Below are 144,179 nucleotides of genomic sequence, written 5' to 3'. Positions count from 1 at the left end.
CTCTGGGTTGTAATTAGTATTTTGTAGCATATGCAACCTGATGTTATTGTAGGAGGCAATTTGAACATCTGTGTGTATTATTTGAAAGATTTAATCCCAAAGAACCTTCTTACTTTGTGATGTTAGGGTGTACATTAGACAAAAAATGAGTAAAGCAGAAGGACTCATTGCCATCACTTTTGAATGTTCGTGATCTCAAGAAACATGGGCCTGGCAAAGAGCAAAGTCAGGACCCTGAAGTTTAGAAAACTGAACTTTCAGCTGTTCAAAGATTTAGTGGATGAGATCCCCTGGGAAACTGTCCTTAGGGAAAAAGAACCAGAACAGAGCTGGCAATTCTTTAAGGACATTTTTCTTAGAGTGCAAGAGCTCACCATCCCCCTGTGTAAGAAATCAGGCAGGGCAAGAAGGAAACCGGTGTGGCTGAGCAAGGACCTTCTCCTCCATCTAAGGCGTAAGAAAGAAATACACAGCCAGTGGAAGCAGGCACACGTAGCCTGGGGAGAGTACAGGGAAATGGCCAGGACACATAGGGATGGGATCAGGAAGACCAAGGCACAGATGGAACAGAAATTGACAAGGAATGTGAAGAATAATAATAAGGGGTTCTAGAAGTACATTAGTCAGAAAAGAAAGGCCAAGGAGAGTGTCCACCCTCTAATAAGCATGAATGGGGAACTGGTGACAATGGATACGGAGAAGGCTGAGGTGCTCAACAAGTTCTTCATCTCAGTCTTCACTGGCAGCCAGGCTTCTTGCACCTACCAAGTACCGGAACCTCTACAAGGGGGCTGGGGGAGCAAAGGCCCTCCCACTGTAAGCGAAGAGCAAGTTCGAGACCACCTGATAAAACTAAACAAACAGAAGCCTATGGGACCTGATGACATACATCCCAGGGTCCTAAGGGAACTGGCTGATGTAGTTGCAAGACCACTCTCCATGATATTTGAAAAGTCATGGCGGTCAGGTGATGTCCCCGGTGGCTGGAAAAAGGGTAACATCATCCCTATTTTTAAAAAGGGTAGGAAGGAGGACCCGGGGAATTACAGACCAGTGAGCCTCACCTCTGTGCCTGGGAAGATTATGGAAAGTATCCTCATGGAAGCAATGTTAAGGCACATGCAAAAAAAGGAGGTGATGCAAGTAAGCCAGCACAGATTCACTACGGGCAAATCGTGCCTGACCAATCTGGTGGCCTTCTATGACAGAGTGACTGCAACAGTCAATAAGGGAAGACAGATCGATGTCATCTACCTAGACTTCTGTAAGGCCTTTGACACAGTCCCACACAACATCCTTATTTCTAAATTAGAGAGATACGGATTTGAAGGGTAGACTATTTGATGGATAAGAAATTGGCTGGATGGACGCATCCAGAGAGTTGCGGTCAATGGCTCTATGTCCAGGTGGCAACCGGTGACAAGCGGTGTCCCACAGGGCTCTGTCTTGGGACCGGTGCTTTTCAATATCTTTAGCAATGACACAGACAGTGGGATAAAGTGCACCCTCAGCAAGTTTGCGGATGACACAAAGCTGAGTGGTGCAGTTGACACACCTGAAGGATGGGATGCCATCCAGGGGTACCTGAACAAGCTTGAGAAGTCAGCCCATATGAATTGAATGAGGTTCAACAAGTCCAAGTGTAAGGTCCTGCACCTGGGTAGAGGCAGTCCCAGACACGAGTACAGACTGGGAGAAGAACTCATTGAGAGCAGCCATGCAGAGAAGGGCTTGGGGGTCCTGGTGGATGAAAAGCTGGATATGAGCCAGCAATGTGCAATAGCAGCCCAGAAAGCCAGCCATATCCTGGGCTGCATGAGAAGAGGCATGACCAGCAGGTCGAGGGAGGTGATTCTGCCCCTCTACTCTGCTCTGGTGAGATCCCACCTGGAGTGCTGCCTCCAGCTCTGGAGCCCTCAGCAAAAGAAAATTGTGGACCTTTTAGAACAGATCCACAAGAGGGCCACTAAGATGATCAGAGGGCTGGAGCACCTCTGCTATGAAGACAGGCTGAGAGAGTTGGGGTTGTTCAGCCTGGAGAAGAGAAGGCTCTGGGGAGACCTTATAGTGGCCTTCCAATACTTAAAGGGGGCTTACATAAAAGAGGGGGAGAGACTCTTTATAAGGGCAGATAGCGATAGGACAAGGTGGAATGGTTTCAAACTGAAAGAGGGGAGATTTAGATTAGATGTTAGGAAAAAATTCTTTACTCAGAGGGTGGTGAGGCACTGGAACCGGTTGCCCAGGGAGGTTGTGTATGCCCCATCCCTGGCAGTGTTCAAGGACAGGTTGGATGGGGCCCTGAGCAACCTGGTCTAGTAGGTGGCGTCCCTGCCCATGGTATGGGGGTTGGAGTTAGATGATCTTTAAGATCCCTTCCAGCCCAAGCCATTCTATGATTCTATGATTCTATGAAGTATACAACAGCTTTGCTTTTTGTTGCTTAACATGTTTGCACATATGAGACCATATATTTAGGCTCTAAATTGAACCCTCATTTATTTCAGAAGTCAATTCAGCTATTTCATGAGTTCTTCATAGCTGTGGAAGGATATAATACAGATTTTTTAAACAGGTAAATATATCCCACAAATAAATTTTTGCAAAGATACACAATATATGCTTTACATTCAGGATTCAATATATTGTACATTGAAGCTGTAAACCACTGGAAGTGGTTTTATTTTCATCTAAGTGAATTCTGGAATTAAAGAAGATTGAAGAAACTGGGCTGCTACCTTTCAGTAATTATTCCTTTGAAAAGACTGGGGAAAGTTGTTATTATTTTTTTGTTTACCCTAGAAAATTTGATTAATATTAATGGTAAAAGTATTAAAAAAAAAAAAAATCATCTATTCTGCCAAAATTATCAGGGAAGTCCGGTAGCATGAAACTTGTACTCATCCAGAGTCAGTCTTTGATATTATCTCACCTGTTAAGGTACAGATCCTCAGAATACACAGTATCAGTGAAAACCAAGTTTTCCTTCATGACATCACTTCTGTGACTCCCCAGTAGGAAATTTTATATAGCAAAACAGAACTCAAATATTTAATCCTTGGAGATATCATTCTGGGATTCCATACTTATGTCCCTGCAGAAAAGCATTGTAGTCACAGTTCCCAGTCCTGCACTATCCCCCCCTTTTAGTGGCTTAAATGTTCCCCTAAGTTATTTTTGTTTAAATTATTTCCTTAAGTTATATAATTATGTAATAAAATTATTTCCTTGTTTAATTCATATAACTAACAGCATTTCTATTTTTTCAAATATATTCAGAGAAAATATTAAGAGTTGCAGGATGCCTTCTTTCAGTATACAAATGACAAAATATTAACCAGATTTCATTTTTCATCTGTATGTATTTCATTGGAATTCTTTTCTAAAAGCCCTGAAATCCCTTTACCTCAATAGAGAGGGGAGATTGCAATGAAACCTAAAGGACTGTTAGGTGTCTTATGGACTTGATAGAACCAAAAATTGTTGTAGCTTTGAAAATAAAGGTACTTAAGGTATTTACCTAGGCAATGGGTGCAATTTGAAACAAGTATCAAATAGATAACAATGGCATGGGATATACTGCTTTTTTATTTCATAGTTACTAAATAAATGAGAGGAATTGTTTATTTTGGTTGAGGAACAGGAAATTAAAATAATTCATGGGAACCTTTTAGTTTGTATAACATTTTAACTAAAGAAACACTGAAAAATTTGAAACCAATAAATCACAGAAATACACTTGGTTTAGATATTTTCATAGTAAAAATAGAAAAGGTATTTCATTCATAAAGTAATACTTTCTTTGGAACACCTAAAACAGTACAACGCTAAGTACCACAGTTTTGTCCCAAAGACAAACAAGAACTTCCATTCCCTTGAAAAAGATTTTAAAAAAAAAAAAAAAATACAGCTGACAGTAATTATAATAGTTAACTGTAAGGAATAATAATGGATTACAGCATCTAACTAGCAAATTTATAGATTTTAGAAGAATATAACTCTAAAAATCTTTACATATACATGAAGTTTAAAGAGTTAACATACTTACAGATATTTTTCATATTTAAACTATTTACATGACAGGTCATGTTTTACAGAAACTTTAATATACCTCTCATATTTAATATCCTGTAGGATCTAACAATTGCAAATCTGCAATAGTACAGACTAAATTATTTATGTAATGAATCCTTCTGAAGAGAAGGACTTCTATCTTCAACTTTCTCATGGAATTATTTTAAAATAAGAAATCCATAGATCAGTGTTAGGAGAAATACTCAGAATCCTAATTTTACTGGGAACAGCCAATTCTCAGTGCAGAATAAAAAGGGGTTGGATTGCAGATTGCATTTATCCCATGAAACAGGAGAAAAGTTAGGGAAAATTATAGAATTTGCAAGCCTTTTTTTTTTTAAGTCATCCCTCTTAACATCCTCACTCTTCACACCTGCTTACAAATACTGTCAGCAGATGGTATAATTCCTGGCTGCTGTTGGGACCTTTTAAAATCAACTATTTAATGTGACTAACATATGTTGAAAAACTGTTTATTCTAATACCTGTTCTCCCTTCCTCCTCAACCTTTTTCCTCCTCCCTGCCACAAAGTTAAGAAAACACAATGCTGTCAAAATTCCCGCACATCTGAGGCAAGAATTATGGACTCTGTTGTGATGAGTGTGTGTATATTAACACAAACCTCTGTATACATATATAGAAAGAGATGCTTGTGTGTGTGTGTCCTGGTTTCAGCTGTGATATAGTTTTCTTCTTAGTAGCTGGTATAGTGCTGTGTTTTGGATTTAGGATGAGAATAATGTTGATAACACACTGATGTTTTGGTTCTTGCTGAGCAGAGTTTACACTGGTCAAGGACTTTTCAGCTGCTTGTCTTCTGCCAGGTGCATATGAAGCTGGGAGGGAGCATAGCCAGGACAGCTGACCCAGACTGGCCACAGGGCTATTCCATACCATATGACATCATGCTCAGTATATAAGCTGGGGGAAGAAGAAGGAAGGGGGGGACGTTCGGAGTGATGGCGTTTGTCTTCCCAAGTAACCATTACGCGTGATGGAGCCCTGCTTTCCTGGGGATGGCTGAACACCTGCCTGCCGATGGGAAGTAGTGAATGAATTCCTTGCTTTGCTTTGCTTGTGCGCGCGGCTTTTGTTTTACCTATTAAACTGTCTGTATCTCAACCCATGAGTTTTCTCACTTTTACTCCTCTGATTCTCTCCCCCATCCCATTGTGGGGGAGTGTGTGAGCGGCTGTGTGGTGCATAGTTGCTGGCTGGGGTTAAACCACGACAGCGTGTGTCAAATAAAAAACATTTAAAAGATTGAGCAAATATTTAGTACTTTGAAGACAGGCTGCATATGTGTCCACTCTGTTAGAATGTGTTGATTACTAAGTGGCATGTGACAAATGCAAGCAGGAAGGTGCTGCTTACATACTATTTCCTAGGCTAGGTTTCAGAGGACTTATTTATGGTCTATGTCCTAAGGAGCCAAGGCTTACATCCTCCAATGAATGCTGCTCATTCATGTATAAAAGAGCTGTGCATTTAGGTTATATGTGAAGAAAGTTTTGGTTTAGTGTTGTCTGCCTGCTCTCTTTTTCACTGAGGAAAGAATTCAGTTTGAGGTGAAATGATTATCTGTCAAAACACATAAACAAAGGACAAAAGTTCAGGTTTATAAATAAAGAATTTGGGAGCCAGATTTTCCAGAGTATTCAGTACTAGCTACAGTTACTTTTCTCAGTAAGAGTTTGAGTAGCCAGTCCCAAAACCTATCCACGCGTCTAGCAGAAACTACAAAGCCATATGAGTTCAGACATTTTCTGTTTAGTTGTAGGATATCAGGACAAGCACATCCTCTCTGTGAAGCTAGAAATGAGATCTAGTTATTTCGTTTGCTTTTAGTCAGATATATGATTTCATTTGATTCACTCCTGTTTTTTTTCCAGTGCAATCTCAGTGGAGCACCGCTGTTAGCTTACATGATTGTCCATAATACATCTGTTGTACCTGTTACATCTTATCATGTCAAAGATTTCTTAGGGAGTCCTTAATTTGTGAATCATTGACAAAATAGTCCATAGCAGTACCTTGAAGTGTTGAGCTATTATATGAGGCAGTAGTCTTTATCCTTAACAGACAAACCAGAATACTAAAGGTCAAAAAGCTTTTTAGGATTTCCAGAGAGGAATACAAGAGGATGTTCTTCTTTTTGCAATTAGATGGAAGTCTTCCAAAATATTTAAAATTAAAACAGGAATGAGACTTCATAGTAAGGAATTACCAGGACAATTAAGAAAAGAAAACAAGGCAAAGATATTAATTATTTTAGAATGCTCATTGGAAAGTTATTACAATATATCACCTTTAGCAATGACCAATAACTGTGAAATGAATTTACTCACTTTGTAAAGTATAATCAAGGGACATGCCTAGGAGAGTGCAAGGTTAGGATGGGAAGAAATTCAGGACTTCCCAGTCCACCAAAACACCCTAACCACTGGGCTGCATAATGATATTCCCTCTTGCTAACTTTTGCTTGACATTGAGAATGAATATAATGAATGGCCACGAAAAGTGTTATTCAGTGAGTAGCTGTATTACAAAAATGTGAATTAGGAAATATTTTTAAAAGTTATTTTACCTGCTAAGTTTGGTTGTTAAGTTCTCATTTAGTTTTGTGTCATTTTGTGTCATTTTTTCTTTTGAAATAGTTTGGCGTACTTTTTGTAGTTTTTTTTTTAAATGTAAAAATCATAGGAAAGTCAGTTTCTACCTGTTTCTACTATGTTTTATTGAGCTATTTCATTTCCAGGTAGCTAAAGAAAATATTTCCTCACAATAAGCTTTTAAAATTTTTGATTCACTAAAGTAACTTTTCTGAAATAAATCACATATTCATTGGCAATGACGGAAATATCAAAAGCCATGGAAGTATGACAGGGTTCAAGTAAGCTTAAACTGAATGTTCTTTCAAGGTTTGCTGCAAGCCTCTAAAACAAACCTTTAATAAAACAGAAAGATAAGAACTAAAAGTACCTTCTAGGAAGATAGACGAAAAAGTAAATAATAAGCTGAAAACAATGAAAGTAAATTACCTATTTTTTCACATGGAGAAACTTTCCAATACGTTTTATGCAAAAAACATAGAAAAACCATCTATGATTACTGAAAAATATTACAGATATATTTGTATTTTGTTCTTAAATACCTCTCTGCAAATCTGTGGGCTAATTTAAACAAGTAGAAATGAGTAACTCTGCTGAATATAATGAGGTCCCTGCACTTTTATACTGGCCATGGAAGATTCCACAGCCTCTCTGGGAAACCTGTGCCAGTCAGTGCTCAGTCACCCTCACAGTAAAAGAGTGTCTCCTGATGTTCACATGGAACCTCCTGTGTTTCAGTTTGAGCCCATTGCCTCTTGCCAGTGGTGTAACTGGGCACCACTGAAAAGAGCCTGGCTCCATATTCTTTACACCCTCCCATCAGGTGTTTGCATACATTGACAAGGTCTCCCTTGAAACTTCTCTTCTCTAGGCTAAACAGTCCTGCCTCTCTCAGCCTCTCTTCATACAATAGATGCTTCAGGCCCTTCATCATCTTTGTGGCCCTTGGTTGGACTCTCTCTAGTATGTCCATGTCTCTTGTTCTGGGGAGCCCAGAAGTGGACACAGCACTCCAGGTGTGGCCTCACCAGTGCTGAGTAGAGGGGAAGGATCACCCGCCTCCACCTGCTGGCAACAATCCTCCTAATGCAGCCCAGGATACCATTAGCCACCTTTGCAGCAAGGGAACATTGCTGGTCCATGTTCAACTTGGTGTTCACTAGAATCCCCTGGTCCTTTTCTGCAAAACTGCTTTTCAGCTAGTTAGCCCCCAGCATATACTGGTGCATGGAGTTATTCCTCCCCAGGTGCAGGACTTTGCACTTCCCCCACCTAAACTTCATGAGGTTCTTGTGAGCCCATTTCTCCAACCTGTTGAGGTCCCTCTCGATGGCAGCACGACCCTCTGGCATATCAGCCACTTGTCCCAGTTTTGTGTCATCAGCAAACTTGATGAGGGTACACCCTGCCCCATTGTCCATATCATTAATGAAAATGTTGAATGGGATTGGACCCAGTATTTGCCCCTCAGGTACACCACTAGTTACTGACCTCCAACTACACTTCATCTCACTGACCCCCACCCTCTGGACCTGGCCATTAGCCAATTTTCAATCCACATCACTTGTCTGCTCATCCAGCCCATACTTCATCAGCTTCTCTATGACAATATTATGCAATGCAGTATTGAAAGCTTTACTGAAATCAAGGTAGACAATATCCACTCTCTGCCCTCATCCACCAAGGCAATGATTTTATTGTAGAAGGTTATCAGGTTGCTAAAGCATGACTTCCTTTTTTGAATCCATGCTTGCTACTTGCTATCACCTTCTTGTCCTTCATGTGTCTGGAATTGGTTTCCAAGATGAGATACTCCATCACCTTCACAGAGACTGAGGTGAGGCTGACCGTCCTGTAGTTCCCTGGGTCCTCCTTCTTGCCCTTCTTGAAAATAGGAGTGACTTTTGCTTTTCTCCAGTCCTCAGGCACACCTCCTAATTGCTATGAACATTCAAAGATTATTGAGAGTGACCTCACAATGACATCAGCCAGCTGCCTCAGCATTTGTAGATGCATCCCATCAGGGCCCATGGACTTGTATAGATTCAGTTTGCTTAAGTATTTTCTAATCTGACCCTCTTCCACCACGCGTAAGTCTTCCTTGCTCCAGAATTTACCCCAGGTCTCTAGGTCCTTAGATTTCTGAATGCCAGTCTTACTAGTAAAGACTGAAAGAAAGAAGTCATTGAGTAACTTGGCTTTTTTCTGTGTCATTTGTCAGCTGTTTCCCTGCCCCATTGAACAGCAGGCCCACATTTTCCCTAGTCTTCCTTTTGCTACTTATGTTCTTCTAGAAGCCCTTATTGTTGCCTTTGATATCCCTCACCAGATTAAATTTCATGTAGGCTTTGTCTTTTTTAACCGCATCTCTGCATGCTTGGATGGTGTCTCTATATTTCTTCCAGGTTACTTGTCCCTGCTTCTACCTTCTGCATATTTCAATTTATTACTCTCAGTGTAGTCATAGATTCCAGTTAAGCAGGACATGAAGAGACAAGTATCAGTTTTATATTTTCCTTCAAAAATATTTTTTTTTTCATAGATGAACTGTAAAGTTAGAAATTAAGTTATTTTTTAAACATTATCCTCTTTGCTTATGTGGAAATAAATCTTCATGTATATCGTTGTTCCTTCATTTAAGGGCTTCTCTTTCTTTAATTTTCAAAATGTGTTCTCTTCAAGCCAGGCTAGTAAAGAAATCATCTGAAAATAATCCTGGCTCAGAAATGTATAGCCTGATTCTTCTTGATATTTCTTGCCCCCTCAAAATGTTAAGATAAGCCCAGTAAAGACTATGGTCATGCTACAGATTTTTTTTTTCTTTTTTTCTACAGATAGGTATTAATTCCACATGAAAATAAAAATCCAAGGGAATTCTTATTCATGTGATAGTTATGGAGTTTCTAGACTTATCAGCCTATAAACTTATCTTTGGAGATCTTAGCTTGAGAGCTAAGTAATAACTTAGTGATAACTATCACAGTACATGCAAATAACCCAAAACAACACTCCCCTCAAATACTGAGAATAAACTTCCCAAAAACATTTCTAAGTTTCTAATATTTCTAAACCTTTGTGGCTTGAAATATGTGTTTATTGTGATAAATCTTGGCCAGAAAGGCATGATTGTCTTTGAACTGGATATTTTTTAGAATTCATAATAGAGATTAAGAGTGCTTTTTGTAGACAAAATGTCACATTTTGGGTTAAAGTTGAATTGTTTCAGTATGGTTTTGTGTGATCTTTTGCCTATTGTTTATTTTTACTTTTTTGTTTGTTTAATTTCACCACTAGTAGATAGTCATATAGCAAGACATTATTGCAAGGTTATCTCAGAAATATGTCAAGGAAGGTCTAGCCCAATTAATCCTACTACTATCTCCCACATTTTGCTGAAGATTGGTGCTTTCTCACATAAGTGTATTCTGCTCACACACTTGTGTTCTGTACGGTTTTTCTCCTTCTTGACATAATGGATATAATATGAGGGATTCACTTTCTTAAGAAATTGATCTATTTTTTAGTCCCTTGGTTGCATATGTATTGCTGTATCAGCAACAGAAGGCTGTCCGGGGAAATAAGTAGAAATAAAAGGCAAAGGGAACTTGGGAGAAGGGGAAATAGAGAGTGAAAACAAATTACTGTGTGAATGATAGCCATTGACCTGATAATGTAGGTCCCTTGCTGAAACCAGTCTAAAACCTCTGTGACTATGAGGTGTTCTTAGTTTTAGACAACATGGTAACCATTACACAGTGCACTTTTTAAAGTCAAAACAATTTGATCTTTGATAGTTGTACCTGGGAAATGGAGGAGCAGTTCATGAAGAACTGCAGCCCGTGGGAAGGACTCATGATGGAGAACTTCATGGAGGACTGTCTCCCATGGAAGGGACCCCATGCTGGAGCAGGGGAAGAGTGTGAAGAGGAAGGAGTCACAGAGACTACCTGTGATGAACTGACCGCAAGCCCTATTCCCCATCCCCCTGCACCACTGGCAGGGAGGAGGTAGAGATATCAGGAATAAAGTTCAGCCTGGGAAGAAGAGAGTGGTGGGGGGAAGGTGTTTCAAGATTTGGTTTTATTTCTCATTACACTGATCTCATTTTGATTGGCAATAAATTGAATTAGTTTCTCTGAGTCAAGTCTGTTTTGCCTGTGATGGTAATTGGTGAGTGATCTCTCCCTGTCCTTATCTTGACCCACAAGCCTTTCGTTATATTTTCTCTGCCCTGTCCAGCTGAGGAGGGGGAGTGATAGAATGGCTTTGGTGGGCACCTGGCATCCAGCCAAGGTTAACCCACCACATGCAGTTAACATAACTGTGATCATCTCTGAACCACTTGACAAGTGATTATCCTGCTCAGAATAATCTTTGGGTATCCCAGTCCACAACCATGAAAAAAAATACAAAGTCGGTTTCTATAATCTAATGAACACTTTGGCCTGGTTCCTAAACAAGTAAATATTGTTGTAGCTAAAATATTGAACAGAACAAGACAGCCAAACTGCAAATCAGCAATAATTTTGCTCTAGATCAACAATTTCTGGAAAATTTAGTTAGCTGAAAGTAAATAAATATTTTTTCCATATCTCTATCAAAAGGTTGTGTACAAGCTTTTTCTTTGCCTCAGTCTCAAAAATGTCAGGATGCTGCAGGTATAACTCTGCCCTTATGATCTCTTTACATGGACTTCATGAATGCATGACTGGAGTTATATAATCAAGATTTCAATCAAGAGCTTCTAACTTGAAAGTAGCCTCAAGGAAACTAGTGTTATAGAGCATATGGCCCAAAATATGGCTAAATTTTTGTAGTGAGTGACACTGATATACAAAACTGCTAGAATAAGCCATCGAAGACCAAAAAAAATAACTTTTGTATTATTCTTTTAATTAAAAAATAACACTTCCCTAATATATCATCAACTAATCTTCAGCCATTTAAAAATTCAGAAATGCTTTACAGCTTTTCTGCAATGAAGAAATTCTTGTAAATTAAAAAAGAAGAAATTCTATAGCAGAACTTTCAGTAGTGAATCTGTTATCAACATAAACTGTTCATTAGCACATTGATAAACATTAATTATGCACTAGATTTTTAGAGATAAAGTTTTTTATGTATTAGATTCTTTGTCCACTAGGGTTATTTGCACATTGCCAAGGTTTAAGGGTCATGTGCAAACTGAGATGATGAATTTTCTTGCTTTCTTGAAAATTAAAGGATTTTACTATTTTACTCAGAAGAAAAAGATTTTATATTTCATTATTTTGTATACTGACGGAGATATGTATTCCCATTCTTTTTACTCAAAGGAAAGTACATTAATTAATGGTATTTACCTACCTTGGATAAATCTGAACATCTAATAGCCAAGAAAACCAACAACTGAGAAGTAGTGTTACTACATGCCTAGTGAATACCATACTTCTTAATGGTCAAAGTCTACTATCCTTCTTTCTTAGGAGTTTTGTTTGCTTTCTGTTGTGTTTTGTTTTGTTTTTAATATCATGCATCACACTCTGTTCTTCTAAATCCAAGCCATTATTTTCATAAAGAATTTAAATCTACAATATTGCATTGGGTCACAAAATATGAAGAGCTTCATACCACAAGCTATTGCCTTTCTCCAGCTATCACTGGAACTGAGCTCAATAGGGTATGTTTTGCTACAGTGCAGCTTCCAGAAAAATGCTCATTTTTTCTTTGCATATATGGAACAAAGAAGGTGACGTTCTATTAATATCTGATTTCACTTTATTTTCAATTCTATTCTTTTCAATTCTATTATTTTCAGTTTCTACTCTTCAACACTTAAAATGTGTGACACATTTTATATGAAAATTAGTTTGGGTTCTCCCTCCATACAATGGTTGATATGTTTTGGGTTTTTTTCTAGAGCAAAAGGCATTTAAATACCCTGTTCATATCCAATGTATTTCTTTTACTGTATAAATACATTTCTCATCAAACTTTTGATACACTAAATTTTTTTGTCTTTTTAAGTCTCTTACACATTTTTTTTCAGCTGATGAGTCAGTTTTTGGGTCGTTTGGGGGTCTGACTTTCAAAATATAAATATCCTATAAATTAGGATAACATAAAATAATTCCTTCCTAGCTACTTCTTAATGACTGATTCCCTCAGAACTCTCCTTAAAACATCCCATTTAGATGTGGTTCCCTACTAATCACTATCTTAAATGTAAGTCTGTCAACACGCTATAAATCTGTTTAATATGGTTTTTAATGACATTAAATAGCATACATTTTAATGAATCTGTCAAGGATTATTACATGTACATCTTTTAATGTATCTATACTTAGTGTTACCAACCTAGCCTGTATAATGAATGTAAGCTTTGATCAGATTTATTCTCTCCATACCTCTTGTTATCCAAATAGTCATAATGATTTATGCTTTTTTTTTCCTCTTTTGTCTTTTCTCTCATGAATTTAAACTGGAAAAGACCAAAAATGCTTCCTCTTTTTCTATATGCGATCAGGATGTATATTCGACACCAATCCTATAGCAGCAGTATGAAACGAGTCTGTTATCAAAACTAACTACTCAGTTAAGGGCATTTTGTTTATTCTTGATAAATACTATTATGTTATTTTTACTGGAAACACATTTATGCATTAATATTATTTAATGCATAGGGAGGTGAATTCGGATCACAAACTTTTTTTTTTTGCATTCTTGTGGGGAAGACCACCTTTATATAGTTGTAAAATCACCAACCAATATTTAAAAAATATGCTGGTGGTTAAGTAATTCTCTGTGGTAGCATCTTAACTTGTACCTCTGCCAGAGAGAAGGGGAAAAAAGACTTGTAATTTTACTTACCTAAATTCTTCATGAACAGCTTGAGGACCTCCCACAGATAGCCAACTGCAACAGCTTGTAGACCTTCTGCAAGAAATAAAACAAACCAACCAGGGTGCTGTAAAGAAAGACATGTTGTAGTTTTGGGGGAATATTTTATTCTATTTCTGCTTTATTTATACTGTTTATAAAAGTAAATTACTTGTCTGGAGTGCTGCTCCTGGAGCAGACTGATTCTCTATGGGGAAGAAGCCTACCAAAGCCTTTTACTTTTATAGAAAACAGTTGAGCTTTAACTCAGGAGATGAGATCTGCAAGGTTAAAAAGCTTTGCTTTCTAAAAGGAGAATCAATCTAATTTGAGTAGTAACAAACAAGCTGAAATAAATCAGGCTCTGTGGAAATTACCTGGTCTAGCACTGACTTGGAATAAATAGGCATACCCAGAGTAGCTGTGGTTTTGTAAACAGCAGTAAGCCTCCTTCTTTAAGCTATAACAATCACAGCAGAAACAAACAAACAAAAAAAAGCAGCTCAGAATTATACTCCTTTGTGAACTGTTCTGTGACATATCACAGATGCGAAAGGGTGTTGCATTCAGCAAATATTTTCATGTAAACTCTTACTTGTTGCCTCTTAGGTCCTCAGCAACTACAAGCTCATTATTAATTAGTGGATAAAACTGAATTCTTTTTTTGGGGGTAAGGGGTTGGTAATAACAAATCACTTAAAGAATTTGGACAAATGAATACATATAATATGTTCAATCTCTTCTCCTTTATGCCTCTGAATGTATACAAACAGAAGAGTATAATTTATAACTATTCTTTGACTACTAGAGGTATTTTATTCAATACTTAAATTTCCAATAAAATTCTTAAAAAAAAAATCTATATTTGATAAGGAAGAAAAGTTAAAGAGGAAAACACCCATGCCTTTCAAACTCATATACTGAAACACATCACTTTTCACAGGAAAATCAACTTTCCTAACTCTAAATACTATATTTTAATTACTTGAACAAGTCATTTAATTCTATCCGTGCTTCTTTAAAAAATAATTTATATTCCCTCAGCTGCCAAGGTGCCCCTGGAAATCGCTGCTTGTAAGTACCATATCTTTCTAACTGGTAATGCCTATCTGATTGCAGTAAAACATTTCAACCAAATCCAAGCATTCAATGTCTGAGCATGAGTTTTAGTAATCTAATAAAATCCAGTCCAGGAACCCAGACTACAGAATTTCCTGTCAAATTTTAATCTTAAATGAGAATCTTGACATTGGTAAATATGAGACATGAAAGAAAAGTGATAGATATTTTTTGGAGCCTTTTTGACTGCACAATACTCCAGCATAAACTAGGGTTGCTGGAATGATACACTAACATATGCAATCTTTGCTCAAATAGCATCACACTAAAGTCAGTGCTCAAGGATTTGTTTTCCACCATATATTACCTGCCCTTCTGATACCAGCAATTATCATCTTCACTCTTTCTCTCTACTATATTCATGTTATTGATTTGCTCAATAAGGGGGAAATTACATTTACTTTGCTCACTGGGATCTAAGAGACTGAAAATTTAAACCTAAATGTAGAGAAAATATTGTTCTTACCATGCTTACTCACTCTTCTGGATTTTGCTGAAAAGTATTGAATATAGAAAAAAGATACACAAATCATAGATACTATGAAATAAATCAGCCCCTCTTCCCTTAGGTAAAATCTAGCTTTAAAATATTCAAAATTTTAAACTTTTTTTTTTTTTTTAAATAATGTCAGTGGACATTCAGTTGTTTGAAAGAACTTCCATAAGTGAAATTAACAGCAAAAATAATAATGTCATCTGAAAGTACACATTAAAATACAAACTCTTATGGCATAGAATCCAGTGTAAACATAAACCAGTGCACATCGTGACTAGCTGAAGATCTTCAGCCTAACACTTGTGTTTCCAGCTGTTTTCAAAACTGCAGCTCTTTCAGTTTTTATTCAGGGTGCTTGAAGAGTAGAACTCAGTTGAAATCCTGAGAGTTAGGCTTGCAAAGGATTGCTAGATAGGGCTCTATTTAAACACAGCGGATGGTAATTTAATCTTCTTAGAAAGAGCTAATCTTTGTAAAAAATATATAATAAGTATATTTTTCTTTTAATAACTGAGGATTCCCTGTTTTGTAACTTGGTTGATGAAAAATCAGTCAGATTGTCACAGCATGTTAACAGTCGCAAATGCCACAGATGTTTTTTCTTAAACACACTATGCCGGCATTTCTATAGAGCAGTAGTGCAGCACAGAATCATTCTGTCGTTCCAGGTTTGTTCAAAGGCTCTCAAGGCAATGGTGCACTATCTTTGCTATAACAGATGGTCTTTAGCTGTAGTTTCCCACTTTGTGGAGCTGGTACCACACAGTTGAGGATTTGCCTTGAGCATGTCCTTACAAGACTTCAATGGCCTACCTGTCAGCCATTCACCATGCTTTTAATGGGCATAAAAAAATGGCTTAAGGCATTCATGTTGTTCGTCATATGTGCCAGCTGTCCAGAGCAACAGAGCTGAGCCTGCAGGAACCTTGCTGTAATATTGAGCATTTGATACTGATGTAAGATAACAGTATCCTACATTGAGAAATTATTCAAAGACTAAATTTCTTATATATATCATAAACAACTTTTTCTTTTTATCAACAAGATTAATTTAACATTTTAAAATAGGAATACAGATAAATATACCCATACCGAGCCATTTTTATTTTGAAGAAGAGAAAGTTATTTGTATAAATATTAGATATTCCACACACACTTTTATTCAAATATCCATTTCTAGCAATAGTAAGAGGTAGCTAATGTTATACATTTGATACAGGGAATACAAATATAACAGTATTCACTGAAAAATGTATTGAATGTAATTTTTATACCAGTCTACATTGCCAGAGTTTAGGGCATACTTTAGCAATATTCCATTTTTCTCTGAATGACCCACATTAAAAAATTTATATTTTTAAATTCTTACTCAAAACTGAAATTAGAATTTACTTCTTATACTTCAGTTGTTAAGCAGCTGTGTTAGCAATTAACAATTTTAGCAACATTGTACTACCCTACTGCTTCATTATTTATTTCTGATAGTCTTGGGCACCTTAAAGGTTTAAATACTCAGTGTAATTGGAAGAAAGGCACTTCTAATTTTAACGACTGATTCAATAAATGGGTAAAATGATTTCTGATTGTGACCATGTGTTCTGCACCAGGGGAGTGGGAGAGGTGCAGGGTTGTTTCCAGACCTCAATAAGAAAAGCTTGACACCAAATAGCAAATCAGAATTGCTTTAATAATAAGATGGAAATAGGAAGAAAAATATAAATAGTGAGTAAATCACGTGCCATCAGTTGCTGGGATCCCCACTGTTGCACAGCATTAGACAGAATCCAAATGAATTCCCACAGCACACTGTGCAAATCCCATCTATGGAGAAGTTCTCTCTCTCTCCTGTGCCATGGTGCCTTTTATTTTATGTAACATAAGTCATCCCTAACTCAGTCCTCTTCTCTCATGAATAGTACTCCTATCCCTCAAACTTTGTGACTAGATGGAGACTTGGGAGGTCTGAAAGTAGACCTTGCCAATAAAGACCAGGGCAAAGCAGGCACTGAGAACCTCCAACTTTTCCGCTTCCTTTGTCTTTAGATACTTTGCTCTATCCAGCAATAGGGCAATGTTTTCCTTGGTTTTCCTTCTGCTGTTGATATACCTGTAGAAGCCTTTGTTCTTACACCTGTTTCAGCTTCAGCAGAGCTTTGGCTTCCTACCTGCTTGAAATTGTACTCATCCTTGATAGTCTGTCCCTGCTACTACCTCCCATACGCATCATTTTGTGTTTGAGTACAGGTGGGACTTCCCTGTTTAACCAAGCTGGCCTTCTACTATGCTTCATAGACAAGAGTGAATTGTTCTCGTGCTTTGAGGAACTTGTCTTCAAAGACTAACCAATTTTCGTGGGCTCCCATGCCATGCACAGGATCTTGCTCGCCACTTCCCTGAACAAGCGGAAATCCACCCTCATAAAGCCAGAGGTGGTTGTTTAGGGCTTTAGATTACTTGCTTTCTTCACTTCAAGATCTTAAACATTGCAGGATCTCAAACCATGCTGTCTCATGGTAATTGCAGCCAAGGTTCTACCTCCTCTACTTGTCTATAATCCAGATCATTAATGAAGATGTTGAATAGGACTGGACTTAGTATTGACCTCTGGGGTACACCACTAGTGGCCTCCTACTAGACTTCTTATCACTGATTACCACCCTTTGGCCTGGCCTGGTCTACCTCACTGTCTGCAGTTGGTTTTGCTGACTTTATTTTTTTAGTTTTGTGACAACTGGGGAGAAGAGTTACAATTCACAATGGGGAAAATACTGTCTATGTTTTGGTTAGGATCTGCATTTATTTATTTTCTTATTCCTCACCAATATCGATGTCAGGTTTTTGTTTATTATTCATATTTAATTTGACTTATTGTGCTTCCAACAGTGCATAAATTATCTGTAAAGATTCAAAATATTTATGATTAGGACTTAGCCATATATCTTCAGTGAACAACACTTTAGGCTGTTTACAAATTATTCAGAATTAATGTGTAAAATTTATTTTCTATTGGGACAGAAAAATAACCTTAGTATTTCACTTCCTTTTTCCCCTGAAACTGCATGTGTCAACTGCATACACTGTTAATTGCGTGGATACATGGGTAACTCCTCTCACAGAAAAATCAAACATTTATACAGGGACTCTTTAAAGTAAAATCAGTTTTTTCCAGTTTTAAATTAATGGTAGTTACTTGTGAGCTTCTAAACTATATTTTAGGAAATTTCTGTGGTAAAGTATATATTCTTTGTATTTATGCATTTTTGCAAGTAATAAATGTGGCATTCATGTTCATTGGAAACCTTCCCTGCCAGCATCCATTCTTCCATGTCTCTAAATACCTAGTTTCACTCTGGCCTTAGACATTAAACATTCCCTCTCAACTCCTACATGAAAACTTACTAGTTTATCAAAATTGCTTTCTTGCCCCTAAAGTCCCTCTTTAATACCCATATCGGCTAATATGGCTAGGAAAAAAACAAACCTTACAACACATAGTGGGCTAGGGGACTATGGACAAAAAGGACAAAATTATAATTGTACATAAAGAATAAAACATATACATACTGCACAAATTTTTGCGTTTCCTTCTTATGGATGCAAACCTTTCAGCAATTTTAATACACTTGTACTATGGGGAAACAATATTATCAAATGAGTAGACATTAATGTTACCAACATGTATTTTCTGTTTTATAATTTTCAGGAAATTTTAAAAACAGAGTAAACAATTTCAATATTAAAAGTATTCAGGAACAAATAAAACATTACAATTAAGAAATGCTAATTCAAACTTGACTGTAATTAAATGGCCCTTGTGTTACACAAAGCCATTTTTGAAAAAAAAAAAAAACAACAAACAACAAAAAACTAGCTTAACTCCTCACGGTCACTGCATTTTCATTTTTCAACAATAACATCATTATTTCAAAAAATTTAGTTACAAGACGGAAAGTATTAAATAATTTTTCCTCAGCCTTGACAAACTAGAAATAAGAAAAAAGTCTTTAAGGCCATTTAAATAAATTTAATGACAGAAGATTCACAGAGGACACATAAAAGGGCAAGAAACACATTTTTTAAAAAGTTTAAAAATTAAAAGAGGTGTTTTTTAAATGAATTTACATTTTTGGAAATATTCATCCAATACTAACTGATCTTCTGAAGGGTGTTAATATTCATTAACTTAAGTAAACTTTAAAATAATAACTGAAAAAGCTAAGGGGTGTGTCTTAACATACTTATTTTTTACCTACTTTTGAGATGCAATTAAATAAAGATATTGAATAATATTATTAAATGTGATCTGAAAGTCTCTTATTTCTCTACCAGAGAAAAAGTCTGTAATTTAAGCCTTATACTGGAGAAAGGAATCTTCAGAAAGAACAGTGATCACATCTACTTAAAAAGAGATAGCATCTTCTGAAATTTCCTTAGGAACACGTATAGCAGTTATTTCATCTTGCAAGAACACTGTTCTTAGGCTTTGGTCTTGCAAGCTAGTGAGGGGCTAGTCACATGAAAAAAAAATGGCAGGATCATCTCCAAATCACTTTTATAATTCTGTTACAAACTTAACCTTAAGAGTGATGTGATTTTACAGAGAAGAATGGGAAATTGTGTGTCAGACTTTTAAACAGCTGAAGGCTGACTGCCAACAAGAACTGTGATCAGAAATGTTTGACAGGCTCAGTGGTTAGGGAACATTTCCTAAACTGTGTTTGCTTTCTTCAGTGTTGTGTTTCAGTATTCATAAAGTGATGATGCAGAAGTGCTTGTAGGGGAGAGAAAAAAAAAATGGAAAAAAGACAGTGAGTTCTAACAACACAAAATATAAGAGAACTTCTGTATTTGTACAAGAAAGAGACATTTAAATTTATACACATTTCTGTCTTCTTGCTGTAATCAATACTGTCCTGAGAAGCTATAGGTAAATTAGCTAAATATTTCAGGTGAGCAATCTGGTAACATCAACAATATCTCATCATGAAGAATTATATTGACATATAAAACATTAAACCAAAAATATTTTTAAAAGAGTATTTATCTGTATATGGCATTAACACAAGAACCAAAATGTAGTACACTCGGAACTAATACTGGGAAAAGGCAAAATAATGTACTAATGCATTTTCATGTTACACTACGTTTGGAGGTATTATATATTACTGTATGGTATAGTATAGTAATTATTAATTAAATGCTTACTTAAACAAAAATTGTAATACCTTGCTTTCAGTATCTTTCTATGACATTCACAAGATTTTGAATCTTTTAACCCCTTCCTTGTCATTGACTGACAACAGGCACTAGACAGCTCTGCTGTCTTCAATTTATTCATGCAGGTAGACAGTAAGTAATCATTGCCACACAGGGTGTGATGGATAATTTTCCTATTAAAAATCTCTGCAGTAAGGTGGAATAGTAAGAAAAAAGTAAAATAATAAGACTAATTTTTAATTACAAGTTTTAAAGGCAGTTCTACTTTGTGGTGTTTTAAAACTACGGCACTTATTTATGTTCATAACATAGTTGATTTGTTTGAGTTCCTTTTGTTTTCACCCTCAGTCATATGGAGGAGGCTCCTCTCTGCACCCTTTTCCTTCCTGGTCCTCCCCCATTCTGAAGCAGTATCCTATTCTATGAAAGAGTATGGTGTTTAACATGCCTGGACTGGAATCTAAAAGAGTGGGAAAAGTATCTGGATTGTTTGGACTAGATTTGGGGAGAATTAAGCAACTCACGATGGAAACACACAGCATCCAGCACACATGGTAGTGGGATTCCTGTGCGTACACAACAAGGAGGGTGAAGTAAAGCCAACTCCTGAAGACTAGAGATCTTCTATTTAAGGTAGATCTGTCTTATTTTGCTGGCAGAAGAAAGTTGGGTCTAGACTTACAAAGCAAACTTTGTCTGCATGTAAATTTGATAGTAAGTCTGTGCAATTATATTCTGTCTCTCAGCAGGGCTTGTTATTGTAAGCTTAGAGTTGCACTGACCGCAGTTATATTGCGCTGATGTACCCTGAAGCTCCAAGGTAGCAATCTCCTGTCCATTTAGAATTCATAGCATAGAATGGTCTCCTGAGGATGTCTCCAAAGTAATTGTTAGCATATATCAGGTTGTTTTGATCAATTTGCCTTCAGATATTGTTAAAAAGGAGGAGGCTGACTAGTTTTTTTGCCAGATGGGAATGTGTCCTTATGTGAAAAATACCCTGCTTTTTATAGTACTGTTTTATTGCTAAACAGATAGAGAAATAGTTTTAGGTATGGCAATCAGAGCTATTTCAATGAGTAAAAAGATAACAGAAACTTAAGGAAAAACAATTAAATGAAAACAGGAGCTGCAGAAAGAGAACAGCTCCTGTTAGATTTGCCTTGGTAACCTGAAATAGATCTTGATAATTCATATTAATTTGAAGTGCTTGAGTTAGCTAGTATTGTTCGAGGCAAATGTTAGTATATCTGGAAAACATAAGATCTCAATTCTGGAGCAAAACAAAAAAAAAAAAATGAGGAAGATTTTCAATGAAAGACAAAACCTTACATATGTTTTGTCAGCATATTTTTCAACAATCCTGGAATTACAGTTTTTGGAAGATAAAGTGGATATCTTTGCAAAACATTTTTAAATACTGGCTCATTTAGCTTCCGTACTGGATAGTACATGTTATCCCTGGGATACTCTAAACATAAGTTTAGTGGGGATTTTGGTTTATATGTTTATTCAAGGCTAAATGGTAACTATAATACTTTATGTAGAGATGGAAAGCTGTATTCTTACCCTGTGTACATTGACATAAAATACACAGTTTATTTGATGTGTAAAGCATAACAGAATGTCTTTGGTTTTTTCTTTCTTTCAACTGTACTTCTAAATGTTTTGTGTTTGTGCTTTTCGTAGCATGACATCAGCAAGGAATTATTCTTTCTCCTTGTTTCATCTCATAAGATGCAAAAAGAAAAAAAAATAATTTTGTTGGAGTTCATAGTAAGAAGAAATACAGGTATTGCTTATATCTCTCTTTAATAACCTGTTTTCTAAAACACCAGCAGATTAACTCATCATCAGAATAGTTCTGTAAATTTTAAAACTAAAATGATAGCATTTAAAAGACATACAGATTTTGAGAAATAGGTTATTTGAAAAATACCACATAGAAATAGTAGTTTACCTGTTTTCTTTTTTTGGGGTCACATTGCTGCTTAGCTCATGTCAGTCTTTTGGGTGATATTTGACAAGACATTCTCCTTGCACCTTGGAGAAAATTATACAGGAAGGAAGTATTAAGTTTCAGATTATTTCCATTCTAAACCCTTTGGGTGCACCAGGATGTGTTGGCTTTACATAGAATTATTTTATCATCTCCTGTGTTATTAATTTCATCCATAGCTTATACCAAAGTGAAAAAAAAAAGACAGGCTCCCAAAGACTAAAATTGGTGCACAAATACCAATCATTGTGACATGCACTTACTTTGAACAGCTGAATCTGTGTATAAAAACATAATTTGCAATAAGATCTACTAGATGCACAGCATCTTCAATGTTTAGGAACTGGTAAAAATATAATTAATACAGTGATATATGTAATAACTGGTCCATTGTCAATTCAGGAGATATTTTTTTAATATTGGAAACATTCTAATGTATTTCTATTCTTTAAATATTTGTATTCATGTTTGGTTTCTTTGAAAGGTTGGAACATTGTAGCTGGTCTCCTAAAAATATCATAAACATCTCTCCAAAGGTCAGCATGTCATATTTATTCTTTTTGTATACCAAGTGTCTGTGTGTGTTCACTTAAGGACCAATTCTCATTTCTTTTTCTCCAACTTACCAGTGCTTTTTTTGCAGTTTAGATTTTCTATTTATGATCAAAACATCAACTAAAAGTATCAAGTGAACTGAACCTTACATGCGTTTCCTGCATCTAATTTCTTCAAGAGAAAGGAACAGGGGAAGGAAGTACAACTAGAGAGAAAAACCTTTCACCAAAGTAACCAATTTCCTCAAGCAGTTCATAGGAAAAAAAAAAAAAAAAACCAGCATGTCATGGACCTAGTTTTATATTAGTCAGGTTCTCTGAGGTCATCTGAGGAATATCTCTGCTGGTTGTGTGTTGAAAGTTCCAAAACAGGACAGCAAACTAAAACCAAAATATGCTTACTCTTGATCAAGTGCTCAAGAATGGCTAAATCAGGCAATTCTTAAAACCTTCCTTTTTAATGGCTCTTTGATTTATTAATAATATGTTTTTGCAGAGGCACCACCAGTTTAGCTGAGGGGCTCAGCTGTGTCCTGTGGTGGATCCACAGGAGACGGCTGGAACCGGCTGTGTCCAGCATGGAGCAGCCCCTGGACTCTCCTCACAGAGGCTGCCCTGCCATGGACACCCAATACACCACTTCATACTGTATTACAAGTGCTCTTTACATAACATATGTCTATATTAAAAGTAGGCTTTTTTTTAATAATTATTACTGCAGTTTTCTGTGACATTTTATAATATTTTTAGTTCATGTCATATTTGACTTTCACATACATTTTTAACTGCTGGTTTAAACAGCAAACGGTCTGTCTTCTACACATTTATTTCAAATGCTCGCTGGGTTTTTCCAAAACATTTGTCAAGTCACTGAGGTCACAGGGAGAAATTGGATTCCCCCTAACAAACATGGAACACCTAAATTGTGATCTTACTGAAATTTTAAGGACAGACTTGCAGTTTTGTGACTCAATCACTGCTGCCTTTCTGTCAGACCCATAACCCAGAAAGTAGCTGAACTGCAGTCTTGGAGAAAAGCTTAAAGCCATCACTAATACATGTGAGAAGCTTCCCCATTAGAAAGTAGGGCAAAAGGTCAACAGTGTTAGAAATGCTTTAGGATCTTAGGAAAGGTAAAGGATCTGCTGAAGATTATTTATGTATTTATTGGCTTCTAAGAAGAATATTAACTCCTCAAGCCTTCTTAGCTGTGGAGAGTAGACTCACTACAACCTACTCATTAGTGCTCCTCTTTTGCTATGGAAAATGCATGGTCTTCCTAATTTGCTAATTTATAAACCTGGGTTTTTTTTAATTTTATTTTGTAATGTTACTCCATGCATGTTTCCATAGGTGAAGAAGATGGAGAGGTTGAATGTATGATAGGCTTGGTCTTCTAATATTCAGCAGGCAATGTATTTCCATATTAGTTGATGCTAGGCTGTAACACATGCCATGCTAATCATATCATTGCATAGCTGACAATGTTAGCTTTTTAACATTAAAACTGTATTTCTGACTTCTAACATTCTTATTTATCACATGAAGAAGGAAGACTTGTGGCTCACCAAACATAACAAATGAATCTTGTCATAAGATTGTGTACACTCAAAACAGCAAGGAAAGACTGAACAGAGCTAGGGTAAGGCCTAGCTTGAAAGAAAGAGGATAACAAAAATGAGATTATTAATCATGGGTAATTGTTATAAATTGTCAGAGTTTTGTTTAAAGAAAAAAAAGTACTATAATGCAATTTATACAAAAACTTAAAAAAATCTTAGAAACCTTAGTTTAAAATAAAAAATCCTGTGTCTGAATTAAATTTGTATTGCAATTATTAAACCAGGTCAACTCAGGTTTCTCCTTTTCCCTCATACTATCAGTTAATTTAGTACATTTATTGCATTCCTATGCGTATAGTAAAAGGTTGTGAAGTGTAACTGCTCCATTAAACAGATCATGTCTCAGAGTGGGAAATCCTGCTTTCAGTGTGGGTAATATACCAACTATTTACAGGAATTACAATACGGATGAAAACTCGTAAGATTAGAAGTACTGATAAATGCAATGTTATTTACTGAAAGTCTACGTCAAAAGCAACAGATTTGTGATTCCTAGATCCTGCTGCATTGGGTATTCCTGCTACTATTACATCTTTCTTTCCAAGAAAATTAAAAAATCTTGGAGATATAAATATAAGCTGAATGTATTGAAAATCTGAAATTCATGCCTAAAATAACCAGAAATTTAATTTAATTTATTGTTTAGATTCTTCTCTGAGATTTATTATAGCGAAAAAATCCTAGTGCTTGTTTCCAGCCATATCTGTACATCAAGTCTGAGTAACATCCTTTTGTCCATATAAAGACATGCTTGCAGACAGCATATTCTGTGGTATTCTTGGACTGTGTTTTGTTCACCCACGAGCTTAGCCTTGATTGAACACAATCATTCTTGCTGACATGGACCTGGGCAAGGGTGCATCTGAGGCTAACCAAATTTGTCCAATTTAGTCAAAGTGATTTGATTTAACTAGCAGTTGTTACCTTTTTGTTCTTTCTCTTGACAGGCAGATTTAGAGCCTTATAAAATACACAGGCTGAAAGCCAAGGCATCACTGACCTACACTGTGCTGGATCACCCTGTGAAAGCCCTAGGAAAACAAATTAGCATTTTATAGTCAAAATGGTCAGCTCTGGGGTAACTAGAAGGGACAGACTTTAAATAAGCATGGTCTTTCCTACACTTAATAATAATATATCTGGCTTAAACACATACAAATTTCTTCTTCAGGAATGCTGACCAAAAGCCAACCAAAAGAATACAACTCTGATGATTTTTAAAAACAAATTTCAAAGCAGACACTGTTAAAATATTATAATCAAAAATGAAAATGTAGTCCCAAAATAATAATCATTAATCTTTAACTATTCAATAGTTCTGTTGGCAGATGATGGCACCTATAATCAACTAACAGGAAAACTGGCAAATGGAGCTGTGATTCAACAATGGCCATGCAATACCAGACCTGGTCTGGCAATCTGAAGGATGCTACTAACTAAGCACTTTGGAAGCTCCTTGGACTTCAAGCAGAAGTAAATAAGAAAACATGGAAGATAAAAAAGTCTCTAAAAACATCTAGGTTACCTATAGCTGAGGGAAAAAAAAAAGCTGCCTGAAATTAAACAAATAAAATTTTCATATTATCTAGCAGGTTTACAAATTAAAAAAAAAACAGATTAACTAGTTGCGGTGGTATCTTTTTTGTAGTAAACAAGCCAGTACAAATAGAATAAAAGATGTACTAATGAAAATGACTGAAGATTAATTATAAGAGATTGGACAGGCTTTAAAAAAAACAAAACTGTTTTAAAACAAACAAAAATTCACACCTCCCCTGCCCCACTTCCCAAAAAAACTTGTCTAGCCTCAGATGAGAAAGATTTTTTAGTTAATTCACAATATCTACCTATTTAAGAGAAAAGCACCTGTTTAGATTTGGAGTGCATTGACTCCCTTCACCCTTACAAAGAGTTCCCCTCTAATTTCTTCTTTCCATTCTTACTTAAAAAACCTGTAACAGGTTTTCAAAAAATGTAATCACATGTGAAGTACTACTTAATGTGTGTTCTACTTCTGCAACAAAATCCACCACAAACTAAAAAACATCCAAAGCATGTCTATTTCCGTACCCTTGAAAATATTACACATTTAATGCAAGTGTAATACTCTCTTTGTCTTGCAGGAAGTGTGAATTAACCTGGCATGAGATCAGCTTGAGACTTATTAAAAAATTCCTTCAATTTAAGCATTATTAGGATCCTTTTCAAAAGGGTCGGTTTCACCTTTAATAAATTATCAGTTATTTTCCTGTAATGATGCTTGCCATCTCTTCTTGTAGGCTATCTGGAAGGGGACATTCAAGAACGATAAGCTGCATTTATTGGCATTGGAGCTAAACATAGGACTTTTGCAGCATTCTGAGTATTCTAAGATTCTGGTAGGGTTTCTTATTTATTCATGACAACATTCATATGAAAGCCAGAAAAAAAGATACAGTGTGTGTTGCTAGTCTCATAAAAGCAAACTCTTTGTTTTGTTTATTTTTCTTCATTGTTGCAAAAGTTAAAAAATGCACAGGAGATTCTACTGTGAGGAAAAGTTAGAAGAATGTTAGCAACTGGTAATAAGAAAGGGATGTATAAACCCATATATTTTGCTAATTTAAACTTACTTCCCAATAGCTTTAGCGTAATATCAGAAAACTGTTGTGGTCAATAGACATCTGTAGTACAGATGCACAAAATATACGATGCAAAGAAAAGCCAAACAAAACAGTCAAAAATGAATATGCCCTATTAATTTTTTATTTGCTGATTTTCAAGAAAATGGAAACTGCGCAAAAAGGAACAGCTTAAAGTTTTCAGACACATAGCTATATGAAATTTCACTGACACTAGTAAAATTGTCAAAATAGACAGAGCAAAACGCTTAAAGTATTTCCCATAAGCATTTTTTACTGTGAGAGGTTCAGTGAACACAGAGGCAGAATTGTTTTCAATGGCTGCGGACATTTTCTACAATATCTCTGTAACAGATCTTGATAGCATCCTACACTACAATACCAGAAGTTCAAGACTAAAACCAGTATAAAATAAGAAGAATGGGAAAGATAGGATTATTAATATCTAACATTTTGATCTAATTTGTTGCTGTATGTGAGAATCCTGACATAATCACATGGATAATTTTACTGACTGTACTTGAAAATACAGTGAAAGACTTGGATTATTTTAGTCTTCTGATATTGGCACTGGTGAAAATGTCTGTCATTGATACCTCTTTTGTTGTTGCAACATACTTAGTATTTTCTCTTGAGGGAAAAAAAATAAAAAGCAATGTCCTAGTTTCAGCTGCGATAGAGTTAGTTTTCTTCTTAGTAGCTGGTATAGTGCTGTGTTTTGGATTTAGGATGAGAATAATGTTGATAACACACTGATGTTTTGGTTGTTGCTGAGCAGAGTTTACACTAGTCAAGGACTTTTCAGCTGCTCGTCTTCTGCCAGGTGCACAAGAAGCTGGGAGGGAGCACAGCCAGGACAGCTGACCCAGATTGGCCAAAGGGCTATTCCATACCATATGACATCATGCTCAGTATATAAGCTGGGGGAAGAAGAAGGAAGCAGGGGATGTTTGGAGTGATGGCATTTGTCTTCCCAAGGAATTGTTACATATAATGGAGCCCTGCTTTCCTGGGGATGGCTGAACACCTCCCTGCCGATGGGAAGTAATGAATGAATTCCTTGCTTTGCTTTGCTTGTGCGTGCGGCTTTTGCTTTACCTATTAAACTGTCTGTATCTCAACCCATGAGTTTTCTCACTTTTACTCTTCTGATTCTCTCCCCCACCCTGCTGGGGGGGGGGGGGGGGGGGGGGCAGTGAGTGAGCGGCTGTGTGGTGCATAGTTGCTGGCTGGGATTAAACCATGACAGCAACAAAACCTTAGGGTACTGCATACTAGAGGAAAAGGATTTACTTATATATAGTGAATATCTCTGAAAATGTAATGTATCCAAACTCTACTGCTTTATGGATTTAAAATATTTTCAAACAATATATAATAAGGCATCTTAAGATAGAGATTGTATGTTGTCTGGACAATGTGACTTTCAAACTTTAATTTGTTGTGAAACCACTATGGCTAAGTATTTGATCCTCAGCTATGTAACATTAGCTCTGATTCACTTGAATGACAAATGTCTAATTGTAGTGCTATTCACTGGAAAAAAAATATTTTTAACTTTTATCTAAGTTTATTGTTAACTAAATCCATGGAATTAACTCTGTGGAAAGTGAAATACTAAGTTAAGTGTTACAGACTCATTTTCTTTTGAATAGTCTCAAATTCATCACAAATGTATCATAATCAGGATCACAATGCCATGAAAAAAAGCTAGTATTGTCATGTGAAAGTAGTTTTCAGCCTTGTTCTAATTGTCTTTATTGGACTATTTCATTCTCCTTGTACCTGAAGGATTGGATTTTGTCCTGGAAATTGTTACAAAACCTCACTGATGTTAGTCAAGTACTCAAGGTATTTTTAATTGTGTAGTCTTCATTTTCTTGTTTGTTTGTTAGGCTTTAATTTAGAATTTGATTTATTGAAGTGAGGAGAAAACAAGCTCTAAGTTTCTTCACAAATTCTGCATGACCGGCAAGGGAAAATTGGCAGAGCTTGTATCTGAAATCCATTGCTCAAAGCTGTAACTTTTAAACATTTCTTTAAATCAATGCTAGCAAATCTTCCATTTTTAAAAGATATCACTTTCTAATATGTACTGGTTTTTAACAGCATGTTAGTAGAGTAAACTTTCTAAGCAAAAAAACTCTAATGATCAACACTCCCCCCCCCCCAAAAAAAAAAAAAAAAAAAAAAAACAAAAAACTGAAAATGCAGTTTGTTTGGCTGCTTTTTGTTGTTTTTTTGTTTCCCTACTGATCTGCATTAAAATGTATGTAGCCTGGAGCATAAAAGCACATTAACTCTGTGTGCTTTCTTAATTATAATCCTAAGTGGAAATAGAAAAAAGTTCACTATCTTCTTCTGAGTAGTAAACATAAGACAGTTGCCAGAAAAAAGTATTGAAAGATCTTTTCATGGGGTTTTTGTTGTCTTCGTGGTTATTTTGTTTGTTTTAATTTCCTTTAAGAAAAAAAACAAAACAAACAACCACCACAACAAAAATCCAGCATATTTAGGGAGACTTTGTGTTCTGAAACTTTCCTCTCACAAATTTATGTATGAAACTTATCCAGAATTTAATGTGTACAATATAGTTATGTATTTAACACACATAACTATGCTAAAAGACAAAATTCCTATGTCTACAACCTATAACTGAAATCACGTCTAAATGAGCTGTACAAAGTGGAAGAGGTTGTCTGTGGCTCAGCAGGAACTTGAACTTTGGAGAAAATACTTAGTGGTTAATAGGGAAACCTGTTATTTTTACTAATCTTTTCTTATAAATTGATTTGACCTCTCAAGAACATCTGTCCAACCTCTGTACCTATAGTCTGTCATTAGATGCTTCATTTGTTTGGGTTTTTTTTAGCTAACAATACCTGAATTTTTAATTAAAAACTATTTATATCCTGCAGCTAAGAAATGGCCACTGGATTGCTGTGGTACAAAGCACCACAATAAATTATTACAGCTGTCCACTTTATTTATTGTAAAGTGTTAGAGACAATTGTGTCATTCACTGTCTCTGTAACATCACCATTCTCTGAAAGCAGGCTATGCAAGAAATTCCTTTAACCAGTTCTTCCATGCTGTGTGAGCAGAAATGCAACACAGGTATTTGATCACCTCTGCTTATGATTTGGAAAATTCTGTCCTTAAAATAATTTGAATGTAAGGAAAAATGGACTGAGATCGAATTTTGATCTGTTCATGACCAAGAAGAGTATCATTGCTGTTAATCAAGTAAAGTTTTGGTTGAGTAAAAATCTTAAAAAAAGAACTAAATTCTGTCTTTTGCAAAACCATTATTCTAAGTATGGGAACGTAATATTATGGAAAACAGTAAGAGAGTTTCACTGTATCCAAGCTCAAAATATATGATATATCATATTTTCTATGAGTTATCTCACTGACTTTTTCTCACCATTTAAAGGACAGACTCCGTTCAGTTTGTTTGAAAATTCAGTTTCCTGGATGGCATTGAGTCAGAATGTCAAAAATCCACGTCTATATAGTTCTCTACTTGGAAACTTTAAAATAGCTCATTTCATTATGCCACTGTCATCAGGACATTCATATTTTGAAAACAAAGACCTATTCTCATCTATCCTGAGTTGACCAAACTAAGAGAGCAGAATTTGGTCACCTAGCTCTTATTCATGACAGCGCCTTCCTCTTCCACAAGAGCTTTCTAAAACAAAAGCAGAAGTTTTTTATGGACTATTGAAGCATCTGCATCTACTAAAAGGAACGTGGAGATTTACCTTTGATTTCCACTTGTGCTGGTTTTGACTGGGGTAGAGTTCATTTCCTTCATAGTAGCTAGTACACTGCTATGTTTTGGATTTGTGCTGGAAACAGTGTTGATAATACAGAGATGTTTTTGTTATTGCTGAGCAGTGCTTACACAGAGTCAGGGCCTTTTCTGATTCTCACACCACTCCACCAGCGAGTAGGCTGGGGGTGCACAAGAAGCTGGGAGGGGACACCGCTGGGACAGCTGACCCCAGCTGACCAAAGGGATATTCCACACCATATGACATCATGCTCACTATATAAAGCTGGGGAAAGAAGAAGGAAGGGGCGGATGTTCAGAGTTATAGTGTTTTGTGTTCCCAAGTAACCTTCATGATGGAGCCCTGCTTTCCTCGAGATGGCTGAACACCTGCCTGCTGATAGGAAGTAGTGAATGAATTCCTTGTTTTGCTTTGCTTGTGTGCATAGCTTTTGCTTTACCTATTCAACTGTCTTTATCTCAACCCATGACTTTTCTCACTTTTACTCTTTTGATTCTCTCCCCCATCCCATTGCGGGGGGGGGGGGGGGGGGGGGGGGGGATATAGCAAGCAGCTGTGTGGTACTTAGTTGCCAGCTGGGGTTAAACCATGACACCACTTAAACATATATATAGTTTTAAAATATTATTTTAGGGAAGGTATTGCCACTAAAATAGATTTAATCCCAAACTGCATTATTGCCTGTTAAAAAGGTACATTTAAATTGCATGCTGCAATACTAAAATTGCAAAGTATTTCCTTCCAAGGGAAGTATAAAAGACAGCTAGATATGTTGCAGTTCTCTGTTTTTAATTTGGATTGTCCATTCTAAAAGACTTCAAAGAAAAATGTACCCCTATTCTTCCCTTGCAGGATGTTTTAAGGCTGCACACTGAAACATCATTAGTGATGTGTGTCCCTTTGCAATCAAGTTTTTTGCAAAAGTTTACAGTTTATTTCTTTTTCAAAATTTCTTATGTAGCTATGGACCAAATAATTGTGTTTGTTTCTTCCTTGCAACTTGGTGTTTATGGAGATTAAAGACTGCATAACTAATTTTGAAAAAAATATCTAAGCAACGTAACTACATAGATTCATTTTTTTCCATTTTTACCAGAACTGAAAGGCATTTAAACTCTCTTTTACTGAAACTGAAGAAAGATTGCAAGGCCAATTACTTTTTCTACAACCGTACATACTCACTTTAGCTATACGATCAAGAATGTAACAGTTTCCTATTGTGTCACTTCAAAACATTTTGGATGTTCTTTTTAGGACTTTAAAGTCCAAAATTGAGTATTTCCAGTCAGTTACAGTGTTTTCAGCCAAGTACAGATTCTGTTTCCTGGTGTCATGCATTCAATTTCCATTTATGGGGGTTTTTTTGAGCAGTGATACACTGCTGACTAATACAAGAAATTGGAGTCCTAATTCACGAAGTAGAGTGAGCTTTTTATTTCAGATCTATGAAATATGAGTCAATGCCATGCCTTGGAGAAAGATTAAAGGTTAGGTGTGTCAGACAGGGAAAATCAAGGTGATAATCCTGCATAATTTATGAGAAAAAGTGCAAGACAGGTTTTTGTGTGTATGCATAAACAAGTAGTTAGTTCAATCTATCAAAACAATAGTATTCCTGTTCATCATGGGTGACACAATGAACATACACCCAGCTCTACTCTGCAGCACAGCTCTGGTGATGATGATTTTAAATACCTACATTGTTCATTGATGTAGTAGTGCTGGCAGAAACATCTTCTGTAAATGCAGTTAATGTAGAGAGGTTGTATAAAAAAGTGATTTGGGGGACATGAGACAAACTACTTTGTTTGGGTTTTTAAAACCCAAAACTTCTTCATAGAACAACTTAAGCTACAGGATGAACAAAATCTCAGAATCAACAGTCCTGTTCAAACAAAATAAAACAAAACAATCACAAAGGAAAAAGTAGCTTAGATGAACAAAGGCTGCATGTTCATCTGGGTTTTTTTTTTTTGCTTTATGAAGGCGGCATTGTAGGAGACCCCTCACATCTTGAATTCATCCTTTTTTCTCCTTGGCTGGTAAGCCCTTGTCAACACAAGAATAATTATGAAATCTGATTTAACACCTCAGGTAGTCCATAAATAGGATTTCTTATGTAGTCAGTACAGCAATAGCAGGATTCCTATTTAGCTAGTGGCTATTTTACACAAAATATTCATTTTTTTTTCGCTATACCAAAATTATCTTTTGTATTTTGTGGCAGAGTCTATATTTAATCTTCAGTTTACCTCCTAGATAGCGATCCTTTCCTTGGTAAGGGAAATGCCCATGTGGGAATTTTGTAAAACCAGATAAACAAAAACAACCCTCAAGCAGACCAAACTGTTATTTAGAGTGGTCCCCACCTTAACATACATTCAGGGAAGTCATAGAGAGAAATGGACAGTTCTGAAGCATTTGAGTCCTTTTCATTTTGTTTTATAATTGTGACTGCTTCTCCCCCCGCTCCCCCCCACTTCCTGATACTTGATACTGTAAGGGAGTTGTTTTGTTGATATGTCACAGATAACATCACTCATATCATGCTGTAGCTGCTTATGAAGCATCTAGAGTTTCATGATCTACAAGCAATCTCAGGCACAGCATCATGTAAGGCAATATGTAGCTATTGTAGTCCATGACAAAAGGGTCAGATGTCAGTGTACCTTTAGAGTGCTACGGCACATTGTTATCTGCCTCACCCGTTTTCCAGCCTTAGTAGACCAGCAGAGAAATATTTGGCTTCCACTGTTACGGATTGACTGCAACCCATCATTCTCCTTCCTCCCGCACTAGAAGGAGGAGGCAGAAGAGTTGGGAATGAAGAAGTGAGTTGAGCCTGGGATGAAGGGTAGGTGTGTGAAAGTTGTTGGGAGTTTTTGCCTTTCTTTCTCACTATTCTAGTCTGGTTTTAATTGGCAATAAATTGAACTTATTTTCTCCAAGTTGAGTCTGTTTTGCCCATAATGGTAATTGGTAAGTGATCTCCCTGTCTTTATCTTGGCCCATTTGCTTTTCCGTCTTATTTTCTTCCAGTGTTGTTGAGGTGGGGGAATGATACAGCAGATCAGTGGTCATCTGGAAGCAGGACAAGTTCAACCCACTACCAGTACTTTTATATACTGCAGAGCAGGTACCATCTGTAAAGTGCACACTGTCCCAATCCCCTGGTTGTCCTGTTGGGTTGACTCCCTGTCTGCCTGCACATCTAGCCATCTTTCCAAAGTAAACACAACTACATGAAGTGGAGGATGTGTACCTATAACTCCTTTCAGATGTGCAGATAAAAGTGGTAAATTGCAAACACAGGAGGCAACCCTTAGGGCAGCTGGTGCAGCTATAGTCTGCCAAGTGGGCATAGCCACTGAGATCCATCATTACTCTTTTGATGTTCTCATTTATCTAAACTAGGAAAGATATGTTTCTCTTCACTATTGTGATGTTGAATCTCAAAAAGGTGTCCCGATCCGGTATCGGGAAGGTTTCCTTACGATCCCAAGGACGAGATTAAGATGCTGAAACCGGTCAGATGTTGTACAACCTTTTACTTATATTTGTTGGAAAGCAGAGGGAAGGCAGGGAGGGAAGGGGAGGGGAGCGGGGGGGGGGGGGAGGGGGACAGAGAGAGAGAGAGAGAGAGAGAGAAGGAGGAGTCTATCACCACCAGTTCGAGTCCGATGATCCTCTGCTGGCTCTGTCGCAGGTCTTCAATTGTCACACGCTTTGTCGAGGCTGGGGTCCGGGAAGGCACACAGCAGGGAGGAGGTAAGGGCGGAGAGCAACTTCTTCTTCGTCGAGGAGCGCGTGCTCCTTACATAGGGGTTCTCGCGCATGCGCAGATCGCAAATGTGTACATGCGGTTTGTCACGGGCGTGCTGCCCCCGCCTCGGTTCTTTTCGCGCCTTTAGTCCCTGCGCAGGCGCACGAGGTTATTTTTCTCAAAGCTGTGGAGAAGAGGGTTTTCTCGAAGCATGACGCTGGATGGTGCTACAGCGGCAATGTCGCGACAAAACCGCGTTTGGTACCAGTTCTCTACAAAAGGAGAACAACATAAAACTTGTCTTTCCCATTACAGAGGTGCTAGAAGGAATAACTGCAGGAATGAAACCTGTTTTACAGGAAGAAGTCTTTGTTCACTGTCTTTTCTAATATAAAATTTTGAAGCATAAAATGAAATTATAAGGAGGCATGTTCAGGAAAAAAAAAACAAAACCGAACAAACAAAGGCCGTCCATCACATAAAGTGTGAGGCTGTGAAATAGCTTGAGGTATTACCATAGGCTTACCATCCTGTAATATACCATAGGATACTGTGAATGCAAAAGTTTGCATATATTCGGAAATCTACTGGATGAATTAACAAAAGAAAACTCTCAGGGACGTAAATGCAAGCATATGACCTCTGACTTGGAAAATGTCTGACCTGCAACCTATTAGGGGCTGGGAAAGCATTCTGGGAAAGAATCCAGCATGGTTTTTCATTACTCCGTAGTTGCCTTGGCATTTTTCCAAGGAAACTGCTAGACAATGGATGAGCATACTCAACGAAGCATTTCTTTGGTCTCACCTAATTTAGCTCCTTTTATGTTTCTCCCCTTATTATACCACAGAAAGTTGACCATGGATCACCTTAATGTAAATTTTTTTGCACAGCAATGAAATATTAAAATAGACATTGCTGCACAAAAGAACATAAAGAGATATGAGTTCAGAAGTAGGAAGACAACACCAGTATTTTTAATAACCATGCTAGCATGATGTGCTGCACAATTCAGTAAGCTCTTCTAAAAAGTGCAGTAAGATCAAACCAAGAGTCACAAAGTCCTCTTCTGACAAATACTTTAGCCACTAAGAGGGAGAGGTTTATGTTCTTTCTTTCTCTCCTTCATCCTTTTTCTTGATGTGGACCAGTATAATTTAAATATTCCATAAAAAGTTGGTAATTTTCAAAAGGAAAAGGGATTCCTTCCAAAAACACCAATTCCACCAAAATCACCAATGGTGATTTGGAGATGATTCTTCAGTTATTTACCACGATCTCCAACAAGATCTGCTTGCTTCAGAAGTGTGTGTGTGTGTGTGCTGTGTAGGTGTAGACGAGGGAGTGAACCCTCAGCTAATAAATTATTCTCTACTTCCTTGTTTCAGTAGTTTTCACCTAGTTTCTGTCACCTCAGTTAATGCTTTCACCTCTACAAAAGTCAGCTAATTATTCTTGATTATAATTGATCAAAAATCATATCTCAATGAGGCTGATTATACATTACATTCAGATGTAGTGATATTGCTTTGTCTAATGTACCAGTGGTTGTAATTGACATCTTATGTTACAGTTATGCAATTTCTAGCACTTTTTTGAGATAGCTGAGGCAGTGTCAATGACTATTGTTGAAGAATGGTTGGGGAGGATGTGATATTTCCTCCTTGCTAATGATTTGATATTCATTTACACATAAGAATTTGTACAATAGATTACAAGAACACATATCTCATATTATTATCTATTTTTTATTGTTGTTTTGTTTTGTTTGTTTGTTTTTCCTCCCTACATTTCCAGGAAAACACTGTTGATTGCTTGCTTAAACGTATTCTGAATAATTACTTTTCATTTTTATGCTCTTGCAATTTTGTATTTGTACCCTGGACATAAATAATTTCCTTTTAGCTATAGTTACAAAACAATTCTCTTTAAATGCTCATTTCATTAACCATCAAAAACTACATTTTAAACCATTCATCTTTCAATACTCAGTCATCACAAAAATGGATATAAATTTGGCTTCAACTCTTCTTATATAGTTAACCATAGACAGCAACACAGCGGTTTTGTGCCATTTGCACATTGACTTGGAAAGTGAATAATAATGAAGAAAGGAAAGGTGAGATTTAAGAGTACTGTATGCACACATAAGTTTGAGTAGACGTGTGACTTCTAAGTTGCAGATGAAGATTGAAACAGGAGTTGGATTCTCAACGGAGTGTTTGATGTTAAAAGAAGCTTCAAAAATACAAAGAAAGTTTAGATTAGAATATGTAATTCTATCATTTGTAATTCAGTGAAATTATTTATATTGTTATTCTCAGGAAAATGAGGCAGTCAAAAAAATGCATAGCAAGCACATTTCAAAATGAAAGTCAGGTCTCTGATTTCTGATTGTCATATTAATTGTATATCATATTAAACAGTGACTTAATTTCCTCCTTAATGAAAGATACTGCCTTCATTATTGTATTCAACTTTTTTTTTCAATTTTGCTCTTGATTAAATCAAAACAGCAATTTAAAAAATAATATTTATAGCTCTTTCCAAAGTTGTGCATGAGACTCAAACTTCCAATATTATTCCAGTAATAATAATGTGGATGAAGGTATTTCTGCAGAATTTGGAAATAAATTCTGTTTTTCCTGGAATATAACCAAATTACTTTTTCATCTTCTGCTTTACAGAATGCACATGATACCCATATATATCTTAGGAAGCAAATTTTGGGATCTTGCTTTGTTCAATCAATTCAAACCTTTAACAGTAAAATGCTGTAGTTCATGGCATGGTCCAGGACTTGCTGGAGTGAGTACCTTACTAAAGAGAGTAGCTTCTTCAACAAGCTTGTAGTCTGAGAAGTATGGATTCAGACAGATAGATAGAAAAATAGAGTGCAACAATAAAACAACCTACCTGACCATGAGGTACCAGAGTAAGAGCAGCCTAAGTGTTGCCAAATTTATTGTAGGCATCACACCCATAACAATTTTTAAGGAAAAAACAATTAAGGTGAATATATGGAAGCCTTGTGGATACATAAAAAGAGCTTCAAAATAACATAGTGAATATGGGCGGTGTATCTTCAGAGAGTGGAAAGGGAAATGCAAAAAGGGAAGGGCTTGAGCAGCTTAAAGATGAAAGAAAGGAAGAAGAGATTTTTCATTTAACTTCAAAATGCTTAATAATTTTCTTGTAAAATAATAGCAGATAAGGTGTTTTCATTATGCTTCAACCTTAGTTTGCAAACTGATTGATTTTCTGAAATTTGATGAAAAACACCTTATTCTTTGAAAATTATTGTCTTTAAGACTTTTAATGACTAAAACCCCAGTAAGATAAATAATGTGAATCCATTCCACATGAAATATACACTTTTTTTCTTTTTTCCTTTAAAATAGGAACTTATCCCAAAAGATTCTATGACGCATAGTAGGACGTAACTAAATGAGTCCTGAGGTAGTGAAATTAGTCATAGAAACTTGATCAGTTTTTTTAAAAAAATGCTGCTACAGCTGCATCAAATAAAATTAAGCTGCAGGCTTAATTTAAGAAAAGCTCAGACAGAGCAAGCCTGACAAGCCGCAGTCCTGAGGTCTTGCAAACTTAGTGTAAAGCTTGTGGACTGTTACTAGCAATGGCAATAAAAGGGCTACAAGATAACAGAATATGGGTTGCCAAATGCAATCTGTATAAGTAAAAGGACAAAAAGTGATAAAATATAGTGGGCATTTGCCAAGGCTTGACCATGCCCAAGAAAAGTGGTGAATGATTTTCTAGAAAAGAGTCAAATATGTCTCAGAATCTTAGTAAACACTTGATAAAATGCAGGGGAAACCCAAAGGTGATGATAAAGATGAGATAAGCAGGGGAACTTTAAGGACCTGGTCAGAGAGACCTCACAATAGTTAGTACTGAATGGGAAAGTACTCAGAAGAATCCCTGTTGTGGTGTCCTCGAAGATGATGATGGGGCTTGGCCAAGGCCAGATGGAATATCAGACCACAGGTGGGGGTCAGAATCAGGTCTGGTGAGGGGAACCAGCGTCAGATACAGCCCAAAGATGGCTGGGCAGGGCCATGGGGACTGGCCAAAGCTGGGCCAGGATGTCGCCCCACACGTGGGCCCGACTCAGCAGGGCCCATGGATGGGCAGGAAGGGCTGTGGGGAGCTGGAGACTGACCCTGCTGTGGCATCACTGGGGTAGGGACTGATGGTCCTGAGGGGCTGAAATCGGGTCCTGGGCTGTAGGCATGGTGTGGGGACACCCAGGGGCTGGGCATGGGCAGTCAGGGCTGGCAGTGCCTTCAGGGCCTGACATTTTGTCACTCAGCTCATATTTAACAGAAACTGAAGGGATCTCTTTCATAATTCAAGTTTTGTTTGTTGTTTTATATATTGAGACAATGGATTTCAAGGCTGAATTACACACAGGAGTCAAAAACTAGGTGAATTATACGCTTATTACTTGTTTGTAGAGAAATTCATGATATCCTAATGGAAACAAACAAGAAATCAAACAAAAAACTTGTATAAGATACTTTAAGATGTTGTTATAAATTATTCCTGGTTTAATACTGGCTTTGGTTGACTGTCTGAATGACTTTTTTATTTTTATTTTTTATTAGATAATTGTCCTTCTACAAAGCTTACTATAATTTGGGGGTTAATAAGGAATTGCACTTTGCTTTTGATTTTTATTCCTGTATATAAGATTATTTAAAATTGTAGGTGGTTAACTTTTCTTTTTCTTTTTGGAGTCTTTTCATCTTTCATCATCCAGGCTATTATCCAGAAAACAAAAGTAGAACACAGTCCTTTTTTTTGTGAAAAATATAACCTTTTAATGCTGTTCAGTTTTAACTTTTTTCTAGACACTTTAGAAAACCTCACTAGCCCCATGTCAGCACTCTGCATAATAACCAGAAGTGCCACCACAAAAAAATGAATTTCAAGTATAGATAAAACATAAGATATATAGGCAGCTTGCTACTTATATTCCTTTCTTCATCTGTTGCACATGTACTGATAAACAGAAACCTGTCAACAGGGAGTCTTTACTTCAGTATCTAGTCAGCCAGGGTTTCCAGAAATTGAGCAGTAACAATATTGATATTCAGAAGTAAGGCAAATCACTGCCTAAGATGGAACTGCAGTAGATTAACAACATAAGTGTTAATTCATGGAAGATTTCATAGGTCTTAGTGTTAAACAAGAGGAAGTTCTGTCATTCGTGTAAGCAGTCTCTTGTCTGGGGAGCTGAAACATAAACATCATAAGACAAGTAGGAAAGAGAAGAAACCAGTAAGAAAAACTGATTTTACAGTAGCATTTCTACTGTAAACAGCAATACTTTCTAGTTTTATATTTCCCAATAAATTATCTTATTTTTTGAGAAAGCCAGCATTTCCAAGAAAATCAGGTTTCTGTCTTTTTCTAAAACATTTGTCTCTCTTCTTGGCTTTTTTCATCAGCATGATAAACCTCTAAGAAATGATTACTCCTTCCACCCTCAAATGGTTAAGATTTGTTTTCCTTGAGGTCCAGCTACCTTTCTTCTTTCCTTACCATTTAGAAGGATTATTATTATTTAGAAAAAATGGCTTGGATTTTTTTCCTGTTATTCACCCACTTATCTGTTGTTTCTTAACGCCACCACATGTGTCCTCTTTCTTTAGATGCTTCAAGGAAACTCCAACATCTGTTTAACCTGTTGAGACTGGTAGAAACTGCACAGATGTCCAGTCTGGAATAGTTGGTTGAACAATAAGGTCCCATCATGAACACAATTAGTGACCAGACCTCTCACTTGAAATACATTCAAGCATCTGGAACAGAGACTCAGAAAGAACAGCCTGCCAAGTGACCGTGACTGATATCATGTGAGTTTAGAATTTCTTTTGAAACTTGGATATTTCTGCTTCCTAAGAGAAACAAGTAAAGCAAATAAAATAAACAAAAAGCGGAAGACTCAAGTGTTAATGTAAAAACTTCCAACTTTGACTTCCTTTCAGGTCATATGATATCTATACCCTTCTGTGACTGCTCAGTTTTCCTTAAAATTGGGGCTGTTCTATGCAAACTGTGACTGTGAAAAACCATGTCTGCCTTTTGCTCTGAGTGTAAGACTGAATAATGCCCTGGCAATTTCTGACAACCCAGTGTTTGCACAGACTGAATCTACATGCTGAGGATCTTTTCAAACATCACCAGAAATAATTTGTCATTTAAACTCAGAGCCAGAACTTCCTCTCATTGCACTCAACTTCAGTGGGAGCAAGATTGTTACTTCAGATCAATGTGAGGTCAAAATCACCCTCCATGGGCTGGAGTTCATCTTTAACTTCAGAGTTAAAATATTCCTATAAATACCTGGTTAATATTCTCCAAGACAAATTTTAAAATGACTGAATAATACCATTGTTCTAATATGTGGGATCATAAAAGCTGTTCCTTGAATTATTAAAAAAACTTTGCTCTGATTGAAATTTAATCTGGCAGTATACTTCACCTGCTTAAGGAGACATCCATTTGCCATCATCTCTTGTTTGCAGTTTGTGTACGCTTATGCAAAGGAGACGATAATAGAAAGTGGTTCATCTCTCTCTAGAAAGATAATGCTGAGTTTCAACTAAAAATGATAATGGCTCTCTGCATCTTATTTCAAGCCTCTTAAATGGTAGTAAATCAGAAATTATTAGTACTCTTTGAAAGAGAGAGAATGATCTTTAAGAGTTTAAAGTTTTACTCTCTATACTCTTTTTTATATTGTTGACAATTTTTTGAAAAAATGTATGCTTATAACCATCTGAAAAGATTAAAAGAAATCTGCTTTAGATGGTATATACAAAAACATTAGCCTTTCCTAAATTTCAGATTTGGTTCTGAGGGATAAGTGCTCCTAAACTTTAAAAGGTCCATTGCAGGCTGCCAAAAATCTCACAGTATGCTGTGTTACATTGTGGTGATCACATTCTGTTCTGAGTTATCAAATTCCTGGCACTCAAAAAAGGGAAGGAAAAAAAAAAGAAAAAATTCTTTCCTACATATTTAATCTTAAATTTCTTGTAATGTTCTGAACCACTTCTAAGACATTGTTCAGATACAAGACAGTTCAAGTTGTGTTGCACCTAAAAGAGAGTAGGTATGATTTTTTTTTTTCTTACATACAGTTTTAAAAAGACTTAAACTGATTTTTAAGGATTTTCAGATTTGGAATGGGGTTTCTTCAGTTACTTTCACAACTCACTTAATGTTAGGGTTCCAAAGAGTTTGAAAACAGACTAGTATCTGGTTTCCTCTGAAACCGCTTTTAAATTGCAATGTAATGTTTTACTTGACTCTATAAGGTGCTAAACCAGGCCTGTGTATCTTTCTGGATGAACATGTTTGTACAGAAGTTGGAGAACGCTTTATTTTTTGTTACCTGGGGATCGGAGTATACACTGAAATTTCTAAGTTTATGATGAAATTAAGCTTTTTTGGATGGTCAAATAGATACCAATGATAATGAATTCCCACAAGACCTGATGGAGTTGAATCAGTGGGCAAAAAAGTGGCAAGGAAGCTTCAGAGTAGATAAATGTAAATTAATGCATCCAGGAAAAATAATAGAAACCACTTAGTGTGATGCTGAACAGGGAACTGGTGGGAACAGATCAGGAAACAAAACTTTGTGTCGTTGTTGATATGTATCTAAAAACACCAGTTCTGTACCTGGTAAGAGCCCCCCCACCAAAAAAGCCAGCAAAATATTGAGCATTGTTGGGAAGGGAATTGAGAACAAGGAAAAGCACACTTTTCTGTAGAAAACCTTGGCACACTCACATCCTCAATTACTATAAAAAGTTCTGGTCTCTGCATTTGAAGAAAGAAGTAGAATTCAAGACTGTACAGAGAAAGGCAGTTGAAAAAGTGAATGCAGTAGCTGCTCTATAAGGATATAATAACAGGCTTGTGACTATTCAATGCAAGGAGGAGAAAGAGGGTGAGGATATGATTGAGGTTAACAGAATCAAACAAATGATAGACAAGCTGAGTTTAGAACACAATCCCACAATACTGGAGCTAGGAGAGAGTCATTAAAGTAGTACCAGATCAGTTTAAAATGGTTAAGATAGCACTGTTTTACACAGCGTTAATGAATTTTTGGAATCCACTGCTGCAGGAGACTGTGAAAGTAGATAGTATCTGCAGATGCAAAAAGGTATTAGACGAATTCATAGACAAAAGATCTAGAAGAAAATAAGAAAGGGAATTTGCCCTAATTCAGCTATTGTGCACTATCTGGGGAGGGAGTAGAGGGGGAGTGGTAATGAGAGGAACAGACCTCAGTTAATGGACAGGATTGTACGTTCTTCCTAAAAAGCATCTGCCACATTCACAGGCAGAATAACAGGCAAGAAGATACACAATGTATTTGACACAATATGACATCTTTTGTAGTTTTCTGCATGGTTCTTCCCATGCCACATGACTGCAAGCGATAATCATGCAGACTGTATTGCAATCAATGCATTGGCCTGTTGACTAAATTGGCCAAATTGTTTCAGGGCTCATTAACCGACAAGCCATTTCTTACATAAACATGAGACCATCCTTTACAATATTTATCTCCACTGCAATAGTTGAAATGTTCCTCATAACATGAATACGAAATAACACATATACTTACTTGAATTACAGTGGCAAATTTGTCTCTTTTACATAATGTTTCTCTATGCATTTGTTTTCAAATTAAAATTAGAATATTACAGAAGTACAATTTAAGAGAATTACTGATGTTTTTCTATCATGATTACACATAGAAAAAGAAAATTGAATTCTCTACACAAAAAAATACTGTTTAATTTGCTGAAATACATCAGTTAAACAGAAATAAAAATGAGGAATTATTTACTGTTATTAAACATCAAAAACTCAGATAAGCTTTCCCAAGAAATATACAGGAAATGTCAGAAAAGAGAGGAGAAATAATGTATATGTAGATATGTACAACAGTGGGAATAAGATGAAACTTAATCAATTTGAATCTTGCAACCTCAAAAAGATGATCAAATAGAATCATAGAATCATAGAATCGTTAAGGTTGGAAAGGATCTCTGGGATCATCGAGTCCAACGTGTTAACCTAACTGCCTGGTCTGCCTCTAAACCATGTCCCTAAGCATCACATCCACACGTTTTTTGAATACTTCCAGGGACAGTGGTTGTACCACTTCCCTGGGCAGTCTGTTCCAATGCCTAACTGCTCTCTCCGTGAAGAAATTTTTCCTAATATCTAAACGAAATTTCCCCTGACACAACTTGAGGCCATTTCCTCTTGTCCTATCTCTTGTTACTTGGGAGAAGAGACCAACCCCCACCTCGCTACAACCTCCTTGCAGGTAGTTGTAGAGAGCAATAAGGTCTCCCCTCAGCCTCCTCTTCTCCAGGCTAAACAACCCCAGTTCCCCAGCCGCTCCTCATTAAGACTTGTGCTCCAGACCCTTCACCAACTTTGTTGCCCTCCTCTGGACACACTCCAGCACCTCAATGTCCTTCTTGTAGTGAGGGGCCCAAAACTGAACACAGTACTCGAGGTGCGGCCTCACTAGTGCCGAGTACAAGAGGCACTATCACCTCCCTGGTCCTCCTGGCCACACTATTTCTGATACAAGCCACGATGCTATTGGCCCTCTTGGCCACTTGAGCAAGCACACAGCTGGCTCATGTTCAGGCAGCTGTCAACCAACACCCCCAGGTCCTTTTCCACCAGGCAGCTCTCCAGCCACTCCTCCCGAAGCCTGTAGAGTTGCATGGGGTTGTTGTGACCAAAGTGCAGGACCTGGCACTGAGCCTTGTTGAACCCCATACAGTTGGCCTCCGCCCATCGATCCAGCCTGTCCAGATCCCTCTGTAGGGCCTTCCTACCCTCCAGCAGATCAACACTCCTGCCCAACTTGGTGTCGTCTGCAAACTTACTGAGGGTGCACTCAATCCCCTCATCCAGATCATCGATAAAGACATTAAACAGGACCAGCCCCAATACTGAGCCCTGGGGAACACCACTCATGACTGGTTGCCAACTGGATTTGACTCCATTCACCACCACTCTCTGGGCTTGGCCGTGCAGCCAGTTTTTAACCCAGCGCAGAGTGCACTTATCCAAGCCATGAGCAGCCAGCTTCTCCAGGAGAATGCTGTGGGAGACAGTGTCAAAGGCCTTACTAAAGTCCAAGTAGACAACATCCACAGCTTTTCCCTCATCCACTAAGCGGGTCACTTTGTCATAGAAGGAAATCAGGTTGGTCAAGCAGGATCTTCCCTTCATGAACTCATGCCAGCTGGGCCTGATCCCTGGGTTATCCCGCACATGCTGCGTAATGGCACTCAAGATGATCTGCTCCATGACCTTGCCCAGCACCAAGGTCAGGCTGACAGGCCTGTAGTTCCCTGGATCCTCCTTCTGACCCTTCTTGTAGATCGGTGTCACATTTCCTAACTTCCAGTCATCTGGGACCTCCCCCATTGACCAGAACTGCTGATAAATGATGGAAAGTGCCTTGACAAGCTCCTTGGGTGGATCCCATCTGGCTCCACAGACTTGTGGCCATCGAGGTGGTTGCTAACTGTCTTAGATTTCTGGGCTTCCTTCTGCTTCCTATCTCCATCTCCCAGCTCAGGGGCCTGAAAACCCCGAGGATGACCAGTCTGACTATTAAAGATTGAGGCAAAGAAGGCATTAAGTACCTCAGCCTTCTCCTCATCCTTTGTGGCAATGTTTCCCTCTGCATCCAACAAAGGATGGAGATTCTCCTTGGCCCTCCTTTTGTTGCTGATATATTTGTAAAAACATTTTTTGTTATCCTTAACTGTAGTGGCCAGTTTAAGTTCTAGCTGGGCCTTTGCCTTTCTAGTTTTCTCCCTGCATAACCTAACAATAGCCTTGTAGTCATCCTGAGTTGCCAGCCCCTTCCTCCAAAGATGGTAAACTCTCTTTTTTTTTTCCTGAGTTCCAGCCCAAGCTCTCTGTTCAGCCAGGCCACTGCTCTTCCCCACCTGCTCCTCTTACAGCACATGGGGACAACCTGCTCCTGTGCCTTTAGACTTCCTTCTTGAATAACATCCAGCCTTCCTGGACTCCTTTGCCCTTCAGGACTGCCTCCCAAGGGACTCTGTTAACCAGACTCCTAAACAATCCAAAATCTGCCCTTCTAAAGTTCAGGGTAGTGGTTTGCTCACCCTGCTCCTTACTTCTCCAAGAACTGAAAACTCGTCATTTCATGGTTGCTGTGCCCAAGACAGCCTCCAACCACCACATCACCCACCAGGCCTTCTCTGTTCGTAAACAGCAGGTCCAGCAGGGCACCTCTCCTGGTTGGCTCACTTATCAGCTGCGTCAGGAAGTTATCTCCCACACACTCCAGGAACCTCCTAGACTGTTTCCTCTCTGCTGTGTTGTATTTCCAGCAGATATCTGGTAAGTTGAAGTCTCCCACGAGAACAAGGGCTAGAGATCGTGAGAATTCAGCCAACCGCTTGTAGAATACTTCATCTGTTTCTTCATCTTGGTTGGGTGATCTATAACAAGACTCCCACCAGGATATCTGCCTTGTTGGCCTTCCCTCTGATCTTTACCCATAAGCACTCAACCTTACCATTACCTTCGTTGAGCTCTAGACAATCAAAACACTCTCTAACATTTAGAGCTACCCCACCACTTCTCCTTCCTTGCCTATCCCTTCTGAAGAGCTTGTAGCTGTCCATTGCAGCACTCCAGTTGTGTGAGTCACCCCACCATGTTTCCATGATGGCGACTACGTCATAGTTTTCCTGCCGCACAATGGCTCCCAGCTCCTCCTGTTTATTGCCCACGCTGCGTGCATTGGTGTAAATGCACTTCAGTTGGGCTATTGATCTCTTCTCCAACACAGGCATGTCACCCCTAGGCTCATCCCTAGCAAGCCTGGTTTTATCCCCTTCCCCCTTCGAGTCTAGTTTAAAGCTCTCTCAATGAGGCCTGCTAACTCCTGAGCCAGAAACCTTTTCCCCCTTTGCGACAGGTGAACCCCATCTGTCTTCAGCAGTCCTGGTGCCATGTAAACTGCCCCATGACTGAAAAACTCCAAATTCCACCTCTGGCACCAGCCTCTGAGACACAGGTTAATGAGATGGGTCTTCCTGTTCCTTTCCATATGCCTCCCACCTACTGATGGGATGGAGGAAAAGACTACCTGCGCTCTTGATCCTTCAAGCAATCACCCCAATTCTCTGAAATCCCTTTTGATGGTCTTTGTACCTCTATCAGCTACCTCATGACTGCCAACCTGAACAACCAATAGTGGATAATAATCGGACAATTGTACAAGCCTAGGGAGCTTCCTAGTAATGTCTCTGACCTGGGCCACAGGGAGGCAATAGACTTCCCTATGGGATGGGTCCAGTTGGCATATTGGGCCCTCTGTTCCCCTGAGAAGGGAGTTGCCTATGACAATTACCCTTCTTTTTTTCTTACCCGTGGCCATTGTAATGCCCTCAAGTTCCAGAGCCTCGTACCTATTGTGTAAGGGCACCTGGGAGGGCGAGGTAGGCCAGGAGAGGATTCACCTGCTGTGCGAGCAGGAATCTGTTTCCATTCCCCTCCATCTCTTAGGCCCCTCCTTCTGCCTGGTGGCAAGAGGGTAGGGGAGCCTCTCCTTCTCTTGATGCTTGCATCTGGTGTGCTTGTCTCAGGGATGGTACGGAGTGGCTCCACCAGTCTTTCTCCCTCTCGCACTCTCTGATACTCCTCAGTCTTGCTACTTCTTTCGGCTCTGCCACCATGCTGAGCAGACCCTCCACCTGCTTGCACCTCACGCCAGTGTTGTCTCGGCTGCACTCCGTCACCAGAGCAAGGCTCTGGCACTTCCTGCAGCCAGAGACCTGGGTGGCTGCATGTTTTTGTGGGAACTCCGTCTGGGTTGCCATATCCCTTCTGGCGATGGCTCTTGATAGATTATAACCTTGTGAAGGCCTCTAATAGATTATAACCTTGTGAAAGTTCGAGTTTTTTATATAAGAAACACCTTTAACTGCCTAAGGATGCTTTGAAAACTTGAACAAAAGTATGTTGGTCTGGGTAGATTTAATGTGAGCATGTATATCTTTAGGAGCACTATTATTTCCCTTATTTTTCTAAATTATTTGTTAATTTAAACCTTACCTTAAAAATCTAGTAAAAAGTTTGCAAAATGTTTAAGGTGAAAAAATACTAATACTGCTTTTAATCAGGTAGTAAAATGCTGTGATGTTAATTGAGAGATTGGAGTATCACAGTTGATTTGGAAATGGAGTTGAGATTGAATTTATTGCAGATGTGATGTGTTGTTTTGTTTCTTACATCTATTTTTTGTTCACTTGCAAAAGTACAAGTGATATGGATATGTTAGAATACTAGTAGGAATATAAAACATGAATTATTGAGAACAAGAAAATCTTACACACCACACACTGAAAAAATGCAATGTTCAGTAAATTTTATGCAGGTCATAGATTTATCATCTTTTGAAAGACATTCATAAATTATGCATCACATGAGATGGTCTTCCTCTTGAATCAGATACGTTGTGCTTGAATCAGTTATATTTCTTATGGAAACACATGTGCTGACTATCAGAACGTATACTACATGCATCATCTGCTCAAACCTGCAAATAAGAAAGATTTCATATTGAGACAGATACCTTGTATCAACTAGCAAACCAAAGTAATTTCTTATCAAATTAGAAATGTCGCTTGTTGAAACAGGTGCTTCACTTTTTTGATATAGACATATTGGCTATTCTATATATGTTGTCTCTGAGATTAGATGCATTGCTTATTGAAAAAGATGGATTTCTCTTTGCAATAAATATATTGTCTTTTTAACAACAGCGAAGAATGCACTGTATTTCTACCCAAATATGTTGTCTAGTTTTAACAATTTGCCTCCTGATAAAGGAATGTGTTTATGAATTCACTCTCTGACCATCTACAGAAATGTATCATAAAAGTGCAGAGAGATCAACAGACGTTCATTGCATCAAATGTAGTTTTCTGCCCCACAATAACAGTTAGTTACAGTCTCAAAAAGTCACTTACTAGGGATAAATCACAGAATCATAGAATCGTTTAGGTTGGAAAAGACCCTTAAGATCATCCAGTCCAACCGTTAACCTAGCACTGCCAAGTCCACCACTAAACCATGTCCCTAAGCACCACATCCACATGTCTTTTAAATACCTCCAGGGATGGGGACTCAACCACTTCCCTGGGCAGCCTGTTCCTGTGCCTCACTACCCTTTCAGAGAAGAAGTTTTTCCTAATATCCAGTCTAAACCTCCCCTGGCTCAACTTGAGGTCATTTCCTCTCATCCTATCACTTGTTGCTTGGGAAAAGAGACTGACACCTACTTCGTTACGACCTCTTTTCAGGTGGTTGTAGAGAGTAATGAGGTCTCCCCTCAGCCTCCTCTTCCGCAGGCTAAACAACCCCAGTTCCCTCAGCCACTCCTCATAAGACTTGTTCTCTAGACCCTTCACCAACTTCGTTGCCCTTCTTTGGACACGGTCCAGCATCTCGATGTCCTTCTTGTAGTGAGGGGCCCAAAACTGAACACAGTATTCAAGATGAGGCCTCACCAGTGCCAAGTACAAGGGGACGATCACTTCCCTAGTCCTGCTGGCCATGCTATTTCTGATACAAGCCAGGATGCTATTGGCCTTTGTGGCCACCTGGCCACACTGCTGGCTCATATTCAGCCAAGCTCACATTCTATCATTTTCAATACACATGACTATACTTACATCAATAATGTTGATGTGCTAAATACCCTTCAATGTATTACTGATGGAAGTGAATTAAAAAAAAAATGCAATAAGGGTCTGATTTTCACATGATAGTAAACTGGGAGTAATTTCGTTGAAGTCAGTGAGCTTGCTCTATATGAAAACAAATTAGTGGCTAAATTGTGTCCTTGGGCATCAAAATTAACTCAAAAGTGCCACCCTAAGTCCTGACTACTTTACAGGATAGTAAAACCCTATTAGCTCCGTGAAACATATTTTTTTTTAATTGTTTTTACTAGGCATGCTGGATAAGTATAGTCCTAACTTGTCATCCTTCAGAGGTTTGTGATAAACTTTCTTAGATGCATAATATTGAAATCATAGATGAACAGCCACTAGAGTAGTTATGATTAGCATTGCTTCATTTATAGAGTACCACTTCTCATTATTTAGTGACTTTTCCTGTAAGCATTTTTTACTTACTAGTGGCATTGTGAATTTCATAGCTTTCCACAGTGTCTCATCTTCAGAGGGAGCTGAACTTGCAGAACAGTAATATGGTGGATTGATCCTGTCTGGCAGCCAAGAACTCACCCTGCTGGTCACTCATTCCCCTCACCTCAGCTGGAAAGGAGAGACAGTAGGAAGAACAGGGATGAGAAAGCTTGTGGATCGAGATAAAGACAGGGAGATCGCTTACCAGTTAGTGTCTGTGGTGGGTAAAACAGACTTGACTTGGAGAAAAATAACTTCATTTATTGCCAATTAATATTCAGAGAAATTACATTTAACATGTATTAATGGTTTCAGGTACCCTAGCGGTGACTAACATCTCTAGAACTAGATGTGGCAAATTCCAGAATTAATACATTAATGCTGCCTGTGCTGAGAAATTGGAGTCTTAAGCTGAGATTCGTCACTGACCTATACCTTTTCCATATTGAGTACAGATGGTAATTGGTGATTTTGGCGAGCCTCTATCTAGGATAGTTTCTCCAAATTAGAGTACTTCCATAAATACAGCTTAAAATATGAGGCACTGTAAACCACTAATAACTTCATAAAATTTAGATCAGAAGAATATCCTTAAATACTATGAGAATACAAGAAAACTATTTATGTATGCCTATGCTTATTCATGGAGAGAAATAGCTGAGTCTGCTTCCCTAGAAAGAAATGACCCACATAGGTGGCAAGAGAAAAACCTTTTTTCATTTCCTCCTGTCTTTACCGGTTTGAGATTCTATTAAAATGTATATATGTATTTGCCTAGTATGTCTTAATAACTTTTTCAAATGAAAATATGTGGTATTACTTTAAATTAGTAAACTATTATTCTAGTAGCATTTTATCTTTTTTCTATTTTTATATAACAGTCCTACATTCCTTCATCCTTTTTTTCTCATGTATTTCCTGGCATGTATCCGCTCTATCCTTCTTTCACTTCCAGAATCATAAGTGGAGCTTAGGTATCTTATGGTGCTTTCAGTTGCTCTTCTATCAGAGACATTATTTAGCCCGTAAAACTATTTTCAGAATGATAAACTAGGTACATTATAGTAAAATCCCTTTTTACAATATGTGTTGTTGGAACTGCATCTTTTATCTATATTATTCTAATAAATAATTAATTACAATCTTCCTGAAATAAAGTGACGTAGTACTTTCTCTTCCTGTGCTTGATTTCAATTGACTGAAAATAATATTTAAATGTAAGAATTTTAATTATTTTCAAATGTTCAGCCATTGTAGTAATCATAACACTTAGAGTAACTTTGCATTCTGGTGTCTAAGTTCTAAAACGAAAGAAAAAAAAAAAACAAAAATATACTGGATGCCCCTGAAAAGTGGCTCGTTTATTTTTCTTCTGGTTGGTACTCAAGGAAAATACAAGCCCTTATTCCAAATGCTTCTAATTAGAAGCTTTTAATTGTTTTTCACCTAAATAGATATATTGAGTCTATTCACTTGGGTCATTAGCCTTGCAGGTTTAAGGCAGTAACTTCAAGATTCTCTGGCCAGTATCACCCACAGTGTCTTTTACTTCTAAGTAGATTCGATAAGTTGAGGCAAACTGAAATTTTAGGTGAATTCCCCCTTTTTTTTTTTTTTTAATATAGTTCTAGGGACATCACAAATGCATCATTTTGCAAGGCAAATTACTTTCTCTGGAACATCACAAATGACAGCGTTGAGGATACTGGTTGACGGCAACTAGGAAAGCCCAAGAATAAGCCTTAAAGTAAGATGCATTTTGGCTGCTGGAGAGTAGGACCTAAAGTTTGGGGGCTTGTGTGAATTACTTAATGAAGCTTGCTGTACCTGAGCACTGGTCCACAGCATAACCTCACTAACTGAAGTTAAAATATTTCTTCACTGCTCTGATAGGGTCATTGCAAGATCTAACCTGCAGAAAGGCAGATATTTGTGAGAAGGTGAAAAAATAGCGGCATTAATCATTGCATGAAGTAGTAAGGAAAATGGATTTGAAACCTTACTGCCGATTAAGTTCTGCAGTGCCTAAGGCCAGTAGAAACTTTGAATGTTATTGTTTTTAGATCTAAGAAAATGTTATGGGAGATTTTTATTTTTTTTTTGGAAGTTACCTGCAGTATACTGAGAATGAGTTCATTTTATAGGGTTCATTCATAAGGATTTTCTCATCCATTTCACCTACCCCACATTGTGTAAATTAACTGTTAAACTCTTCCAGTTTCTACAAGGTTTCTTTAAAGGAAGGCAAACTAATAAAAGCCATACCTATGAAACACATTTCCCTCATTGTGTCTTTCTTTTCTAAAGAAAGCAACAGAACCAATAAAGTATATTACAGCAGAAGTTAAAGTCCCCACGGGGGAGGCCTTACCAGATAGAGCACACTTGGAGTTTGCATCTAGCTAGCACTTTTAATTAGTGTAAGCCTGCAATGTAAATAAATATCTCTTCTCAAATTCATTTCAATGATTTTGTAAATGCAGTGACACCAGGGATAAATCTGACCTTCCAGGTTTGATTCCTACCATATTGAATCATAGAATCATGTAGTTTAGAAAGGAAACCCAGCAGTTATCTAGTTTTACCTCCAGCACAAAGGACATCCAGTTAGAACAGGTTGCTCAGAGCAATGTTCAGTCAAGTTCTGAAAATCTCCAAGGGTGGAGATTCACAGCCACTCCAGGAAACCTGTGCCCATGTGTGACCACTATCACAGTAGACCTTTTTTCTTCCTTTTATCAGCCCAGATTTTCTCATGTTCCAAGCCTAGTATCTAGGCTTGTTCATCCTGTGCTCCAGCCCTCTGACCATCTTGGTTGTCCTCCACTGAACTTGCTCTGGTATATTCATGTCTTTCCTGTACTGGGGAGGCCAAAACTGGACACAGCACTCTGCATACAGTTTCACAAGTGATGAACAGAGATAAATACACTCTTTCTAAAATAGACCTGTGATTGGCCTTTCTTGCTGCAGGGGCATGCTACTGATTCGTATTCAACATGTTCACAACAATCTTCAGACCTTTTTCTGCAAAGTTGCTTTCTATTTATTCTTTTCTAGGCCTATACTGTTTCAAAGGGTTAGCCCATCTGAGATTGAGGCACTTTACATGTACCTTTGTTGAATTCTGTATATTCATTACCAGAATATATCTCAGGAAATGTCTTCTATGTATTATTTACATAGAATGGTATATTCCAACGAGAAATGGAATTCTGAACTAAATTTTGTGGGTTTTTTTTCTAACATTTTATCTTATGTTTCTTTAAAATGATCAAGCTGAAGCGTGGAAGCAAGTATTTTAAACAGATTACATTGCAAATAATAATTTGTTGATATTCTTGAAAGATATTCCTGTTTCAAAGTCAAGTATATGACAACAATTTGTCCATAATGATCTTATAAACCAAAAATTCTGATTGAGAAATATTACATGTAGAAATGGAATAATGTCTATTCTTACTTCCAAATTATTTTTCTCTGTGAACTAGGACAAGAGAAATGATCATTAGATGAACTGGCAGAAAGATATTTTTAGAATATATTAACTGGTAGACCTTGTTGACATGTTACACAATGTATTTGATCTGTGTCAACACAATTTTCTTGGGCTTTGGATATTTTAATTAAGCATAAGATGTTCATATTATGCGTGACCTTTTGGGTGTTTATCCAAGATCAGAATTATTCTGTAGTGTCAAGAAGCCGTTTAAAGAGCATCATGAAGATTATAAACATAACAAAACAGTATTGTTTTTGCTAATATAATACAGTGGCAATTTCTCTTCAATTAAGTTGTCTGACTACACTAATGCATCTTCATCTCTGCTATGCTCATAGGGAGAGAATTATTCCTGGATATTCTCTTTTTTTTTTTTTCTTTCTTTCTTATTTTTCTTTCTTTTTCTTTCCACCTCCTCTGTTTTTCTTGATACTATATCAAAATTCTTTTATCAGCTGTATAATACTGTTTCAGTAAAGTTGAATCTTTAGGATTAACAATATTTCCTTGGCTTCTCAAAAACAAGTCCTGATTAGCTCTCAAATGCCATCCATCAGTGTCTTCAAATAGCATTTTTTTAGACCAAAACCAGAAAAAAAAATAGTGGGTGCTGGGCTTTTGCTTCCTTATGTTAGCTAATATTTCACCTCTTTAAAGTCTTTTCTGCAGAGACAGGGCTCTTGAACAAGAATCCAGTACCTTCTCAGGCCTCTCTAGCTTCACTTTTATTTCTTTGTCAGGGAACATAATCATTTTTCACTGAATCCAGTGATCTTTTTCCCCTCACCAGGCTTTTTGATCCTGCCCTGTGGTATCTCCCTCTAGTCTTGATCTATTTTTAAAGCAGTCTATTCAAAAACTTATGCTCAGATGTCTAGATAAATCTTAGACAAATACTATATCAGGGGCACTGGCTTCTGCATATTTTTATCTTAACTTTATTGATCCTCTTCAAGAAAACTGACAGGTCATTTAACATATATTCCAGTTATGACTCCAAACACTTCTGGCATGTTATCTGACTCCAGCCTGTAGTAGAACTTTCATTGACATCAAACGCAGCTGTATGCGTGGATTGAAAACAGATAGCAGGCTTTTTTAGGATAAATTAACAATCTGAACTTCATGGTGAAGTTAGTACCTCTTCTAATACCACCTATAGTGCATTTAAGAAATTTTGTACAAATTTTTCAAGAAGTGATGATAACTACGCCTGGTCATTTAGGTGAGATTAGTGCATCCATTGACTTACCAGCAGCTAAGCTATGTAAGTACTCTTACAGAATTATTAGTAAATTACGGAATTATGAATAAGAGAATATCTTAAAAAATGTTTTCAGGTCTGGAATGTACATAAAATAAGTTAGTAACTGAAATACAAGCACACCTCTACATAATCCAAAATGGTAAGTAGTCTCTTGTCTGTTTGTGATTGAGCATCCTTAAGATATTTACGTCTTTAATACTCTCCAATAACGTGCAGCAATCCTCTACAACAAGAAATGTCAAGAGCTTTTCTATCTACACAGAATACCAAGAAAATGAAGTGAAAAGAAGAAAACCACATAAAATATGTTATAATATTCTGTATGAACAGACATTTAACTTCTGAAGGAATAGAAAATCAGTAAAATAAGCATAAAATAAATGCATAGCTTTCTCAAGGCTAGATTCTGCTGCTCACATTTTGTATTATTTGTGTTACACTGCTAAGCAACATGGGAGTATTTCAGATTATTGACTCCCTGATGGGAGGGAGTAAGGAAAATGAAACCAGACTTCTCGATGGTGCTCAGTGGCAGGACAAGAGGCAATGCTTTTAACCTAAAGGACACATTCATGTGGTTGGTACTCACTTTTTACATTTATTCTTGTTGATTCACTTAAACCTCAAAGGCTTCTGTTAAAGTTTACCGCTTTAAAGTCCAAGATATTACTTTTATGCTACTCAGATTAAGAGAGATAAAAACATGTAAAATTTCTTAAAAAGAATATGAAGCTATAGTTAAAAATATAAGAAAATCCATAAAAAATATATATGATTTTATTTCTGGAAATGTTTTTTTTAATTGTTGTTTTCCTGTTGGTGGCAAATAGAAACCATAGTATGAAAATGTAAACAATTCCACTAAAATTAAGATGGTAAAATATAACTCAACAAAATATGAGTTAAAACTTATACAAATAAAGTTCATTTTTGAATCTGAGTTCAACTAAGTTTTCCATGATCCCTGAATATGTGATGATGCAGTCTTGGTATATATGGTCTGTGACTCAAATCTTCACAAAAATACATTCTTCCATTAGCAATTTCCTTGCTGGGAAGGAGCATTTTGCAGCACTATTCCAGTCAGTCTTGCAAGTATGTCTCTCATACTTTTCAGGTGTGTCACTCATACTTTGCAGTAACCTAAATAAGTGAAGTAAAAAATCTGCACACTGCAACACCTCTGCTTCCACTCAACTCTAAAGACAAAAGAGAGATAAACAGACTGGGCCATCATCTGGTTCTGTAAGGGGAAGAGGAACTCTATCTGTAAAATGAAATTAGGCAACTAATCTCATTTGCAGATAATTATCTGACATTGGACCAACAGGATTCTTCCTTTCATGGAAAGAATGTTTGCATTTCTTGTATAACCACTGGTACATCAAGTTTGACATATAAAAAGTAAGTCATGTAAAACCACTTCTGTAAAAGCAAATAATATAATGTGGTATTCGCACTACTAAAACACTTTTCAATTTATAACAGTATAGAAGAGTTTGGAATGTAAAAGAGTACAGAAAAGAATATAAATCAGTGGTTAATTTATCTATCATTTAACAAAAAACTGATTAATTACTTATTTTAATAATACAATGAAGCATAATGTATGTTTTCCTAAGAAGAAAAAATAAACAATTTTACTATGTTTCACTGATAAGTTACACAAAGAATGGAATACTAATATGGTTTTATTCTCAGCTTTGCATAAGTGTATGAACTTCTTGGAATGTAAGATATTTAGAAGAAAGGAAAAAAATATAGTTTTACCACTAACTGTCTGGATATGAAGGTCTACTGGATACTGGGGAATTGAAACTCATTTGGTCAGTAGCTAAGTACCAGTTCACATAGCGGGTAATTTGGTAATGTTGTATTATAAAAGCAAGGCTAGTCTGTTTTTGTCTTTATCATTAGATTAGAAGGAGTGAGCAGCTTTCTTTTTTTTCCTACCGTGAGATTTCTCTTACCAAACTGAAATATTCTCGTGTAAAAGAGGAGACACTAAACTGCAATACATTGAGAGGCTGAAAGTGATAATAAACATGTGTGCAAGCATACTTAAGTATAATGTTTCCACTTCTTTTTTTCTCTAGCAATCTGGGGGGAGAAAAAACATAGAGAATGCGAGAGCATAACCCTTTTCTGAACTGAGCCTCTACAGTTCAGAAGGAAAATGCGTATGATATAAAATAGCCATGCTGATGACACTAGAATTATCTATAATAATTTAGGTTAGAATGCTATCTCCTGAGGGAACAGGCTGTTTGTACCAGCTTTTGTCAAAAATCAGGATTCATTTGTACATTCTTGATTAGTGACACATATTAAGGTTTCATTTTATTCTTCGTACTTAAATTGCATTTTGCCTAGGGCAGTCATTTAAGATAGAGTTCATTAAAGTATGTTATTCCATTTTAGTTTTTGTGTAGAGAGCAAAAAGAAAAAAAAAAGCTATGCTGAGAAGTGAAAGACATTGATATGTTATTTATTTTGACAACTATACTGTTATAGCAGCAAGGTAAAAAAAAACTTTTAACAGGAGTAACACACAAATTATTATTTTTTCATTTGTGTTACAACAAAGAGGAAAAATCTGAAAATATTTTGTTCTATCATATGGCAAAACAATTAGTATGGCACTTGGGCATATATTTTTCTAAAATTTTTCAATTGCATTGGATCATCTTTCAATTCACATTATTGTTAAATATCCAGTTAAAATTTTTCAGTCTTAAAACCTTAAGAGGATTACAGATAATTATATATTTTTCAAATTGTAAAATTTCTTAAATTTGGTCAAAACTGGTGTGCAGTGCAAGTAGCATATTCAAAGGAAATTATCATATGAAATGGTACTGAAAGGTAGAAAATTAATGTTTGTGAAGCAAGCTGGCTTTAATTTTTAAAACATAAAATCTCCTACAGCTCGTATAATTTGATTCTTAATGATCTGAACAACCGTTGTGAGGTTACACTCCATTCACCACACTGAAATGTGGAATTAAGTGCCAGTATTCAAAACTTCAGTACTAAATTCCTTTTGGGAATCCAGGAATAGGAATACTTATAGTATGAGATCTATTCTGAGTCTTTTTAATTATTAAGGAGCTTCAAAAAATTTTTTTTTTACTTGCTTTGCTTAAAATCCCTAAAATGATAGACTGGTAGGTGATTTGACAGACTGGGCAGCTATCATACTGGAGAAAAATGCAAAGACAAGAATTCTAGGTATCATAACTTGAAGTGAGAGATATTAGAGAGCCCCCAAGGGAAGAAACAGCTTTTCACTAGCACTCAGGCCTAGTTCAAAGTGTCAGAGTTCAAGAGCTGCTCTGAAACAGTGATCACAATGTATGTGGGATAAACATTTGTCAGGACCAAAAAAGGAACAAAAAAAGGAACAAAAAAAAGGTAAAGGTCATATCTGAATGGTTTGGGGTTTTCAGCACATCACTTAAAAGTAGAGATTGAGAGTGCTGGCCTTGCTTAATCAGAAGATGAGGTTAAGGGGTACACCGTTAGCAACCTACAACTACGTGAGGAGGAATTACAAACACGGCACAGCTTTAGCAAGGGGCAATGGCCACAGGTTGGAAGGCTCAGGTTACCTCTTATGAAAAGATGTAGTTTTACTGGGATGGTAGTCCAGCCCTGGAACAGGTTGACACAGGGTAATGTAGAATCTGCATCCTTTGAGGTTTTTAAGACTCAGCTAGCCAAAGTCACAGTGACCAGATCTCATGTTGGCAACAATCCTATTTCAGGCTGGATGTTGGATCAGATAACTTCTGAGATTTCTTCCAAGTAATGTTGCTGTGATTCTATGAAGTGGAGGAAACCAAAACTAAAACAACAACAACAAAAAAAAGCCATGTGTGGACAAATTTGATCTAGATCAAATCAAAGGAGACCTCCCTCCGTGCATTGCCCTTTTCCACCCCCCAGCTCCTTGCTCAAAAGAAATTTCAGGAACAAATTCTAGAAGTCACTAACAGTGATAAGAATGTAGTCCTGTAAATACAATTTTGGCCATTGCTAGTGAAAGCCCACAGGCCTTGTATTGACCTGACAGTGCAGGGTCTTAGGGCTGGTCTGGGCTTGCATTGGTTTGAGCTGGTTTTACATTGTTTGAACAGCTGGCTGGTGGCCAAGTGACCACTGAGGCCAGCATTTTCAACAATTGATCTGTAAACCTCTAAGGGCCTTGGACTATTTTTTTCGAATCCCAAAAAGGTGATACAGAAAAACAAGTAACAGCAGTATCTATTCTGTATCCATGCTGGGCTGTAGGCATTGATTTTCAGATACTGGCTCTGTCTTCTATACTGGCAGTTACAGAATGCACAGTGGAGTAGCACTATCATTAAAATGATTAACTTCTGTAAAATCCACCAGGATTATCTTTTGTTTTTAATGAATTTCACTTTTTCCTGGCAATTTGACACCACTCATTGCATCCTTTCAGCACTTATTCTTGCTTACTAGGTTAATCATTACAAAGGTAAGAAAAGCATTGTTATAATTGCATTTGCTACTCCCTTTCCTACTTACTGAGGATCTTGTTTGCTCTCTGTTCACCCATGGGTCAATGGCTTTAGACAGGAAAGATGAAGTCTCAGTTCAAACTTATTATGTGACCAAATTGTTCATTTCAATGAACAGACAGAGTCTCAAAATGAGCTCAGCACAAGCAGTTGGTAAAAAGTGACTATGTAGCCTGTCCATCTGTCTGGAAACAAAAAGCAAACCTTGTAACAGCATTTATAACTGATTTAGATCCAGGTGGACTTCCTTTGTACCGCATTAGGTAATAACTAATAATTTTAAATATATACATAAACAGAAATCTTAACTAGTGAGTTTAAGACCACTCAGCCTGTGTTGTTTCCTCCAAGAATAGCACCATCATTTCAAAAGTAAAAGTATAGAGTACTTCCAGCATGAAATGAGGGAACTGACATCAAGAAATAAAGTTTTCCATTCAACGGCCGCTGTGAATAACATTGAATATCTTTTGATGTGAGCCATCAAATTGCGAGACTGAAAAGCTTCACACAGTCATAGAGGTACCATTTCTGACTATAGCAAAAGACAGGATTGTCAGAAATATTGAGTAAAGAATGGTTAGACGCCTAAATCAGCTTACAGATCTAATCAGGAGCTTCTATCACTTTTATCTGTTGTTGGAAGATGCTTCTCTCACCAAAATGTTTCTCATCATTTAGCAACTCCAAAACAGGTAGAAAAGATGCTCTGCATATTTAATTATTTTCAATAGGGAAAGGATAAAAACTTAAGAAAGTGTATCAAAGTACATTCAGGTAGCACGTGTTTAGCGACAAGAAGCTTTATACATGCTCATAAAATAACCATTAACGTACACCTCAAGCAATAGTCATTAGGAAGTACTGACAGCTAAGAAAGTGCCAATGAACATGAGATGCTGGACACCTCTCTGTAAATTCATTCTCTCTTTCAAAGCACTACTAATGACTTGTCTGGTTAGTTCAGCACAGTTGGATTCCCAACCCCTCATCTTTCATATCTCTTTGAAATAGTGTCACCTTGAAATTGCAACCTGTCTTTGCTGCATTCTTACTTAAATAATTTATCATGACATCACAATCACAATTTAAAACTCTAAAGAAATGGGGAACAACGGCCAATATACTTAGAGGGGGAAGAAAAGGGCAGGGGGAAAACCTCTGCTGAGAAGCTTTAAGTGCAAATCTGTTTCATAAGAGAAAATAATTTTGACTAAAATTGAATTGACATGCAATGGAGACATAAAAAAGAAAACAGGCACGTTTTAGTTCTCTCCTTACTCATTATGAAAAGATGAGTACGGAAGCAATATGTTCAAATCTCATTGCCAGAAGATGATAACTTTGATTCTAACAGTGAAGAAAGCAGAGAAGTTTTCTGAATTACCCAGCAATGACTGGCTGATATATGAGTTCTAAACAGGATCTTATTTGATCCTATTAAGAGGAAAGAAAGCATAGCATGAACTGGAAAACAAAAAACCTCCCAGTCTGAGTAGGTGTAAGCTAACTATGAATTTACAAGAATATTGCTCTTCAAGGAAATCTTTAGTATTAGTGTACTCGATGCTGAAGGAAAAGTCTTCATGTTTTGTTCAAAAAAACTCGGTGTAACCCATCTAATTAGAAATGAAGGACAAAATTGTAAATAAACAAAACATAAAAAAATCTTTTTCTTACCAGTTAGAATTCACAGCCTTCTCTATTGTGTCAGATTAAAAATGGACACTCTACCACAAAAAATTAGGGACTGGCAAATTTAAATACATTGAAAATTATTCTTCTAGGTCGTGCTTAATTGACAATGCCTCTAAAGCATCACAAATTTTATCAAAACTTATAAGACATCTGTTTGTGCAGTCATCTTACTTAGTCAGGCTGTTGTGAAACACCTAAGACCAATGACTGCAGTGGAGCACCCCCACTTGGTGTTCTTCAAGAGTCCCCAGTCTTTGCCCTTAGACACATCACTATTTCCTCAGTCTGCTAGTCCATGCAATTAATTTGTCAGTTTGTTGGGCTAGTCTTTAAAAGTTCAGTGTTTCTAGGAAGCTTTAGTTCTTCTGGAGTATTAATGTCAAATCTTTCATGTGTGTCAATCAGAAGCCCAGCTGACTCTGCTTCAGTCTGTGGGGCATTTCGAGATTCACTGCAACACTAACAACCATGCTCCATCATGGTAGATTCAGCAAGAGGAATAAGCGGGATTCATTCCCCTGCTCTTCTCCCCTAAGAGGCCTTTCCTTTGATTCTCACCAAGGGTCCCTCATAACCTAAGAGGAGTTGACTTCAAAACCACTTTTTATTAAATTTGAGAAAAGTGTATTTTGACAATATTCAACTTTTTTATATATGTGTCTTGAGATACTCTGTCAAATAAAAAAAACCTAATTTTATTATTTCAATAAAAATTCATTCTTTATTCCACACACACAGAGTCAAAAATGACAAATTCTCAGAGAGAAAAAAAATTATGAAGGATTGTTTTTTCCAGAAAAAAAAAAAAAAAGGTCCAGTATTTTCTCTGCCAGTCCTACCTTACTTAGTTAGATACTTATACCTAGGCACCATAATGAACAGAGGTTGTGGTTTAACCCCAGTAAGCAGCCAAGCACCACACAGCCACTCGCTCACTCCCCTCAGTGGGATGGGGGAGAAAGTTGGAAGGGTAAAAGTGAGAAAATTTGTAGGTTGAGATAAAGACAGTTTAACAGGTAAAGAAAAAGTTGCATAAACAAAGCAAATTAGGGAATTCATTCAATACTTCCCATTGGCAGGCAGATGTTCAACCATCTCCAGGAAATCAGATGCTTCATCACATGCAGCAGTTACTTGGGAAGACAAATGTCATAACATGCTTAGGGACATGGTTTAGGGACATGGTTTAGTGGTGGACTTCTCAGTGTTAGATGGACTCGACGATCTTAAGGGTCTTTTCCAACCTAAATGATTCTATGATTCTGCAACTCTGAATGTCACCCCCTTTCTCCTTCTTCCCCCAGCTTTATGTGCTGAGCATGACGACATATGGTGTGGAATAGCCCTGTGGGTCAGTTGGGGTCAGCTGTGTCCCCTCCCAACTTCCTGTGCACACTTAACCTACTCACTGGTGGGGCAGTGTGAGAAGCAGAAAAGGCCTTAACAGTGTGCAAGCACTGCTGAGCAATAACTAAAACAACATTGTGTTATCCACACTATTTTCAGTACAAATCTAAAAAATAGCCCCATGCAAGCTACTACAAAGAAATTTAACTCTATCGCAGCCAGATTTATTAATATGACTGAAATAAAATATTTCATATGAATCTACTATATATCTCAGGGTTTTTTTACTAAATATATTTGTCAGCTAACATTCCATGTAAGTAAATTCCAATATTTATTTGAAAACAAACTGAGAAGTGCTGGTCTTAAGCTATTCTATTAATAATAAGGAAAGCTGAATATAGACTCATGAAAAACCTTCATTCGAAACACAGGACATTATCTCACAGTATATTGCATAAAACATTCTTGGTAAAGATCAATATTGCAATATTAATCTGTTTTTTCAATAATAAAAAATTAAAACCCCCTGAAATTAAAGAAAATATTTTTTTTTATAAAGATAAAATCCCTTAAACTGTCAGTGCTTGAAATATTCTGAAAAATAGCAAATCAAAACTGAGAGTTAATGTAAAGAAAGGAGGCCTATGTGGGCTATGCAATTTCTTTTTTGCTGACTTCTATAGAAGCAAACATCATTATGTTGTAATGTAATGTAATGATACATTATGACACAAAATAACGGGGGATGAGAAAGAGGTAGGGGGCAAATACTGGGCCAGAAATCTGTCTGCAGCATTACCAAAAGATTCAAAGCTGCTTACTGCCGTCTTTTGCTAAGACAAGCATGAATCAGCTTAACAGCTCAATTGACAGTGTTATTGAACATGGAAATTATGAAGTAATATTTATTAGCACTGTGAAGAATCCTGAGGTAAATGAGATATTAATATATACAAGTGCTGCAAAAAGATTTAGATTTAGTTGCATAAGTATGCTTCATGGGTGAGTAAGAAATATAAGTAAAAATGTACTGAAAACAGCTAATCTCCAAAGCCAAAAATAACTTAGTTTTAACAGATTTTTAATCTATGTAGTCAGGAATTAAAATTTTTAAAAGAACTTTTAAGAGAAATTTGGCCACAATTAGAAGTATGAATTAGGTGGATACGTTCCTGAAAGTCCTTCCTTTTTAATGATATTTTACAAGACTTTGGAAGTGACATATCAGTGAATATTTTCCTAATGAAATAGTTTCTTTTCATGACTTGGAGGAGATAGTTAAGGACATTTGTTTGCAGTTTTTCAAAGTAGCAGAAAATACTAGGGTTTATATATCTTTTGCCTACTTGGATTCATCTTTTGAATCTCATCTACACTTTAAGATGTACACCATTGGTAAACAACAGACAGCAAGGTGACTATATTGTACTACATAGATACAGGAACTATCCAGATCAGCTACTGTGATAGCATAAGAATCAGGTTAGGTTCCTACATGTATATAGTGTATAGGAACTTTCCTCTTATGTCCTCTATGGAGGTGGGTCCAAACTCCCCAAATATGGTTTTCTTTGATATTCACTTAGATGGATGAAATGATCTTGGAGGAAAGTATATATGACAATGACATTAGAAAGATCTTAGAGCTAGAAAGAGGGGTTGTTAGTGGCATTTCACTGAGTTATCTTGTAGGCTCCTAAGACGCCATAGGAGCCCTGCCTTAAGTTCAAAGCTGATCAGGAAAAAAAAAAAAAAAAAAAAAAGAGGGATGCCTGTTCAGGAAATTAAACTTAAAGGCTTCATCCAAGATTACTCAATTTCAGTGTACATCAGTTCTAGAAAACATGCCATCAGGACGTATTATTGTTTAAAACCATAATGAATTATTTAAAATATGTTTGCATTTTAAGATTTTTTTTCCAAGAATGAAGGCTTAACAGAAGCTTTTTTACTTCATAAGTTTAACAGAACTTACAAAGTAAATATCCTTAAACCCTTGAAACCTCCTCCCCCAAAAGTTTTATCACTTCAAATGAGTATCATAGCCATCAAGAATAAAAATGAGATGTTTTTCATTATTTTTGGTAAATTAAATTTAGGTAGGAGGGGACCTCTGGAGATCATATAGTACAAACTCCCCGCTCAGAGGAGGGTCATCTAGCACATGCTGATAAGGACCGAGTCCAGTTGGGTTTTTAATATCTCCACATATGGAGACTCCGCATCCTCTCTGGGAAACCTGTGCCAGTGTTTGATCAACCTTAAAGTGAAAAAGGGGTTTTTTTTTACATTTAAGGATAATTTACTGTGTTTCAGTTTGTGCCTATTGCCTCTTGCCTTGTCACTGAACACCATTGAGAAGGGTCTGGCTACATCTTCCTTACTCCCTCCCAAGAGGTATTTGTACACATTGATAAGACCTCCCCTGAACCTTCTCTTCTCTAGGCTAAACAGTCCTGGCTCTTCCAGCCTTTCCTCATGGGAGAGATGTTCCAGGCCCTTCATCATCTTAGTGGCCCTGAGCTGGACTCTCCAGTTTGGCCATGTCTCTCTTGTACTGGGGAGCCCTGAACTGGGCACATGGGTCCAGGTGTGGCCTCACCAGTGCTAAGTAGAGGGGAAGGATCACCCCCTCCACCTGCTGGCAACACTCCTCTTAATGCAGCCTGGGAGGCTGTTGGCCACCTTTGCCACGAGGACACATTTCTGGATCTTGTTCAGCTTGGTGTCCACCAGGACCTACAGGTCCTTCTGAGCAAAGTTGCTTTCCAGCCAGTCAGTACCCAGCATGTCTCCATGCATGGGATTATTCCTCCCAAGATCCTTCTACTGAATTTCCCCAGTCTAATAGTTCATAAAAGATATTTTTAAGTAATGAAATCTCAAATGAAAGGAGCTGAATTAGAACACACTGTACTGATCTGCGATCGGTTATATTCTCAAAGGATATAGTTATATTTTTGGTAATATCGTAATCCTTACAGTTCCTCATCAATGTCTGAATTATAGTTGCTGTAGCTGCTCCAATTCCACACCCCTTGTTTTATCCAGTTTGCTTTGGGTTGTGATAAGGGAGCTAGACTGAAGTGAAAGCTCTCTGGAAGGCAAATTTCTTTCAAAATAGCACAACCTGGAGGAATTTCTTCAGGTGCAGATTTCTTATTAATCTGTCATCATCTTTTGATGTAGTAAAAAAATCCTAAAGCCTAAATTATTTACTGAGTCCTAAAACTGTATTAACACAATACAAATACTTTGAAAGTACTGTCCTTTTCTTGACTAAGAGATTGGCATTCATGAAATTGCCTATCATTCAACTGATCAAAGTATTTTGTGGCAGAAGTGAAAAAGAAATGAATGAAATATGCTGTGTGAAGTTAGAAAGAAATAAGAATGATGGAGATGTCTTTGTTTAGGTGCCATAGAATAATCACAATGAAGAATATATTGGAACAAACACCACATAAAATATATAATACATAATTAGCAATTCTAGAGATACAGTAATAAAGGCAACCTGTCTAGTCAAATCCTCATGTACTTTAAACGAGATAAATGTTGAAATTTTACTGGTTTGGATCAGATGTACAGGATCAATTTCCCTGGTGGTCTAAATAAATTAATTCCTAATCTAGAAATAATTGATATTCAACAGTTAGAATTTTATTCTAAACTTATTTCAAGAGTCCATTTTTAATGAAGGCAAAAGGTCAACTTAGTAATCTTGAATTAGAAGAATAAATGAGACAATGAATGGATGCCTGGAGTTTTCATGCTTCACCAGATACAGGTTATAGTGATAAAGGTTACCTTTAGTGGAAATAAACCAAAGTAATTGTGAAATTATTGTCAATTTAAGGGAGAAAAAAGACAGTCATTAAAGACCTTTCAAATACCTTTGAGATCTGCATTGATTATCTATTGAAAACACTACAAAGTACTTGGGAGAAGGAGGGAGGAGACTAGTTTTCTTCCTGCTTTTTTATTCATGAAAGTGGTTCACTGGGAGTCAAGACTTCAGATACTATATTCAGCAACAGACATCACACTGCCGCTATTGCTGCTCACTCTTCAAAATTTAAAATTAAGTAAAATACATTTTCAGTGTGTTCAGTAATGGTTTTGCACAAATAAAAATTCAATTTGCATGGAAAAAGAAGCCCAGTAAATGAATTAATAGCAATGAACAAAACCATGTAATTAATATTTTATAATGAAATTCCTACAGATAACTCAATTGAGAAAATATACATGTAGGAAACGATTACTAGATTACAGGAAAAAAAAAATACCCTTTAAAACTCTCAAACTTATTTGCCTACAGAGCATCAAGGTTCTAATTTGGCCACCTCTGGGCTGCGTATAGTGAATGGACTATGCAAATAGTGTAATGACAAAAGGATTCTAAGTAAGTTCATGGACAGAATACGATTCATAAAGTAAATGTATTTGTAAGCTTCTATTTTGATGCTTACAGACACTTGGTGTAAGATCACACATTAAAGAACCCATTTGTCTGTAGCTATTTAATTTCCACCACACCGTAATATAGATGATGATTATAAAATTCAAATTATAACAAATTTTTTTTATTTTCATAAAAAATATTACAAATAATATTACAAATAATGTTACAAATAATATTACAAATAATATTACAAAATATTACAAGCTAAATTGTAAGAAAAAAAGTTTTTTGAATATACAGTACTCATTTTTCAGCTGAACATTTTGCATTGTTCTGTTGCTGTTGATTCCTTACCCAGAAAAATTCCACTTTTCCAAAGTTTATTTTCAGCAAGTGCATTAGGATAAATCCCACCTGTGTGCATCAGAGTTGTCAAAAACCTTCATATCTGAGTGAGATATCTCTTTTCCTGTAAATGAAGACTCACCTCAAATCTTTTTGGTCTTGTTGGGATTCTTCCCATGACTTAAGAGGGTAGTGAGATCAAGTCCTAAATGTTTCACTAGAATCATCAGAAACACTGAAAATTTCATCTAGAAACTGCGGCTTTGTATTAGAAGAAATATTTATGATTTCTATTGGTATTGAAGTATGTTTGAATTAGATATCACCAGCATGGTAGAAAAGTGTTGTGTAAACATTTATATTTTTCATTAACTAAGACAGATATATCGCACCTTTAACCGTGGAATGTTTCTTTTCTCCTTGAAGAAATTAGCAGATGTTTTTCAGCTGTAGCAACAAAGCTTATTTATAATTGTTATCCTCTGCCTATATGAGCTCATAATGCTTACAATAAATGTACTTTTTTCTGCAAGATATAATTATAAATTAATGATATCGAATAGCTTAAAATTTATGGAATATTTTTATGCAGTGTTAGGAAATATCATCATATTTTACAATCCAATAAAAAATAACTAGATATCATCTCTTTTATAGATAAAATGTTGAATCTTTATAGTAACATCATTATTACCCTAAACCATTTAAATTCAATTTTACTAACGAAGTTTAGACATAGCACAGAACTATTATACTTCTTGGATACATAGTATTGAAATTGTCTCTCACTTCCTGTAGCTATTCTCTTCTGATTTACAATTCCAGTGCAAAACATTCAAAATATTACTAATAAACATCATATCTGATAGTTGCCCAGATGCTGATGTTTAGTTAAGCTTTCATTTCCCTTGTTTTTCAATGGCTGAAATTTTGCCTCACTTACTGGTACTATAGGTAAGTGAACTATACGTGATCCATCCAAATGGTTGCAGTATTTAGGCTCTGTATCACAAAAATCTGAGTCTGGAAACTTCTCTTTCTGCCGTTACGTGATTTTTTTTTTTTTTTTTTAAATTGAAGTCTTCCTCTTTAAGAATAGAAAGGAACAAAGCTGTTGTCTCAGCAGGATTTTGTTCCTTTGGTAGAACTGTCCAGCATATATATAGAAGATTTTGCAGACATGCAGTAGCAGATGATTTTTTTTTTTTTAATGGCAACTGTAAGATACCAAAATGAGTATCATGCAAGAAGATGGAGAAAGAGTCGTAACAACAGTTACATTTAAAGAATTAGGAGCGATATCACATCACACAAGGACTATATTAGAAGTTACAGACGACCAATAAATATTAGTAGGGATCTCTTAGGTATGGGCTTCATTTTGTAGAATTTTCCTATTCCCGATCATCAGGTTCCTAATTTGTTATCAATTGGTATTCTTATGAGAATAACAGATCATGAAAGGTAACATTCTGGAGCAAATTTAATTTCATCCCCTTGTTGCATCACAATGTGGTATATGTACATCAAATGAAAATGCGATAGCTCTAGACTAGTCTTAGACTGAGCTCCTCAGGATTTTGTACAGTACTCTGCAGCAGTTCACAAAAGTTTAATAACATGACATTTTAAAAGTGCCACACAACATACTACTAGATTAATGGTTAATAAATGTTTGCTAAAATCCCTCAAAAATAAAGAGAAAACATCATTTAGATATTGTTTTGAATTGCAGTACTGTAATGTCTGCTTGTTGTTATTATACAGTGGCACAGTAAATGATACTGTTATCAAGACTGATTACACTCCTTGCAGAGTTGATTCTGCTAAAAATATTTATTGATTAATAGCAAGGAGTTGGAAGAAAATGTCAGTAAAAAAAAAAAAAAAAGCAATAAGTTGTTTCAAAGCTTCATATGAAAAAAGGTAGAGGGAAATATTTATTCATTTGTCAGAGACATTTTTTTCTTAAAAACTTCTTTAAAATGAATGTCTTAAAGTCCTGGATTTCTAAAAACAGAAATTTCCTGCAGCAATGAGTGGAGCAGGATATTCTGAATCTCACTTGCAGTGAGGATATTCCTTAGGTCTATGGACTCAGGGAAGATTCTATTTTAGATTTTATTGTAGCTTCATATTTGCAAAGTGAAGGTTAAGAAACTCTAAGGCTCATGAATTGCAGCTTTTCAGTGTTAGAGTTAATAGCTTCATATATTCTTAAATGCTCTTAGGAATTTTATAAATATGCAAATGGAACATAAATTCTTCAAATTAAAAAAAAAGATTGTTACTTGTAGTTAATGCTAACTATAGAAAATAAAGATACTGTCTCAACACAGATACTATAGAAACTGCAGAACTCCTACATGATGTCATTTGACTTGTTTTTTTTATTTGCATACCCTTTTTCACCCTTTTCCTAAGAAAGATATCACTAAGAAGTTTAATTTTGCAAGATCAAATAAAATGCTAGGTACCATCATCTCAGAATTAATTTTATTTCAAATGTTCTCGGAACTATTCAGAACAACAGTACCAACAAAATATAGTTATCTACAAAGAGAAACCAGAATTTTTATAATAGTTGTGCCTCTGTAATCCAGAATTTTAGAATTTGGATGCATTTCATCTGGTCACTCTTACCACAACACTCTTACCATAATAGTGATCCTTACCGCATAAATTCCACGTTGTAATTCTAAGGATCCATAATATCCACAAAATTCATAAAACTAAGATTATAAATACAGTTTCCAGGATGCTGATGTTTGGATAAGTTCCTTATCTCTTTGTCTTTCCATGTTTTGAGTATTGGCTTCTCTTTTGATACGATGCTGTATTGGGTTGCGTGGCAAGGTTTTGGTAGTGAGTGGGCTACAGGGATTGCTTCTGTGAGAAGCTGCTAGAAGCTTCCCCTATGTCCAATACAGCCAATGCCAGCCAGCTCCAAGATGGACCCGCGGCTGGCCAAGGCTGAGCCAATCAGTGATGGTGGCAGCGCCTCTAGGATAACATATTTATGAAGGGGAAAAAAAACCTGTGCAACTGCAGCCTGAGAGAGGAGTGAGAATATGTGAGAGGAACAACTCTGTAGACACTGAGGTCAGTGAAGGAGGGAGAGGAGATGTGCCAGGTGCTGGAGTAGATTCCCCTGCAGCCTGTGGTGAAGACCACGGTGAGGCAGGCTGTCCCCCTGCAGCCCATGGAGGTCTATGGTGGAGCAGATGTCCACCTGCAGCCTGTGGAGGACCCCACACCAGAGCAGGTGGATGCCTGAAGGAGGCTGTGACCCTGTGGGAAGCCCACGCTGGAGCAGGATCCTGGCAGGGCCTGTGATCCCATGGAGAGGATTCCACACTGGAGCAGGTTTTCTGGCAGGACTTGTGACCCCATGGGGAACCCAGGCTGGAGCAGTCTGTTCCTGAAGGACTGGACTCCATGGAAGGGGCCCATGCTGGAGCTGTTCGTGAAGAACTGCAGTGTGTAGGAAAGACCCTTGCTGGAGAAGTTCATGGAGGACTGTCTCCTGTGGATGGGACCCCATGCTGGAGCAGGGGAAGAGTGTGAAGAGGAAGCAGCAGCAGAGACAATGTGTGATGAACTGACTGCAACCCCCATTCCCCATCCCGCTGAGCCTCTCAGGAGAAGGAGATAGAGAAACTGGGAGTGAAGTGGAGCCCAGGCAGAAGGGAGGGGTGGGGGGAAGGTGTTTCAAGATTTGCTTTTATTTCTTATTATCCTACTATGGTTTGATTGGTAATAAATTAATTTTCCCCAAGTTGAGTCTGTTTTGCCTGTGAAGGTAATTCGTGAGTGATATCTCCCTGTCCTTACCTTGACCCATGAGCCTTTCGTTATATTTTCTCTCCCCTGTCCAGCTGAGGAGGGGGAGTGATGGAGTGGCTTGGTGGGCACCTGGCATCCAGCCAGGGTCAACCCACCACATATGCATAATTAAATGATAAATGATCCATTCAAATGTTTGCAGTGTTTAGGCACTGTGTCATAAAAAAATGAGTCTGGAATACTTCTTCTGTGTCTGAATTATAATTTTAAGAATTTCTAAGTATATAGCCTTATAATTAGTAATTTTAATTATTATCATGACATATTAAAATTAAATTAAATTTTAAAACTTTTAAAATAAACAACTAAAAAAAAAGAGTTATGAAAAATACAGATAATGGCAGACTTCATTGTCTTTGGGCAGAATCAGTAATTTATGAATACTGTTGCCAGACCTGATCCTGACTCTGACTCTGGCTCCTCATCCTGGATCCTTGCAGGTGAAGCCACTTCTCTCTCATGTCTTGCTGTGACTCTTGGCACTCAGCTCATCTTCCCATGAGGAGTCGCCAGCCCTTGCTGCTTGCTTCCAGTTACAACAAAATGCCATCATCACTCCTGCATTCTTCACTGGAAGAGGAGGATGCTGCTAATGGAGCAGGTTTCTTCATCCTTAGTCCTGGGGACAACCTGAAGCTATTTTATATGATTTCTCATCAATCTGCTTCCTTCCCACCATCTCTCAGCTAGACTGACGTAAAGATTGGTCAAATCTTTACCATGGATGGCATTCACAGAGCTTCAGCTGATGCAGGTGAGGCCTCACTTGTCACTTGGCCACCAGCCAGTTCTTCAAACAATGTAAAACTAGCTCAGACCAAGGCAAGTCCTGACCAACCCTGAGACCCTGCACTGTTGGGTCAGTACAAGGAGGGAGGTCTCCTTTGATTTGATTTGCATCTGTTGTCCATACATGGCTTTTTTTATTGTTGTTTTAGTTTTGGTTTCCTCCACTTCATAGAATCACAGCAACATTACTTGGAAGAAATCTCAGAAGTTATCTGATCCAACATCCAGCCTGAAATAGGATTGTTGCCAACATGAGATCTGGTCACTGTGACTTTGGCTAGCTGAGTCTTAAAAACCTCAAAGGATGCAGATTCTACATTACCCTGTGTCAACCTGTTCCAGGGCTGGACTACCATCCCAGTAAAACTACATCTTTTCATAAGAGGTAACCTGAGCCTTCCAACCTGTGGCCATTGCCCCTTGCTAAAACTGTGCCGTGTTTGTAATTCCTCCTCACGTAGTTGTAGGTTGCTAACGGTGTACCCCTTAACCTCATCTTCTGATTAAGCAAGGCCAGCACTCTCAATCTCTACTTTTAAGTGATGTGCTGAAAACCCCAAACCATTCAGATATGACCTTTACCTTTTTTTTGTTCCTTTTTTTGTTCCTTTTTTGGTCCTGACAAATGTTTATCCCACATACATTGTGATCACTGTTTCAGAGCAGCTCTTGAACTCTAACACTTTGAATTAGAATGAATGAATCAAGGCCTGTGACCACCTTGGTTGCCCTCCACTGGACACTCTCAAGTTTCTTGAAATTCCTCTTAAAGTAGAGGTTCAAAACTTTTCCAGATATGGCCTCACCTTCCAGTGCAGAAGGGGATAATCACTTCCCTCATTTTTTGGCTACATGTCTTCTAATGTAGTCCAGTTTGGGGCGGTTGGGGCATTTTGATTTATTTGCAGTGAGAAAGCAGTGCTGGCTTATGATCCCTCCAGTCATTTTCATCAGGGCTATTACTCAATCAGTTTGTCCCAGGTTGTACTGATGCACACAGTTATTTCACTCCAGGTATAGAACCTTGCAATTTACCTTGTTAAACTAATGCAAAATAGAAATAAGGAATTTCTTGTTTTTACATGGGTACTTTTAATGTCTCATTGCCTACTTAGGAGTGACATGGAATACTTATTTCTCATGGTGTTTTTTCATGTGAACATACCTCATGAAGAAAACTTGTGTTCTATGTCCTTATAAAAAATTTCTTTTATTTCTTGATCTTCTAACTAACATGTATCAGACACTTTGTGGGCATCTTCACCTTGGACAGGTCAAGGCTAAAAATTTTCTGCTACTGTGGAAAGTTGTCATTAATACCTGAGCATTAATGAACATTACAGCAATGAGCAACCAATAGCAATTTTATGTGATTTCAGAACATATTCTAAAGGAACTTCACAATTGTGAGAAATACTAATTTAAAGGAAATAATTTTATACAATAGTGTTTAAGTAAGTTATCTATTAATTTCGTATAAATTTATATTGTAGTACAGAGACTGTATGTAAAATCTACCAAATTGGTTACCTTGATTTATGTGATTTTTTTAAATTTGCATGTCTGAGCTTTGCTAATATTTTTTCATTTATTTGAGGTACTAAAGAGGACAAATGTCCTTCCTCTTTTTTTTTTTTTTTTTTCATTAAGAAGCTGTTCAGTTTTCCTCTATGCCCTGTAAATTCAAAAAAGAGTATCTGGATAGTTACTCTGGTAATTTTTATCTTCATTTTGAATTTGAATATCTAGATCTTTACAATTTGTTCCCACTGCTTTCATAGAAGAAAATAACACAGATTTATGTTAGACTAGTTGTTTTAAGTGTTTACTATAAAAAAAAAAAACATTGAGTATCTGGGTATTATTTCAGTATTTTAAACTTGATTATATTTTCTCTGACTTTATTACGTGGAAGAAAAGTGATCATAAAGGAAGCTTTTAGGGTCTGTTCCAAAACCAGCTGCAGTCAGGTAAGAAGGATTCATTAATAATAATAATTTGTAATAATAACCAAAGTTTCCTTGAAGACTAGCTTTCTGCTAAGTGCATCAACTTCTCTTTTAGTTTTGTACTTCAAGACCAAAACATGATCAGATCATGTAATATTACTGGTAGTGATATCCTGCAGAAAGTGAAAATTTTCCACTGAGCAAAACTATGAACCACCTGTGCTCTGGGAAAGGAATTTGGGAGGGAGCTAAAAGATAAAAGAGTATTTGTTTAATTAACAAACTGTGGAAAACTAACGACTATACCCTTGAAGAAGAGCTAATGGACTGATAAAAGGGAACATCTTGGCGCCAAAGACTGGATGGTGACCAGAAAAACATGACGTCTGATAAAACTGCAGTAACTGGACAAAAGGTAAATGTGTCGAGGGGAGATCACGACCACCAACTCAATTCAGGACCGAAAAGACTTGCCCCCCCTACCTGAAAGGACCATGCATGCTGATTTGCATAGCAAACAGGGCTAATTTGAGTACAGTAAACCAATAGTGTATGAAATCTTAATCGCTAATCAATAAGTGTAAATTTGGGTGGGTTTATACTAATCATGGAGCAGGATAAATATTCTGTAGTTTTGTATGGAGGTGCTGCTAGATTTGTGGAACTGCCACCTAGCACCCATATTTGCGGAAATATGAATGGAATAAAATACCTCAGCTCTGTGTGTTAACTGGTGTCTGCACACCAGGCAAACAACCCCACATTTGGGATAACAGTAGCACAATAACACATAAATAGATTAATACATGAAAAAAATTCTGAGGACAGGAAGAGAAGGTCTCCCGTCTGTTACCTGGGTCACACCGTTTTTCAGAATGGCCAGAGCAGAACTTTTATAAGGTTATTCCTTCACTAGGATAGTACAGTCCAGTCTTAGAAATGTGAAAAAAAAAAATGTCTTTAACTGTTATTTTCTAATAGAAAACCTAATCAACCTTAAAAAGAATGTAATAAAGGAAAAAGCATCCTGTTTTCTTGAGGACAGAAGACAATTACAGAATCTGACTTGTTTAAAAATTTGCCTGCGGTAACTTGCTATCCTGCCTTGTCCTGGAACTCTATCAGGGACTGTAGTGAAGAGCTCTATTTTGATGATTTGACATCATCATTGCTGTAGAGGTGCCTAGAGGAGTCAACTCTGTTCATTCAATTCTTGCAAAGGCTAATGTTCAGTCATATTTAAATGGGACTTTTGTGTGAATAAATGCAAAAAAGTGCTCATTTCTCCCTATACTTTCTCACATTCGTGTCTGTACCAGAAAATGCAATTTATAAAATCCCATTTTTTTAAAGTAATTGCTATTTTTGTTGCTAAACTGCTGTGGGGGATTGTCTTCACCCAGCAGCCAAACATCCACAGAACGACTCACTCACTCCCCTCTCCTATGGGTTGAAAAGAAAATAGAAACAAGGCAAGAAGACTCATGGATCAACATAAAGGCAGTTTAAAAGGTGAAGCAAAAGCTGCATGCGCAAGCAAAGCAGAGAAGGAATTTATTCACCACTTCCCATCAGCAGACAGATCTTAGCCACGTCCTAGAAAGCAGGGCCTCAGTACATGTAACAGTTACTTGGGAAGACAAATGTGATAACTCTGAACATTCCCACTTACCCCTTATTCCTCAAGCTTTTACTGCTGAGCACAACATATGATATGATATGAAATATCCCTTTCATCAGTTCAGGTCAGCTGTCCTGTCTGTTTCTCCTCTCACTTCTTGCTCACTTCCAGCCTACTTACTGGAGGGGAGGAGGGGTTGGGGGAGCAAAGTAGGAAAAAGAAAAAGCATTGACATTGTGAAAACAGTGCTCAACAATTGCCAAAATACTGATTTGTTTTCAACGCTTTTACTAACAAATCCAAAACACAGCACCATATAGGCTGCTAAGAAGAAAGCTAACTCCATTCCTGTCAGACCCAGTAGAAACTCCACCCTTTATTCCATACTATTTGTAGCATTCTCAGGTCCTGCATTATCCAATACATGAACCGCCACCTCCATCCCTGTCCTTTGATGTGGTATCATTCCCTTTGTCTATGGGCTACCCCTGTCAAATGAGTGTCCATCGAATGTCCATAAAACTCTATTGAGTTCATTTAGTCCGTGACTTGAGTTCCATCTATCATGGTGGTCACTCAGGACAGGAGAAGCCTCATACTGTGCTGAGTTGTTGGGTACAAAAGACAGCTCAGGCTGGGTCATCACTGTACTTTGGTGTCTTGCAAGGCTCATCCTCCTTTGGTTTGAGTGGATCCTGATATAGTGTTTACTATAATATACAAGCCCAGTCATGGGTTACAACAATTTAAACATTTATATGTTACAACTGCAAATGATGAAATAATGTGAGATATGCACAGGAGCTATAAAAATTGGAGTTGATGTACTAAAACAATATAATTAAATTACCTGAGATGCAGCTTGTTGTAGGAGTTCTGAATGTGCAATGTCAGCTTAAGTACTTCTTAATGCTGTTATGTCAGTTTCTCCTCTTAATGATGTTTGTATTGAGAAATTGCATAACATTAACTTGTATCTGCTTAAAACCAGTTTGGTTCATTGAGTTCAGCTCCCCAGGTAGACAGTTTTCATTTGAGTAGGTTTTTTTTCTTATTGTTTCAGACTTATAACCAATTAACTTATACTGAAATATGGAGTCCAAATTATCCCCCAAATCAGTGGCTTAAACTTATAGTGGTTTAAAATCCATCTGAAATTATTCCGATGCATGTCTCTGAAAACAATAAGCTTTCATGAATTTTACTAACTTCTTAACTATTTTCAGTTTTGTTTTTTTTTTTTTTTTTTCCCCAAGTAAGGAGCTACAGAATATATAAATAAGAAAGCAAAGAAAAGCTCTGAAAGTCAGGAATCAAATTTGTTTTCTGTTTTGCAGAGGTCTCATATACAGCCATGTGGTCAATAGATCTGACAATCTGTAGTAGAAAGTTTTGAAAGGGGACAACCAGTATTCAGGAGCCAAATGAGTAATGATAAAAACAACCTGAAAGATTTTCCATCTAGATACTGGAAAACCTATATGACTATTTATCTTTATGTAACCCACTTACCCCACAAATAAAAAAAAAAAACAACACAAACAAACAAAACATTAATGTGTAGAAAAATTCTTTTGAATAAAAGAGAGACACTGGGAGAGAAATCATAGGCATAACAAAGTGCTTTTAAAAAAGGAGAAAAAAAGGCCTCTAATTTAGGACAAGACACAAGCAAGAATTAAAAAGAGGCTATATGAAAATACTTGAAAGAGCGTTTGGAACAATGTAGCAATGTCTATGTTACATTTAGGACACAAAAAATAAAAATCTAATTTTTTTTTTTTTTAACTAGCTGATACTATATCTTCTAACGTATTGATAATGATCAATATTGTAAAGTCCCTCAGTTTTTGGCTAATTAGTTTAACATCAAAAAATGTCCTCATTTCTTCTGATAAGCAGGACCTTCCAAGACACCTGTACTGAGATATATAAAAACTACATCAAAGTGATCAGTAATCATTAGCATTTTCAGTAGTCATACTCTCCTATATTTTTGTAGACTATTAATACACAGAATAATGGTAATTATCCTTTCAGTATAGTATATGGATATGATAAACACAGTACTTCAAGATTAGCAGAGTATAGTCTGCAATTCCAGATCCCAGTGTATGAGTTTACATCTCAGAGTAAAACTCAAATTTTTATTTTTCCTTTACATTTTTGGTTTGTTATTTTGTTTGGGATTTATTTGTTTATTTGTTTCTTTGTTTTTGTTTTGCTTTTCCCTTCATAGCACATCTGTCTTCACTGTATACCTTTTTTAAGAAAGCATTACATGACACTGGTCAAGGACTGCTTCAGTTTCTGAAATTGTCTATGTCTACAAGCAACGTTCTGATAGAAACAATTAGCTGTTTCTCTGTTAGGTTTTTTCTTTCCTTACAAACCTAGTAGTTATGCAAATAGAGGAAACAAAATAACAGCTGTACTGACAAAACTGTGACATGTCATCTTTTATTATTATAGACCTCAATCATTCAGAACATAAAGTAATAGCTACTGGCAGAGAGCCTTGCTAAGCAAATAGTTTTTAAGGTATAAACTAGTATATGCTGCTGGTTTTTTGTAAAGACTGTAACAGCTGCTAATGATACATTTCATCTCACATTTCATTTTTTAAGACATATTAGTGCTGTGCTACACTTGTTTTTTTATAGAAATAGTAAAACTTCAACTAGGAAAAATCTGTATTTTTTTAGGTCTTCTACGAGCAACAAAACAAAACCACAACAGGAAAAAAAATAAACCCACCCTTTGAACTGTGTATCACATTTATGTTCTAAAACTGTTTGCCGAGTTATTTTGCAATTTGCTTTTGGAGTCAATTACATTTTACATTTGTTCCTTTGGGATAGAAAAGCACTCACAAATGTTCCCACTGGACAGCTGAAATACTTCAGTTTTGCATAGTTCAATGACTGAGGTCAATAGTGAAGAGACCTAGTCTTCGACTGGATTCAACCACTTAATACCAGCTTGAAGTTTCCTGAACTATTGAGGTCCACAGCATTTGAAATGCTGCATGTGGCATTCTGATCAATGGGAAAAGAAAATAATTTTCTGTTCTTTGTAGTGTTCTATAAAAGAGATTCTGAAGTACATGCTGCTGTAGGAAAATTCTGTCTCAGTGTACCTTTTAAGCTGTTCCCTCCTCAACAACTGTCATTTGACCACTTACTGCCTTTTTCTACAAAGTGAGGTCATAGGTAAATTTTTGTAATTCCCTGCCACAGACATTGTTGGTAGGTCTGCTGAAGGAAAAAATACGTAGTACTTTGCTGCAAAAAGATAGTAACAACGAAAAAAGCTAGTAGAAAATTTGTAACTCAGTAGCTAGCAAACAAGAAAACAGCTTTTTAAAAATAGTGAATTTTACCTGGTGTTATAAATACCAAATACAACAGGTTGGGAAGGAATAGAAAGATTTTACTAAACACGTATCTTTTTTTCTTTATGCAGCCTTCCAAAATTATCCTACCATTTTGTTCTTTATATGCTATCCTATAACAGTGTGAGAACTCTAAGTGAAAAGGGATCTTTTGGTAAAAACAAATAACTGTAATAATTGCATTTTTTTTAACCATATAGAAACTGTTTTCTACAGCTGTGTTCATTTCTCAGAATAGCTTGACATTTTTAAGTGGCACTAGTAATCATGATGACAGACTTTCCTCTTCCTATACTTGCCAATTAAAGACTTCATTGCTGTGCTGAAAGTTGAACAACAGAATCATCTCACAGAAAGGTACTGTCCATGGTTAATTTTTTTCATCAGGATTAAATGAACGAACAGAAATTTTTTAAAAGGTGTTGTTTTGTTGGTTTGGGTTTTTTGTTCGGGTTTGGGTTTTTTTTTTTTTGAGATAGCTATAAAATGGAAAAATACAGCCCAAATATGAACTCATATATGAGTCTTCCGATTCAAAACCTCCCCTAATGTGCAGGTTGCTATGTGAAGGAATGCTTTGTTTATAGTTGTGTGACTAAAAGAATGGAAAAGAAGCAGTGGTAATTCCAAAGGAGAAAAAAAAAAAGGTGAATGAGATGGATACAGACACTCATCCATGTCTGCAAGAAACATAAGGAAAGGGAGCTGTTAGTTAAAAGCAGTAAGAAGGGAAGTTTCTTCTGCAACTTGATTTTTGATACATCCACCTGGTAGATGCTCTGGATCTTCAGAATTTCTATGTGTGGCACCCAAAATTTCTAATGGAAAAATATATAAAGTTTTTTGTTTTTTTTTCTCCTGGGCACTTAGATCTCCAAATTGGCTGACTAACTTTTAGTGACAAGATAGTTTCTTCGACTGTGTGGCTTTACACTCAAAGCCTTAGACAGATATGCCTGTGTTCCAACGACGCATTGTGGTTTTGTCTTGCAGTTGACAGTCTAGACTGAGCTCAAATTTACAAACTGTTCTTGTGCTTACCTTAATCTCTCTAAGTGTTTCTGTAGAACACATCATTAATTCATTCACTAACTCCTAATGGAAAACAAATGAACAGAAAATCTTGGTACTGACCTGCTTTCTCCTTTGCTGTTGACTCAGTGTTATTTACTCTGTATTTACAGTGCACACTGGACCATGGCCATGGAACCTTCTCTGTATTTTCTCATAGTCCATTCATGGAAGTTTCTCCTGAATGCTGTCAGTATACCACACCTGCTGTTGAAAGATATAGATCCCCCGACATTTACATTATTCAAATTTATTTAAATTAATGGAAAGTACCATTATCTAGTGCTGTCATACAGGAGAATGTAAAAAAGCACAGATAAGAGAGTAAAATTTGTTTAAAGGTGACTGGATAGGCTAAGGATTCTTCTCAGTACTGTCTGCAGTTACACAACTTTGCTTGAAACTTACTGTCCTGTAATTTCTTGCCCTACACATAAAAAATATTGAGGTCTTTTTTTACAGCATCTTTCTTTTATCAACTCTTTCTTTTCTCCTAGGCTTAAGAATTCTCATGTTGTTTAGGCTCACTACATTGTAACTGGTGTTACATTCAAAACCGTTCTACAGGCAGAAGAGAACACACCATATACACAGAGCAAAGAATATATTGGTAGTCTAGATAATGTTCTAACAGTATAGTAGATGATCTCATTAATACAGAAAACCACCATTACTACTCACATCAAAATGATTATACTAAACCTTCTTACTATCTATGTTGGAATCTTCCTTGCAAATGTCTCTCTGGGTTCTTCAGTCTCTCTGCAGGCACTGTCAGGCCACTGCAAAGCCTGTGGCTTTTACTAGTAGTGGCAAAAATCAGATTTCCTGGACTACACCAGAACCAGCCTTACACCAAAGAGAGCAGTAGTTTCACATAAACTTCAGGGGAAAAGATCAGCTAGGAATCAAAAAACAGAGCATGATCCAAAGTGTGCAAATGAAAAGGGGTTTCAAATAAGTATGATTCAATATAGAATAAAAAAGTATTCAAATAGAATAAAAAAGTGAATCATCAATATGAAATGTACCAGTTTCCTCCTTACTGTCCTAAAATTGACCTGTCAGTTTCTGTTTAATTTAGCTAATATTGTATTCCAATGACCTTTGTTGTGCCTGTGTTGTCAATATTGTTCTGTTTTCGGCATTGTTAGAGCTGTTGTTTGTTTCCTTGAAGATGACTAGGAAAAAAAAAGGAGGAAAACATATCTGTCAAACTTTAATTTTCAAGATTCTTGCACTGATGAAAGGACAGGTCAGATAAATGCCTTAAAAAAAAAAAAAAAAAAAAAAAAAAAACAAAAAAAACCCCAAAAAACCCCAAATATCATTTCAATGATCTTTGACATCAGTGTCCTTCTATGTTGATAATTAAGGTTTTTGCAGGTTCTATGTGGGCATCAGATGTGTTTGTAAAGGACATTATCTTCTGTAGATATAGCATATAATATTTACAATTTTTTGTGTATTAATGATCTAAAATACATGGGAGTCATTCTTGATGTTTAACCTTTCAGAGATTTATGAATCTATATGACCAGTACAGAAATTACATGCCATGTGACACATTGGAAAAATATTCAGTAATGCCCTAGAAAAATGCACTAGAAGATACATGCATTTAATTTAAATGTATTAGTAAGTACTACTGAAATCTATGTAACTATTTACATACCTAAATCCATTGTATACTGTTAGCATGTTCATGTTGTAATTTGTGTAACTATTATTCCATGGCTCAGCATCTAAAATGTTTGTTTGTTTGTTTGTTTGTTTTATTTTCAACAATAAAAAATAAGAACAAAGAAACCATAACACACCTCCAAAGAGGTGTTTGTCTTTAACTCAAATTCTTTTATTTACATTGAAAAGCGTATTTGTATGATACCTGTGATCAAAACTTAATAGCTTACAAAGGAAATTACCTCAATATGCTTATTCAAAAAAAATGTTTATAAAATAATATTTTTCTGTTTGGTTGTGTGATTAAAGACTTGTATACATAAGCAAAAAAACCCAAAGCCCCAAGCCAAAAAAAAAAAAAAATCCAAACATGCAAAAGAACAATAGCAGGTGGGAGAAACCCAAAAACCTAATCAGAGCAATTGGGGTGTTACATTGGAGCCCTGAGCCCCATGGGCTGAAAGCGAGACCCAGAATTTGAATCAAAGGGAGCAGCTCTCAGGATCTCCTTTCAAACTCAGGGGGGTCACTGCCTGGCAGTGTGGGACATTTTATGAGATGCAAGGGAAGAGCCTTTTGGGATTGCACAAGATGACTTATGGGATGTTTAAAGGATGAACCAAAGGTGGGGAAAAGGAGGGATCAAAGTGGTTTGGGGAGGAACACGCATGGTGAAATGGATAGATAAGCAGATGAAAGGGGCTGGGTTCCGTGTAATTGTTGCTGATCAGGATGCTTGTCAGGCTGTGCCTGCACCTTTCATCTCAGTCTGTCCTTCATTATTAATGGTTTTCCTGGATGAGAGGATCTCTTTTGTGTACGCGCATGTGTGTATGGAGGTCTGAGTGCCAGTGACAGGAGTCAGAACATGTGTCAGAGGGCCTGCGTGTCTGTGGTGCCAGAGTATGTGCATACTGTATAGGTAGATGTTAGTGTGTAATCACTAGCAAAATCAAGCTGGGGTAGCTGGCAAGTAGGATAAGAGGCTTAGGAGCCATTGTATTGAAGTGGCTATAAATCTGGGCTGGATACTGGAGAGAACAGAGTCTGGGAGTTGGCTGCTGGAGTGGCCAGGAGGTGCAAGTCAGACCATTGGTCTGGGTGTCAATTGAGAGATCTGTTTGCATATGTGTGTCTTTGTACCTGATGCATCTGGAGATGATAATATAGGGGACATCTATGGAAAATATCTTTTTACAGCTAAAAGCCTATGCATGCCACACATGTAAGAGAAGTGGAAATAACATGATTTCTGCATATGCTGTCAGTCTCCAGCTGTGAAATAGAAGTTTCTGTAGTATTAGAAATGGAACTCTGAACTCTATGTTTATGTATATATGTTGGATATGCATTGCATCAGGACAAAAAATAAAATTTTTACATCATTTATCATATCCTAAGATATACATCTCAGGAAGCTGAGATGGCTCTTTGAGAGCATATTTTTCTCTCTTTACTCCTTTTTTTCACCAAATACCATCAAAAGACAGAACACAAGATGGTCACAGCTGGTCACCCACAGCCTTGGCTAAACTGGATGTCTAACTGTTAGACTGCTAGAGTGCATCATACCTTAGTGTAAGGTAGATCATACCTTGGTGTATGCTTTGCTTTATTTTTGTTCACACATATTTTGTTATCAACTTAAGGCTTATGGACTCGTAAATAGTACAGATTTTTTTTCAAATCCAGAAAATTTGTGCATGCTTTTTATAATTAATTCTTTATATGAACAGAACTATGTGTAATAGTTAATACGAATGGTCTAAAATTGTTGTACTAATAAAGAATATTTTATTGTTTTGTTTTCTTATTCTCAGATTTGATTTCTGAAGGCCCTTCCAGGAGGTCGAAAGCATCTGGTTAAGTTTGTACTTTTCTTCTTTATGAATTAGGTGTCTTATCTATACCCTACTGCTGTTTAAAGATCCATAAATCCTTAGAATAGTTCCTTAAGAATTGAGTCCTAAAATAACATCAGTCCTCTGGAGTCATAATTACCTGGTAGAGTGCTGGGAAAAAGATTCATAAAAAGGAAAGAGATTAAGAATACCCTGCAGATTTTCAGGGTAAGAACTACCAAAGTCAACCAATGTGCTTTTTATTTTGTGTTTCCAGGAAGGGGGTGAGGGGGGTGTATTTATCTTTTTTTCTTTTATGCTATCTTTCTACTGTAAATTCACAGAAAGCTTTGATGTGATTTTAGTGAACTGTAGTGATGTGTATTTGGATTAGAGACTATTTGTGGTATCACAATATTTGGAAGAACTGCTATCAAAAATAAAGATTTTTATTATGTGTATGTCACAAAATGATGTAAAGCAAAAATAATTCAACATTTATCTGAATGAAGATGCTGCATAGCTAGCAAATGCATCATTTAATATAAGAACATTCATTGCGCTGATGGGCACAAAAGGAGACTTACACTTTTTTTATATCTTTTTTGCTGATATTAGGAATCAGATCATTGGGTCCCTACGATGATATCAGACAGCAAATAAAAAAGTAAACATGTGCAAGCAGAGGATAAGGGGAGAGATAGTGCAGATTTTTTGTTGTTTGTTTGTTTGGGGGTTGTTTCTTCCAAAACCATTTAACAAAGAATATGGGGATTATCTTATTGTAACTTTATTCAGAATTTTCAAGTTATGTTGTATACAAGTTGAGGAAATATAATTTTCAAAAGTGAGAAAAAAATATATACTTTGTCATAACTAGAGCTTAAAAGCATTATAGGCATTTATCTTAACAAGTCCATGATTAATAATAATTTTACAATATAATACTCATTTTTATGAGATGTAATTTTATATAGTTTGTACTCTTATTTATGTATTTTAGATATGTACATACACATATGTATGCATAGCAATGCTTCTTTATAACTCTGTGTGCGTTTGTGTGTACGTATATGAGAAACAGTCTTAGAGAAGCTTAACAGTTATACAGTGCAGGAAATTTGGCCCTGTTATCACTCTGGAGCACTCGCTCCATATCTCCTTAAAAATACTAAAAATTCATCAGTTCTTAGAATCATAAAATAATTCTGTTTGGAAGGGACTTCAGGAGGTATTGCAGTCTAACCTGCTTCTCAAAGCAGGATATTCAGTCATGTAACAACAGTTTGCTGAAAAAAAGTTAGACAATGAATATGATATACACTTGAGAAATAATAGAGGATAATGGATCCATCTTTGGTATAAAGTGCTTCTTCAGAAAAAAATCCAATATAAAGTAACAAAAGTCCAGAGTATGCTGTTGAACTAACATTTGTAGGTATGCTTTGGTCTAAACATCTCATTGTCATCTAAGAAAACTCTAGTGTGAGAGGAAGGCACTCATTTTCTTATACCCAGCAACATTTAGCATGTTCAGTCTCTCTCCTCCATCGTCCCCAACTGATTTAGGGGGCTTGGACTTTGATTCAGTGTTTAAGTTAATTGTCACATAATATTGCTTTTTCCATCTGTTCTGCCTGTCTTTCTTGTAAATCCCTCCTTGATTTCTTCTCTGAATGAGTAAATGAGTAAGGACAGCAAGGCAGTAGAGACAACTGGGTGAGCGGGGAAGGGGTGAAAAAGTCCAGAGAAAACTTCAGTGTTTTTGTCTTGAATAGTATTATAGCATGTTGTTTGAAATTCTTTGAAATTACATGTTGTAACTTACAGAACTAATTTATTCCCTGAGGTTTTTACATTAAAAGTATTTACATATTTATGTATATTTGGTAAAATATGTCCTTTTAGCTTTGAAGAAGAACCTTCCTTGATGGCCAGAGTCATCTGAAATGCTCATCCTAGCCCATGGCACCATACTCTTATCTTTAAACGTCAGTGATGATAATGTTCTTGGCAATCTAACACCTTTTGATCTGATCAACTGGTTTCAACTTTTGAGATACTGGTGACCTGGGGGTTTGCTATTTGTTTATTATTTCTGATTAATTTTTTTATGGCATTTAGGTATTTTTTGGAAAATACTTGCTATCATCATTCTCAATCAAAACAAAGCAGAACTAAGAGAAAGAAATATTATCAGCTTTTAGATTTATTCAGATGCATAGGTTTTTAAATATTGTATTACATATTCAGTGCTGTACTTGTCAAAACCACAACTGCAATTTAAATCATCCTCTCTCTTTTAAAGATAGGTTGGAGCTTGAAGGTATGAATGGAAATCTGGAACTGTTGCTGGACAGTTCAGACAATCCATGTTCTCACTGATAAGCTTCTGAAAATAAACATTTTGTCAAAAACTATTTTACTTCATGCTAAGTCTGTTATGAATGGACTGAGTAATTAGGCGTAATACAGCTATTAATAAGAAGAATGTTAATATGGAAATTTTTCTATTTACATAACAATATAAATGAAAGGTAAATAGAAACATTACCTATTTTTTGCAATGATTGAATAATCACAGTAACACTTTGAGAAGAAATTAAATCATGCTTGCTGTTTGTTCCATATGACTATGTTACAAACCATGTTTAGAAGGTGAAAGTAAGCGTTGACTGTGATATAGATAGTTTTGCCATGACAATCATCCAAAATATGATTTATATCCTAAAATCATTGCATAAGCTTCAAAGTCATAAAAGTACTTAATTTTTTTAAAATACATTGGAAATATTGGGACATTTGGGAATTTACAAACCCACAATTTTAAGTTACCTTCAACAAACATAATACCTAAAATCTTATACAGACTTTCTCAAATCACTTGATTTCAAGAATGAGACTTAAAATAGAAGATTTTCTCTGTGTGTTAATTGTGGTATTTTTATAAAAATAGAAGAAAGAACAGTTATGTAATTTTATGGGAAGACATGAATGAAGGAAACGATCTGTTTACACACCCAACAAACCTGTGTTTAAATAATTGCTGTTCTAAAGTTCTTCCATTAAGAATACAATATTCTTAATCTTTTATAAGGTCATTTGTAATGAACTCTAACATTATGTATACATAAACTGTGGGGAAATACAGGTTTGGATTGTTTTCATATCTAGGTTTCTCAGTTAGACTCTACCTGAATTATGATAATTTAGATGTGGAAAGTAAAAAATTATTCCATTGAAGTCAGTGCAGGGGTTACCACTACCTTTCAGTGTACTAGAACTTTATTCAGGCTCTGTGGTTCAGATTCATCTCTAGTTTAGTTCAACCAGTCAGGAAGAAGAAAGGTCTCTCATGCAGTCTAGGACCTCAGGAACATGACAAACTGCTGCAGTTTATTCTGTCGTGATATTGCTAATTCATTTCACTAAGGAAGCACATAAACATTCTCAATCCTACTTCCTTTTCCTGCTAAAATAGTACTAGGAGGCTCTGTTCCTTCAACGCATTCTGGGGCAAAATACTGGAAAAACCATAGGCTTGTAGGAAAATTCAAGTTGGAAGGGACCTCAAGAATACCAAAACACATTCATTTGTGAGGTCAGATCAGGCTGCCTAGGATTTTATCTGGCTGGGTCTCAAAAATATTCAAAGATAGAGAGTTCACAAATGTTTTGGAAGCCTGTTTTAGTGCCTGACTGTCCTCACAGAGAAAAAGTTTCTCTTTGTACCCAGTCTCAATTTCTCTCATTTCAATTTACGACTGTTTTTTCTCATCTTCTCACCATGCACCAATGTAGAGAACCTCTCTCTGTCTTCTTTATAAGGTCTTCTTTATAATGTCCTCCACGGCTGGAGGGCTGCCATTAGATCCACCCAAAACTAGCTTTTCTCCAGGCTGAACAAGCCCAGCTCATCAGCCTCTCCTCACAGGGCAAGTGCTCCAGTCTCTGACCAGCTTGGTGGCCCTCCACTGAATTCACTCATGTTCATCAGCATCTTTTCTCTATCAGGACCCCCCAAAACTGGATTCAGGAATCCAAATGTGGTCTGACAAGTGCTGAGGAGAGAGGAATGACCACTCCCCTCAATCTACTGCCCATGTTCCTATTACTGCAGCCGGGGTTGCTCTTGGCCTTCTTTACTGCCAGGGCACACTGCTGGCTCAGGCCAAGCTTGTAATCCATCCTGGTGGCTCATTCCTCCAGCCTGGTTAGGTCCATCTGGATGGCAGCCCTGCCCTCAAATGTTTTGACTGGTCTGCCCTTCAATTTGTCGTCCTCTAGAAACTTAGCTGCAGAAGTTAATTTGCTTCAAATTATGTTTTTCTGAGTCCCTTAGCTGGTTTTGTAATAAATATTAAAGTACGTGATTTGTGAAACAGAGAGATTTGTATTCCCAGTACTTTGAATAAAGAAACTGAGAAACTTTCTATTTTGGAAATAGAGTGAGAAAAGATACAGACAATAGAAAATGTCCATCAACAAGGTTATGTGTTACTCAAAGCAAAAGGAGTTTAGATGGAATATTAACAAATATAAAAGAAAACAACTTCCCCCCCAATGCTGCCAGTTATGTTCATTTGTTATTTATCTTGATTCTAAACTAAGAAAACTAGGATTATGTAGCTAAACTTCTAATTAGTTTGGGGATTTTTTCAGATGTTAAACAAAAAATTTGATTTGGAAGGGTAAACATTTTTCAATATGCACATGCTCATTGATAAAGACCTCTGTATTTGCTAGCAGAGTAAATTTATTTCACTTATAGCAGGACCATTCTTCAGTCTGTATTCTGAAACTTTCATTGACTATCTGTGCAGTCATCAGTTTCTAAGACAGGAAAAAAAGCAGACTTCTGCAACAGCTGGGACAAATACAATATTGGATCGACTGCTTTTTGAAATAATGAATTAAAAAGCAATGGATGATTCCTTTTTATGTTCATATTAACTGCACTGCTATTATTATTTTCAGGTTTCTCTTCAATACTTGTGAACATGGTGGTTGGAACTAGTGATTTTTAAGGTCCCATCCAACCCAAAACATTCTATGATTCTATGATTCTAACATAAAGTAATTTAAAAAAAAAAAAAAAAAGAAAGAAAAAAGATAAATAACCCAGATGGAAGTGGGAGACAGAGAGACTCCATTCACATCAGTTAATACTTTATGCTATTTTTATGGCTACAGTGCAATAGCCATCTGCAAAGGTGGACAAAGTATATATATAGTCACATCTATATATAGTCACCTAAACTCAGAACAAATAATAAGTATCGTAGTTTCTAGTTTGAGTAACACACATTAGCTAAATTTTCTCACAAGATCAAACTAGTAATAAAGAATCAAGACAGCTCACTGTAATGGTACACTCTTGGGAATATTTTCATTCTGTAGCTAAAGATTTCAGCATGTTTTAATCTTTCTCAGTGTTAAAGCCACCGAGTGAGTCAGAATACCAAATACAGACTCTGTTTGGCTTCAAGGTGTCTCTTTCTCATGCAGACACACCATGTATATCATTTGTGTGTGTTACATCTCAATGTGGGAGCCACACTGCCGTCTTTAGAACGTGCAAGGAAAGTAATTCACCTCATATTTCATATAGAAAACAACCAGTCACCACACTACTCTCAACAAGGTAGTATATACTACTATATATATTGTATGTATTAAATACTATACACTATATATGATATATATATATTACATACTATATACTATACTATATATACTATTTCTCAGAGTGGAAGAAGTGAGGGGGAATCAGTTGATGTGTGCGCTAGATAAAGAGAAATGAGCTAAACTATGGGTTTAGCTGCATGAGTCTGTAAGAGACAAAGCAAGAAAAAGAAGACCTGATGGAAAATATATTGATCTTTTCCTACCACCTCTATGGGATCTGCTGAGAAGATCAATCTTAGCATGTATTTTTACGTGTACAAAAGTTTATTAGATATGTGTTGATCTTTTAAAATTATTTTCTGCTATGGAAATATTCAAGTTGGGAATATCTGAGATTGGGTTATTAAAAAGAGACTTTCATCTCCATGACTAGATTTTACTATTCAGTTATCTGCTAGAGTAAACATGCTATTTGGCAGACAGAGTCAGAGAAATGCAGTCATTATTTTATACCCCTCATCAAAGATCCAATAAGGAAAAATATCTTATGAAAAGTATTGAAAAGTTCAACAAAGGCAATATTTCAATACTTGCTGTCAAATGAAAACTTGAAGTTAGAACTAATTGCTTAGTTCCTTATCTTTCTAAGGATCTTGCATAGAATCTATTTTCATAGGGAGCTAAAGACCACCTATAAAAAAGATTACAGGTGCCATAAGAAGTCTTAAAAACAGTATGGCAGACAGCAAAAATGTTTTTAAATAAAATATACAATTCTAAATGAGAATATGAAATTTTCTAAATGAGAAATTGAGATTTCACCTTCCAAAATGTTGAGAACTGGGGAGCTAGAACTAATAATTTTGCTCTGTCATTGAAATAGGTTCCATTCAGTTGGATAGTAGACAAAACCTTAAACATGACCTAAGACAAAGGACAAGCTCTTAGTATATTAGCCCAAATATATGAAGGATTTGGCCATGAAAGAAAAGTCTATCCTGATTTTGAATTAGTCTTCAGTGTATATTTTTGACACATCAAATCCATTTTATAATTCAAATGCAAATATTTATCTGATAGGAAGTTTCTCAATAAGAAAAGTATAGCTGGTACTTAATAAAATTATTGGAACCCTGTTGGGGTATAATCTATTGCATGCTATTTCTTGAATTTTTTTAAATGTGTTGGGAACTATATGATTGTACATTATATTGTATAATTTTAATACTGTTAAAAATATATTGTATATTATATAACAGAAATCATCTTTTACTTTTTTACAGCCAGGAACTTCTCCCAGGCAAATCAATAAGCCCAGTACATACTAATTACCCCAGTGATATTAATTTTTCTATTTGTCATTTTCTGTACATTTTTTCTGTATCTTGAAGTATTCTTCAAGATCTATTTATGAATACTGGATTTTTAGACTACAGTTGTCTGTAGGGGAAAAATAAACAACTCTGATGGAAATATCTGTTGGAGAATACATCTATTTGCTGAACATTTCCATCTTATTCAGTAATAGTTCTGCTGCAATTATCTGTGCTTTCTTACAGTATTTTGTAAATGCTTGTACTTTTCTCAGGCACATGTTCAGTAATGTATTGTAAATTCTTACATTTAATAGAACTTTTCATTCACTTCACACCTGGCTGTTTTCAATGATTTTGCTGAATTAGGGACCTTTGCCTCTTAGGAGAGTTCTTTGCTTTATGTAAATTGTCATAGTTCCCCATTCAATTCAATAGAGCTCTGACATTGATGCCCATTTATTTTTTTGCATTTTTACAAGGGTAGTTTCACACTACTGTTTGATAATATGGAAAATCATGTGTGTCCTAAGCAACGACTATGAAATTACATTATAATCATAAATATTACTGCAAAATATAGACTATTTTTTTATACAAACAAGAAGGAAGAATACAACTGAAATACTTGCTGCCTGGAGAAAATAATTTTTATCACTTTTTGCATTCTTCACATATTGTATGATTTGAAAATGATGCTAGCCTACTGATATGTGGTACTATGATACCTTTTTCTTGTTTTTTTTATTGGGATTGGTGTAATTCATTCCTTCAAAAGCTCTGTTACAAGCTGCTTGTAAAGGTAATGTAATGAGCAGTCACTTAATATATCCCATTTTTCTCACGACTCAAGGCCACTTGCTGCAAAAATATACTACCAGTTCATAAGCTCTGTATCTCAGAAAAATGAAGGAGAAAAGCAGGACAGTAAGATCCTCTGTATTGAATTTTTAAACATTCCTTTAGAACGAGACATAATTCCTGAAGAAGATAATCTTATTTATAAATTGTAGCCTTGAAAAAGTTACACTTTACTACACAATTGCAAATACATTTTTGTCGAAACTGATTTAATGTATATTTTAATGAATATTCTTAATGACTCAGACTTTAAATGACAAAAAAATAAGATATTTTTACCTTTTTTGTTAACTGAAACTCCATTTTAAATGACAACAATTTTTAATTAGCATAATTATTTCAATAAGAAATAAAGAAAATGAGAACAGGAATATTTCATGTAGTGAAAAATAGTGGACTGATTTAATTTTATTGGAATTTTTCACATAGCCCCACAAACAATGTTAAATGGAATTATTTCACAGAATCACAGAAACACAAAATGGTTTAGACTTGAAGGGACCTTTGAAGGTCATCTGGTCCAAATTCCCTGCTCAACCAAGATCAGCTGTAGTAGGTTGTCCAGGACCATGTCCAGATGGCTCCAATACCTCCAAGGATGGAGATTCCACAACCTCCCTCAGAAACCTGTGCCAGTGCTCAGTGACTCTCACAGTAAAAAAGCATGTCCTGATGTTCAGATGGAACATCCTGTCTTTCAGTTGGTGCCCATTGCCTCTTGTCCTGTCACTGGGCACCACGGAAATGAGCCTGACTCCATCTTCATTGCATCCCCCCTTCAGATATTTGCATACATTGATGAAATCTCCCCTGAGCCTTCTCTTCTCCAGGCTAAACAATCCTAGCTCTCTCAGCCTTTCCTCCTATGTGAGCTGCTCCACTCCCTTCATCATCTTTGTGGCCTTCTGCTGGACTTGTTCCAGGAAGTCTATATTTTTCCTGTACTGGGGAGTGCAGAACTGAACACAGTACTCTAGATGTGACCTCACCAGTGCTGAATAAAGGGGAAGGATCACCTCCCTTGAGTTGTTGGCAATGCTTTCCCTAATAAACCTTAGGATTTGGTCAGCCTTCTTTTCTGCAAGGGTTAATTGCTGGCTCATATTAAATTTGGTGTCCACCAGGATCCACAAGTCCTTCTGAGCAAAGTTTGCTTCCACTTAGTTTGCCCCCAATGTGTACTGGTGTCTGGGGTCATTCCTCCCCAGGTCCAGGACTTTTCATTTCCCTTTCTTGAACTTCTGAGAAGTTCCCCATGGGAACCTTCTAAACAGATCTCTGAAGTGGTTAAAGTCTGCTCTCCTGAAATCCAGCATTGTTGTCCTGTTTTTTGTCCTACTCCTCACTTTTAAGATCTTGAATTACATGGTCACTGCATCCAAAGCTGCCCCTGGCTTTCACATCCATGTCCAGTTCTTCCTTATTAGTGTCCGGTCCAACAAAGCACCTTTCCTTGTTGGCCCCTCAAGCATCTCTGTCAGGAAGCTGTTGTCAGAGTACTCCATAAACTTCCTAGATTTTTTTGTACCCTGCTATGTTGTCCTTCCAGAAGATATCAGGGTGGTTAAAGTCCCCATGAGGACTAGAGCCTGTGAACACAAGGCTTTTTCCAGTTGTTTGAAGAAGGCCTCTTCTACTTTTTGTTCCTGATAAGGGACTGCAGCCCATGGGTGACCCATGTCAGAGCAGAGGAGCAGTAAGAAGGAAAGGAAAGCAGCAGGCAAGGAAAACAAGAAAGAAGTGGGGAGCAGCAGAAAGAAACCACTGGAGTCCAATATCAACCCTCTGCACCTCCCATTGTTCACCAAATTGCTGGGAGGGACTCAGCATAAGATGTGATGAAAACAAGGGCTGTTCAGAATAGGAAGGGAGAAGATGTATTGCACTGAGCTGAACCTGGGGGATGGGGAAGAAAGGCGTCTCCTTAAGTGTTTGTTTAAATGACTTCTTTTTCCCTTCAATACCCAAATCATAAATTAAAAGTTTGCTAACTGAAACTCCATTAATAGAGGCTGGTTTTCACGCTGGATTTCACAGGGTGGAAAAAAAGTATGGAAGAGGGTATGTTGAATAAATGTAATCACCGAGCAAAACTTCATGCCTCTTATATTTTCCTCTCTGTTTCTGTTACAGAATTCACAATAATTTTGTAAAGAATCAATTGCATTCGTTTGTTTATTACAGTTTTTCTTTTTTTTTTCTCATAAAAACATGTAGTCTAAGTCTATTCATTTGATAACCAATGTTGACTGACACATTGAAGTAGCTAGAACCTTATGGAAGTAATTTGTTTATTAGCTGGGGCTTAGGCTGAGACTAAACAAAGACAAAGATGGCTCTGAAGGTCTATCCTTTTTTGTTAAACTCCCTTTAAACTTGACACAGAACATTAACTTGATGCATACAGGGAAAAATGTCCTTGCCCATTCCTACCTCACTCACTAGTGTACTGGGTCTGTCCAGGATGGAGTGGACTGTCTTCATAGCAGCCCTTACAGTGCTGTGCTTTGGACCTGTGGCTAAAATAGTGTTGATAATACACTGGTGCTTTGCCTGTTGCTAAAGAGTGCTTTCACAGAGTCGGCTTTCCACCATGTTAAGTCTGATTGTCAGGCTCGGGGAAGGTTTGTAATGATCCCAAGGGCGAAATTAAGACACAAACGAGGTCATATGCCGCCAATCAGACGTTTTATTGGGTAAATATAAAAGAGTAAAGCGATAGGAAAGGCAGGAAATAGTAGGAGGAAATTAAGCAAGCATTCAGAGAGATAAGCAAAGGATAGTCACCACCATGGATCCAGCGGCGTCCCATTGGTCCTCAGTCTTCAGTTTTCGGTGGTGGATGCCCACACCCAGGTTTCGTTGTGCCGTCTTTTATCTGGTGTTGGAGAGGGAGTTTGCCCTCTCGTTTCCGTTTGGTTACCCAGGGCAACATCACGTACCCAACACATGCACATCTACTGGTGGGGCAAGCGGCCTGACCGGATACCAATTGGTGTCCTATTCTTGGTGGTGCCTGATAAGCCAAAGAATGGCCTGCTGCTTCAGCAAGTTTGCACAGGTTTCCTTGCTAGATGGTGGTATTTGATAAGCCAAAGAGTGGTCTGCCCTCGGGTCTTGTCAGACAAAAGAGTGGTCTGCTGTCCGGTCTTATCAGATAAACACACACAAGCAAGCTTTGAGACAATTGTTCTTAACACTTCAGTCTCTTACATACCACGACCACTCTTTTCAGTGAGTAGGCTGGGGGCAGGTAAGAGGTTGGGAGGAAACATAGCCACAACAACTGACCCAAACTGAACAAAGAGGTATTTCATATTACATGTCATTGTGGTCAGCAATAAAAAATCAGGGAAAGAAGGAGGAAGGGAGGACATTCATGGTTATGGCGTTTGTTTTCCCAAGCAACTGTTATGCATGTTGCGGCCCTGCTTTCCAGGAAGTGGCACATCTTCCTGCTGATGGGAAGTAGTGAAGGAATTCCTTGTTTGTGTTGCATGTGCACACAGCTTTTGCTTTTGTTATTAAACTGTCTTTATCCCAATCCATGAGTCTTCTTGCTTTCCTTATATTTTCTCCTTGGCCTGCAGGACAGGGGAGTGAGCAAGAAGCTGGGTGGGTGCTTGGCTGTTGGTTGGAGTCAACCAATCACAGCCACTGTATACACACTGATTATTTTCAACCCTTTAGTTAGCCATAATAACAGCTATGTAGCTATTGAAGGAGAGGTTGTGTCACACTTTCACTTACATCAGTGGCACACAGTTTATATTTTCCCTGTGTGGGCTATTTTCATTTTTATGTAGCTGTTCTTATACTTGTGTATTTATATGAGTGACATCTAGATCTAGATCAGACTATATCTTTACCTGGATAATTATAGAGTTACACTTCTTAAGGTAGCTACTTAGAGTAGCTCATATACTTTTTAAAAATCAGAATACTTTATAAGTTCTAACTGCAGGAAACTCTTCAGAAGTATGGAAAATTTCATGTTTTGCTGAGAAAGACAAAAGCATTTCTTATTTTTAATTAATTCTATTCTTTAAAGTTAAAGAAAAGTGTAATAAACTGGTGAAGCCATAAGAAAGAATCTTCACCAATATAATTGCAAAATACTTTTTGGTTCACCTGCTGTGATTGACTAAAATCCCCCTGTACCAGATGTATTAGTATTCCAAAATGTATCAGTATCAACAGAGGAATTCTACATACTGCGAACTTCATGAGCTCCATGGTGTGATAAAGATTTATTTTATTTTAATTTAATGGTTCTATTTACTAAATATTTGCATATTTCTTATACATTTTGGATTATGAAAAATTGGACAATTTGCAAGCTGAAAATAATGAATGAGTCCAACATTTATATTTTGCCATATTTACATATGTTATTAAAACAATATGCTAAAAAGCAATAAGCTTGTATAGCTTGACATTCAGAAGACATTAAATGGCAAAATTAAGTTAACATACACAAACTTTAAGTCATTGGCTTCAAGACTAGTCCATAATTAAAGGACAAGCTATTGGTGCTCAAATAATGGAATATAATATTCAGTCTTTATTTCCAAAACTCTGTGTGCATATGCACAGTATCTGATCCAGAGTCATAGTTGATCAAATTCCAGTATTAACATGGTGATCAAATAATTTGGACTGAGGCTGGGAAACTTTAAGGAGCTCAGATTTTCTAGGGATATATACATTCAGTGCTTAGATCATCCCATATGCCGAAGTGTGATGAGATTAGTTTATGGCCATGGAGTCTAAACTGATGTTTGATCTGATAAATATTAGATAGCAGTACAGAAATAATACCAATATGTTTAGACAGAAAAGGATAAACTCCAAATCGTGTATAGCATAAATTTCAAGTCAAGCTTACTGCAGGGCAATGGTAGCAGAAACTAACTATTAATCACAATAGAAAAGATAAACTTTTCTCTGGAAATACAGATTTTGTTACATTTTTTCAGTTAAACTGTCCCTTGAAATCTGAGAAAGTTTTTATGAGTACTGATTTAGTCTATGAAAGTTAGACCAAGGTAATATTGTTTTGTATTGTTCATAGTTTGGGGAACTTTAATAACAATGCAAAAATAGATGTTAAAAATGTCCATTCTTGTATTAATAGTCTGTTGCTGATGGCTTTATTAATTTTAAAGAGATTTCTGCACTGATTTTTTTTACCTACGGTACTTGGAGAGTTTAATAGTTGTTGTGGTTTAACCCCAGCCGGCACCTAAGCACCACACAGCCACTTGCTCACTCCCCCCACAATGGGATGGGGGAGAGAATCAGAAGAGTAAAAGTGAGAAAAATCATGGGTTGAGATAAAGACAGTTTAATAGGTAAAGCAAAAGCCATGCACACATGCAAAGCAAAGCAAGGAATCCATTCACTACTTCCCATTGGCAGGCAGGTGTTCAGCCATCTCCAGGAAAGCAGGGCTCCATCGTGTGTAAAGGTTACTTGGGAAGACAAAAAGCCATACCTCCGAATACCCCCACCTTCTTTCTTCTTCCCCCAGCTTTATATGCTGAGCATGACATCATATGGTGTGGAATAGCCCTTTGGTCAGTTGGGGTCAGCTGTCCCAGCTCTGTCACCTCCTAACTTCTTGTGCACCCCCAGCCTCCTCGCTGGTGGGATGGTGTGAGAAGCAGACTTGACTCTGTGCTGCTCAGCAGTAACGAAAACATCTCTGTAGTATCAACACTGTTTCCAGCACAAATCCAAAACATAGCCCCATACTAGTTACTATGAAAAAATTAACTCTATCCCAGCCAAAACCAGCACAATAGTACACAGGCATATTTTATTTAATGAATTTTAACGAATTACCTATGCTGACTCAAAACCTCAAATGTCATTTATGTTTTCTGTAACAATGAAAGAGGTGAGGCCAAAAGCATCAGAGGTTTTACCACTCTGAACAGGAAAAAAAATAGTAAAAATACTAAAATGTCATTTAAGATTTCTATCTTTCAACTATTTTTAAAAATTTTTTATCGTGATTTCTACTTTGTACATGATCTTTTATAGAGGTTGTAATCATACTACCACCAACAGTCTTTAAAGCTAGAACCCTTTGTTCATCATGCAAAGTAACAACACACATGTGTTCTCCTGGAATTAAGGAGAGATATAATCTTTTATCTGAAATACCAAAACCTACACATATGAAGACAGTGTTTTGGGTTTTTTTATGTGCCCCAGCATTATAAGAATCTAATGTATTCTATGTGAAAAATAATGCACGTTATCAGAGTTGTAAACTGTCAGAAAACATGTCTTTTTCTAAGAAAAATTATTATACTTTAAAACTACAAAATGCTGTTTCTTATTAGATATACTTCCACAAACACTTTCTAACATTCATATTAAAGAAAAATATTGGAAACTGGAATTTGTTCTACAGCTAAAACATCTTTAAAAAATCCTGTCTAATTCATGTTTCTTCTCATTGAGCTAGTAGATTATGAAGCATTTGAAATTGCTAACTCCTTGTTGGATGTATTTTTGCAAATATTGAAGTAAGAAGATATAGTTATTTCCAAACTGAGTTAAGTAGTACATTTTGCAAACTTAGATCTTGCATTGCTATATCTTATCTTTTCCTTGTATTGTTAGAAGCAAAGGCTTCTGTGACTCCATATTGTGCATTCTAGAAAGCTGGAAACAAATGATAAATAAGAATCATGTAGAAAGACACAATATTCCAAGTCTTTATCACAGTGCTGAGTGAGGACAGGGGCAGTACAGTGGGAAAAGAAAAAAAAAAAAAAAAAAGGCATTTCTGTAAGAGTTGTGTAAAGCAATTTTATTTAGTGTTCCTAATTTTGGACCAACACACTGTCTTGTGCATCAGTATCCAACTTTTAAAAGTCCAGTATACTCTTAAATTGGCATTCCAGTCATATTGCGTTGACACGTGGGGAATGACTGTCTGCTACCCATCACTGTAGAATATTCATTGTAGGCAATGTAAGCAGTATGGAGGGCCTTCTTTCAAGCTGGAGAAGTCATTTACCTCCACAGCACCTTCTGATACTGTGTTCCGTAGCTTTTACAATGCAAAATTAAACCAGAAGCAAATTACTATCTCAAATATATTATAATTCTAAATAGGTTAATATTAGAGTTTTGTGTGTTATTCAAAATAACCTCATGTTCACATATACTAGTTCAGATAAACTAAAACCTCAACTTCTCAGATGTGGGTAAATACTAGAGGTAGCTCTTCTGCTACATTTTATTTTAGAAGACTAGATAGTGGAAGTTGTTTTTCTCTATGAGATGTTCAGTCATTCGGAGACTCATAGAAATCACATTGTGAATATATCTTAAATGTTGGAATTTTGCTGATATTTGGGGCCAAGCGTTAAAATGTAATACAATATTTTAGTAAAACAAATGTGTATATAAGAGATAAGAGAAGCTCATCATTTACTTAGCATGTAAGTAATCAAACAGAGGTTAGAAAACTTCATCTTAATCTCAAGCACTCTCAGACAAATTACCCATTTGTTCTTATCTCCTGATGCTTCTGGTGCCATTTTAACCTAACTGAGGTTTAAGAAGTAGTTCAAAAAGACTGAAGAATATAACATTTCATTTCATTTCTTTTTCACTATATGAAGTTCATACATTTTGAAACTGAATTGCATTTCATTTCTGGGCTGGACCTTACAGTCTCTAGGAGTTATGCATAATTATGTTTAATCCTTTCCACTGCTGACTCAGTACCTTGTCAGTGTGGAGAGAACTGCTTCTCCTGAGTTTGTTCTCCAGTCTTCATTTCTTTAAAAAGTGCAGGTGAGTAATCTATATTTCAAAGAAAGATGACCTTTGCTTGATTTAAATGGAATCTTTCTTTCAATATCTGAAATGAGAAAGTGATTAAAGTTTTGGTTGATAGGCAAGATGTATTTTAGGAGCAGATATGCTTAAAGGTCAGACACTGTCAAATGAAGGATTTTGACTCTTTAATATTTAAATACTTTATAAGAATCATGGTTTATGCATGCCTGGCACTCTTTTTGAGTTCTAAAATAAAATTGCTCTGCATTTTCATAAGACTCACATTTCAATGTTAGCTACATTTTGATGGTATTGGGTGAACAATTACTTTGCAGCATTTGGTCTTCCTGCTTCATCTGAGACGGGATGTTTTCCTGGTCTTTCTGTCAAATAATTTTAAAATAACATCTCAAAATAACATAAAGTAACACCTGAATTAAAACACCAGATCTTCTTTCTTAGATTAATTTCTTTTATATATACTGATGACTTAAACTCAGGAATTTTTAATGTAACTAATAACTTACTGTCAAATGTAAAGTGCAACTTGTGTTTCATAAAGAGTGTACTATTTTGAGAACTGTGGCTTTTGTGTTTTTTCAACAGATTAAATTTTTTTGAATGTACAACACAAGATTAACAGAGGCCATCTGGGTTATGAAACCAAGTTTTGTGGAATCACAAGTAAATGATTAATAGTTTTTAACCTACGTACAATAAGAGACCACAGACTATCCAGAACTATAAGCCAAAAGGACACTCTTTAAAGATAAAAGATTAAAAAAACCCAAACCTTAGTAATGTTTTCCTTAAGGTCATAGTATTCTAAATTTATAGGGAATTTCCTAAAATTATATCTGGAGGATGCTAGAAACTTGGAAATCTTCTTTTCTTACCCTTTTTCAATTCACCCTTATTTTTATTTTTATACTATAGCATTTTTATCTAATCTAAGGTAGGGCAATGTTACAGTTCTTTCTGATGTTTGTAACTGATGAAATCTGAAGGAAGATTTATCACCAAATTCCTGAGCAACATTTTTAGCAATACAAAGAAACAAATTCTCTTTCTTCCTTTATGCTGAAATACTATCATGCATGTGCTGGTTTTGGCTGGGATAGAGTTAATTTTCTTCATAGTAACTAGTATGGGGCTATGTTTTGGATTTGTGCTGGAAACAGTGTTGATACTACAGAGATGTTTTCGTTACTGCTGAGCAGCACAGAGTCAAGGCCTTTTCTGCTTCTCACGCCATCCCACCAGCGAGGAGGCTGGGGGTGCACAAGAAGTTAGGGGGTGACAGAGCTGGGACAGCTGACCCCAACTGACCAAAGGGATATCCCACACCATATGATGTCATGCTCAGCATATAAAGCTGGGGGAAGAAGAAAGAAGGTGGGGGTATTCGGAGGTATGGCTTTTTGTCTTCCCAAGTAACCTTTACACACGATGGAGCCCTGCTTTCCTGGAGATGGCTGAACACCTGCCTGCCAATGGGAAGTAGTGAATGGATTCCTTGCTTTGCTTTGCATGTGTGCATGGCTTTTGCTTTACCTATTAAACTGTCTTTATCTCAACCCATGATTTTTCTCACTTTTACTCTTCTGATTCTCTCCCCCATCCCATTGTGGGGGGAGTGAGCAAGTGGCTGTGTGGTGCTTAGGTGCCAGCTGGAGTTAAACCATGACACATGTCAGAGGAAGTAGGTATGCATTTTGAAAGGATTAAAACAAAAAAAAGAATTGAAAGAATTTGAGAAAAAAAAGGTATGATGAATGTATAATGTATTGAAAACTCAAAGACCAGGTCTCATTCAGAAAGAGCAACAGTTTCTGAAGCTTAATTTGCCCTGTTCTACCCTTTCCAAAAGGGATCATATTAATCAGTCTTCATTTCTATCAACATCACTACGTTTCCTCAAGTAATCTAAATTTTCCTTTTTACAACATTACTAATAGAAACAATAAATTATAGATTTTTTTTGGACTGAAATGAGAAGTTCAATACGATCACGACTAGTTTTTTGCAACTTTGGTATACATGACTAGTGCTTTTATAGGATACTCACTGCTAAGATTAAAATAGTAAGCCTTGCAGTTGATCTGTTTGTTATTTTGCAGAAAAAGCTGTTGACAATTGTTTTGCAGCAGAAGCTGTTAACAATTGTTTTCCAGAACTATCTATAAATCAGATGGTGCTTTTTTGGTTTATAGCTAGGAAATTAAAGTTTCCTATTGTCACATATTTTCTATTTTTGCTTCTTTCTCCCATAGATATCATTATTTGTAGCCAATACTGGATATCTAGAGCAGATTTCCTGTCTTGGAAATGGTACATTTTTACTATCACATAATAGGTGCTTCACACAGTTTCTATTCTATTCTTGTTACTTTTTTTTTCTTTAACACTGAGACACTTATTTCATGTATGGCTTTATTCAACTACTTTTTCCCCTATTTCTCTTCTTCCTAAGTAGTTGAGCCTTCAGCAGCTCTGGTCCAAGCATAACTGCTGTTATTAGTATTTTCTATAAAGTCTGATTTCATGTCTTGAATCAGAATTGCTAATTCTCCATTTATTTCCTCCAAGGCTTCTCCAACTAGTGTATAAACATTGTAGTTGTTTCTAATCTCACCTTGCCAGTTTACTGGACGAAATATCTTCCTGATTTGTGTTGAACAATTTCAGTTCTTTCCCTTAAAATTCTACTGCTTCTTCCTCCATGGCTATGTTGTCATTTACCTGCTGCATATTTATATCAGATCTGAAAATTCTGTGAGATACTCTTGCCATTCCTCACTTTAAAGCTTTTTTTACTAGTTTAAAGCCTAATTTTTTTTTTTTCTACTAGATTCATCCCTGAGGATATTGCTTCTGGCTACTCACTTGGAGTTCCATGTTTGATTAAATTAAAGCCTTAAGGGTAAATACCTGGGGGAATAAAAATGGGTAGCTTTGTTTTGTCAGCCATTTGTTATCTTCTGGATTTTGCTATACCCTCCTATCCTCCTATATCCCAAGGACAGAAAAAATCCCACTAAGATAATTTTAAGTTCTCTGAGTATTTTCCCAGGTTGTGTAAAATTTATCCTTGATCCACATCAAAAAAAGAATCTGAAATCATTCTCTGAATGCAAAGTTGTTTTCTTTCTGCCACCAGGTTTCTTTTCAACCATGAGAGAATACCATAAATAGCAAGTCCCAGGAGACAAGTAATAGTAATTTCACCTAGTGTAAAATGCTGAAAACTTGGTGTCAAAACAAAGTCATAACTTTGAACAATTAACTTCTGCACAATTAACAATTTTAATAGATCTCTAATTCAGTCATTTCCCATATGGTCTATTCAATTAACCCTTAACAAAAGAAACCAGCACTTCAGTGTCTCAAATAAATGAAGAAAGAAACAATATCTGCGTAAACTGTTTTCCAAGATGTTAAAAATGACCTATGTATCTAGTTCAAACTTAGCTAATGAACTTTGTTTTCAATTCTGAACTTACATTCGAAGCATAATTACTATTCAAGCGGCTGCCCTTCAGATGGCAGGCTGAGAATGGCACTCTAGTCAAACTAAGAGAACATTATGCTATAAAGAAAGAAAATGTGCTAATGCATGATGTCTGAATTCTATTTATACTTGCGTGAAAGCATAGATACTACTCTTTATCCATTTTCCCCTGACTGCAGGTGAGTAAAGAGCTTTTAGTTTCCTAAGAAAAATTGGACCTGCTAAATTAGTAGCGTTGGTAATAATCTGTATTTCAGGGCTTTAGGCCCCTCTAGAACTGCAGCATTAAACAGAAATAGAAGACAAGGAATCATATGTTTCAAGCGGTGCACTTCAGAAATGTCCATGAAACTGTGCTAAAACATGAAATCTGAAACTGTGGAATGAGTAACATGTAGTACAAATAACGTGTTGCTTCCCCATTACCACATATCCTTTTTTATAACCTTTCTTGTCTTTCTTTTTACTCTTTTTGATGTTTTAAAAATTATGCACCATATACTAGCCTCTCCAAGCTTCCTGTGTTGTTTTGGGGGGTTTTTGGTTGGTTGGTTGGTTGGTTGGTTTTTTAATCTTCCCTCTTTGCTCTGCCCCTCCATTTTACCCATGAGGTGGGAGTGCTGCTCTTTGAACACCAACACCAATACTTGCTTCACCTTTTCTCTTTGGTTATCTATCACTTTGTAACACAAAATAACATGTCAAAAAAACTGCTATCCTTGGAAACATGTTGAATCTGTGTAAGCCTAAGCAGCATTTAAGCAGCTCACATTAACAGGGCCAGAACTTCATGCATACACAGCCAACGTAGAAACAGCAACCAACACAGGAAAATGAGGGAAAAATATTGCAAATAGGGCAATTAATACTCAGATCTGAAGAGAATGGATAGTAAAATCGTTATATGACTCAGCTGTGCTTTTGAACAATTCTGGTATGAAATGCACCATATCTGTGCATAGCCCTTGGGGCAGAACAGTTTGGTGCATTTTCCTCTTGATCCTGCTTGTGTCTATAGCTTTATATGCCTAAAGGAAGGTAGGAGAAATTATAAGATGAACATAGTCTGACATTTAATGAAGAGAACTCTCCCTAACACAGTGTCATCTGAGATAAAGAAGGTTTGAGCTGTATGGTTTTTGTCTTCTGTAAGAATTGAGTGAGTTTGGTTTGCAGTAATTCGATACATATACTTATTCAAAAGAATACAAATTTCCCTTAATTTGTTTGTTTGAAGTTCATATAGTTTGTTTTTCATGTTCTTTTTCATGCTGTTTTAGCAAATAGAAATGAGGTTATTTAGAAGGGATTTTTATTGTGGTGTTTTGTTGTTTTTTCATATACTTACTTTCTTGTCTCTAGAAGTAGTAATGGAGTAATTGATCTACTTGTGAAGTATGATTATAAAGTACAAAGCTGATTATTCAGTTTATAAATAGGAAAGTTGGCTCTATTAATCTAAGTCATTTTGGAATACCTATCCCTGACTCTTATTTTTTTTTCTTTTTTTAAAATCCAAGCATCATGATTTCAAGAAATAGATGAGAAATCTTTCAAGATAAAAAAAAAATAAGAACAAGCTAGGGTTCAAACAAATGTGCTATAAGAAGCCCCAAGAAAAGAACAGCTGCTATGAATTAACAGCATGGAACAATTATCCCATATGCTTCAAAAAAAATAAACAGTTCTTATTTCCTAGCAAAATTATTACCAGGTCAAGAAGAAAGGGGAAAAAATCCTCTCTGTTCCTCTAGAGATTAAAGGCCAGGACTGCAAATGATTCTTATTTTCTGTGTCACTTTAAGCAATACTAGATTTTTAGGACTTCAGACAGCTGTAGATTGGCTTCAATAGCCCATATAAAGAAATAAATATAGTGCCAGGAAGCTAAGGGTTCAACAGCAGGAAGAGCAGTGTTTAGACTGACTGGAAATGTTATTTACTTGCAAATCATTTTTTGTAGGATGTGTAAGGAAGAGTATACCTTTCATTAAAAACATGTAAATATAGAATCATAGAACCATAGAATGGTTTGGATCAGAAGGGACCTTCAAAGATATCTAGATCCACCCCATCTTCCACTAGATCAGGTTGCTCAAAGCTCAAATAAGCTTATGGTATTCAAAGATCATGATGCTGCAGACATTACAGGGTTCTTGATATTTTTTGTGCCTCCTTTTGCATTATTCCCTAGATTTATTCTAAAATACTCATGTGTTATATATTCAGCAAAATCTTCCTGAATAACTAGAATAGACCAGGTAGCACTTACCTCTTTGAGAATTGTTATTCTTCATGTTCTATTGTATGGTGAGTTCTTTCCACAAAATTCAGTCTTTATCATAATTTCTCTATTATAATTATACAGTCACCAATTAACATTTGCTGTTTGGTTACCTATCTAATTTATTTTCTTATAAATCATGAAAATCTTGACCATTTCTATGTTGTTTAATCTTGGAAACATTTACTTGGGAATTTTATTTTACCCTTTCTTTTTAACCCCATTTTTTCTTTAAAATAATAAAGGAAATACCTTCCAAACATGACAAGACCTTATTAATATTAACAGTTACTGTTACATTTTATTCATTTTTCTGAATGGGATTCAACATATATATAGGGGAAAAGAAGGGAATTTGCCTTTTAACCAACAGGACTCCAAATTACTCATCAGAAAGTCCGCAATTAACATATATACGAATATATTTCTTCTGGAATAGTCACAGTTGGCAAAGGAGCATAGAAAGTTTTCCAGCTACTTGACTGTGTAAGTTCATCATACATATTTTTTGAGGAAATCAGTACACAATCTTATTTTCTTGTCTCTTGGGTTTAAATCTTTCTGTTTATCATGGCTTTTAATCAATGATTACAGATAAGTATATCCTTCGGCTAGGGCTGCACGGCTAGAAGGCATGTCCCCTGGGTGGTGGATAGGGGATCCCTCTCCGGAGGGTGCACCGGATAAAATTGAAGAAGGTGCCGCGAACCAACGCAGCCTAAGGGAAGGCCACCCTGACAGAAAAACCACTGGCCCTCCAGGTCATGGGGGTTGGGCAGGAGGCCAACTGCCTCCTCCCGGAAAAAAAATAAAAAGTTGCAGAAACGACGAGCATCAACTCGGAGATGGAGAAAATCAGTAATGAAGTGAGGAGGAGGAGATGGAACTGGATCGGTCCTGTCTTGAGGAAAAAAACAACAGAAGACGGCACTGTGGCCCTTGGGACTCCAGAGCACGCAGCCGCAGACTGATCAAAGTGGAAGAACGATGTCGCGCCTTGTGTGCCTCCTGGCACTGAGTGAATTCAGATCAGACAGACAGATAAGTATATAATTGTCTGTAAATATATAGTACTATGTAATCATAATTCATAAATTTAATATCTTGAAGAACAGTGGTAGGGGTTACATGCCCTTCTCTTTATTCTCATTTTAGTCTCTGACAGAGAATGTAAAGGAAGGGGAGATTCTCAATTACTCAAACTGAGGAAGATTGAAAAAGACTGGGATACTTGTAATGATTACCAGAAAGCTTTTACTTCAGGGATAAAAGTGAATTTAAAAAGAACAAGTGAACAGACAGATGCAACAACAGTGGAGTATTTAGCCTTTTCTGGAGGGTGATGGCTTAGGAGTGTGAGCAAGTAGCTTGAAATCTTTAGTCTCCCTGAAGCCCACAGGATCAAATCTAGCCATGTTTACCTGAATCCTTCATCTTTATATCTTCAAGGTAAGTAAGCTGAATTTCATGCTGCTTGATATACACACTCTTTTTCTGAAAAGATCTGTAAAGTCAAGACTATACTTGTGTGCTGTGATGCATTTTGGTGTATACATCTGCATTGATGCCATATGTGTAAAACAAAGAAAATTATCAAACAATTTTAAAATATTACTGGCTATACATAGCTGACATAGGTCTGGGACAAGTGGTTAATTGGGATGTCTCCTGGGAAAATTATTTAGTATTCTAGCAGACAATTTTTTTCATTCTGGATAGAATGAACAGAAAATTTGGTGAGGAATATATCTATTATCAAAGGGTTAGTGAAACTTACTTAACTCAGTGAAAAATTGGTAGGGAATTCTAAATACACATTTGAAATAATTTCTTTTTAAAAAACAAGCTAATTGAAGGGTAATAAAGACATTGTTTAAAGAACTTGAGAAGGGATGTTCTTGACTGCTATTGAAAACGAGTAGGAATCAGTCTCATATTTCTAAAATCTTATTTAAAAGAATGCATAACAATTCTGAAAACTTTCTTTTTTACTCAAATGATACTGCAGATCTTTATGGAGATAAAGATATCAGATTAAAACTTCACTCAATGTTTGCTTTTGAGTCAATTTAAGTCAATTGACTCAAAATGTCTTTGGATTAATCCCAAATGGATTTAACCTATATCAACCAAAATAAGGACACTGTAACTTTGTGAAGACTTGATGTTGATTGGTGTTGACACTTTATCAATGTTTCTAAATTTTCTTGTTTGCCATCTTTTCCTGTTTGTTATTTTCTTTCTTTATTGACTCTAATTAACATTCTTCCGTGAGTTTCCACTCTTCCCAAGCATACACCTATAAATAAATAAAATAGTAGAGACCTTCATAACCCAGACCTGCAAACCATTTCCAGTCATTAAGAGTCACATCTAGCCATTAGTATTTATAAAAAAACCAAACTTTTTTCTTTTAGTTTGTTTTGGTGTCTTTGGATCAAGAACTGGTTATGCTTATGAATATCTAAAATTAAAATCAAATTCAAAAACATTTAGTAGATGTTAGAGCTCCTGCCCCAGTTACTCTGATGATCACTCCAGCTTTTAAACCATTGAAATGACTAGGGGTTTTTTTGGTTGGTTTTTTTTTTTTTTCTTCTGTTTTCTTTTCTGCAAAATCAGGGTCCAGAAACTGTTTTCCAGTCTTGAAAGTGTTTTTTCAGTCCCCAGTCACAAAAGTACTTACTGCTTTTCTAACAATTCACATTGAAAATTGAAGCCTGAAGAAAGGTCAATAGTACACAATTGTAATGTATAATAATTTCTCTGATGCCAAGTAATTAACAAGGATAATTGAGTTATTAATAGGGGATGAGTTTCTGAACACAGGTCTAAAAAACAGAAGGAAAATTGAAAATAAAAACTGAGGAACCTGAAGAGCTTTCCAAAGATAGCCACTTTAAAGGTTTAGACTGTCCCCTAGAAACTCTGGTGTGCAAAGCAAAGCAGGGTGAAGATGTGAACAAAACATTAAAAAAAATGTTTTTGGGATGCTGCTAGCTGTGCTTGCAACAGCCTTCAAACTGAAAAAAAAAAAATTTAGAAGACAATGAGGCCACTTAAGTGTTTTGCTATACTGGGGCCAGACTATTCAGATATGCAAGGCTGAGTCCTAAAAAGACATCATCCATGAGGTGTCTCAGAATGTTTGATTCAGTGACTAATTGGCTTTAAGTCATCAGAAAAAGATGTCGTATACTCTGCTGGGACACTGACATCATTCTCAAGTGCTCTGAAGACAGCCAAGATTTGAAGACATGAGCTCTTTCTCTAGGAAAAGGGAAAGGTTTGACAGCTATGTAACTGCATTAAGGACTTTCTTTCCAATGATTTATGGATTTTCCCGTATTGTTTCATAGAAATGTCAAGGTGCAGAGGATCTGAATAGCCTTCATGTTGATGTTGTGACAGAGAATTCTGCTCTTGTAAACAAAATTATTTATACCATATTGCAAGCATTTAAAACTGTAATAAACAAAAACATCCTGATTAAATGACAAAGCATTGTGGTGGGTTGACCATGGCTGGATGTCAGGTGCCCACCAAAGCCACTCTATCACTCCCCTCCTCAGCTGCACAGGGGAGAGAAAATATAACGAAAGGCTCATGGGTCAATATAAGGACAGGGAGAGATCATTCACCAATTACCATTACAGGCAAAACAGACTTGACTTGGGAAAATTACTTTAATTTATTACCAATAAAATCAGAGTAAGGTAATGAGAAAATAAAAACTACATCTTAAAACACCTTTTCCCCACTCCTCCCTTCTGCCCAGGCTCAACTTCACTCCCAATTTTCTCTACCTCCTTCCCCCCAAGTGGCGCAAGGGGACAGGGAATGGGGGCTGCAGTCAGTTCATCACACGTTTCTGCCGCTCCTTCCTCCTCAGAGGGAGGACTCCTCACACTCTTCCCCTGCTCCAGTGTGGGTTCCCTCCCACGAAAGACAGTCCTGCATGACCTTCTCCAATGTGAGTCCTTCCCACAGGCTGCAGTTCTTCACAAACTGCTCCAGCATTGGTCCCTTCCATGGAGTCCAGTCCTTCAGGAACAGACTGCTCCAGCCTGGGTCCCCCACAGGGTCACAAGTCCTGCCAGAAAACCTGCTCCAGCATGGTATCCTCTCTTTCCACATGTCCACAGGCCCTGCCAGGATCCTGCTCCAGCATGGGCTTCCCACAGGGTCACAGCCTCCTTCAGGCATCCACCTGCTCTGGTGTGGGGTCCTCCACGGGCTGCAGGTGGATATCTGCTCCACCATAGACCTCGATGGGCTGCAGGGGGACAGCCTGCCTCACCATGGTCTTCACCATGGGCTGCAGGAGAATCTCTGCTCCTGGAGCACCTCCTCCCCCTCCTTCTTTTCTGACCTTGGCACCTGCAGAGTTGTTTCTCTCACATATTCTCACTCCCCTCTCTCCGGCTGCAATTGCCGTTTTGTTTGGTTTTTTTTTTTTTTCCCCTTCTTAATTATGTTATCCCAGAGGTGCTACTACTGTCACTGATGATTGGCTCGGCCTTGGCCAGTGGCGGGTCCGTCTTGCAGCTGGCTGGCATTGGGTCTATCGGACATGAGGGAAGCTTCTAGCAGCTTCTTACAGAAGCCACTCCTGTAGCCCCCTGCTACCAAAACCTTGCCACGCAAACCCAATACAAGCAATAAGTTAAGCCACAGGAAACCTAGCTTCTTTTATTGACCCTGGTATGTGCTTCAGTGACCTTGGACATCAAACTTGATTTCTCATGCTCCTGTTTTTATTTTCTCTCTTTGTTTATACTGGAAGGACAAGCAACTCCTACAATGACTTTATGCAGAGTCTAACACGGAAAGTCTTGCAAATCATGTTCAGTATCTGAAGTGTATCTTTATATAAAAATTAAGTGAAAAGGTAATGAAGAATTTTAAATGTTATCTTTAAATATTTATTTTACTCGGTGTGATAGAAAAAGATGTAACACATAAATGAACAAAACAAAGAAGAATTTAAAAAAATGTTTGCTGGGCAGATAACAAGAATGTTGAATTTTCTAAATGCAGTGATCAGTACACTGCTGCTTTATTCCCCCTGAAATTGAAAAACTTTCCATTTTTGCTGAAATATTTTAAGATTGGCAGCTTACATTCTACCCCTTTTCACTCCCAAGAAAACATATTTTTATTACTTCTAAAACACAGCTAATGCCTCTTTTAAGCAGTTATGCATTTCTTCTGTGAAGACCTTAAAGTATGAATATTCTCTCCAAGTCTTTTATTATTTCAAACCAAGAAGATGAAAGTGTTTGATCATTAAATTCTTCCAAGAGATCTGTAAAGAACATATGATTACAGAAATTTTGAGTTAAAGTAATAGGTTGAAAAAGCATCACATACAAATACAGCAAGTTACATTTTGAACAGATCATGTCTAAAGACACTGGCCTGCTTACAGTTAGCCTTATTTAGCAAAGTCAACAGATTCACTTTTTTTTTTTTTTTTTATTTTGCTGATAATGCTGGGATAGTAGCATTGGTTGAGATGTGATCATTGTTTTCATGTGATATTTCTTAGATCTTGAAATAAGAAATAGAACACAGAATACTTTGCATGTAATATTCCAAATTCTCCCATCATTAATTTTGTCTTTTTTAGACCCAATCTTACAATAATTTCAAAAATCACAATTCTTCACAATGTTTGATTAGAAGTGATACACACATCTCCTTCGCTCTTAAGCATGACCTATCCCTAATTAATAAGCAGAAGATAAATTTCACCACAAGGGTGACTACAGCCTCATCTGTCTTAGCCAAAGCTCTGTGAATGCCACCTGTGGAAAACTGAGGTAGTAACAAACAGTCCTTTATGTCAGTTGAGGTTGGAGCTGGCTCTTGTGTAACTTTCTAACAGTGAGAAGGAAGCAGAATGAGGAAACAAAAAATTGTTTCCAAGTGTGCCCAAGACTGTGCAGGAAGGACCCCTCCACCACTACCACCATGAACATCATCCTCCTTCTAGCAAAGATCCCAGGACACTGATGGTTAATTGGAAACTTGCCCCCACCCTAATCTTGAAGAATGCTCAGGTGTCAGCCCAGAGGAACACTGAAAGAGTGTATAAAACAAGGATCTTAAGAAACTTTTATATAACCATTTTAACTGCATTATTAATGACACTTTTCTGTATTAATGGCATTAATTTTCTGTATTAATAGTTTGGACTATTAGACCGCTAAAACAGTCTTTGGACTAAAAGTAATTTCTTTGCTCAAATTCCTCTTTCCAGTCAGAACATCATAGAATTGATCACAGTTTAAAAAATTGAATTGCAGTTAATCTTTTCTTATACACTTACTTCCCTGTCTTCATGGAAGACCACATGAATAAAGCAAATAGTATTTTATCACATATTGGTCTGATACTTTACTTTTCTTTGAAAAAGAAATTGCCAATTTTTGGTCAGAGTAATTATTTTAATCTATGCTATACCTTTTTACCGAGCTTATCTGTTTCACTGAAGCAACTGCTTCTCAATAAATGCATAAAACTTAGTAAAATTGATATGAATATGAAAGTCTTTTTAAAGTTATAAATACAACATATGGTTATTTATGTTTGGAATAGAGGATGGTAAACATTGTTTTCTATATAGAGTTATTCATAACTAAGACATTGGAAGTTTAGGTGAATAAGCTGTAAATATGAAAAGCTCTCCTCATATCTGTGGAAACCACACAGCTATATTCTCTTTTACTGCAAAGACCAGTAGTCCTAGGGGAAAGCTGTATGACTAAGAGCAGCAAAACATTGTATTAAAATGAATATGTTAGAAATCTGAAGTAATTTTTCATCTTCAGACTTAATCCTCAAATATTTCTGTATGCAGAACTCTCCTTGAAACCAACATGCTTCACCAAAAGCATATCGGGGAAATGGCCTGGATGATCAGGTTCTTGGTATTACCTCCAAAGCCTATTGACATCAGTGGAAAGCTGTCCACTGACTTTCCTGTAGTACCATGGAAAAGAAAATATCATATCTGGATTTCTTTATTCAGTAGGAAATCATTTCAGGAAAGCAATGAAACTGCTTTAACTACTTGAAGGAAATCAAACATCATAAATTAATTTCTGCCCTACCGAGCGAGTTTCGACTTACTTCAGTGTACTAGATTTTATCCTGGGAAAAGCAACACTTGAGTGAAGTATGAATTGGAAGGATGATGAAGACAGTGAACAATATTTAACTGTGCAGTCTCCCTAACTTTTTGTAAGTATCTGTTTTATACATATCCAGGCCTTTTGCCTGTATCTGGGCAGAAAAGTATCATTTCTGCCTTTTGCAGCTCCTTGGACTTTGATTCATGTACCTCAGTTTTACATGTATGGGTATTTGACAGCTAATCTAGAATTCTAAACTAAGCTTATTTAGCTTGAAATTCCACTGATGATTACAAGGAAGACTAGTCTGAATAAATTGCTTTCTAGAAACAGCTATGACTAAGTTAGGAGATATGAATTTCATCCTTGACTTGGAGTAACCACGTAACACCGTCATGGTATTTAAAAAGAGTTTTCTCCATACACACAGGTTTACCCTTGCCATTCAAATATGTTGAGGAAAGGAGAAGAGAAGAGGATTACAGGAAAGCAAGAACCATGATCTGACAACTTCTGTATTAATATCACCCAGTCTGAAAAAAATTGATACGCACAAAAGAGATGTGTAAGAAAAGTCTCTCTAGTTGAAGATAAATATAGTGTTTCCAACTTTATGTTTACTGTGTGCTACAGCAAAATAGATGTATATAAGAACCCCACAGGAGAATACTTACGGAAATGAATATTTTAATAGGAGTTCTGCTTAGACTACTGATTTTTATCAATAAAAGCTTACTTTCTGCAAAATGATGTATGAGTTTATGCTTCAAACAGAAGTTTTGGAAAGGAAGAGAGAAGAAAAAGAACACAAGAATTTCCATTCTTATGTTTAAATTACCTTTCATTAATTAAAGAAAAATGTGGGAAAACTTATCTCTGTTATGTTATGCAGACATAAAATATGTTGAAATCAATAAACTTGCTTTCATATAAAGAGAAGAAAAATCTATTTTTTTATATGTATTTTTGATAATGTGTTACTTCTGTGGATTCAACACTTTTCCTCCTTTCTGGGACATCAATCTTCTGGACTTCTATAATTTTGCAAAGGGTGCATATTTTCATAGAAATGTAAAAATGCAAGCTAATACATATTTGGTTTATGTTTGTAAGTAATTAAACTTTTTAGGTAAAATGATTGCTATCAGTAACATTCAAGAAGCATAACTTTTTATTACTAATCATATTTGCATTTTTCCATCAGTCCTCTCTTAGAGCAATGTTTGTGAGTCTTTACATATCAATATGCACAATTTAGACCATAATTTTCTAGCAGATATCTCAGTACTAAGAGAGATGTGCCCAAGAAGTGAATGCATGAAAAATTACATTAAATGATTCAAAGTAATGTTTACATAGCGGATTTCTACAAACTAAACACATCGCTGTGCCACCCATACTTTTCAAATCTGCTGTGACCGTTCAGTGAGGCAATGACCAAATACAAATGACAGTGACCTCCGCTGTATTCTAGGACTGTGCAGGCAAGAACTCCAGCCTATTTTATTATCTACAGAAAAGAGTACACATTAGAATTATCCTGGTTTTCCTTATTCTCAGTGTCAGAACATATTCTTAAAGACTGTGCGTAGTTTTGTTACCTAGAAATGAGTCAATGGAACAATTTTGCTGTTAAGAGTCATGTTCTTAATTCAGGCCAGACATACACTCACGACATGTGCAATGGCAAATTTCTGGAATAATTCATGGAGCAATATGATCAAAGTCATTTTATATTTTAACTATTTAAAACTTCTGTTAAAATTCAAAACAATGAACAAACAACTCCTCTAATCCAAAGTCATTTGTACATCATATATTTCATATTTTAAGTTTATATACAGTCTAAAATATTGGCTCTTACATTTAAAATTATCTGGTTTACTCATAATAGCTAAATTTACAAAAAGCATCTGAGACCTACCTGATAACCTCATACAGCTCATCAGTACAAATCCATAAGCTTTCTTTTGATCTCATGAAGAATGTTCTACACAAACCCACCCCTTCTATTCAACAGACCCTTTGCTTATCTGAATTTTAGCTTTATTGACATTGTGTTACAAGCATTTACCATACCCCAGCCTTTTAAGCGGATAAGGCAGAAAAGAAAGACGTCGTTGTTTTTCATTATATATAGTCTCAAATATCTCATTCTGTTGTCTTCAGCTCTTTCCTTTTCAGGCATGAATAACTTTTGTTCCTGACTCTTTCATCATATGTAAATCTCACATTGCCCTAGAATTTTTAATTTTAACTATATATTTCATACATGATGAAACACAATTGGATGCAGCTGTGCTTCAACTGAGGAAGTATCATTGTTTAGTCTGCCATTACATTATATCACCTATCATTTTATATCACTTTTAAATATGCCTAAAAAAAAAAATCCTGGAAATTCTAATCAAGAATAGGAAAGTAATTATATGTCTTATCTCACATTTCTTAGCTTCATAGGAGCTATATTTTCCTTAAAATAGTGATGCTTGTGGTTTTTGTGACTTTTTTATTATTATTATTCTTCATTACATCATTTTCCTGAGATCTGATAAAAATAATTTACAGTTTCTCCTGCCCAAGCTTTACAGTATAGTAATGTTTTGAATTGCTTCAGAAAATGCTTCCTTATGAACTAGATGCTTTTGATTATAACACTGAAAATAAAATGTCTCAAGCAATATGTATTTGGGAAAATGTAAATATAGTCATAATACTAAATTACAGTTTGCAAAAACAGATCTTTTTAACTACGAATAAAAAAATCTGAAATACTTTTATACAATAAATATATTACAACAGAAAATGTTAAAGAGATTTACTGACTAAAGTATGTTTAATTTCATATATTTTAATTTGTTCAGGCTCATTCGTATTTGCCTGTGTCCTTTTAGACAAGTAATCTGTTCAGTTTTATCTTATCAACATATTTTCAGTGTTTAGTTAGAACAACTGTCACAATTGTCATAGACATCAAAGTAGACTCACAGTATTTAGAATTCTGTAGGGTAATCACAAGTAAATTCTGGTTTTGAGGACAATATTAACCAATGCAAACACAAATACAACTTTTCCCTTTAAACTGTGATGATCAATGGCAACTACAGTAGACAAAGCAATGGTAACAGCTGAAGACTACATCTGCGCAGCAGATAGGCAGCAAAGATTAGTTCCATCCCTTGTGACACTGTTGCAGCCAGCACAGTACAGAGAGGCCCAGCTCCCGAACACATGGGACCTGGAAGGCAACCACAGATGGCCATTGCCTATGAAGAGCAAAAGCGAAACTGCACCTGTTCAGCAGAACACTGAAGGTATTGAGAAAAAAGGGGGAAGCAAAGAGAATCATAGAATCATAGAATGGTTTGGATTGGAAGGGACCTTCAAAGATCATCTAGTTCCAACAGCATCTTCCACTAGATCAGGTTGGTCAAAGCCCCGTCCAGTGTGACCTTGAACACCTCCAATGATGGGACACCCACAACTTCTTTGGGCAATCTCGTCCAGTGTCCCACCACACCCATTGCAAAAATTTTCTTCATTATATCCAGTCTAAACCAACTCTCTTTCAGTTTAAAACTGTTACCTCTTGTGCTGTCACTACAGGCCTTGGTAAAAAGCTTTTCTCCATCTTTCTTATAAGCCCCCTTTAAGTACTGAAACGCCACAGTAAGGTCTCCCTGGAGCCTTCTCCAGGCTGAACAACCCCAGCTCTCTCAGCCTTTCTTCATAGGAGAGGTGTTCCAGCCCTCTGATCATCTTCGTGGCCTTCCTCTGGACCTGCTCTAACAGGTCCATGTCTTTCCTGTGGTGGGGACCCCGGAGCTGGATGCAGTCTCCAGTGGAGGTCTCATGAGAGCAGGGTAGCAAATCCAGGAGACTGCCACAGGGGCTCACTGAGCTTCTCTCTGGGAGAGTGGAAGAGGCTTTGTAGGTTGTTTTTCACTTGAGAGATGAGAATGGGTGCTGCTACAGCAGCTCCTTGTACTTTCCCACACTTGATCACCTCCGTCTCCTGGGTAAGGCACATCACTGAACTCCATAGTGCACTTAAACAACAGACTGCTCCTCCATAATGTCCAGTTCCTCAATAGTGGTCATCCTACTGGGACAGAGAGACTTAAAGATCACATACTTTGTCCCTTTTGTTAACTAGAAAGCATTTATAGTCCTTAATTATAGTTCAGACATTTTCCTTCACTTCTGCATCACACATCAATCTACTCTGTTCTGAAGTCCAGAGTTCTCTTCTCCTTACCTTCCCAGGCTTCCTCTAAATACTGGACTCAGTTACCTTGTGGGTATCCCTCCAGCCCAACCTGCCATCAGTGAGGACTTTTACCACCAGTTCTTGACTGTTGATGAGCTAGAAGTCAAGTAGAGCACTGTCTCTATTTGCCAGTCTACCTTTTGAGTTAGGAAATTACCACAAATGTAGTCAAGAAACTTGTATAATGCTGTGTTGCCCTCCCAGCAGGTGTTTGGATGGTTGAAATCCCTTATAAAGAACAGGGCCTGTAACATGGAGATTTTTGCTATAAAGCTTTATGCACTTCAATCTGCTTTGTGAGGCAGTCTGTAATGTGGTAAGACTCCCATGATAGCATTCCGAAAGTTAAGTTCCTTTTGGTCTTGACAGACAGATTTTGACAGGCATGTTCTGGTTTCATACTGAAAGCCTGTGCAGCCAAAGGTCTCCTTAGCATACAGGACATTTAATCACCTATGACAATGCTTCAGTCATGTGCATTATCTCACCAAGTCTTTGTTTTTCTGATAATGTCATAGCCCTGCCCTTTCAGTTCTTGTTTGTCATCCAAGTTCTGTGCATTAATATATGGACAATCAAGGTAAGTCCTCAAACACCTACCCTTCTAAGCAGGCATGTCAAAATCCCCTTGCAACCTTCACTTATGTGTATTTTCTCCTTTGGCACCATTTCTTCACTTACTTCTGCCCTTCCATTCCCATGTCTTAATGAGCCTATGTTAAATTCCTTCTGTAGCTAGAAAGTCTATTTGCTGACCCATCATCTTGGACATCAAGCAAATTTTGAAAATCATTTATATTCTTGGGGTAGAAACAGTATTTTCTGCCAAAAAAATCACCTATCACTGAAGTAATAACTTGACAACACTACACAATTTCCATACAGGAAAGCCTTGGATGTGTTTGAATTTTTCATCTTTGTCAGAAAAATAAATTAATTTAAAGACACCTAAAGGCATCTGCAACTTTGAAGGTTAATGGAGTCCTCTGAATACTTGAAAAGACAGGTATTTTTTGCAGCATGATGCATGTTCTTACTCAAAGTTTATTACTGCTGTAACATGCTCTACTCTTGACAATATTAAGCATGCTTCAACCTTCTGGATATACCTCTTTATTCAGAACATTACAAAACTTTTATGTTTTCTGTCTTATGCCATTTTAATGCAAGATAATATCTACTAACCCTTAATCTAACAATCCATTTTCCAAATACATTTTTTGCACTGAATATTTATTTTTAATAAAGATCTGCCATCCTTCACCTCAGAATCTCTCTTACTTACAACTCACTTATTCTTCAGGTAAATTCCGATTTTTCTCTGTCATAAAATATATTATTTTTAAAATATATATTAGAAGTTACTCATTTAAAAAAAAAGGGAAAAATCATAAATGTCAGCAGTTTCTTGTAAAAACTATTCACAGTATAGCAGACACTCAATTATAACTTCTTTCTTCCTTTCATCCTTTCTTTCACATGTGTTTCACACTCCTTCCTGGTACATTTTAGGGTTCATCTTTAACATTTTTTAAAACTGAATTTCAAACAAGAACAATCTTTTCTCCTTGTTGTAATAGAGTCTAAAAGTATAGAATTGCAAGGAGTTCATTCCATGGAAGCTCATGGGATTCAGCAAAGTTCATGGCATTCATTCACTAAAATACTACTGAAACTATAAATGATTCAAGTTTATATCTCTTTTTCAACTCTATTGAAATTACCTCCAGAACTGTAGCAAAAAAGAGATGCTAACTAAAATATTTGTATTTAGTATCAGAATTCCCTGTCCTGTACAAAAAAAGAGTACTCGATTTTTCTCTGTATTCCCTGATATACATATGGTTTATATATTTGTCTCATTCAGAGGACTGGTATGCAGCAAGATGAGCCATTGTGTCAGACTAATAGGGAACACTTGTTCCAGTTAGGTCTAGTTTTACAGCCCAAACTTAAACTGATTTGAATTAAGTTAACTAATCAAACCTCTGAGTAACGTAAAGGATAATTTTGCTTACACAAAAGCATAGGATAGCATAGGATAGCTATTGAATCAACATCTTATTCTGAATTGCTTGGTAATAGGATGTATGTAATGCACTCTTAATTCTTCTGATTTTACATATGCTTTGACCACTCCAACCTGTGTAACTAGAACTGTTCATGAGAGCATGAGTAAGGAATCAGAGAATCTAGAAATCCAGAAATTCTTGTATTACACAGTTCATGTTCTATGTTGGACGTAGGGAGGAATGAACAATGGCCAGCAACTTTATGAGGCATTTTTTGTTTGTTTGTTTGTTTGTATGCGTGTTTGTTTGGGTTTTTTTGTGCTTAAGTGTGTTTTGCTCTGTTTATAACAAATATCTGTTCCTTGCACACTAAGAATAAATTACAAAGCCAATTCCACTGAGAATGTTATATGGTTTAGGAGATTTGAAATTGACTGTAGTTTTGTATTTTATAGCCTCACTGCTTTCTTTGAATGTTTCTCAAATAGTTTCCAGATGAGGTACACCCAAAACCTACTGTAGTTGAAAATGTATCCATGTTATAGCTAGACTACTTGAAGTTTGGAAACTTCTTAACTTATCTTTTATTGGCAGTGAGAATGTGTTTCTGAAGCACTCCTAGAATTTCCAAGAATGTTTCTGGAAGGTGATGAAGTGAACAAACTGCTACTGAAGTGCTGCATCACCAGTTGATGTAACTGCAGAAGTGCTGCTGTCTAGCATGGTTCAAAGCAGTGTTGAAAGGGGCTTGCTGGATTCCTAGTCAATTGATACTGTTTTTTTCAGAAAGCAATGGATTGTAATAGGCTTCTGAGTAGTACTGCTGCTGCAAAGTGTTGGATATTTTAATTCTGCTTGTGGAGTTATACTTGTTTGCAACCAAGAAATCCTATTTCAAAATTCAGTGGAGCAGAGTCCTCACAGATACAAAAGTATTTTCCACACTGAAGGAACCATGTTACTATAGACATTTTTCTCCTTTTTGATTGGTTGTTATATCCAATTACCTGCTTTTGAACAGACACCTGTACATTTATCACAGGACTTGGGAGATGATCTCTTCTTTGTGTCTGCTAGTGGTGTAGGGACAAAATATAGTAAATGTTTTATGGAATCTTCTATGAACTCATTGCTTACTACATAAGGGACTGAGGTTTAAGGAACTATACTCAGTGTCCCTCATGAGTGTTTTTAACACTATATTCTTAGAATTCTTGCCTTTAGAATTACATTCAGTCCCATTAGCTGCTTTGCAAGTGCTTTATTCACAAAATAGAGTTATTGTAGGTCCTTCTTTTTCTAAGGGGTAGTGTTAAGGGGTAAGGATACTTTGTGTATCCAATGGTTTCAGTCCTAGACAACACACAAGTGACTTAAAGCTGGCTTTAGCCAGCTTTGTACATTGTTGGTAGGGTAAGCTATGTTTCATTACTGAAATAGATGCTACTAAGAATGAATGTAAAGACTTGAAATAGTCTAACTGCCCAGTGATGTACAGCTAAAAACTCTTCTCAGAGTATGTTTCCCTTATGTGTCTCTTAAAAATGAGACTTTTACACAGTAATTCAACTTGCTATTTAATAGCTTAAAAATGATGTTGTTAAATTTCCTTGAGTCATTATGTACGACCCATCTTCTGACCTGCATTACAAAAGCATCTTCACAGCATGTAAATGGCATTCCTGCTGCAAAGAGCATGATATAATGCATATGTGAATAAATGGCTATTTTGTCTTGATTTTGATCCCAGCCTGTGGTTCCAACAGTTAAACAGTCCACCATCAAATAATTCCTTGCTGCCTCGGATGTTAAAAAGAAAAATGTGTCCATATTCATTGCATAATATGATAAATATGAAAAAAACCTTCAAAATTACCCTCTTCTAAATTGAAATTGTTTCAATTAATATCTTAAATGCTCCGTTTTTCTGAATGACTAATTGCAGTACGTTGACTACAGAGTCAAACACTTCTGATCTTTCTTTTTACTTCTCCTGTCATCTGTAGGAAACTTTAAGATGAAAATATTAACACTACATTGTTTTACTTTCAGTATTACATACATTGTATGTATTTCAGCTCTTTTGTTAGAAAATATATTAGTCAGCCTACTTTTTTAACTATTGACTTTTGGGGGGGGGGGCTCATTATAAAACTCAGTATTACTTTAGTCACAAACAACAAAGGTGCAGTTGCACATGTCAGTTCCATCACTGACATAACTTATTTACTTATTTATGTTTTCATAACAAATTTAGCCATATGAATATTTCCAGCTTTTTCTTTGCCAGTTGCAAAGTTATTCTATACAGCATTTCTCAGCAGTTGTATGTAGGTCTAAAGTCCAACTGCAGACTATAACTTCACTTCAGAATTTTACTACAAATGGATGAAAGAAATAGGTACTAGTATAGCATTCATGACAAATGTTTCAATAGTTCCTAAAACTAAAGATTCTAAAAAGAGCAAGACGAAATAAATTATGTAGTAGATGTTGAAAGCATGGAGTAATATTGCAGGATCACTTAAGTTCATCCAGCTATGCTTTATGAAGGGTATACTGACTGCATTAGCATAATGGAGTCAAGAAAATAACACCAATGTGCATTGAGGCCACACATTTAATATATGTATATATGAGTGATAGGTGGATGTAGATTTCTGAAGAAATTGATACTGCAAGGTTATTTTCCGGTCTTTTTCATTATGTGATGCTATGTTATTTCACTGTGCATAACTAAGCTTGAGATTTAGCTGTGCACTTTTATGCTTTTTTTGACTCTTAATATTCTCCTGTTTTAGCTAAGAGAGAGGTAACTTAAAATTTTAAGATGATCATACCATTGTTCCACTTAAATTGTTACTAGAATTACTGAGCTAAAATCTTCAGCAGCAGAAGTCCAGCAGAAAGCCCCAGATGTAAGCTCAAAGAGAAAACTTATTATAGCTCATAATTTTCTAATCCTCTTCCATACAAGATAAGACATGTTAAATTCATTTTATTAAATGTCATTTAGATTACCTTGCTATATCTTGTTTATCTGGCATTTGAAGAATATCGAAGTACATATATATTTATAACTAAACTACAGCCTGTAAATTTCTACCTCATACTTAATTATTATCTGTTTACTATCCTTACAAAAATATAAGAAAAACATTAATTTGTTGCTTTCAATTCTTTAATAGATATTGCTTTTGCAGAATAAATCTGTTTTATTTAGGAGTCTATGCTTCTTCCAGAGCATCACTGACAAAATCTGACTGATTATCATTATCATATATAGAGAAAAAGGATTGATCCAGTCTTTTTGAATCTTTATACAAAAGCTTAAGGAACACAGGATGAATTTAATTATTCCTATTAACAGAGAAATCCATGAGGAAAAAAGACCCTTGCTATGTAGGTCTGATGTCTGAATTTATCAAATTATCATTCAAATTACAGAGATTTCATTGCAATCACAGGGAGCATTCCTTTGAATTCTTTTTTCTTTTTCTTTTCTTTTCGCCCTACGTCAAGACATAAATATCTTTGTTCTTCGGTCAGATAGTTAAAAAATACAATTCTGCATTAGCAGTTTTCATACTTTGTACTAATTCAAATCATATAATCATAGAATATCCTGAGTTGGAAGGGACCCACAAGGATCATCGAGTCCAACTCCTGTCCCTGCATAGGACAACCCGAAAATTCACACCATATGTCTGAGGGTGTTGTCCAAATGCTTCTTAAACGTTGTCAGGCTTGGCGCCTTGACTACCTCCTGGGGGAGCTTGTTCCAATGCTCCACCACCCCTTGGGTGAAGAACCTTTTCCTAATGTCCAACCTAAACCTCCCCTGGCATATCTTCCTGCCATTCCCTCAGGTCCTATCATTGGTCGTCAGGGAGAAGAGGTCAGCACCCCTCCTCCTTCCCTTGCAAGGAAGCTGTAGACCACAATGAGGTCTCCCCTCAGTCTCCTCTTCTCCAGGCTGAACAGACCAAGTGACTTCAGCCCCTCCTCGTATGGCTTCCGCTCCAAACCCTTCACCATCTTTGTCACTCTCCTCTGGACACTCTCTAGTATCTTTGTATCCTTTTTGTACTGTGGCGCCGAACACTGCACACAGTACTCAAGATGAGGCTGCACCAGTGCAGAGTAGAGCAGGACAACCACCTCCCTTGACCAGCTAGCAATATAGCGCTTGATGCACCCCAGGACATGTTTGGCCCTCCTGGCTGCCAGGGCACACTGTTGGCTTATGTTCAACTTTCCATCGACCAGAACCCCCAGATCCCTCTCTGTGGGGCTGCTCTCCAGCCTCTCGTTCCCCAGTCTGTATGTACATCCAGGATTGCCATGTCCCAGGTGCAAAATCCAGTACTTGCCCTTGTTAAACTTCATAAGGTTGGTGACTGCCCAGCTCTCTCGTTTGTCCAGATCTCTCTGCAGGGCCCCTCTGCCCTTGAGAGCGTCAACGGCTCCTCCCAGGTTTGTGTCATCGGCAAAGATAACAAACCTTCAAGTCCTGCATCCAAGTCATTTATGAAGATATTGAAGAGCACTGGCCCCAAGATGGATCCCTGTGGAACTCCACTAGTGACTGGTTGCCAGCCCAATGTAACCCCATTTACTATAACCCTTTGAGCCCAACCTGTCAGCCAATTGCTCACCCATTGCATTATGTGTTTATCCAGCTGTATGCTGGACATTTTGTCCAGGAGGATACTGTGAGAGAAAGTATCGAAGGCTTTGCTGAAGTCCAAAAAGATTACATTGACTGGCTTCCCTTGGTCTACTAGGTGGGTAATCTTGTCATAGAAGGAAATCAAGTTTGTCAAGCAGGACTTTCCGCTCGTGAATCCATGCTGGCTGCGAGAAATGACGGCGTTGTCTTTCAGGTGTTTTTCAACAACTCCCACAATAATCTTCTTCATAATTTTGCCAGGCACAGAGGTGAGGCTGACAGGCCTGTAGTTACCAGGGTCATCCCCGTTGCCCTTCTTGAAGATTGGGACAACATTTGCCAGCTTCCAGTGAACTGGAACCTCCCCACATTCCCAAGAGCATTGAAAAATCATTGTGAGAGGTCTCGCTATGACATCAGTCAGCTCTTTAAGTAAGTACCCTCGGATTAATCCCCTTGACTTATAGGGATCCATCTGGAGCAGCAAATCCTGCACAAGGTCGGGGTTGGTTGGGAGTCTGTTGTTCTCGCAGTCATGGTTCTCTAGCCCAGGGCTCTGGGCATCCCAGAGCCCATCATTGGTGTTGAAGACTGAGGTGAAAAAAGCATTAAACGTCTCTGCTTTGTCTACATCCCTGTTTGTGAGGTGACCATGCTTGTCAAGTAATGGGCCAATGTTATTTTTTGCCTGCCTTTTGCTATTTATATATTTAAAAAAGCCCTTTTTATTGTCCTTCACAGTACTGGCCAGCTTCAGCTCTAGTTGAGCTTTGGCCATGCGTATTTCCTCCCTACAGTGGTGAACAGCATCCCTGTAGTCCTCCCATGTTGCCTGACCTTTCTTCCACTGGTCATACATTTTCTTTTTTTGTCTTAGTTCTAGCATAAGGTCCTTAGCCAAGCCGGCCTTCTACCTTGCCTGTTTGACTTCTGACATTTTGGAATTGCCTGCTCCTGTGCTCTTAGGAGGTACTACTTAAAAAGTGACAAGCACTTATGGACCCCATCACCTTCAAAAGCTTTTTCCCATGGGACCTTACTAAGTAGTTCCCTGGGCAGCCTGAAGTCAGCTCTCCTCATATCCAGAGTTGAGGTCCTGCTGGCAGTTTTCCTCCTGTTACCATAGATAATTCCTGTTCTGATTATTTCTGGTTTTTTTTTTTTTTTCTGTTTATTATTATTTCTAGATTATTTCTGTTCTGCTGCTGAAAACCAAAGATGCTTGTCCACAGCTTCAAAAGAGTCCTTGCAACTCAAAAATCAGTTGTCATCTGAAAAATACAATATTTTATTGGACATGTAAACTTTTCTGAATTGGACATGGTCTATTGACATGTGTGGATTTTAATAGCCTTCAAATTTAGATCTTCCAAATAAAAATTCTGCCTGTAAACGTTATTTTAGAATTGTGGTGGGTTGACCCTGGCCAGTAGCCAAAAAACCACACTGACTTTTGCTCACTCCCCTCTCCCAGGGGATAGGGAGAAAAAATAGAAGGTGAAAAGGCTCATGGATCAAGATAACGACAGAATCATAAAATCATAGAATCATTAAGGTTGGAAAAGACCCTTAAGATCAAGTCCAACCGTTAACCTAGCACTGCCAAGTCCACCACTAAACCATGTCCTCGAGCACCACATCCACATGTCTTTTAAATACCTCCAGGGATGGGGACTCAACCACTTCCCTGGGCACCCTGTTCCAGTGCCTGACTGCCCTTTTGGTGAAGAAGTTTTTCCTAATATCCAACCTAAACCTCCCCTGGCTCAACTTGAGGTCATTTCCTCTCGTCCTATCACTTGTTACTTGGGAGAAGAGACTGACACCCACCTTGCTACAACCTCCTTTCAGGTTGTTGCAGAGAGCAGTAAGGTCTCCCCTCAGCCTCCTTTTCTCCAGGCTAAACAACCCCAGCTCCCTCAGCCGCTCCTCAGATGACTTGTTCTCTAGACCTTTCACCAGCTTTGTTGCCCTTCTTTGGACATGCTTGAGCATCTCAATGTCCTTCTTGTAGTGAGGAGCCCAAAACTGAACGCAGTACTCGAGGTGCAGCCTCACCAGTGCCGAGTACAGGGGCATTATCACCTCCCTGGTCCTCCTGGCCACACTATTCCTGATACAAGCCAGGAATGCCATTGGCCCTCTTGGCCACCTGAGCACACTGCTGGCTCATGTTCAGGCAGCTGTCAACCAACACCCCCAGGTCCTTTTCTGCCAGGCAGCTCTCCAGCCACTCCTCCCCCAGCCTGTAGCGTTGCATGGAGTTTAATAACATGGGTCAGTTTAATAAGAAAAGCAAAATCTACATGTGCAAGCGAAGAAAGACTAGGAATTCATTCACTACTTCCCATCGGCAGGAAGTTATCTAACATCCTAGGAAGCAGGGCATAACACTTACTTGAGAAGACAACCACCATAACAACAAACATCTCTTCCTCCTTCTTTCCCTGAGTTTTTGTTGCTGAGCATGACGTCATATGGTATATGTTCATGCATATCCCTTCGGTCGGTTTTGTTCAGCTATCCCAGCTGTGTCCCCTCCCAACCTCTTGCCCAGCATACTCACTTTGAGGGAAGTGGGGGAGAAATAGAGAGAAAGCCTTGACCCTCTGCAAGCACTGTTCAGCAGTAGCCAAAACACTGGTGTGTTAGCAGCACTGTTTTACCATCAAATCTAAAGTGCAGCACTATAAGGACTGCTGTGAATAAACTTAACTTCATAACTTCATCCCAGACAGAACCAGTAGAAACATTCTTTTAAAATACTTCTCATTAGGCCTAGGCCTGATTGCAGCTAATAACCACATGTATGGTGTTGAGCGGGTTATAGGAGAAATTGATATTTATTTGTCACCGGATTACTCCGCTTTAGAGAGATGTTATTGTCTCATATAAGAATTTCATGAGTATTTATCTACTGATTTAAAGGTGTAATTTCATCACTCTGCAATTATATGTGAAGTGGCCTGTCAGTCCAGCACAAAACTGATGTCACTGAGGCAGAATTGTATGTGAAGCTAAACAAATATGGCAACTGCAATTTTATCCAGGCGGCCAAGCTGAGCTCACTGATGTCCAGCACCAGTGAATTAGTGAAAAGACTGACTTGCATGTAGGCATAATGCCATATGAACAGATGGACATGAGTACAAATATCTAAGAGACCATCTATAATCACAAAATGTGTTTGTGAAGGGCACAAGTTTAGCCAGGAAGTACCAGATGGTTGTCTGTTCTGAGGTTATAGGAAGACAGCTATGGGAATGTACCATTCTTAATCCCTCTTTTGGCTAGATAAACTTCCTAAAATAAATAAAATGTCTCCATGAGTGATGAAGAAAAGAATTTTATTTTACTTATTTTTTAAGAAATTTTTTAGTCTTTCTTAAAAAAAAAAAAAAAGTAAATTCACTTTTATATAAGTGAAAAGTCAATTAGTAGGCAATGGAAAGGGGTACTTAAGGGACACCCTTAATAAAATTTAACAAAATAAATTCTGTTACATCAGGTGAACTTGCATTTTAAATGGAACTAATGGAAATTATGGTGGCCTTTAGTGAATGGATAAGAAATTCTGCTCTTTTGTGTTCCAACTACAGATAAATCTTGCAAAAAAAATTAAAAATCCCCAGAATATATTTCTATGAGAGTCTGGCTGTGATGTTGAGTTCCATTATATTTTCAAGTATTATTGGTAATGACAAGGAATATGGTCAATTACAAAAAAAGAAGAAACTTTTTTCCTCTTCTTTTCCTTCTATTAAAAGTGTCCTATTTTTGGAGATGAAATGACATAATATTGTCTGTGTCCATACTTCCTTTAGACCTGCGCCTGAATAGTTTGGCATATTCTAAACATTGTATTGCTTCCTTTAGACTTCTAATATGTGTTCATTTGAAACTATGATTTTAACCAACTTAGGGCATAATTTGCCTGCATAAAAGTCTAAGCAACCTTCTAGAATGAAGGATTGGGAATCTTTTCTTTCCCTACTTCCATTGTGATTATTACTATTATTATTATTATTGGCTACTGTCACCTTTGGTTTTCTTCAAACAAATTCTTTCAGTTTTATTATTAACAACTGCATCTCTTTGCTTCTTCATATATAATATTCTTGCAAAAATGCAAAACAAGATGAGATACATATTTCTCAGCTTTCCTCTTTATAAAAATGAAGCTTTATGTTCACAAATTTTTATATATGCAGATCTTTGTGTGTGCAACTGATTTTCTTTGCTGTCTTTTGTTGTAGGCTCTGTTTCAAATAACAAAAGAAATTACAATTACAGAATAAGATCTGTGAGTGTGTTTCTCTCTCTGACAAACATCCAAATCAACATTTACATAAAGTAAGAAAATAAAATCATTAGTGTCCACTGTTGTAGGTTGACATAATGTTACTGATTTCAGTGTTTAATTTACACAAACTGATATGTCTTTAGAACATGAGTAATTTAGTCATATTACTTTGAACAATATGTCCAGAAATTCTGCCTTTTCTGCTGTGGTTGAAATTTTTATGCATGTTTAGTTTTAATTGTGCTCTTGAAAAAACTATTCCTCCCCCCAACACTGACTAGAAATATATTTTATATACTTTTCCTGTGGCACTTTCAAAAAACTCCTCTCATCTCAGTGCTCTTAAATTTATACACATCCTTAGGCTTTGCAGAACTTAGCTGACAAATTCTGTGCTCATGAATATAAGAATATATCCCATACACTTTATTACTCAAAAAACATACAAAAAGTATACAAAAAGCTGCTGATCTAAGACATACTATGAGAGATTATTTAAGCTTTTGAACATACGGGAATGAACCTGTACTGTCAATGAACATTATGTTGTAAAGTCATCAAGCCTTAACCTTGGAAAAAAAATTGTACAACATATGATCCAACAGTTCGGCTCTGGGCAAGTATTTTTTATGCTACTTTATGTCTCTGAAAATGATTTAATATTCTTGCTGGTTTTATAAATACTCTGCCACTCTATCAAAATGTTCTTGAAAGATTTTCATAGTCTGTATCGTTCAAGGTCTGATACAACTGACAAGATAATGTCAGGGGCGATTTTGAGCTGTTAAAGACCTTGCTTTATTAGATCCCGGTCAGTGCTGACTGTAGCAGAAGTGGAGAAAAGGTGTTCATTATGACAGGGAAAAAATGTTAAACAGAAAACACGATGCCAGTTTCTTAACCTTCACCAATATAACCTTCTCTAAAATGACAGAAACATGTCAAATTATGAGAAGAAAAAAAAGTAATAAAACTTAATGTCAGTAGATCACAAACTAGACAAGCAAAAGTAGAAATCTTTACTTCTCTGAAGAAACACTGAAAAATCATAAACTAGTTTGACATCTTTTCCCTTCTTCATCTTTTTCTATCAAGTTTTAAAAAAACCTGTAGTTTATGAAAAAAACAACAGCAAAGATTGAGTGCATTAACTTTTGCTTCACATATCAGTTATTTTTATATTTCTGTGAATTGAAAAAGAAAATGTGAAATCAGGCATATGTAGTTATTTATTTGTAACTTAGATCAGCACAATTTAAATTTAAACAAAACTGTTAGAAACATAAAAGATAATTTGGAACAAGTTGTTATATAAAATAATCTAAATGAATAATTAGTAATTGTGCCTACAAAAAATATTGGTAGTGTTGGTTTTGCTTAAATCAACACCAGACACCCAGATCTTATTATTGCTACTGAAAATTATATGCTGACTCAAAATCCTATGAATCTAGCTAAATTGAAACACTTCCAATTATTTTAGCAGATATTCAATGACAATAAAAACACCTTCATGACTCAATAGGTGTGATCCAATAGCTATTGACATTGACATACATCTCTTCATTAATTTAAGTAAGATTAGCAGATGTTTATGTATCTAATCCCATTTTCCTACTAAATTTATTACCCTCTGGCTTGATTGAGTATGGCACCACACACCAGAACTCTGTTAATAACGCTGTTAGTAATTTTACAAAACATATTTTATTAGAATTTTGGAATATAAATATGAACTGAAACAACATTAAGAATCTAATGTGGATTTGAAAACTTTTTATTATCTTGTTTCCTACTTATGTTGTTGACTAATGTGCGGTATTTAAATTAGTGTTGTGCTATAATATATCTTAACGTATTATTTATGCTATGATATATTTTAGCATATTATTTAAAATATGTTCAGGAAAAACTAGCTCATGATTTATTGGCAATGCTGGCAAAACCAAATGCTGCTGTCCCATGAATAGGAATAAAATTATGACCACTACTCAGATTTTTGGTCCTCTCTCAAATATCATGTATAATTGCAATACATTAAGAATACACAAAACGCATTTTTTTCCAAATCTAACAATATTCCAACACTTTCAAATCAATTTAATGTCTCAGGATGCTTTTCTTCCAAAGTAGTCTCTCAGATACCATATGATACAAGAACATATACAGATTATTCCCCTTACTGGATATAGTTTAAATCTTATAGAACATAATTAAAGAAATGTACATGGGGATTTACCATTCCTGATATCTCACTCTCTCATAAAAGAATTTTTTAAAAGTGCTACAGCACTAAAATAATATATGACCATGATCTATCCTAAAATTCTGTTATCTTAAAACAAACAAATAAATTTATATAAATAAATATATCCTTAAGCCTGGTGTCTGTCAGATAAGAGGATACAGTAGATGCTTTTTTAAGCCATGATTTTTGTGCTTATAGTAATCTCCCTAAAAATAAAAGAAATATTTGAAAATAACAAAAGTGTATGAAATGCCTTTTATACAGTTTTCTTCAGTAGTAGGGATACGAAATACTTATAGACATGGACACTTTTCAAATAGTCTAGCAGCTTTTAAATGCATTATAACAGAAAAGAAAAAAATCCCTACATACTGTTAGTGAAGCACCAAATATGTTCTGCTCCAAGTATTTTTAGTCACAAAACTATGCTTCTTCTTAAATTGATTTTGAATAAATACTAATGCTAACCAATATGTAATTAAAAAAATGATACATTTTATACAGTATGTAGGGTATTGCTTTTGAGTTTGAATCAGAAAAATAAGCATACATGTTATGTGGAAATAATAAACACATTCTGTATTTACACTGTCTCATGCTCTTGGGGCAAATCTTTGTTGCCAAAACCAGTTCATTAGTATTAGCTTAAAAATATTAGAGGTGTAAAAATAACCTGCTATTTTTATTTCTACTAAATAAAAATACAGCTGTTGAGGGAGAGTGTCACTGGCGTCAGTAATCTTATCCCTTAGCTCTGCTTGAAGGAAGCCTTGTTGCCCAGTCCATATTTTTAACACAAATATCTGACTGTATTAGGCTTGCTGTCTTCTGTGAGAAAAATAATATGAGGAGACTGAGTTACTGTCTTGTGATTTTTTCACACAAACTAATGAAAACTACTTAATGAGTTTTTTCGTAGTAATAGCAATTTTCTTTTTACATTTTCTTTTTACATTACATTTTTCTGTGTCCTTCATCCATAACAGTAATGCTGAATTATTACTATTTTTTCCCATAGAATGTCAGACAATAAGAAAATTCTCCCTATCTGTCTTTTTAATTGCTTCTGGATTAGAAATAAAGTGTGAGTGTGCTTCTTTCACAACACGTAACACAATAATTGCAGTTGTTGTTTTTATTTAGGACAGACACAGCAGAACCCGAATTCAGATCTTTATATTAGTCAAGAACTATAAAGAAAATCTTTTAACAAAGAGCAAACATATTGTATCTGACAGAGAAAGAATTCCATATGAGGGTTTTCTATGACAGTTCTAACCAAACTCCTCCTTCTTCTTACTTGGACTTTTATGTCATTTCCACAGTCTGATGATGGGAGGTTTACTTTTTTCCTCACTTAGTCTTGAGCTACCTTCGAGCTTTTCACATTTCCAAAACATATATACAACCTCAAATATCAACATGAATGCAGCATAACTTATAGTAGGTCCTGAAGTTAAGAGCTGTGGACCAAAGAGTTAAAGAAATCTTTACTTTCCAAGAAGCAATAAGCTTATATTCTGCCTTAGGTTCAGAGTAGTCATATGTTTACTTCTTAGCTTTAATACTTACTGTGGGAAATATGAACTTGTAACAGGGTTCTGTTATAAGAAGGAATGTTTATCAAAATGCACCCAATGTATTGTTTGTATTTGTCAACTATTATTAAAATGTTTTCAGATGTGCTTCATCAATCATCATTTCCTCCTGTCTATAATACAACAAAGTGTTGCTTTCTTACAGAATCCCTACTTTCTGCAATCATGTAACTAACTCTATTCAGACCTTCAGTGAGCTGAATCACCGCTTGGAGACACACAGCTTTTTCCCTTGTCTGTAGAGAGTCTTGATAACTGTTCTCCTAAATCGAATAGCTTTGTTAAATGTCTGAGGCTAGATAGGGGTAATTCATTTCCTTTCTACACTGTGCAAGGCTCACAGTAAACTCATGTTTACTGTGTCAGCTATTGCCAACATTAATTATCTGTACACCCTTAGTCTTCTAATCTGATCATTATGACCTTTCATGACCACTAGACAGTGCTATCTTCCAAATACAAGTAAAAGATAATCTAAGGCATGCCCTAGAATATCCAATATCTTATTTTTTCCTTAAATAATCTTAATATTATGTGTTCATAATATTCAACACATATAACTTAAAGATAGTATTCTACCATGTAAAAACTGTTCCACTGTCTATGCATGTTATGCTTTCTACCTCTATCTCGTCAATGGTCTGACACAAACTCATCTGAAGTATCATTCTTTAAGAGTTCCTTCTTTTAACTATTTTTGTGTATGTGTTATTAAAACTTTTTTTTTTCCTGTAAGATAAGCATGAAGCTGACAGCAGCAAAATGTAGAACACTTTAATATGTGAGCAACATAGCCAAAACAAATCTGATATTTAAATGAGTATGTTTAAAAGCAAACAAGATTACTGCATTTAAGTCTCTAATATCAGTTCATTTATTCAAATAATTTTCTGGCTATTTATCAAACTTTTCCAAGTTATATTTATATTAAGGTGGAGTTAATTTAATGCATAAATTTAAATAGATTTTATTGCTTCCTATAGAAGTCTTCATGTTGATTACTTTTCAATCATTCCTTCTTAATAACTGAAGTATGGACCATTTATGAATTGACATTGTGAGGAATGGGTAGTAAAATGAATACTACTCAAAGAAAATTTGCATATGTTTTCTGACACAACACTTATGCTGAGGATATGTTAGCTGTGAGTCAAGGAACAAGCAAAGTGTGAGAAGACCCAAATTTTGCCTGGAGAAATAAAGATCTTGAGCATGCATTTTTGTGCACTTGGACTGATTATACCACTGCAATGCATACTGCATGGCCGTATAGCAGATTCCTAGAACTTGGTTTTCTCTAGGCCTGTGCCAACTGTGGGCATCTTGCTACTATTCTGAATGGGAGAACAGCTCCATGTGTTGTTTTAGAGGGTTGTTTTTGAGAAGTTCTGAGCTATGCATGAGAGTTAAAGCATTGAGGAAGGCCAAGATAGATTTCATACATTTTTTCTGAAGGTTAGTAGTGTTCTTTATTAATTCTCCTGAGTTAATAATGGGATGCCTTGATTAGAATCAGAACTTCATTTGGACAGAAATTTTACAAAATGTTTAGAGTTTAAAATCTTACAAGGCTTGAGTGCTTCGCTGACAAGCAGCACTGTGCTAGTGATGGGTCTCATAGACATGCACATCTGATTTAAATCTAAAGATTTTCAAGGCTCTGGGGTAGCTTGATTCCTTCATTCCTGCAAAATATATTAAAAAAAAAAATCTGAAGAATGATGTAAAGGTTATGGTAAGGCTGAGAGCTGCAGTCAAGCCTTGAACATTTCTGTAAATTAGGAAAAGCCATGGTGTAGCAAAGGTTCTAAAGAGAATGTCATGGTGATGAAGGAGCTGATGAAATAGGTATTTACTCAAACATATATAGATGTCCTATCTTTAGACAGTATATAGAAAGAACAAATAAACTAACAAATATAAAATCTAATAAAGTATTTGTTGCAATCCACAGAATTTCAGAGGGGATTTAAAAATGTATCTTCAAAAATTGTATGACTGCAGTACTAAAACTCACCTTGAGATCTTCACATGACATCTTGTTCTCTCACCAGTCTTCGTAACTCCCACAGTCAGTGTGATATTACTGCCTAGTAAGTCTAAATTAATAGCCAGTACAGTGCTTCATCAAATACCTTTAAACGTGACTCAGTATAATTACTGATATGCCTGTCACACTCCATTAATTACATATTCAAATTCAACAGAAAAGGGAAAAAGGCTAGCTTTATTGTGACAGGGGAAATATACACAATTACAACTACGAGGTATCCCAAAAAAATTAGTATTGAGAAAGACACCTAGGAAAGGAAACACTCATGTCTTCATAGCATAGCAGCATCATATGCTGTTTTAATAAATTTTGCTTGCTAAATAAAGTCTTAAACTGAGTATTCTCTAAGTCTCTTGAAACTGGATTCTAATCTATTTTTACAACTGTTCTCACAAGGAAGAAAGTTGCTGAGCCTTTTTAATAAGGAATATTTTTTCCTTAATAAATGTTATAAAAAAAATAGACTGAGGATTTTCATTAACGGAAAGTCTTCTGAAGTGATCTGTATCATAAAACAAGAAACAAGATGTCAACAACAGTTTCATTCTTAGGAATAGTATTGCATTTTAGTAAGGTGGAAATTAAATTAGTTTGCTTTTGCCTGCAAGCACACTACAGGTTTCTTTAATAAATAGTAGCAGATATTTCAGTGCAAACTTTCAATGGGCATTAAATCATAAACTATTTTTATTTACACTTTTATAAAACTAATTAATAATTTATTACAAATTTAACTTGAAGGAGTGAAATTCTGTCACTTGACATGAAAAATTGCAATCTTAATACAAGTACTTGAAGAATTATATCAATTGTCAGTTCACGGACACAAGTTGAGTCCTCCACAAAAAAATAAGTATATTAAATACCCACTTTTTAATATCATATACCCTATACAAGACAGTGAAAATTACAAAGGAAACAGAGAGATAGATGAAGAAAATTGAACTTTTCATATTATCATCTTAAGCATGTCTGAATTTTCTTCCATGAAAATTATTTCACATTCTCAGGAAAATATCATTTGCTTTCCAAAACTCATTGTAAAGGATCTATGTTTAAAGTGAACTAGATTAATTAAGAAATAATCTAGATTTTTTGTCCGTTTAAAATTCCCTAAGATTTGATAGTAGGAGGTTGCTTCTCTCAATGACTAAGGTCTTTATGAGCACTGGCAGAAATATGGAAGGAAAGAATAGGATGATTCCAGTTCATTATTTAATTTTCACTGTTAATATTTCATTTATAAATAAAAATAAAATATATATGAATCCAGCTGCAGCATTTACAAATTAGCAGTTACTCTAAATACTTGACATAGTTCCTTCTCAGATGTCTATTGTTTCAGCCATGGATAATTGCTGAAATAATATGTATACAAGAAATGAATAAAACAGAAAATAAATTGTTGAAAATTAAGTTAAATGAACTTTAATGAAAATAAAGAAAAAAGAAAAGATAATTAGTAAATGAACTAGTATAACAGAAATAGGAAATAGACTAGCAAAATATATGTACATATATAGATATGTGAAGGTATATGCTCATGAACCTACTGGGTGCAGGCATTTCTAAACATTAGATTTTACAATACCCACACTTGAAGACCACACCTTAGAGAACACTCTTTCTCTTTGAAAACATACAGCCATTGACTCTACTAAGTTGTATCATAGTACATTTTCAATGCAATATGTTCATCTAAACAGCTAGAATGACCCTGAAATTTGTATATTAGATTAAAAGAGAAACATTAATGACTCAAATATTAAATGTATTCCACAAGAAGAAAGACAGATTTGTAAGATATTTTTCAGCAGTAAAAAAGTCCTTCTTAATATGGGTAGAGTTAAATATTTACTAGTTGTGATTCTTAAGAAAAAATCTTAAATATTTTTAGGATTTAGCAGAGTTGAAAGGAACATCAAGAGGAAGAATATACTGTATATAGCTCATTAATAGAATTGGCAGACTCCTTCATTACTGCACTAAATAGATTTTATAGTTGCTTCTTTATTGGAAATAGAATATCTATGAAAAATATTTGGATAATGGACTTTTACCCTGCCTGTAAACTTAATAGAAAGGAACTGAGACCTTAAACATAGACACAAACAGTGATCCCTTCTCGAATCCCCTGCAGTCTTTGGGGCAGTATTAGCTCTGTCTCCCTAAAATGTTCCACATACTTTTTCAAAAGGATGAGAAAAATGAAGACTTCTACAGTTATGGGTATTTTTGAATTTCGGTTCCTCTCTTGATTTTTCAAAGCACCTATGGGTTATAGAAATAGCAGACATCATCTTATGACACTTAGATTTGAACTTGCACAAGAATCACTGCTTTCTTTTTAAATGTTATATGCTACTGCTCAAAAGCCTGAAACAGTTTTCATGCGAAAGTCGCTCTACTTTTCAAGATGTTGACATCTCAAGGGCTGAGGAAGTATACCATCTGTGCTTGCTATCAGACACGTCTGTTTGGGTGAATGAAAGAGAGTAAGAAAAAAGAAAGATCATTAAAGTTCCACTACCTCTTTAAACTGAAAAAGTTGTGGAAACCCATTCTGAGGCTAATTTCTATTATCATATAATCCATTTTAATTTCCATAATTTCAAATGATCTTTGGAAATTTTGAGTCATGTTTTCACAAATATTTGACTGACAGATCAAACAATTGCAGAAAGGGAATTTTCATACAAAAAAAAGTAAACCAAATATTTTTTTCTCTATTTGAAGAATCTAAATTAGAGTCAGTTCCTAAATTTTGAAAGAAGTAACACATTTTAAGGTTCTTTTTCCTTTTTTTTTTTTTTTTTAAGAAAAAAAAATCTCTTGGAAGGTCATAAGAAAATTCGTAGCTCTTGTTTGACAAAAAATATGTATGCTTGACAAAATTTGACAAAATTTATTCAGTTGACATAAAATATGTTTGAAGGATGAAGGTCCGAAACATGTAGGCTGCAAATTCCTAGTTCCAGCTAAAGGACCATAAAGTGCTTTGTAGAGGGCCCTTTTGAAGTTAAATTACACCAGAACTGGTCTCCAGGACCAGAATAGACCATAGCAGCAATAGAGATCTGACTGGAGATAATAGCCCTTTGCTTCTACAGGTCATTTCACCCTTTAATGAGTGATATAACTTCCTAGGATATAACTTCAGTTAACTCCTCACTGTCAATCCAACCCTTCAGATTGTGGCTCCTGGGTAGTACTAAGAAAATTACCTTGTAGTAATCCTTCCCCACCCATCCTCTAGAACAGAATTTTTATAGTATGACACAAGGACATTCTTGGCACTACCAGGCCAGATCATGAGTATTCAAAGATAGTACTAACAGACCACGACAGAAGCAAAATGCCAAAATGGCTTGATCTTGCCCATACAGCTCACTGGAAATAATCCCTGGACTGTGGCTTGTCCCTTCCCTCCTCCCACGCCCAGTTATGCCTAAGACATGTTGAATAGTACATATTCAACATTCAGTACAGGGCATAGGCAAAAAGTATTTTGCGAGTTAAAAATTTACCAGTACTGATACTCATTAAGGCTTTGTTCTTCCATCATTGAGTTTACTAGAATGCAAATGTCCCCTGCCGTTTAGCCACGACAGAATAATTGTGTATATTGACCAAGCAAATCTGAGTGTTTTGGTTTTGGTTTGATTTTGTTTTGTTTTGTTTTGTTTTGTTTTGTTTTGTTTTGTTTTGTTTTGTTTTGTTTTTCCCTAGGATATTAACTTTGTTCTGACAATAGTCGAGGGATGATAAAGAAAAGCGTGGTGACATTTTACAGTGTATACTAGGGAGATAAGGAAAGAAGTAAGGAGATCTTAACAAGATATGAAACTAAAAGTTATTCTGCTGGCCTTGCATGCAAACAGTATCAAAAGTACAGATACAAACCATAGAAGATTTTTGTTGCTTAGTGAAAGCAGATTAAAGGTGTGAGTGCTTCTTCCCTGCACTGGGAGTAGAGCTTCTTAACACTTCTAATCAGAAAAGCACTTCATTTCTTATCAGGAGATCTGAGTGTTTGATTAAGTGTCTAGTTCAACTAGGAATGGCTTTGGCTGTTTTTTAAAGTTCTGTGTGTTTTTAAGTAATGGAATGAAACAAACTAAGAAACAAATATGTTTCCTCCCATCTTCCTCATAACAGGTGATTTATTTTCTCTTGAGAAGACTGTGCGGCTCATTTGGCACAGTTAATACTTCAGTGTCCCCAAACCAACCCTCTTAAATCTTGGTTGCCATTCCTTGGCTATAGAAGATGTAACTATGTGCTCAAAATAATATTGAACCAGACTTAAGTAAAGGGTTAAAAACTTCCCAGATCAGTCCATAGTCTGTGCAATGCCAAATATAAGACACCTTAAAGCTCAAAACTTAATTCTTGAGCCTATTTGAATTATTGTGCAAATAATACCAAGACATATTTAGAGAAAGTACATATTTCCATGTATATGAGTTGCAAACATAAATATCCCAGCTTCACCACGGCAAATGGTACCACTCATTTTTTATATCTGCATGCATGCATACACACACACACAAAAGGAAAGATAAACATGTTCTGTTATACATATTTTTACCTACTTTCTATGATCTGCATAACTGTCGAGAGAAAATATATTGTTTGAATTTGTTTCATAATGATGTATATATGCTTTCTGAACATTTTTGCAACATACAACCTAATCAACTTACAAAAGACCCACACTTGTTTCCATATTGGTTAATCTGTCTTTTTTTGGTAGAACTTAAATTGTTTGAGCTATATTTTTATCTTTGGTATTATCCCACTGTGCTTATTCTTCTTGAATAGAATCATTAGTAAAAAAAGAGAAATTATAGTATGCACACCTCCAAACTCCACTGAGACTTATTTAGCCTTCAACATTCTAGATCTTTAATTGTGTTAAGGAAAATTCTAGGAGAATATTAATAAAGAACTCCTTCTTGAAGTTGAATGTGGTTCAAATGTGTTATTTTTGCTGTGTTAAGAAAGTTGCCTGAAACCACCAATTTTCACTTCAAGATCCATATTTGAAAAATACTTTTACTTTCACAAAAGTGAATTCAAGAGGACATAAAATTTTCATAATATATACCCTACTTTTGTCAGTTTCATTAGTTATGAAGGTATATTTGCCAAAACTAGGATATCTGAAGTAAACTCAAAATGCAAAAGAGAGATTGTGAAGAGAAGTGAAGAGGGAGGAAAAATAGATTGGAACTTGGTTTGTAGCATCAGTTCAAATGCTCTGATGTCTAGCTGATAGAAAAAAAATGAATGAAAACAGGTTACAGAATCTCTTCCAGAAAACAGTATTAATTTGAAAGCACAGCTTCAATTGTGGTTCTACAAATTTTAAAATATTTAATTTTGTTCCTCCACTGACTGTCTTCCCTAAAACTCCTAAACTTAAAATGTGGTGAAATGTGTCAGAAAAGAAAGAAAAGACATTTTGTGTCAAGCAGCTCACCCTGATCCTTATGTGTCTGTTCTATGAACTACCAGTCAAACTGTATTCTATGTTAAAAAACAGAAACATCTGATTGCTTTTGTTGCAGTGGATAATTATGGTATTCTTGGAAAAATAGCCAGTCTGGTAAACCCTGTATAACCAGCCATGGAGCTGTGATGGAATAGGTAAGATGTAAAATTGTTAATTGAAAATTGTAGCTTTCAAAACAAACACTTATATGTAGAATTGTCTCCAAAGTAACAATTTATTCATTTGGATGAAACTTTAGCTCCTTAATTCATAAATTTTAGTTTATATTCGTACACATGTAAGTTCTTATTATGTTTTTAGATTTCTATCTAAATGTATCTATTAAATTTAAATAAATTAAATCTATTTAATTATATAATATATACATTTATGTATATACTTACATATATATGAATTTTTAATCCATGGAAGGAACAGCATATTTTAAATATGTTAAAATTTGTTTTAAAAAATCTCCTGAAGGAGGGGATTTTTTAAAAAGAAATTCAGTGATTACTGAATTGAATGATTAAAACTTATCTTGATGGTTTTTGCAAATAATTCTCACTGCTGATTATGATTATAATACCATTATGACTAATGAAATTAAAACATTGATGCTCTTTGAAACAGTCTTAAAAAATGATATCCAGTTTCTAGAACACAATAGACAACTATTATATTTTCACATTTGCAAAAACACATGTTGATTGACATTTTCAACTGGATAATGTTAAATATAATCCTATCAGCTGAAAAACAGCAAGGCTTTTGATATATTTATTATACCGTATATATACATATTTTGTAATGTAACATTTTTTTCAGTTTTTATGCACTTGAGGGGCAAGTGATTTATTTGGTATATTAAATAATATTTTTCAGATATATTTTATTCTTATTTTCATAGAATCATAGAATGCTTTGGGATGGAACGGACCTTCAAAGGTCATCTAATCCAATCCCCTACAATTGCCAGGGACATCTACAACTAGATCAGGTTGCTCAGAGCCCCATCTAACCTGTCCTTGAATGTTTCCAAGGATGTGGAATCTACCACCTCTCTGGGCAACCCATTCCAGTGTTTCACCACCCTCATCGTGAATTTTTTTTTCCTTGTGTTTAGTCTAAATCTACCCTCTTTTTGTTTAAAACCATTACCCCTTGTCCTGTTGCAGCAGGCCTTGCTAAAAAGACTATCCCCATCTTTCTTGTAGGACCCCTTCAAATATTGAAAGGCCGCAATAAGGTCTCCCCGGAGCCCTCTCTTCTTCAGGCTGAACAACCCCAGCTCTTTCAGCCTTTTCTCATAGCAGAGGTGTTCCATCCCTCTGATTATTTTTGTGGCCCTCCTCTGGACCCGCTGGTTGGCTAGATACGGTTGGCTTTCTGGTCTGTGAAAGCACATTGCTGGCTCATGTCCAGCTTTTCATCTCTCAGAACCCCCAAGTCCTTCTCCTCAGGGCTGCACACAATCCCTTCATCCCCCAGCCTGTATTTATACTGGGGATTGCCCCGACTCACGTGCAGGACCTTGCACTTGGCCTTGTTGAATCTTATGAGGTTCACATAGGCCTACTTCTCAAGCTTGTCCAGGTCCCTCTGGATGGCATCCCGTCCCTCAGGTGTGTCAACTGCACCACTCAGCTTGGTGTCATCTGAAAACTTGCTGAGGGTGCACTCGATCCTGCTGTCTATGTCACTGATGAAGATATTGAACAACATTGGCCCCAGAATGGACCCCTGAGGGACACCACTCATCACTGATCTCCATCTGGACATCGAGCCATTGACCACTACCCTCTGGATGCGACCATCCAGCCAACTCCTTATCCACTGAACAGTCCACCCATCAAATCCATATCCTTCCAATTTAGAGAGAAGGATATTGTGGGGGACCATGTCAAAGGCCTTACAGAAGTCCAGATAGATGACATCCATAGCTCTTCCCTCATCCACCAGTGTAGTCACTGCATCATAGAAGTCCACTAGGTTCGTCAGGCAGGACTTGCCCTTGGTGAAGCCATGCTCACTGTCTTGAATCGCCTCCCTGTCCTCCATGTGCCTTAGCATAGCTTCTAGGAGGATCTGTTCCATGATCTTCCCAGGCACAGAGGTGAGGCTGACAGGTCGGTAGTTCCCAGGGTCCTCCTTTTTACCCTTTCTGAAAATGGGTGCAATATTTCCCTTTTTCCAGTCCCCAGGGACTTCACCTGACTGCCATGACTTTTCAAATATCATGGAGAGTGGCTTGGCAATTACATAAGCCAATTCCCTCAGGACTCTGGGATGCATCTCATCAGGACCCATAGACTTATATACATTCAGGTTCCTCAGGTGGTTGCTAACCTGATCTTCTCTTACAGTGGGAAGACCTTTGCCCCCCTGATCCCCATCAAATGGCCCATTGACTTGGGAAGTGCGAGGAGAGAGGTTGCCAGTGAAGACTGAGGCAAAAAAGTTGTTGAGCACCTCAGCGTTCTCGTCTGTTGTTACCAGCGTGCCAGTTTTGCTCATCAGAGGGGGTACACTTTCTTTAACCTTCCTTTTCTGATTGATGTACCTGTAGAAGCCCTTCATCAAACTGTACCTAAATTATAGATTTTGCACAACAAAATATTAATATATAAAATTATGTAAATTCTATTAATGCCAGATAAAGCCTGAATCCCATATATGGCTGCCATTAGGGCTAGGATTTTGAAAACAGTAAGGTGAAGCATACACCCAGATGACATGTCTGCAGTTTTTTTATTAAGACACTGAAAGTTTTGCTAGGATAGATGGAGTTTCCAGTGTAGGTCCATATGATTATTTAAAACTCCTTGTCTTGATATGTACTGCATGTTTACAGAAAATAACATTCTGACTTTGGAATCATTAACCATTGTGACAGTACACAAAAATGACTGCTTTGATCTGTCTACTAAATACAGCATTTGCTTTACAAAGGAAAATGCATCCCATAAGATGATGAAAAACTCTGCAAAGTGGTTTTGCTTGACTAAAATCATAGTGAATTATTCACGTATCCTGAGAAAGACATCAGCTCTCTTCCCTCGATTGGATGCTGCTTTTTCTTCTTCTTGAGCTGGAAGTCAGTGTCACTCTGTTTCTGTTGTTGATGAACTCTCACCATAGTTATTTGGAACCTTCCTTGCAAGGCATTAAGACTTCCATCTTACTCTGCCCTTTTTGTAATGATGCACTCTGACGTTAAAAAAGGAAGACATGTTTTTCAGACACTCAGGGAAAAAAAACACTTTTTCCTTTTGGGGAAAAAAACCTAATCTGAATGAATGCATCAAATAAATATATTAATCAACAGTTAGTATGTACTTATGAAACAAGTAAAAAAGAAGGGGAAGAAGAATGGAAAAGTAAATCTTGAAAATATGTTGGGATGTCATGACCCTACTGTAACCCTAACTGTAAATTGAAATGTATAGTCTTTAACAATATACAGTTTTCCTGGTTTCAGCTGGGATAGAGTTAATATTCTGCTTAGTAGCTGGTATAGTGCTGTGTTTTGGATTTAGGATGAGAATAATGTTGATAACACACTGATTTTTTTGTTGTTGCTAAGCAGTGCTGAGTGCGAGCGGCTGTGTGGTGCTTAGCTAGCTGGGGTTAAACCACGACAACAGTTCTCCTAGTATGGAAAATATCCTGAAACTCACAACTGGATGCAGTGTGACTCTGAGCTCTAAAGAATCAACTGCTTCCTGGACATCTGTTGAATGCATCACTCCTCAAATAGTAAAAGCACCAACTGAGATTCTATAGGACACCTCCTGTTCTGTTTCTTGGTTATTTTTTTTAGTGTTCCCAAATCCTGTGTAGTGCTTGCAGTGACCATCAAGAACGCAAAACAACTAAATACAAATAATAAATTACATACAATAGAAATCATGGAATTGCCCATATCTAAAAATTATTTTCAATTATTCCTACTAAATATAAAGCCATGACAAAAATGTGTTTGCGATACAATAGAACTGATTTTGATACTTGAAATAACACATATTCAAAATTTGGCCCTCTGTGTCTGATGGCTTGTTTTCTAGAAACTAAGCATCTCTTCCAATTTAGCTTCTAAGATTAGAAAAACAAAACAAAACACCCTTTTACAGTAATTGGGTGGATTAGATAGAACAGAATTTGAAATCACAATACAGTAATTGATTAGGATTGTAATGATGTTAATTCCAATTAAAAGAACACTGACAAGACAAATGCTCATTTGAAATCAATATCATGGTAATGAGGTGTCTATATCTTGCCATCATTGCTGATTTATTTCCACAAGCAGTGGCTTTTCAGACTGAGCTTACCTGCCAAGAGAACTGCTCAAAATAAATGGTGATGCAGATAGATAGATAATTAAAAGAATGTTGGAGGAGAATTATAGTCAATCACAGGAATGGCACCACTGAAGACAACAAAATATCCGTTTTCTTTGTAGTTGTGACTTTACAACTATGCAAAATACAGTGTTTCAATTTCAAACTAATAATGAAAATGAAAAATAACGTTGAATGGTTCCTTCCCCCAACTAAGGTAATCTTCTATAATAGTTAATATTAGATACTCAGTGATTATAGCATTGAATTGATTAAAGTGTTTGAAAATTTAAGAACATGTTTCTTTTGCTTCCTAAATGATGTCCCATATTTATATATATAAGCAGCCCTCATACTGCTGTGCTTTGTAGCTAGGACAGTGTTGATAACACACAAACATTTTGACTAGTTAAGCAGTGTCTGCACAGCATCAAGGTTGTCTCTCCGATGCACCACCCACCCTCCTCCAAAGGTCAGTAGTCTGGGAGTGGGCAAGTGGTCAGGAGAGGGCATAGCCAGGACAGCTGACCCCAACTGACCAAAGGGATATTCCATACCATATGATATCCACGCAGCAATAAAAGCTAATAGAAAGGAGAAGGAGGGAGGCATTTGTTATTAAGGCGATTGTGTCCTGAAGTAAACGCTATGCATACTGAGGCCCTGCTTCCCAGGAAGTGGCTGGACATCACCTGCCAATGGAAACTAGAACATAAATCTTTTGTTTTCCTTTGCTTCCATGTGCAGCCTTTGTTTTTCTTTATTAAACTGCCTTTATCTCGACCCATGAGGTTTTCATCTTATTTTCTCCCCCTGCTCTGTTGAGGAGAGGCAGTGGGAGAGCAGCTTAGTGGGCACCTAGACACGAGCCAAGGTCAACCCACCACAGTCCTATTACAAATGTATTTCTTTTATTCATTTTAAATACAAAAGGGAAAGTTTATATATGAGTCTAGAAAGAAAACATGAGTAGACTCTATCAGCAACGTCAGGTGCTATGTCAGGGTAAGAATGAATACACAATTGTAAAATATAAGTATCTTATACTACTAACTTACAGTAACTATGTATGCTGTAAAGTATTTTATGCCACAAAGTTAATCTCCTACATTTCAGCCGTTTCTCATTCAAAGTATTTCACAGTTCCTTGTGCAACAATCCTCAATTAGTGATGACAACCAGTGCATTAAATACAACTGTATATTTTTTGGACCTTAAAGGTCCATTTCTATTGCTAAGTATATACAATAACAGTTCATAGCACATTTGCAGTTAGTGGTTTGTAAGTTTCAAATTCTCAAAAGCATATGATT

The sequence above is a fragment of the Platalea leucorodia genome, assembly GCF_965183815.1.
Source record: "Platalea leucorodia genome assembly, chromosome: 6".
NCBI lineage: Eukaryota > Metazoa > Chordata > Aves > Pelecaniformes > Threskiornithidae > Platalea > Platalea leucorodia.
Note: the sequence above shows the minus strand (reverse complement) of the source record.